The sequence below is a fragment of the Eulemur rufifrons genome, chromosome 4 (genome assembly GCF_041146395.1).
Source record: "Eulemur rufifrons isolate Redbay chromosome 4, OSU_ERuf_1, whole genome shotgun sequence".
NCBI classification, from domain to species: domain Eukaryota; kingdom Metazoa; phylum Chordata; class Mammalia; order Primates; family Lemuridae; genus Eulemur; species Eulemur rufifrons.
In genome coordinates, this window is record NC_090986.1 from 81,006,104 (window position 1) to 81,130,327 (window position 124,224).

The following is a 124,224-nucleotide window of genomic DNA, read 5'->3' on the forward strand; positions in this document are numbered from 1 at the left end:
GTTGGGAGGCTGAGGTAGGAGGATAGCTTGAGCCCAGGAGTTTGAGGTTGCTGTGAGCTATGATGATGCCACTGCACTTTAGCCTGGGGGACAGAGCGATACTCTGTCTCAAAAAAAAAAAAAGAAAGAAAAGAAAAAAGAAGTAAAGCAAGAAAAAGACCCAGACACAGGAAAAGGAGAATGCCACATGATGATGGATTGCAATGATGCCACTGCAAGTCAAAGACTGATGGCCACCACCAAAAATGATGACGAAGCAAGGAATAATTCTTCCCTGTAAGTTTCAGAGGGAGTTTGGACTTGCCTACACCTTGAGTTAGGACTTCCAGTCTCCAGAACTGTGAGACAACAAATTTCTGTCATTTTAAAAACCCCAGTTTGTGGTACTTCATTACAGCAGCCCTAGGAAACTAATATTATAGTTTTATAGCTAGTATTGTAAACCAAATGGCATAACAAAAATCATTTCCAGCTGATGTGGAGCTTGTGGAAAACATGGCACTTGTGGTGAGCTTTAGTAGCATGGTTTTGATTCGTAGAGATGACAGGAGGAGAAAGAGCTTTATGTTCTTGCATGTCAATCCAAATTCTATCTTGAGGTCTAACCCTTCTAAGCAGTCTCTCTGGAACACAAGCTCAATTTGATCCACTTTAATGCCTGAACCTAACATAAACTTTGCCACTAACTAGCACAACTTTTAAGGCACAAAATTGGGAGAACAAAATATTTTACACATGCTTTATTATTTCAAGCAGTAGTGTGCAGTTGTTAAATAATTACTTACTTTTACTACCTTTATATCACACTATAAAAGGGGAAAGCCTTCTTCATGGAGACCTTAGTGGGCAGTAGCTAATTAAAATCTCAGTCTAACCAACACTGACATCTAGTAACAGGAACCATTATTAAGAATGCTGTCTGGAATTACTTCTAATGCTTTTGACCTTGTATTATGATGTTTTCACAATGATGCTTCTAGGTTCTATCATGGTTACAGTTATTGCTTAGCAATCTCCTGTTGTAAAGAAATTCTTGAAATTCCAGTAGTCATTTGGGGGGCAGGAAGAGGGTCCTTTATCTCCTACTTACAACTCCAATCTTAAATTTGGGTTCCAAATCAAACTGATGGACTCTACACGGCTCCATCCTAAATCACGGGCCTCTATCGGTTCCATCTTCAAAAAAAGGAGGGGTACAGCTTGAAATACAGACCAAATTATTTCAAAGCACAGGAGTTCTTAACCAGAGAGGCACATCAAAGATCACATAAGTCTTTTTTTTTTTTTCAATATCTGAGTGTATTCATTTTTATTTCTGCTTTAACAAATCACCATAAATTTCATGACTTTAAAAAACACGAATTTATTATCTCATTAGGTCAGAAGTCTGACATAATGTGGCTAAATTCTGTGCTCAGAGCTTCACTGGCCTATAATCAAGCTATCAGTTGGGGCTAAAGATCACATAAGTCTTTTAACAATATACATTCCTCGCTTGCACCCCAGAATGGGGAATGGCCTATTTGAAAAAGTGCCCCAACTAGTCAGGGTCCCAGGAACCCCAGTGGAGTGAGCTCTGTACACGGAGAGGCCCAAGGCCCACAAATAAGCTGAGGAATAATTTCCGGTAGTCTCCCTCCCCTCGTGAGTCTCGGTCCATCCCCGGTCTCCCTCCCCCCCATCAAGGGGGTGTTTTCCGCCTCGGTGGATGCCCTGAACCCCCAACAACAGTGCCTCATCTTCTCCATCCTCCCTTGCTCACCAGCTAGTCCGCACCCAGTCTCGCCACGCCCCGTGGGCGGTCGGAGTCGCGGCCCCGCCCCAGGCTCCGCCTCCTCAGGCAGCGGAAGCCCCGCCCCCGACGGTGCGGCGACCGGCGGCGGCCCGCGGCGGGGGCGACCGGGTGGGGAGGGGGACAGCGGGATGTGGGGTGGGGGCGGGACCTGGCCGGGCGCCGTGAAGGGAGGAGTCACGGCGGCGCCTCCGACTTTCGCTCCCGCGAGCCCTGCCTCCGAGGCAGAAGAGCCGGACGAGGAGCCGCCCGAAGCGCCCGAGTCGCCGCCGCTGCCGCAGCCGGGAGTCTGGAGCTGCCCAAAACCGTCGGGCACTGGGCTCGGCCGCCGCCGGCAGAACATGGCGCCCTGGACGCTGTGGCGCTGCTGCCAGCGAATCGTGGGCTGGGTGCCGGTGGTCTTCATCACCTTCGTGGCCGTCTGGTCCTACTACGCGTACGTGGTGGAGCTGTGCGTGTGTGAGTACCGGGCGTGGGCCGCGGCGCGGGCGGAAGGCAGGCCTCGGCGCGCCCCGCCGCCTGGAGCGGCCGCGGTCGGAGGGGCCGAGGCCGCGGCACCGGCTGCTTTGTCCGAGCCGCGGCGCGGCCTGCGGGCGGCCTCGGGGTTCCCGCCGCGCGGATTTGGGCCCAGCGAGACCCAGAGAGTTTCGTGGTTTCTGCGGTGACTGGGCAGCTCCTCATCCTTCGGTGAAGGAATGTTCAGAAAAGGGTTTTCTTCGAACAGGAGTAGCCGAGCTTTGTAGGAGCTTTTGGTGTATGTGTGTTAGGCCTTTTTTGCTTGCGTTCATTTTTTTAAAAAAACCAGACATCTGTTCCGTCTAGATTTTGTCCAAACAGCGCGAGAAGAAACGCCTGTTACCTGCGGAGTGGCTGTGGGGTGGGGGAAGGGAGGTGTGTCTTCTGGCGGCCTCCGGCTGGAGGCGGGGCAGCCTTGGAGGGCTGGTGGCGCCCGCTCATGATTGTTGGTGGTACTTATTTCAGAGTTCATTCATTTCAAATCTGAACCCAACATTCATACAGAATATTGTTCTAAGAAAGAAAGGGTGGAATGGTACAAAGCCTGATTATCTTTTTCTTGGCTGACTATTATGGAGGTTTATATTTCTTATACCTTCACATTTGGGGGTCTTGTTTTATTTTCGTGACTTCCAATTTACCTGATTAGTTTTCAGACCCGATTCTCACCTGATTCCCCGGAAAAAAGGAATGGAATTATAGTACTCTTCAAGAAGTTAACCTAGTTTGAATAGCTTGCCTTTAAGATTGAAGGAAATTAGTTGTCATTAATCAGAACATGGTTTGGGTGCGACTGTTGTGTTTGTGATATTGAGCAGTTAATTGCCCCAAGATTGCTTTGTCTTAATTGTTCACAGTCTTTGAGCATGTGGCTGTTTTACATTTATGCCTTCAGCGGTTGTTCTGTATACATCTGCTGCTTATGTCAATTTTTATGAAAACATAGGACCAAATGGTAAGCGGAGTTTGCAAAAGCAATCCCTTGGTATCCCAGAATGATCTAGTCTTAGTCCTCAGACTGAGTCCACAGTTATCTGAATGACCTCTATTAATATTCTTTGAAAAAAGATTCACATGAGCTAGATACTGTTAATAATTGTATGAATGAAAAGAAGCAGTACCATTCACTCCTGAAAGTAGCAGAATCAAGACTTTAGTTATGTCTCTGGGTTTATATAGCTCTCAAGCAAGTATTTGGTTAAAACCTGAGTTCTGTACATAGAAGAGAATGCTTTGGTTCAGAAAATTTAAGGGTAGGTTTATTAATTAAAATATCTACCCTTAAGAAAATTACTTTGCACCCATGGAATGTTTAATTTTTAGGAAAACTATCCTTTTAGGTAGGTCCAGAATAAATTAGTTGTGGAATACTTTTCCAAATAATATTAGAGTTAATCTTTTGCATGTGTAATTATTTAGTTTTATCCTTTTGGAAACCAAAATGTTTGCTAAAAATGACATTTGAGGCAATTACAATAGACTAGATTTAGATATTTCTTGAGGCTACTTGCAGAAAATGTTAGCGATTGTAGGATTCTTATCAACTGACCATGATACCTCCTTTGCCCTTATTTACTCTGAAGTGAATATTTAGTCCAAAAGTGGCATTTTTTAAAAAATGCGGTCATCAAGATATTATTCTGATTTAATTTCTGTCAGAATACTATCATTCCTACTCTGTTCTAATTCCTATAGTAGTTTTGAAGTAAAGCCTCTGAAGGAACAGTAAAAATGAGCATGTATGTTGAGATTGCACAGCTTAACCTATAGATGGTTTCTGTCAAGAAATATAAAAAGGTAAGATCAATGCTGTAAAAAGTCTTAAATTGTTCCTCATTTCTTCCATGCCTTCAAATAAAGAGAAATGAACATGAATTGAGAAGTTCTGTATGCTAGCGGGGACAGAGGGGACATTTCATTCACCCCCTCCTTTAATTCTCCCAGTATCCCTGAGCATAGGCATCTCTACAGGTGTAGGAAATGAGACTCTAAGTGAATAGATCCTTTGGTTAGGTCACACAATTTTTGATGACTATTAGAATGTGACCTACGTCTTCCCTTCTCTTCCTTGTAACATTTAGTGAGCTATGAAGATCAATGGAACTCTAATTGTTTGGTCAATAATGGGGTGGGGGGTTAAAGTAGTTGGCATTTTTGGAAATTACTTAGGCTTTAGGCCCATCCTGTAGAGATTATACCCTAGGATTTTATTAAGTTAAAACATTTTGCAACAACCATGGCCCAATGCTTGGCAGAATTTTAAAATATTCAATGGTGAAAGGTCTTACATAGAGGCTGTATTTACTTCTAAATTGTCTGATTTTAACTAGAGAGAATTTGGGAGGTCTGCAGTGTCACTGGACTATATAATGATTGATGGTAAAACTACATTTACTCATTAAAACTATTCCTTAAATTACTTATACATGTTTGTTTTCATAAGTACTAACTCTTCCACTGAAATATATAGATATTATATGTTATTTTATAGGGGAACTTTAAATTGTGGTAAGTATGAGTTTTGTTAAAGTACTGTTTTAATAATTTTTAGAGAATATTCTTAGCTTCTGGTATTCTTATCAAACTAGAAGGAGAGGAGGATCATAAGTATATCTTTACATGTATGTATTAATTCATTTAATCTTCATAATGATCCCCATAAGGTTAAGTAATTTGCCAGGGTTATGGAGCCAGTAAATAGTATAATCAGAATTGGAACTCAAGGGATTTGGCTCCAGAGTGCATGCTGTTAAAATTAACTACTGTACAATCTTCTTGGTTACCAAGATCTGGACACTTAGGGCAGATTTCAGTCCTATGTATGATATGTTTATATGAGGTAATTTTCTCCTAAAAGACAGCAGCAGCAAAAGATTCCTAAAATATCTCAGACAATGTAAATGCCTGGCCCACAGTAGACTCTAAGTCATTTGAACAAATTGTTATATGACCAAGAGGCCCTCATTCCATCCCAGCCTCTATAACTTATTAATTTTGTAATTATAAACACACATGTATACATACATAAAATCAGCCTCACTGGGAATCATATAAGGAAAAATTGAGTAAGAAGTGATACATCTAAGAAGTGATGGCCATTTCACAGGATTGTTAAGCAGAGAAGTAAAGATTAGGTCATTAGTAATATTGGTCCTTGATTTTAAATTAGACTGAAATTCCCCTTTGATTTCTCCCCAGGCTGATATTTAAAAGATACTAATTTAGTTATGGGTACATTGAACAACTTTTTCTCTTTGGTCAAGATAGTTATTTTTGAGGAAAGTGCTAATTCACGTTCCCAGGGTTTTATCAGAAAACCTTGTTCAGGTCATTTTGAGCTGTTAGCAGTAGACGTGTATGTCATCTTTCGCTTGTAGAAAATCTTAAAATTTAAAGAGATTTTAGAGGTCTAATTCAATCCCTTTAGTGTACTTCAGAGGAAACTATTGCTCAGAGGAGCGATGTGGTTTATCAAACGATATACCTTTTATCTTTTTTCAGATAGAAATATTTATTAATAATATGTAGACTCTAAACTCTCAGTCTTTATCTAATACATCCTTGTTTCTCCTTCATAACTTTCTCAAATTTAGAATGAGACAAGATAAATAACTTCAACACCATCATTGAGCACACGGATTTTGATCTCAAAAGAACCAGCTTTTTATTTCATTGATTTTTGCCCCCCTATTGTTTTTATCTTTTTAATTGGTTTCTTATCTGATCTTTATTTGCTTTCTTCTTTTACTTTGGGTTTCATATGCTCTTTTTAAGGTATCTTAATGTGGAAACTGAGGTCATTAATTTGAGCCCTTTCTTAGATATTTAGTCCTATAAACTTACCCCTAAATACTGTTTGAGTCGTATCTCATCAATTTTGATCTGTTGTGTTTTCATTTTTATTCAATTCAAATTATTTTCTAATTTCACTTTTTAAAATTTAGTTCTTTTTTCTCTTTTTTAAATTAAATTTTATTTTTTGTCTTTCTCTGCTAGTGGAGACGGACCCATTGTACTCTCTCTGGAATGTAAAAAATAAATAAATATATTTAATTTTTTATTGGGCAGGCAACAGAACCAGAATACATTCAGAGCGACTCCTTAATTTCACTTTTGATTTAACTTTTGACCCCAGTGGATATTTTAGAAATATGCTATTTAGTTTCCATTTATTTAGAAATTTTCCAGATGTATTTCTGTTGCTAATTTTAAATTTAATTTCATGTGGTCAGAGAACATATATTGTATGACTTAAATCCTTCAAAATGTATTCAGGCTTGTTTTATGGGCCAGAATGTGGTCTATTTTGGCAGTGTTCCATGTGTACTTGAGAAAAATGTATTCTGTATTCAGCAGTGAATTTTGCCGTTTATTGCTGAGTGGGGTATTCTTTTATTTTATAATGTTCCATAAATGTCAATTAAGGCAAGTTGGTAGTGTTGTTCAAGTCTTCTATATTCTTGCTTTTCTATTTGTTCTCTCAATTACTGAGAGGTATGACTATAATCGTAGATTTGTTGATTTCTCCTTGTAGTTCTATCAGTTTTTGTCTCAAATATTTTGTGTCTCTGTAATTAGGTGCATAAAATGTTTAGGATTAATATATCCTCTTGATGAATCAGTCCCTTTATCATTATGAAATGATTTTATTATCCTTGGTGGTTGTTTACTCTGAAATCTACTTTGGCAGATATTAACATGCTCACTGATCTATCATTTGATCATGGCATGGTATATCTTTCTTTGTCTTTTTACCTGTTGACATCTTTATATTAGGTCATTAAATATGAAATGTCCGATTTTGAATCAAAAGTGTAGTTTATTGTATCTTAAACAAGAGGCAGTACAATTAATCTAAGTATGTTCCTAAACTATCGACACAGTTTTGCCATCTTAATGGTAGCTTGTTTATACCAGCAGCAAAGAAGCCTGGAGAGTGAGTGGCGATGAAATCACAAAGGCATTTTCCACAGCTTATTGAGAATTGAATATTTTTCCTTGCAAGAAGTGGTCCAAAGCCTGGAAGAAATGGTAGTCAGTTGGTGCATCTGGTGAATATGGTGGATAACAGAGAGTTTCCAAGGCCAGCTTCTGTGGTTTGAGTAGTGTTGTTTGTGCAACATGTGGTCAAGTGTTGTCTTGCAAGAGGATTGGCCTGTCTCTATCGACCAGTCTCGGCTCCTTAATTACAGACATCTTCATCGTTCATCCAACTGGTTGCAATAGACATCCACTGTAATCCATTGACCAGGTTTCATGAAGCTGTAGTGGATAATACCAGTGCTGGAACACCAAACAGACACCATTAGCTTTTTGTGATGAATATTCGGTTTTTGGTTTTTTGGTTTTTTGTTTTTTGAGACAGAGTTTCACTCCATTGCTCTGAGTAGAGTGCCATGGCATCAGCCTAGCTCATAGCAACCTCAAACTCCTGGGCTCAAGCAATCATTCTGCCTCAGCCTCCCGAGTAGCTGAGACTACAGCCATGCACCACCATACCCAGCTAATTTTTTCTATATATATTTTTAGTTGTCCAGATAATTTCTTTCTATTTTTAGTAGAGATGGGGTCTCGCTCTTGCTCAGGCTGGTCTTGAACTCCTGACGTCAAGCTATCCTCCCGCCTCCGCCTCCCAGAGTGCTAGGATTACAGGTGTGAATATTCGATTTTGACCTGTGTTTTAGCACTTCCTCTTTATCCAACCGTTGTGCCAAATGCTTGCAATTGTCAAAAAGAATTCGTTTTTCATCACACGTAACAATATGGTGTAGAAATGGTTTGCCTTTATGTCGTGACAGCAACGAAAGGCAAGCCTCAAGATAATTTCTCTTCTGATGCTCATTTAATTCATGCAGAACATATCTATCCAGCTTCTTTACCTTGCCAATTTGTTTCCAGTGGTCCAATATTGTTGGAATAGTAACGTCAAACCTTGCTGCTAATTCACACATAGATTGAGATGGATTTGCTTCCACTACAGCTTTCAGCTCATCATTATAAACCTTGGTCTGAGGTCGCCCGCATGGCTCATTTTCAAGATTAAAATTACCAGAATGGAACTTCTCAACCATCGACATACTGTGTGTTCATTAGCCACATCCTTCCCAAATCTTTATTGATACTTGGAGTTGTGCTGCATTGGTTCCATGATGGAACTCATATTCAAAAATAACACAAATTTTTGACTTATCCATGGTTTCACAAAAATTGCTCTAAAGAAAAATTTGAAAGATAATCACAAGCCAGAACATGCGTTTGAAAGACAGGATATGCAATAAAACAAGAAGTGTCAAGGTGAAATGTCAGCGATATCAACTGTCAAACTCAGTACTTAAGGAAATCAGACATTTCTTATTTAATAACCTAATATGTAAAGTGTGTTTCTTGTAAGCAGATGTATTTGGGTCTTGCTTTTTTAAAAAAAAAATTCAATCTGAAAATCTCTGCCTTTTAATTGGGATGTTTTGAACATTTACCTTTAATGTGATTATTGATATGGTTAGTTTTTTTGTGTTTTTTTTTTTTTTTTTGAAATGGAGTCTTGCTCTGTCACCTGGCTAGGGTGCTGTGGCATCAGCCTAGCTCACTGCAACCTCAAACTCCTGGTCTCAAGCAATTCTCCTGCCTCAGCCTCCTGAGTAGCTGGGATTACAGGCGTGCAACACCACACCCAGCTAATTTTCCTATTTTTAGTAGAGACGGGGTCTAGCTCTTGCTCAGGCTGGTCTTGAACTCCTGACCTCAAGCAATCCTCCCGCCTCAGCCTCCCAGAGCTTGAGCTCAGGAGTTCGAGACTAGTCTGAGCAAGAGTGAGACCCTGTCTTTACCAAAAAGACAAGGAAAAAAAACCCAGGGTGGTGTTGGGCCTATAGTCCCAGCTACCCAGGAGGCTGAGGCAGAAGGATCGTTTGAGCCCAGGAGTTGGAGATTACAGTGAGCTACACTGATGCCATTGCACTCTGCCCAGGGCAGCAGAGTGAGACTGTCTCAACAAAAACAAACAAGGCGACTGAAAGCTGTAGTGCTCTGCAGACCTCTTAATTGTAATTCTATAGTTGCCTTGGCCTTCTCTTTTTTCCCCTTTTTTTAAAGAAAAAGTTTTTTTCTCATGACTACAAGTGAGTTAATCTGTCTTGGTATTATTTTCTGTTGTTACCAAATAGCAAACTGGTCTGAGAGAGTTCTATGAATATGTATCAAAAAACCCCCTAAACCTGAATCAACAAAAGCATCTTTTATATTTTCTTCCATATAAACTTAATCTTCTTTGGGACTTCATTGCTATCTTGCAGAAAATGCTGATCTATACAATTGTAGGAAATAATAAATAGTTTGTTGTGAATCAACAAAAGCATCTTTTATATTTTCTTCCATATAAACTTAATCTTCTTTGGGACTTCGTTGCTATCTTGCAGAAAATGCTGATCCATACAATTGTAGGAAATAATAAATAGTTTGTTGTTTAAAGTCAGTAAGTTGTGGTGTGCTTTGTTGCCACATTATCACGTGTCATTGTAGTGGCCTTATAACTTGTCTCCTCCTCCACTCCACCCCACCTTTACCCCATCTGTTCTCCAAGAAGTACCAGAATGATCCCGTTCAAATCATCACGAGATCTTGTCACTGTTTTCAAAACTCTAGCTGGCTTCCTGTTTTTTGTTCAGCAGGATATCCAAGTCTTGCCATGGCTTTTAAGGCACTATGTGCTCTTCCCTTTATCACTTTTCTGACATAATTTCCTTTCCACTCTTCTTCTTTTTATATCTATCTTAAGGAAATCTAGTCTGTGTAGAAAGAGGTGTGAGACAGTGTGTTGTCTAAGAGAGGGAGCTTACCACATCATCATCATGTGGGATTTTAAGATTAATACCTGACGCTGTTTCTGTAAGCACGTAAGCCACACAGTTAGGCATTGCTGATAAATACAGCACTATTCTTGAGCAGATGGGCACCTACACTTAAATAACTGAAATGATAGATCAAACATAAAGGTGACTGTAGTTTTATGGAGAATAGATTTCTTTAAATAGAGATCCATAGGTCTTGGAAATAAAGATTTTTTAAAAAATCTGTTCTAAAGACTTTTTACTTTTTTGTTCTTTCCAATGCTTCATTGTACTAACTAATGTGACCTTTGAACCACCTATTGGAATCAGAGGAAGAGTTAATTTTTATTAACATACTACATGCGAACACAAAGACACATAAAGAACATTGGAAACTAAGAAGGGGGGTGAGGGATCAAAACTTACTTGTTGGGTACAATAAACACTGTCCAGGTGACAGGCAAACTGTGAAAGCCCTGACTTCAGCATTGTACCATGTATCCATGTAACAGAAACATTTGTACCCCCTTAATATTTTGAAATAAAAATTATAAATATAAATAAAAAACTTTTAAATACAGTATATTAATTGAACCCCATATAAAAAAGCAAACACAAGCTTATTAAATGTGAAGTCTTCAGGGAAACTTTTTAAACTGATTGCATGGAAAGTTTATCACCAATCTCTGAAGGAAATAATACCAAATACACCAAAATATTAATAGGGTATATCACTGGGTATGAGATATACTGATTTTTTCTTCATGCAATAATGTCTTAATAAGGAGACTTTCATACTTTCCCCTTACAGTATATTCTTCCCCCAACCCCCAGACAGTTAATGAATCTGTTAAAACCCAAGTCGCGATTATTACTCCTTGGCTCAGAACCCTCCAGTGGCTTTCCACTTTGTTCATAATGAAATCCAAAGTTGTTTGTATAACTTATAAGGCCCTACATGCTCCAGCCTGTCACTGCTCCTGACCTCAACTTCTCAACTCTTCCTTTGCTAGTTCTGCTTCAGCCAGCAGGCCACCTTGCTTTTCATGTATGGGGCCAGGGATGGTGTTCTCCACCCCCCTTTACTTCCTGTTCTTTCTGCCTGGAGTGCTTTCCTCCCAAATTTCCACATGGCTAGCTCTCCCACTTTGTCTAGATTGCTGTTCAAATAGTCACCTATCAGAGAGGCATTCCTCACTACCCTCTATAAAACAAGTACTTCCTCTTTCATTATCTCTTTGCTTTACTTTTTTTTCCCCCCACAGCAGTTATTACCACATGACATATAGTCATTTGTGTCTCTCCCCAGTAGTATGTTCATGACTGTATTTCCAGAACCTAAAACAGTCTGGCATAATATGTTCTCAATAGGTATTTGTTGAACAAGTGAATTGATTATATAGCTGCCTGTTCCCATGCTAGTAGAAGAGAAAAAATTGGGATGTTTTCACATAGTAGATAACTCATAATTAATTTCAAATGCAGATACTCTCAGGGCCTTAAAAACATCTGCATGTTAATTTAGTCGTTTAAAAAACATTGGATGCTTATGGTGTTTCAGGTACTGTATGCAACATGGGGACTACAAAGGTATATAAATGCCCATAGTCACATGCATTTGGGCTTCATATAGTACTCTCCATCTGTAATATTCATAGTGCTCATTTGCGTATCACAAGTTTTAAGCACCCCTGTTTTAACTAAATATGTCACTTTGTTTAGCTAGGTATTTTTGTGAAATTTTTTTGCCATGGAATCCTGTTTTCATGAAACATCTCTTTAAATCCTTTTTGAGTGAGATAATCGTTGACCTTTGGGAACAAAGCTCCAGTAGTGGTATTGGGGTGTGGGTGGAGAGAGGTCAGACTGAAGGGACTGTAACCCTGGTGAAAGCAGTGGTGACTAATAGATAAAAGGGATGATAGCTTTCTACTTGCCTTTTGTTCCTCATGCGGAAAGAACTCAACTACCAGCAACAAATAAGTAGGTAAAGTCACTTCATCTTCCCTTGCTAAACAGTTACTGCCTTTCTTTTTTTCTTTTTTTTTTTTCCTTCCCATTAAACACCAATCTCTTTACTTCTGAACCTGCTTAGGTAGGACCCAAGAGATTCTGGCAGGAAGTATTACTGGAAATCTCACAATTGCCTCTGTTGCTTTCAGATAGCTCCTTCATTAGGCAGGTGAGGAAACCGTCTTGAATTCAGGAGGAAATGTTAATTATAATAGCTGTAATTTAGTGTATGCCTGCTATGTGTGTATCTTATAGTATAAGGCACTTCACTTTTATTATGTCTTTTTAATTCTAACTTTATTAGAGGAAGATTATTAGCATTATTTTATGGATAAAAAAGAAGACTCAGAGGTTAAAGATCTCTTTCAGGGTCATACAATTAGTACATAGAGCCAAAATTAAAATCCACATCTATGTAACTCTACAAGTTTCTCTTTTTCCACTATACATTTTGTCTATTAAAATATTTAATAATTTATGAGCTCTATTTGAAGGCCTTTTGTCATAATTGTTTTAACTATAACTAGTCAAGTCTTGTGTTTGGAGCAATGTGATGCAAATAAGACAAAACCCCTCTATTATTTTTATATAGGTGAAATTTGGAATATTAGTACCTATCAAGGGTAATTTGAAGGAAAAAGATCATCAAAAGGTAGGGATAGATACACCTACAAGCTTTCTTATAGAGAGGGCTGATTTACTGGCTGTTTCTATTTACAGCTATTTCAGATCTACCTTTATTTTTTGAGTCGTGGACCAATAAAAATAATTTAATTGAGGAGAACATAAATTTGTTAATTTTCTTATATAATAATGGCATCTTTTTTAAAACCACCCTTCATTTTTTTTTTTTTTTTTTGAGACAGAGTCTCACTCTGTTGCCCAGGCTAGAGTGAGTGCCGTGGCGTCAGCCTCGCTCACAGCAACCTCAAACTCCTGGGCTCAAGCAATCCTCCTGCCTCAGCCTCCTGAGTAGCTGGGACTACAGGTATGCGCCACCATGCCCGGCTAATTTTGTTTTCTATATATTTTTATTTGTCCAATTAATTTCTTTCTATTTTTTAGTAGAGATGGGGTCTCACTCTTGCTCAGGCTGGTCTCGAACTCCTGAGCTCAAGCAATCCTCCTGCCTCGCCCTCCCAGAGTGCTAGAATTAGAGGCGTGAGCCACTGCGCCCGGCCCAAAACCACCTTTCATTATCACTCATTTTATAAAAGAATATCCTAATATAAGAGACGTAATCTCAATGACAACTTTAATGCTTTTAAATTTAATTAGTATAGTTTATGAAAAATTCTCTACCTTTTTTTTACTTATGTGTTTCTTGTTTTAGTGTGGCCTGGTTCATACATGTGGATTTGGGAATCACTTGCTTTGCATACCAACTGATCTCTCCAACATGTTTCTCCCTGGATCTGCATAATCCACAAATAACCCTCCTTGACTTCCAAGCACTCTGTTTAAAGGCAAAAGCCTTAGCCTAAACCTCTAGGGGCTTAGGTATTCCTGGTTATAACAATAAAATTTTAGAACACAGATTAACCAAAAGATAATGTTATCTATAGCTATATGTGGAAGCCTTAGAAAAATGAGAGTTGGCAGATAATATTTTAAATTCATCTGAGCAGTATTGATAGAGCCCAGGAAATGGTAATAATTACCTGTAATATTTATTCAGTTAATGCATTTATTATACACCAAGTAATTTATTAAGTGATCTGTGTTATTTTAATCTTCATAGTAATGGAGGTGCATATTTTCCCCCAATTTATAACTTGAGAAATTGAGTTCGTTCTTCAATTCAGACCTTTTCACACGTTCTTCTAAAAACCATACAGATTAAAAAGCACCAATAAAATCAACTATAGCCTAGGCCTATAGCATAACTAGAACATAGAGAATTTTTAAAACCTCAATTTATATGTGAGTGGAGAGGTAGACATCAGAGAATAGCCACGTGAGCTCTAGTAACTACGTCAGAACTCAGAGGAAGGGGCTGTGTGGAATAGAACAGAATACATCAGGGTCTCTGCTCATCCTCAGAAGACGAGAACCCCATCCTGAGTTGGAAACACTGAAAACAGATTTGAAATCTGGTGGATCAGAGCATGGCAACTGAGAAGTCAAAAGAAAAGGGACTTGGAAAGTGTTAATGACTAAAGATGGCAGCCTTGAGAAAGAACCTCTTTAGGGGAGAAGGCAGCACTTTGGAAGCTGAAAGTGTCCCATGAAGGCTTACTAGTAAAGAGAAAGAAGAAAATATATAGACATATGGATTATTGGAACAGAATAGAATGTCCAGAAATAGACAGTAATTATAGAAATATAGAATATAATAAAGATAGCACCTTAAATCACAGAGGAGAAGATGGGACAATTGGATACATATTTGGTAAGAGATAAAATCAGATCCATATCTCACACTATTTATAAACTACAAATAGGTAAAATCTTTCTTTTTTCTTATATTTTTAACTTTTTATTTTAAAATAATTTCATACTTGTGAAAAAAATAGAATTGTCATATAACCTTCACCCACACTTCCCAAATGTTATTATTTGCCATATGTGCTTTTCATTCATTCTCTCTGAAATGTTTGAGAGTAAGTTATAGATGATATAAATAATATAAATTACCTGTTTTATTTCCTAAGAACAAGAACATTCTCTCATATAACCAAAGTACAGTTATACTGTTCTTTAATCTGTAGGCCTATTCAAACTTCAGTTGTTCCTGCAATTCCTTGTTCTGTTCTACAGTCCAGTCTAGGATCACACACTGCAATTGTCGTGTCATTTTAGTGCCCTTTAATCTGGAAGAGTTCCTCAGTCTTACTTTGTGTTTTTCATGACCATGACTAAGAGTACAGGTTTATTTTATAAAATGTCCCTCAATTTTGGTTTATCTAATATGATTGAGTTCAGAGTATGTAGGCATACTTCAGAGAAATTGTGGGTTTGGTTCTAGACCACCGTAATAAAGCAAATATCCAAATAAAGTGAGTCACACAAGTTTTTTTGTTTGCCTATGCATATAAAAGTTATGTTCACACTATACTATAGTCTGTACTATAGCAGATGCTATAGTACAATAGTAATGCTATTGCTAGGTGTGCAATAGCATTATGTCTAAAAAAGAAATGTACATACCTAAATTTTAAAAAACTTTATTGCTAAAAAAATATTAACTATCATCTGAGCCTTTAGCAAGTTATAATCTTTTTGCTGGTGGAGGGTCTTGCCTCAGTGTTAAGGGCTGCTCACTGATCAGGGTGGTGGTTGCTGAAGGTTGGAGTGGCTGTGACAGTTTCTTAAGATAACAAGTTGGCCACATTTATTGACTCTTCGTTTCACTAAAGATTTCTCCGTAGCATGTGATTCTGTTTGATAGCATTCTTTTCACTGTAGCACTTCTTTCAAAATTGGAGGCAATCCTCTCAACCCGTGGTGGTGCTTTATGAACTAAGTTTATGTAATATTAATATTCTAAATCCTTTGTTGTCATTTCAACAATGTTCATAACATCTTCACCAGCAGTAGATCTCCATCTCAAGAAACCACTTTCTTTGCTCATTCATAAGAAGCAACTCCTTATCTGTTCAGTTTTATAACATTGCAGCAATTCAATTCCATCTTCAGGCTCCACTTCTAATTCCAATTCTCTTGCCATTTCCACCACATCTGTAGTTACTTCCTCCATGGAATGAAGTCTTAAACCCCTCAAAGTCATCCACGACGGTTGGAATCAACTTCTTCTAAATTCCTGTTAATGTTGATATTTTGACCTCCTTTCATAAAACATGAATGTCCTTAATGGCATCTAGAAGGGTGAGTCCTTTCCAGAGGTTTTCAGTTTATCCACATCCAGAATGGATGTTGTGTTAGCAGGCATAAAATAAACATTCATCTCCTTGTACATTTTCATCAGAGCTCTTGGGTGATTAAGTGCATTGTCTATGAGCAGTAATATTTTGAAAGGAATCTTATTTTCTGAGCAATAGGTTTCAACAGTGAGCTTAAAATATTCAGTAAACCATGCTATCAATAGATGAGCTGTCATACAGGCTTTGTTATTCCATTTATAGAGCATAGGCAGAGTAGATTTAGCATAAGTCTTAAGGGTCCTAGAATTTTTGGAATAGTAATTGAGCATTGGCTTCAACTGAAAATCACCAGCTGTATTAGCCCGTAACAAAAGAGTCAACCTGTCCTTTGAAGCTTTGAAGCCAGGCATTGACTTCTCTTGAGCTGTGAAAGTCCTAGATGGCATCTTCTAACATAGAAGGCTGTTTTGTCTACATTGAAAGTCTGTTGGTTAGTGTAGACACCTTCATCAATTATCTTAGCTAGATCTTCTGGATAACTTGCTATAGCTATAGCTACTACATCAGTACTTATTGCCTTACCTTACATTTTATATGTTATGGAGATTGCTTCTTTCTTTAAACTTCATGAACTAACCTCTGCTATCTTCAAGCTTTTCTTCTGCATCTTCCTCACCTCTCTCAGCCTTCATAGAATTGAAGAGAGTTAGGGCCTTGCACTGGATCAGGCTTTGACCTAAGGGAAAGTTGTGGCTGGTTTGGTCGTCCATCCAGATCATTCAGACCTTCTCCATATCAGCAGTAAGGCTCTTTGGCTTTCTTATCATTCATGTATTCACTGGATTAGCACTTTTAACTTCCTTCAAGAACTTTTCCTTTGCATTTATAAATTGACTGTTTGGCACAGGAGGCCTAGCTTTTGGCCTTTCTTGGCTTTTGACATGTCTTCCTCACTGCTTAATCATTTCTAGCTTTTTATTTAATGTGACAGACATGGAACTCTTCCTTTCACTTGAACACTAAGAGGCTATTGTAGGATTATTAGTTGTCCTAATTTCCATATTGTTGTGTCTCGGGAACCAGAGAGGTCCAAGGAGAGGGAGAGAGACTGGGAAACGGCTGGTCAGGAGCAGTCAGAACACACATAACATTTATTGATTAAGTTTAACATCTCATATGGACGTGGTTTGTAATGCCCAAAAACAATAGTAATATCAAAGATCATTGATCACAGATCACCGTAACAGGCATACATTAATGGAAAAATTTGAAACATTGTGAGAATTACCAAATTGTGACACAGAGACACTAAGTGAGCACATGCTGTCGGAAAACTACTCATGGTAGACTTGCTGCATGCAGGGTTGCCACAGACCTTCACATTGTAAAAAACACAGTATCTTCAAAGCACAATAAAGTGCAATAAAACGAGGTATGCCTGTACACTTTCAGCAAGAATATTGCAGAACTGATGCTGTGTCATTGATTGTACCATTTGGGGGACTTAACTTCGATCAGCACTTAAGGTGATATTTGCCACGTTACTCCATTCTGTAAAGGTACACTTTTTCTTTTTCTTTTTCTTTTTTTTTTTTTTTTTGAGACAGCGTCTCACTCTGTTGCCCAGGCTAGAGTGCCGTGGCGTCAGCCTCGCTCACAGCAACCTCCAACTCCTGGGCTCAAGCGATCCTCCTGCCTCAGCCTCCCGAGTAGCTGGGACTACAGGCATGTGCCACCATGCCCGGCTAATTTTTTCTGTATATATTTTTAGTTGTTCATATAATTTCTTTCTATTTTTAGTAGAGACGGGGTCTCGCTCTTGCTCAGGCTGGTCTTGAACTCCTGAGCTCAAACGATCCACCCGCCTCGGCCTCCCAGAGTGCTAGGATTACAGGCGTGAGCCACCGCGCCCGGCCTAAAGGTACACTTTTTCTTTGGAATTAGCGTTCTAGTAGCCCACCACACCCACAGATTCCTCTTTGAGGAAGGACTTATTGCTCAACTGTGGCTAGTGTGGTCAGAAGACAGCTTCCATCTGCCAGCATGACTTTTAGCATGACTCACCTCACCCAAGGTCATACACTTCCTGATGCAGCTTGTGTGCAGTGCTTGAGTGAGATGGGGCAGGACTACTCACTTCACAGCTCTCTGCCAGTGGCAGAGGTTAGGCCTATATTGCAGTTAGATTTCTCCCTAGGTCCAATTATGCTTCCGCCCCCTTCCTTTCACAGGTGTTGATCCCTAGTAAATACATTGTACCACAAACTCTGTCTCAGCATCTGATTCCAGAGAACCCAACCTGGAGAAGCACTATGAAACTCTGTAAATACTCTGTTCTTTATTATTTTCACTTACTCTTTTTAGCATGTATTTGAGATTCTTACTTGAAACAGTTATTATACTAGTTGCCAAGTAGTGATTTTCCAATTCCATCATTTCTTCTACATTTATTAGTTAAAATTCTGTATGGAAGACCTTATTGTCCTCCTAGTATTTATTGATTCATTCATTTATATCAGCATATACTCATGAATTCTATTTTATGAGGTATAATCTAACATTTATTTTGTTGCTCAAGTTGTCCTAGATTTGGCCAATAGCCCCGTCAACCTAGTTTCTATGTCCTTTGATGTGTCCCCATCATTTTTTTTTTTTTTTTTTTTTTTTTGAGACAGAGTCTCACTCTGTTGCCCAGGCTAGAGTGAGTGCCGTGGCGTCAGCCTAGCTCACAGCAACCTCAAACTCCTGAGCTCAAGCGATCCTCCTGTCTCAGCCTCCTGAGTAGCTGGGACTACAGGCATGCACCACCATGCCCGGCTAATTTTTTCTATATATATTTTTAGCTGTCCATATAATCTCTTTCTATTTTTAGTAGAGATGGGGTCTCGCTTTTGCTCAGGCTGGTCTCGAACTCCTGAGGTCAAACAATCCGCCCACCTCGGCCTCCCAGAGTGCTAGGATTACAGGCGCGAGCCACCACGCCCGGCCCCCATCATTTTTTAGTACTTTCTTCCTTTCTGGCACCACAACATATTTCAGTCTCATCTGATACACTCATTTCCTCCCCTGAAATTGACCATTTCAGAATGGGCCAAATACAAATATAAAAGAGGAAAATATTCAAGTACTAGAAGAAAATATGGTTAGATGATCTTATAATGAGGGAGTGAGAAAACCCTCTAAAGATAGCTCAGAATTGCCAAGCTCTATAGAAAAAAGTAGATAAATAACATAAACAGATAGTTCACAGAAAAAAAAGTGAAAATGGCCCATAAACATAAGAAAAGATACTTATACACTCACTTAGAAGATAAACACAAGGTAAAATTACCCTGCATTACCAAAAGGTTGAAAACTTTATTGAGGAGACTGCAGAGAAACAGGCAGTCTCATGCATTGCTGGTGGGAGTATAAAATGGTACAGCCTCTATAACAGAGATTTTGGGAAAAGCTAAGAACATGGCAGACAGATTTACTTTTGGTCCAGTAATTCTACTCTTAGGAATCTGTACTGAAGATAAACTTCCATGAATAAACACATGCACAAGGTTATTTATTGCCACATGGTGATAGCAAAAGATTGGAAACAACCCAGATGTCCATCAATAGAAACCTGATTGTATAACTGGAACACCCACACAATGGAATATTGTGTAGTGCTTTAAAAAAAAAAAAAAAAAGATTGTCTTTATGTACTAAATGGGTAGTGATTTCTAGAACCACCCCAAATGACTGCGTAAAAACAGCAACTAGAATAGTATCGATAGCAAAGTCAGTTTGCTGGAGAATGACATTGTGCTTCAGACAACCAGATTGACTAAGAGATACAACTTAAAACTCCAATATAAATGTTAAATATTTATTTTCTTGTAGACCCAAGACTAAATAAAGGTTTTAAGGACAAGATAATACATTTGTAATGAATCTATGCTTTAAAAGTGTAGATACAGCACAATTATTAGAGAATGGAGAAAGAATATATGAAAAAAATTATTTAAACTTTTAAGTAATTATATTACTGGGTATTACTAGTCTCATTAGCTTGAGATTGTTGGGTGAGCAATATGGGATATTCTAATTCTTAATCCCTTGTGTCCTTGAGAACCAGGATTCTCAGTGGAAAAAGGGAAGTAGAAATGTAAAATACATGATGTTAAGAAAAACCCTGTAGACTTTAATTTGAATTGTAAATATCAATATAAACTCATCAGGTATTTCATCTTTGTTTTTTTAAAGTAACTATGCATTTACATACAGCCATGCACATACACATAGATAGAAACAGAGGGAAAAAACTCTGTTGATTACCATAATCATTTATATAGAAAATCACAAAGAATCCTTGAAAAAGCTACTAGACCTAAAAAGTGAATTTAGCAGAGTCACAGTATACAAGGTCAAATAAACAAAACCAAATGCTATTTCTAAATAATAGCAAGGAGCAATTAAAATTGAAATTCAAACAAATCCTGTTTAGCGTCAAAAACATGAAATATGTTAGGGATAAATCTAACAAAATATGTACAAGTTTCTGTGTACTGATGAGATAAAATCTAAAATAGATATACCATGCTCATAGAATGTAGGACAATATTATAAAGCTATTGGTTCTCCCCAAATTGATCTGTACAGTCAACACAATACCAATCAAAATCCTGGCAGTTTTTTTTTTTTTTTTTAAAGAAATCAGTAAGATAAGTTTGAAATTTATAAGAGCTAAGTGTGGTAGTGCATACATCTAGTCCCAGCTACTCAGGAGACTGAAATGGGAGGGTCATTTGAGCCCAGGAATTCAAGACCAGCCTGAGAAACATAGTGAGACCCCATCTCTTAAAAAGAAAAGGTGAGAAAGTAAATAAAATGTATGTGGAAATGCAAACCTAAAATAGCCAAAACACTTTTGAAAAAAAATAAGTTGGAGGACTGACACCATCCAATTGCAAGATTTACTAAAAGCTACATAAAATCAAGACAGTGTAGTAACTCAATAAAAATAGACATAGATCAATGGGACAGAATAAAGAGTTTGGAAATAAACTCTTATACATATAGTCCATTGATTCCCATCAAAAGTTCCAAAGTAATTCAAGGAAGACAGAATAGTTATTTCAGCTAATGGTATAAGAACTATTGGCCATCCATATATAAAAAAAATTAACTTCCATCTTTACCACACACCATATATGAAAAATCAACTTTTCAAATGGATTACAGACCTAAACGTAAAACTTCTAAAGGGAAACATATGAGAAAATCTTTGTGATTTTAGGTTGGCAAAGATTTCCCAAATAGGATGTAAAGCATGAATCATAAATTAAAAAACTGATAAATTAGACTTCATCAAAATTAGAATTTTCTGCTCTTCAAAAGGCATTGTTAAGAGATAAGGTATGGGATAGGAGGAAGTATTTGGGCAAACATCTCTTTAGAAGACTTATATCCAGAACATATAAAGAGCTCGTAACTCTAAGGTAAACAATACAATTAAAAAGGGACCAAAAATTTTAACATACAACTTCACAAAGAAGAGGTAGTGATTATTAATAAGCACATGAAAAGATGCTTAACATCATTAGTCATCAGGAAAACACGAAAGTACAATGAAGATACCACTACTCATTTTTTAGAATAGCTAAAATTCTAAGAACTGGGTGAGGATGTAGAGCAGCTGTAACTCTGATACATTATAAGTGCAAATGCAAAACAATACAGCCACTTTTGAAAACAGTTTGGTCGTCCCTGATAAGGTTAAATATACAGTTAGTGTTAGATCTAGCAATCCTATTCTTAGATATTTACCCACGTAATGAAAAATACATCTCCACCCACAGGCTTGTTGAATACGTGAGTATTCATAATAGACAAAAAAGTAAAAGCAACTCAAATGTCTATGAACTGATGAATGAATAAACAAGTTGTGATACCGACAGACAATAGAATGCTATTCAGCAGTAAAAGGACAAGCTAGGACTTCAATTCTGGGACAAGATGGAGTAGATACTCTTCTTCCTATTCTTGCTAAGTACAACTGAGCACCCTAGATAATTTGCATAAAACAAACATAAGAAGACTCTGAAAGGTGGAGAGAAGAAGCCAGCTTAGCTAGGGACCTTGAGACCTGAGAATTAACATGGCAGTGAGTTCCCTCAATTTTTTTTTTTTTTTTTTTGGCCTCATATGTCCCAGACATATTCTAGAGGTGCTAGAGAAGCTGGCAACCTGGAAACACCAGTGGGCACAGACTAAAAAAGCCTCACAAAAAGGCTATTTTCGTTAGTCAAACCAGGAAAGGGGCAACCTAGCAAGACAAGAAAGCCTTTAGACAGTAGCTGCCCTACCCCAGCCAAAGACCATGGGCAAACTGCACCCGATCCCTACTCTCACCATCAAAGACTTCCCGCTTTGACCAGCTATAACAAGACATCCCTTCTGTGTCTCCTCCCCCACTTTCCTCCTGGGATAGCATCAGAAGAGGTGAAAGCCTAGTCCAAAGCCTAGACTTTGATTCCCACTGAGTATGAATGATGTATTCCTCCTCATTCCCCACCCCAACAGTAAGAAATTCTCTCTCCCCATAGTGTCAGTGGAGGTCATGTGGAGAGAACTAAGGAGGCATCCCTGTGTCCCAAGTGGGATATGGCAGCAAAAGCCTAGTGGGGAGCCTGGGATTGTACTCCTTCCTGATAGCAACAAGGTAGTGCTCCCTCATCTCTCACTGTTGTGGTGTCAGGGAAAGCCTGCTAAAACAAATTTAAATAAGATCTGCAGTCCCAACATAATACTAAAATGTCCAAGATGCAGTTGAAAATCACCCTTCATACAAAGAACCAGGAAAACTTCAATTTAAATGAAAAAAGACAATAGATGCCAAAACCAAAGTGACATAGACGTTGAAATTATATGACAAAGATTTTAAAGCAACTGTTTCAATTCACAATGGAAACATGACAAATAGAATTCTCAACAAAGAAATTAGTAAAGAACCAAATGGAAATTTTAAAACTGAAAAATACAATAGCCAAAATAAAAAAGTCTACTCAACAGTGGAATAGAGAGGCAGAGAAAAGGATCAATGACCTTGAAGATAGAACAATAAAAATTACCCAATCTGAACAACAGAGAGAAAATAGACTGAAAATAAATAAATAAATATGAACAGATCGATCATCAGGGATTTGTAGAACCATTTGAAAAAGTTCTAACATTTGTGCCATCAGAGTCCCAGAAGGAGAGAAGAAAGAGGAGGTGGTTGAAAAGTATTGAAGAAATGATAGCTTAAAATTTCCCAACTTGGCAAAAAACATACTCAAGAAGCTGAGCAAACTCTGAGCAGGAAAACTCCAAAGAAATCCATTCTAAGACACTTAATAACCAAACTTCTGAAAACTGAAGACAAGATCTTGAAAATAGTAAGAGAGGACACCTTACATATTAGGGAAAAACAGTTAGAATAACAGATTTTTCCTCAAAAATCATGAGATTCAGAAGGAAGTAGCACATTTTTCAACTGATGGACAAAAAGAACTGTCAACCCAGAATCCTGCACGCAACAAATAGCGGCCCCTTCAAGGTCAAAAGCTGACAGTTCTAGCTTCAGACAGCACATCCTCACACTACAAGTATCCAAAGCAAAAAACAGAATAAATGAAATAATAGGGCTTCTTTCTCACTTGTTAAGAAGGGCAAAAGAATTTTTTCCCAGTAACAACACAAGATGTACCCATTTGCAAGAACTGGATTCCATGGCCATAGTAGGTACAAGTATACTGGTGTTCAATGCTGTTTCTTGACTCTTAACCACAGTGCTTTGAAATCCAATATTTATCATATACTGAATTCCTATATGAATTTGGGGGCTTTCAGTGCTTTTCCATTAATCTGTTGTTCATGAGCCAGTACAACTATTTTAATAATTGGGGTTTAAAAATAATATTCTTTAGTATTTGGTATGACTAGTCCTACTTCATTATTTTCCTCTTTCAAAATTTTCCTACTTCTTCATGGAAGTTTATTTTTTGCAAATGAATTTTATTTTATTTTATTTTGTTGAGACAGAGTCTCACTGCCACCTGGGCTAGAATGCAGTGGCCTCTTCCTAGCTCACTGCAACCTCAAACTCCAGGGTTCAAGTGATCCTCCTTCCTCAGCCTTGCAAGTAGGTGGGACTACAGGCCACCACACCCAGCTAATTTTTCTGTTTTTTTGTGGAGACTGTTTTTCCTCTCGCTTAGACTGGTCTTGAACTCCTGGCCTCAAGCAGTCCTCTCGCTTCAGCCTCCCAAAGTGCTAGGATTACACGCGTGAGCCACTCACTATGCCCAGCCATATTTTTTGTAGATGAATTTTAGAATCTGTCTAGTTTAAAAAAAGTATTTTTATTGGAATCACACTAAATTTATAGTTTAACTTAGGGAGAATTAACATTTGAATGATGACCCATCATAAGCTTTTCCATTTGTCCAAATTTTATTATGTGTCCTTCTAAAGCATTAAATTGATCTTGCTCATTTTTTACATTTTTTCCTAGGAATTTTATTGTTAGATGACCTTATATATAAAAATTTTCACTGGTTATAACTTCTACATAATGAAAGCTACTGATTCTTGTAAATCAGTTTTGTACGCTATCACCTCTTGTTTATAATGGTTTTTCAGTTCATCTTCTTTGACTATGAAGTAACATAGATATATAATCTACAAATAGTGATACATTTGGCTTCTTTTTATTTTAATTTTATTTATTTATTTATTTATTTTGCAGACAGAGTCTTGCTCTGTCGCCCCAGCTAGAATGCCATCATCATAACTCACTGCAACCTCAAACTCCTGGGCTCAAGTGATCTTCCTGCCTTGGCCTCCCAGAGTGCTAGAATCATAGGTGTGAGCCACCGTGCCTGGCCTCCGTTTTAATTTTTATACTAATATATTTCTGTTTTATAATTGTGTAGCTAATATAGGACTTCCCAATCATTTTCACATCATGGCACACATAGCAAATTATAATCTTTTTAGTGTACACTAAGGTAAATGGGAAATACTGTGTGAGGCCAAAGGTGATCACCACAGGCCCTACCTGACAAATAGAAGTTGAGAAAAAGCCCTGTGCCTCTCCAAAATAGTGTTCCAAACAAAAAAGTATTCATCAACTTCTTGTTTGTCTTGTTCCTAACTTTAGTGGGAATTTCTAGAGTGTTATCTCATTAAATTACGCTGGTTTGGTGATTGAGGTTAATATATTTTAGTTTATTAAGGAATTTTCCATGTATTCCTATTTTATCAAGAGATCTTCATCAAAAGTGGATATTGAATCAATAAACATTTCTTAAGCATTGCCACTGTATTCCAGGCTTTGGGACTAAAACAATAAATAAGATGAGAGACACTATAGGAAACAATACAAGTCTGAAAAGACTTTAGTTCAAATCCCGTCTGTGCCACATATACTAGCTCTGTGATCTTAGGAAAGTCATTTAATTATTTTGAGCCTTAGTTTACTTATCTGTAAAATGGAACTAATGATAACTTTCAGAGTTGTTGTTATAAGACATGATTTCACACTTCAAGGTGCGTGTAGTCCACTAGGGTAAGAGACATGTCAACAAGTAATTGCAAAAAATATGAGATGGTGGGGTACAGTTGGAAGATGAGCAGTGGTGATATAAAGGAATGAGCTGCTCAGCCTAAAAAGAGATTCAGGAAGGCCTTACAAAGGAGGTAGTAGTATTCAAACTGGGCCTTGAAGGATGAGCACGTGTGAAACTGCTTGATTGATTCAGGAAATTGCAATTTGTTCAGTATAATGAGACCAGTGCTATGGGCAAATGACAGAAGAGACTGGAGAGGCAGAGAGATTGTAGATTACAGATGACCTGTAGTGTTTGCTACCCTGAAGATTTTGGACTTTTTTTAATTATTTTTTTTATTTTTTATTTTTAGAGACAGTCTTGCTATGTCACCCAGGCTGGAGTGCAGTGGTGCTATCATAGCTCACTGCAACCTTGAACTCCTGGACTCAAGTGATCCTCCACCTCAGCCTCCCAAGTAGCTAGTACTACAGACTTGCCACCACACCTGGCTAATTTTTAAAATTTTTGTAGAGACAGGGTCTCACTATGTTGCCTAGGCTGGTCTTGAACTCCTGGCCTCAAGTGATCCTTCTATCTTGGCCTCCCAAAGTTCTGGGATTACAAGCATAAGTCACTGTGGGCCGTGGACTTTATTCTAAAAGTAATTCAGAGGTGTTGAAGAGTATTCATCAGATTTGCTGGTGGTGAGGGTGTGTTAAACTGATAAATGGGAAGATGCTTTAAGCTTTCACGTTTGAGGAAAGCAATGGAGGGATTGAAGAAGAGGTGACAGATTTGAAAGAGACTTAGGTAGTAGAGTCAATAGAACCTAGAGGCATTGAGCTTTCCAGAAAGAAGGAGTAAATAGCAATTCCCAGGGTTTCAGGCTTGAGAGACTGATGTAATTGTTGGCTCTATGGCTCTATTCATCAGGATAGTAATACAACATTGAAGAAAATGTAAGAGAGGTAGACACGGAATTAACTTTTCTGTGCTTCATCTTAATTTCTTGAATATTTGAGTGTTCAGAGAAAAAGCACTCTAAAAATTAGAAAGATAAGTTGCTCTACTTTTTTCTATGTAAAAATAAATTTGCCTTAAGTACAGCTTACACAAGGAGGTTGGTAAGATACATCACAGACTAATAAATAAGTTATGGTGCCATAGAAAACAGTTAGATTCATTCTACATATATCATTAAAGAACGAGCTTAAGGAAATGTCACAACTATAACCATGTTGATACACTTAAAATTAACAGAGATCTGAAAAAATTTACTGCAATTGTAGTGTCAATGATAAAGAATTTGAATTTTAACATTTAAATGCTTTGGGGGGGGTTGAGTGTAATTCTGACTTTGTATTAGTGTTTACATTTTATAAGCAAATTTTATTTTTATGAAAATGATATTAAGATGAATATTAAACCTAAAATTAAACTTGTATACAAAATGTTTAAAGTATATTTATTCACTATTTTTTCTTCTATTTTAGTTACTATTTCTGGAAATGAAGAAAACGGTAAGGCACTTTTAGTCTCAATTTAAGTAAAATGCTTATGGTATCTTAATTGCAACCCATATACTTTTTATTTAGTGATGAATACACGTGTTTTTGTTTTTCAGAAAGAAAACCCATATCTTTAACATTTGTGTAATTAAAAGGAGATCAACTATTGGGCTTATTCCCAGACATTCTGTATATTCTCATTTTGTGTTATTTATATAAATTGAAGTAGCCATTATTTTATAAGACACCTAGTACCCAAACTGCTTAGTGTATATTTATATAAATATTTTTGTTTTGTATGTTCTTCAGAATCATTATGTTTTAAATATCAGTCCTAGCTAGGTTGAGGAGGGGATTCTGCTTTCTTGATGTCTAAATTTTGTTTCTCTTGTTTAAGCATTTGTTAAAATAGCACTTTACTATGCATAGATATTTAATAAAATAACCAGACTATAAATTTGTAAATTGTATTACTAGCTTAAGGGAATTAAAGTTTTTATAACAACTAGTCAGGGATAATACCTAGAGGAAAAAATCATTTTTCAAAATTTCACTAAGATAAAGGAAAATTTTAGAAGTCTGTTCAGATGAAATTTCAAAAATAAAATTTGATTTAACATACAAAGATCCAGAGGCTTTCTAAAACAGTTGAACAGTTAGAAATTTTTAATAAGTAGTTATTGTTGGAGATAATTAGGCATTAAGCATATAAATCGCAAGTTACCTTTAAATCTATTAATAATTTCTCAGTAACAGAATAAATGTAGATTCAATCTTGATATGTTTATTTTTCTTTCTTTAAATCAAAATGATTTTCTGTATGTTGAAAATACAGATACGGAAAGCAGAAAATTTCAGAAGTTCTTATAAAAGAACTTTAAACTTTTATTATTATTTCTTGGGGGTAGTTTTACTGTGTCTTTCAAAGACTCTTTCAATAAAGATTTTTTGTTTGCTTGTCTGGTTTTAATTCAGTTACAGGTGATTTTTGAACACAGATTTTGATCTATAGGTTTCAGGTTTTTCTTTCAGCTTTGGTTTAATTTTCTTAGTTAACTAAGATTTTATGTTACATATTACTTGTAACCAATGGTTTGTAACATATGTATGTGACCAGAAGATTATCTGTTAACAATCACATTAATTTGAACTTGATGAAAAGCAATATTTTCTATTCTTTACTCATTATAATTTAATAATTACCATCTGTTAAAAACTTACTATATCCTAGGCCTTGTGCTAACTGCCTTATTTTATCTAATTTTTTATTTAACTGGGAATTAATATATTTTTAAGCAAAACCATTTTGATTTGTTCTCATGGAGAGCAAAAGTACTCTAAAAATATATTAAATGTTTAAAAAGTATTTGAAGAATATATTGTTTTACATTGTACTCTTAGTTGTAAATAAATAAGAAGTTTAAAGTACCTCAAGGTTACCATTTATCTCAACACTATACAATAGTATATAGATGAGGAATGAGAAGCTTGATTGAATATGGGGGCTAGGCAAAAATATACATAAAGGAAGTGAGCTAAATGAAGATAACATCAAAGAGTCAATAAATGGTTTCAGTAGGTGACTAAACTGCTGCATGCTTTTCCAAAGGAAAAACAAATGAAGAAATGAGTCCATTAGGTAGACCATGAAGTTCAACCTGGAGAAAGTTGACAGGATAGAGGATGCAGATTTTGAGAAGCCAGAATATTCAATATGAATGACAATATTAGTGGGAGTGAAAAGAGTACATTTGAAAAATAGAAGAAAGTTATGGTTAGGATTTTATCAACATCAGATGTTGGTTCACAAGTGGAATGTGACCATTAAGATGATGGTTAAAAAAGAAGAGGAAAATAGAGTTTTAGGTGGGTCAGAGTGAAAAGAACCTTGGATTTTTATCAAGCAGATATGGATTTGAATTCTGGCCTTTTCACTTAATAACTAAGTGGCATTGGGCAAGATATTAAATTCTCTGAGCCTCAGTGTTTGCATCTGTAGACTGAAGGATACCTTGCAAGACTACTGAGAGGGTTAGAAATAAAGCATACATTACATGCCTTCTAGCAGGCTTTCAGTAGGTAGGGAGTAGTAATTTGAGTAGCTCTAGTCTAATGAGTGACTAGGAGATCTCAGAGTTTTATTGGTATGCATTGGTCATGCAGCTGGGAGTTACTTTCCAGGAATTTCAGAACCAAGTGGGAAATGAAACTATGAACATCACATTTCACACTGGCCATTGAGATGGATTGGAAGCAAGAAGACCAGTTGGCTTTTGCAGGCAACAATTTATGAACTCTGCACTGGCAGTGAAAATAATGAGTTCATTCTGAAAGAAATTTTAGGAGCTAGAATTAGAAGTAGTATTTATGCTGATTAGCTGTGAGATAAGAAAAATCACTTGAGGCCTGGGTTCCTGCATTGGTCAGCTATGTAACGGGTTTCCATTCTCTGAGATCAGGCATGGACCAGTATAGTTTCAAAAGAAAATGTTGAGTTCCAACAGAGTTGTCAATTTCTTTTATCATACTATTTTATTTAAAAAGAACAAACTTTTTTTAACCAAAAATATAGGGAAAAATAACCTCAAACCAAAGGAAGGCCAGTACTTCAGATTGAATACACGTTAGCTTTATAGAAGCTTCACTACATTGTTTAATGTTTCTCATTTCACTACAGATCGGTGAAAACTATCACTTCTTAAACTTGAGAAACACTGAAATAGGAAATGCACAAAAAGAATCAAATTTTGAGAAGAATTAAGATGCCTGGGCCAGCGGCGCAGTGGCTCACGCCTGTAATCCTAGCACTCTGGGAGGCTAAGGCGGGAGGATTGCTTGAGCTTAGGAGTTCGAGACCAGCCTGAGCAAGAGCGAGACCCCGTCTCTACTAAAAAAATAGAAAGAAATTAATTGGACAAATAAAAATATATAGAAAACAAAATTAGCCAGGCATGGTGGCGCATTCCTGTAGTCCCAGCTACTTGGGAGGCTGAGGCGGGAGGATCGCTTGAGCCCAAGAGTTTGAGGTTGCTGTGAGCTAGGCTGATGCCATGGCACTCTAGCCAGGGTGACAGAGCAGGACTCTGCCTCAAAAAAAAAAAAAAAAAAGATCCCTGGATAGGACTAGTAATAATAATAATAATGGCCAGTATTTATTGAGGATTTATTGTGTGTTAGACACTGTTGTGTTTTGCATGTGTTAGCTTGTCAGTATCAAGCAACTAACTTTACTGAAACAAGTGCTTTAATGAATTCTAAGCAAATTATTTAAGGAGTGCAATTTGAAGGGGTAATGAATTCTGAAAGTAATAGAGAAGACCTTTGGTAGAAGTAGCATTTGATCTGAACTATAAAAATGAGTAGAATTTCAGACTTTGATGCCTATCTGAATTTTGTTATCCTCACTGGGTTTGTGGTGCTGCATTCCAGACTGAAAGAGTTTAAGCACCTGGTAGATAATTCTTGCTTCTTGTGGAAACCAGTCCTACTTCTTTCAAATAGAAAAACTACAGAACAGAACAAAAAGGTTAAAGTGAGTTAAGTTTGGAGGTAAAGATATTGGAATGTCACACTGGGGAAACAGTTATGGTAGAAATTCAAAATACCTAGAATTTTTCTTTTTAGCCTGTGTTGAACAGGGGAATGAAATTTAGGGTACTTTTTTTAACAACACAGGGATTGAGTTATTCAGATTTATTTATTCATGGTGATGATAAATTTTATTTACTTTCAGTTTATAGTTCCTTGGATTTAATTTTCTTAGTGATGGATTCTGTTTTAAATAATTTTTAGGTAATTTAAAATTAACTTTTAGGGAAAACTTGAAATATAGTGAGTAAAGAAAGTGTTTTAGCTTAAATCCTCAGCAACTTAATAAAATGAAAATTCATCTCAAATCTCATTTTTACTTATAAACCATGCTGATAATCCTTAAATGTAGGAACAGAATATTTCTTCGTATCTAGTAATGTTACATTGTGTAAGTTTATATTACTTGATGTTTCAATAGGTTTTAATTAAATTTTTTATTGGATTAGGCCTCTTGACCCATATATTGTGTTTTAATGTAATGCTTTTTCCTGTTTTCACCTGGATTCAATGAAATGTTATTTGTTTTTATTTACCAGGAAAGACCGTTGTTTACCTTGTGGCTTTCCATCTGTTCTTTGTTATGTTTGTATGGTCCTATTGGATGACAATTTTCACATCTCCCGCTTCCCCCTCCAAAGAGGTAAATTTAATGTTGGTAAATTACCAAATGCTTTAACTGATTATGGAATTATTTTCCCTTGTGTTACCTTTGTTACAACTTTACATAATGCATTTGTTCTGTTTCCATTCATAAAATTGCCTGGTAACTCTGTACTGTGAACGTGAGTCATCAGCCTATTCTCAGATAGGGTCCACTGACATAGAATAGTAAATGTTTAACTGTACAGAAAAGTTTACTACTTTTCTGCCATGCTGTTTTTTCTTAAATTAAACATATACTTTATATTCCTGGTGTAAAAAGTCTTAAGAGACAGAATTCACTTAGAGAAGTAGAGTTCATTTTTAGGCACCCTCTTAACATTTATATTTTCTCAGGCATGAACAAATATGCTGCAAGTAACAAAAGTGTTTTGATTATGCAAAATACACTGTCTAGGCTATTGCTTTCTACACTTTAATATGACTAGTGTTTCTTCTAATTGGAGGTTCCATTTAGAAAATAATACAGGTTAACATTTGTGTGGAATAAGTTTTACTACCATTGTGTCTCTTGCCTTCCAATAGCCGACTGAATTCCTCCTTCACTGAAAATTTAGTATAGTAAGATGGATAAGAATGTATTCTCTAGGGTTAGGATTGTCTGAGTTTGATTTTGTGCTCTAACACATTACTTAATTTCTCCAAGCTTCAGTTTTCTCATCAAAAAATGGACCTAACAATTGTGCCTGTCTCTGTAGGATGTTTATGAGGATTAAGGGAGTTTGTCCAGGTAAAACTGAACATGTTATTGTACCTGCCACATTAATATTAGATGATGATGATGATGACGACATAATTGTTTCCTTTTGTGTTAAATTCATCAAAATTCATTAAAAATCATAGTCCTGTGTTTAAAAATAATATCAATTTCTTTTTAATGGAGAACATATTTGCAAAAAAGTATGCATGTCATGAGTGTACACCTAATGAAATTGCACAAACTGAACACAGCTGTGTAACCACCACCTGGTTCAGAAAACAGCGTCACCAGCTCCCCATAAGCCCCCTCATGCTTTCTTCCATCCACCCACTTCATGGGAAACCACTCTTCTGCCTTTTGACAGCACAGATTAGCCTTGCTTGTTTTTCTGCTTGATATAAATGGAGTCATGTACTAGTATAGTCATAGTCAGGTAGTTGTCACAGTTATATATGCTTGTGTGTTTGGCTTCTTTCATTAACATTCTATTTGTGGGATTCCATGTTGTTATTATGATTGTAAATCATTCATTCTCATTATTGTTTAATATTCAATTGTGATATGTAACACAATTTATTTACTGGGTCTGCTATTCATGAACATTTGGGTAGCTTCCAGTTTAGGGCCCTTACAAACAGGCTGCTATAAACATTCTAGTGCATGTCTCTTGGGGGAACATGTGTGTATTTCTTTGGAGTCAATGTCTAGGAGTAGAACTACTACATCATGTACTGCATTATGTGTACATTTAACATTAGTGGATAATGCCACACAATCTTTGACCCGCTTTTTCTATTTGATGCTTTTGTTTTAAGAGGTAAACTAAACCATAAGTCAAATTTGGTGTTTCTTCAAATATATCCTTTAGGCATTTGATAATAATTATTTAACCTTTAATATTACAAACTATTATCCATTTCTTAATCTCTAAGTTGACAAGGACCTAATTTTATTTAATCAATTATTAGTAGTGATGGCTATTAAAAACATTAATGTGTAAAAAATAAATAGTTCTTATTACAGGAAATAAGAAATAGAATAAGAAAAACAAATGGTAGGACTTTTGAGAAAACAGTATAGTGTAGAGTTTAAGAACACAGATTCTGGACCCAAACCGCCCAGGTTCAACTCTTACCTCTGTACCTTACTAGCTATGTGACTTTGAAGACTTTCCTTAGCTGATCCCTCCTCCGTAAAGTGAGGGTGATATTAGTATGCATCCAGTGGGATTGCTATAAGGATTGAACCAATTAATAATATATATTTAGTAGCATGTATAAACTGTGTAGAAAAAGGCCTAGCACATAATAAGTACCATCTAATTGTTATTTTTTCTTTTTTGGTTGTTGTTTTGACATACTGCATCCATTTAGCATCCAGAGTTAAGCCTTTATATATATCCACTTCACCCTTCATTCTCCCCTAAGTTCATCTCACTGCCCAAGCCTGTATCTAATGGCTGCTATGGCACTCTCCATTTACCCTGCCATAGAACTTATCATCTGGTATTGTAATTGCCTGTTTACTGATGTGCATCACCTTATAAAATTGTAAATTTTGTGAGGACAGAAATATTTCCATTGTGTTCTCCACTATATCCCTCCCCCCACTATCTGTAACATAGTGGGTGTTCAAGAACTACCGAAGGAATTATTAAATCCTCAAGGGCTAGCTAAGCTAAGCTCTAGTAACAACGAAGAACAAGAATTTAAGATTCTTTCTCACTAGGCACACAATGTGCTGAGCGAGATAGCCCCATATAAGCAGTTACAAAGCTGTGAGATCGATGCTAATATTACTGTCTTGGGAGGACTCTGTTAGCCCAGAGGTTAGAGCAACGCTTGGGAATCAGGTCTGGGGAAATTGATTGGGTCTATAAAATTTTAAGGAAGGTAAGTTATGAATACAGAGTTTTTTCAGGCATCAAGTACTGATTAAGCACACATTGTATGTCAGACTCTGCTAGGCTCAGAGAATAAAAAGAACAAGACAGACATTAATGTGTCTTTACATTTTAAAGGGAGAAACAGATGATAAACTGTAAACAAACAAATAAGATAATTTTAGAAAATTTAGATGAATTTAGAAGAAGAGCTTGGTAATGTGATAGAGCATAACAGAGGAAAAAGCGACTTTGGTGGGGGGAGAAAACCTAGATAGTGTGGTCAAAGAAATGTTCTCTGAGGAAGTGGCATTTAAGCTAGCTCTTAAGTATCTCTTCCCCCAAGCGTTTTGGAAGAAAATCTTTGTTGTTTACTCCTCTATCCTCATTGCCTTGAATCAGACCTAGTGTGTAACAGGCATGTTGATACAGACATGAAGGAATGGTGAGGCGCAGGCAGCCTGGGAGTAGCTGGCAGGCATCTCACGCCCCCAGATGTCATCTTTCCTGAAAAGAAAATGTGGTCCTGTCACATCTCTGGCTATAATCCTACAGAGGTTGCCAGTCAGCTGCAAGATAAAACTCATGCCCATTCACATGGTATGCAAGACCCTTCGTGAACTGAAATCCTGACTCCACTCCATTGCTTCTGTCTGGAACTCTATGCCCAAGCAAAGTGTGGCCCTGATACACCATATTACTTTCACAGCCTTGTGATTTCTATTTGCTGTTCCCATTGCCTTGGCTGTTCTCTTTCCTTGTCTGCCATCCCAGAAGATTCCTATTTATCTTTCAAAACTTAGGTATTATTGCCTTCAAGAAACTTTTATTGATAGCTCCCACTGCCTGCCAAGGGAGCTTTTATCATATCTTACAATGTATTATTAATGTTGTACTTAATATGCTGATTTGTATTTGTAATTCTTTGTTTACATGGCTAACTTCCCTGCTAGATTGTAGGAATGTACTTTTTGAAGGCAAAGATTGTTTTTATTCATCTTTGGATCCCTGATATCTGAGACAGTGCCTAGCTCTTAATTGGTATTTAATATATATTTAAATGGAACCATCTGAATACTGAATTTAAGATAATAATGGCATTTCATAGTTTGAATTCTGTTCAGTAGTTTTGAAAGAAAAGTAGACTTTTAGTACTAATTCAAAAGTCAAATCTATTTTAATTTTGGTTTTATTGCATTCCTCATCTAAAATTCTGGTGTCTCTTGAAATTTTTATTTTGTTTAAGCTTTTCATCATTTTATAACCTTAGTTCTTAAGGAAAAGTAATGATGTTAAGTAATAGAAGAGAGACCAGGCTGAGGTCTGGGATACTTGCCAAAGGGAAATCTGTTGAGATTTTACAAGGAAATTATAAAATTTGAACAGAATATCTCCCATCCACATATATATATATATTTAACATCATACAATGTGCTTTTTATACTCTGCTATGAATGTGTAAGAGACACATCATATCAGGGAAGGATTTTCTAACAAGTTAAAATTCTCTTAATAGAGAATGAGGCCAGGTGCAGTGGAATCTTAGCATTTTGGGAGTCCAAGGCAGGAGTATCGCTGGAGCCCAGGAGTTTGAGACCAGCCTAGGCAATAATGAAACCACATCTATACAAAAAATAGAAAAATTAGCTGGGCATAATGCCTTACACCTGTAGTCCCAGCTACTCGGGATACTGAGGCAGGAGGATCGCTTGAGCCCAGGAGTTGGAGGCTGCACTGAGCTGTGATGACACCACTGCACTCTAGCCCAGGCAACAGAGCGAGATCCTGTCTCCAAAAACCAAAAAAAAAAAAAAGAGAGAGAGAGAGTGAGTATGAGCCATCTTGGCCAGGCACCATGGTTCACCCCTGTAATCTCAGCAGTTTGGGAGTCTGAGGCAGGGGGATCGCTTGAGGTCAGGAGTTCAAGACCAGCCTGGGCAATATAGTGAGACCCTGTCTCTATAAAAAATTTGAAAATTAGGTGAGCAGGGTGGCATGCACCTATATTTCTAGCTACTTGGAAGGCTGAGACAGTAGAATAGCTTGAGCCTAGGAGTTCGAGGTTATAGTGAGCTGTGATCACGCCACTGCACTCCAGCCTGGGTGACAGAGTTGAGACCCTGTCTCTAAATAAATAAATAAACACAATAAAGACTGATAGAAACTTAGAGTTCCTGGTTACATGAAATGAGGGTCCTTGAAATGTTGGGATGGCACATGAAAAGAAGAGCAACTGAATGAGTACTTTGTAAGGAAATTACTATTAAAGAAATGAACTAGAGGCTGGCTACACCATGGAAACAAATACTAAGAAATGAAAACAAACAGCTCTATCAAGAAATCTCTCCTTGAGAAAGGGCAACTATGCTTGCCTTGACAATTCTCAGAAATTGGTTAGCTTTTAAAAGCTAAAGATGGTCAAAGAATGACTTGTTGACCTCATTGAGATGTGGCCAGAAAATAGTGGGATCCATGCATGTGATTTAGCCTCTTACCTACAGCAAGTCTTTAGACATCCTTCTAAAAATTCAAAATTAAAAATCTCTTGACAATAACTTTTTTTTTAAGGGGAGGGAGAGTGAGAAGGGGTTAAATTTCCTTAGGTTTTTTTTTTTTGAGACAGAGTCTTACTCTGTTGCCCTGGGTAGAGTGCAGTGACGTTATCGTAGCTCACTGCAGCCTCAAACTCCGGGGATCAAGTGATCCTCCTGCCTCAGCCTCTGGAGTAGCTGGTACTACAGGCACTTGTCATGATGCCCAGCTAATTTTTCTGTTTTTAGAGACAGGGTCTCTGTTTAGTAGAGACAGGGTCTTGCTCTTGCTCAGACTGGTCTCACACCTAAGCTCAAGTAATCCTCCTGCCTCAGCCTCCCAGAGTGCTAGGAGTACAGGCGTGAGCCACCACGCCTGGCCAACAGTAACTTTTAAACAAAATTTTTACTAATAGAAAATATGTATTTTGCCTTTTTGGTGGAGGAATTTAATTTTATCTTTAAAAATAAAGATGCAAAAATATTTAGTTCATATTCTTTGCCAGCATTAGTTTAGAGGGCAGATATTTTTTAATCTGCCAAAGGTATGTAGTTTTTGTTAAAATTTACTTGATTTATCTACTTAAATTTGAAGACAAGTTTTGCCTTCAGAAAAGGAAAGTATTTGGGGATTTTTTTTTCCTGTTCTAAATTAATCTGTTTTCCTGCGCATGATAATTAACATCATGAGATTGAAAAAATTTTTTAATTTAATATTTTTTTCTTTTTTTGTAGTTCCACTTGTCCAATTCCGAAAAGGAACGTTATGAAAAAGAATTCAGCCAGGAAAGACAACAAGAAATTTTGAGAAGAGCAGCAAGAGTCTTACCTATCTATACCACATCAGCTTCAAGAAGTAAGAAAAACAAATCTGAAGCTTTCTTGCCCAAAGGAGTTTTAAAATATGTTTATTTCTGCCAGGGTGTATTAAATGGATACTATGAATGCCACAGATAACATCTGTAGGAACAAGATTTTCCTGTTTTCTGCATCTTGTGTGGTATTTCAGATATGTAGATACACACATATGTCAACATAGATTCTTAAGGGGCTCACTGTAATATGAATCTCTTTTCTGTGCCTGTTTCCCACCCCTTCATGGCTGAAAATTTCAAATATTATTCTTAGCAATCCATCATTTGGAAATTCTAGTTTGAATTTGAATATTGTGTTTCATCTCTGAATAGTTTTAAAGAATCCAAGAATACGCTCAGAATGGGAGGAAGTAAAAGACACAAAGGGGAAGAAATTTGTTCAAGTTTCTAAGGCCAGTGTTCCAAGAGTCAGGCTGTGAGCTGAGGTTTGCCTGGCTCAGAGCTTGTGTTTCCCCGTCGCGACCGCCTCCAGTGAGATGCACAACGGCAGCTTCCTTTTCTTAGCTTTGAGCCTTATGACAGGGAGGGGTCTGTGAGTGGCCAAGCTGGTCATTTAAATATAGGAAATTATTTTAAATTATGTATTATATGCCATGTTAATTGGTTCAAATGCCAGATAACAGCTGCTTAACAGTTACTCCGTTCTAAGTGCTTTATATGTATGAACTCATTTAAACTTAACTCTGTGAGGTGTAGACTACAGTCCCATTTTACAGATGAGGAAACTGAGACACAATGAGGTTAAGTAACCTGTTCAAGGTCATGCAGGTAGCATGTGAACAAAACTAGGATTTACATCCAGGTGCTGACTCTAGAACCCACTAGGCTTCTCAGCTCCAAGGGGAAATAGGAGATTTACCTTTGTGTAGCTAGGTACAAGGTGTAACTCAAGAAAATTTAAAGTGTCTATAAGACTTTAGGAGGGGATAGTTGACCAACTTTTTAATTTTTGTTGCACTTAATACTGTCCTTTTTGCATAACTAAATATATTTTGATATACAATGAAAATATAGATTACAGATTAAACCCCAACTTTTCCATTACTAGTGCACAGTGTGAGTCACTTAAACTTTCTAAGCCCTAGTTTCCTCATTTTAAAATAAGGATAATAATATTTACATCACAGAGTCAGTGAAAGTATTAAATGAGATAATATACTTAAAGCACTTAGTATAGATATTGGCACATAATAAATTTTTCATAAATTTCATTTTCAGTAAATGACAGCCAATTTAAAATAATCCTTTTTTGTATTTAATTCTGAAAGATCTGGTTTACAATAATTGTTAGCAATTATAGTTCTATGGATTAGGTGTTTTTAACCCAAAATCTAAGATTTCAGAGAATTGATAACCCCTGAGATCATATGCAGAGTTTTGGGTACATGTAGTTTTAAAAGTAGCCCATTCATAGCAAGATCTTCTGATTTTTTTTTTAGGCAGTACATGTGCCCCTAAAAGTAAAGAGCCACTAATGTAAAAACTTTACTCTTAAAGCTTTACTAGTTTTCATTAATTATAATGGCTTTCCTCTAATCTGAATAATACCCATCATCTGTTGAGAATTATGCTAAGCATTTTACTTGTGATTATTTCAGTCCTCATTACAACTCTGAGAGAGGTGCTGCACTTGTGCCCATTTTAAAGATGAAATCATGTAGCCCAAGTCTCTTAGTGGCCAGGCCTGGGGTTCATGCATGTCCTCTCTTCTGACTCCAGGCGGAGTCTGCACTCTTGAGCACCATTTTGTACTGCATTTCTACTGCTTAGAATTCCAACCCTTACGGGGTTTGCTTCTTTTTTGTTATCATAGAAGTAATACCTATTTATTCTTTCAAAAACAAAATTACAGAAATGCATATTGAAGAAAGCAGGCCTTTCGGATATCAGAGGTTAGTGTCTTCTTTCTAAGAGTAATGGAGGCCGGGCGTGGTGGCTCACGCCTGTAATCCTAGCACTCTGGGAGGCCGAGGTGGGCGAATCGTTTGAGCTCAGGAGTTCGAGACCAGCCTGAGCAAGAGCGAGACTCCACCTCTACTAAAAATAGAAAGAAATTATATGGACAGCTAAATATATATATAGAAAAAATTAGCCGGGCACGGTGGCGCATGCCTGTAGTCCCAGCTACTCGGGAGGCTGAGACAGGAGGATCGCTTGAGCTCAGGAGTTTGAGGTTGCTGTGAGGTAGGCTGACGCCACGGCACTCACTCTAGCCTGGACAACAGAGTGAGACTCTGTCTCAAAAAAAAAAAAAAAAAAAAAAAAAAAAAATAAGAGTAATGGAGCTGCCTTCACAGAGGGAATTGGGGCTCGAGTACAGAGATGGGAGAGACTTTTCACTGAATTTCTTTTTGTGCTTTTTTGAACCTTATGGACATATTCAGATAACAAAACGAGTCCTTCTATACTTTCTCCCCTCCACAATCTGGATCTCACCAACCTCTGTCTCAAGCTTTGTCTTACCCTATTTCCCTGAGCATCCTGTGTTTTAAATTGTGCTAAATCATCCAGTCCTTTTCCACTGTTTTTGTGTTTGTTTGTTTGTTTTGTTTGTTTTTTTGGTGTTTTTCTCTGCCTGGAATGATTATTTTCTCCTTTCTAAATCCAGTTTAAAGTTTTAATTCAATGTTCGTCTCTTTTCAACTCAGTTCTATATTTCTATTTACTTTACCAAGAAGTAATTTTTTTTTTTTTTTTGAGACAGGGTCTTGCTTTGTTACCTAGGTGCTAGAGTACAGTTGCATCGTCATAGCTCACTGTAACCTCAAACTTTTGGGCTCAAGTGATCCTCCTGCCTCAGCTCCTGAGTAGCTGGGACTCCAGGGATGCACCACCACACGCTGCTTATTTTTGTATTTTTTATAGACACAGGGTGTCTGTGTTGCTCAGCCTAGTCTCAAACGCCTGGCCTCAAGTGATCTTCCCACTTTGTATTCCCAAGTGCTAGAATTCTAGGTGTGAGCCAACACACCCAGCCAGGAAGTGATTTTTGAAGTCTACTCTGAACTTGATTCTTACCTTGTAGATCACAAATCACTGCTTTGTAGTTATTTGTGTTCCTCTGAACTTCTTAACTTTAGTCTTAAGCCCCTGGCAATTGGGAATTTCTCTCATTGTCCCTACACAGTGTCTCACAAAATAGGCACTCAGAAGGTCTTGCCGAATGAATCTATTCCTGGGTGTTCTCTGTGTTGGCTATTTACCCATTTTCTGATTTCCTTAGTCTTCTCTCTTTCATTGATTTTCCCCACCAACAAATGTGACTTTATTTTTTGTCATAAATAATATTTATCATTGATAGTAGTAGTATCATAAGGATAATAACTGATTTGAGAATCTGATATTTTCTAGAAGATTTAGTTTTAATACAGTAATCCTTATACTTGATATTATTTGCATTTACAGATGAGGAAATTGACACTCTTAGAAAGTAAGGTACTGACCCAAGGTTACAAGCTGGTGAGTGGGAGAACTGGTATCAGACCTAACTGATGACAGAGCCCTGCTGCTTCCAAGCAGCACACTGTCAGTATGCCTTTGCAGACCCTGACTTTTCTCAGTCTGTCTCTTACATCTTGATATCTTCATTCTCATCCTTTCTTATATTTACAGAGATTCATGACCTTTTTCTTCTTTTCTTTCCCAGTTTGCTCCTAAAAATCTTGTTCTTCACTTAATAAATTCCGACCAGTTTCTTCGCTCTGCCTTCAGGTATATTTCAAAGTATGTCTCCTTTTAAAAAGAACAACAAAAATTTGGTTCTGATGCTGGTTTAACTACCATTCTGTTTTCTTTTCTCTTTGTTTGTAGATCATCTTTTAAATGTTCTATACCCAGGGCTTCACTTCCTTCTAGCGAATTCCATCCATCAGGTTTTCATTCTCCCTAACTATGTTCAGTGGCTTTTTGTCATTCTGACTTCTTAAAGAGCTTTCCTCTTTGTGTTTTTCTGTTCTGGTTCTGTTTTTGTGTCCTTGAATGATTTTTTTTTCCTCCCACATTTTTTGTATTCTCCTATTTCTTAACTTCACAAGGGTGCCTTGCCCCTGTTCTTCTTTCTGTACTGTCCTTTAAGCTGTTATTTTTAACCATGGAATTCTAACACCTCAATCTTGTGATCTTTAATTTAGTCTCATAATTTGATTTTCTTTAATAGTTGTCAGAAATGAGTTACCTGCTTAATAATAGGATTAGAACAGATTCAAGGATGTTTTCATATTAGTACTCACATTCCAAAGCCTTTCTTGTGTGTCAGGCAAAGGGGTGGAGTTGCAGCTGCATACACGGATCGCATGTCTACAGAGTGGCCTGTAATCCAGCTGCACCCCAGGGTATAGCGTCCTTCCTGTTTCCGAGTGGGGAGCTGCAGACCAGTGTATGCAGTAGCCATTATCAAACCTTCAGCATTCACCTTGGGATGTACCTTTCAATTCAGCATCTCTAGGTATCACTAGAGCTCCATTCTTGTATTTCCAGCTTCCAAAGGTTAGCTATGCTTGATTGACCTATTATCCAAAGCTTCCGGCTCATACAAAACTGGATTCATCATTTAAAACCTAATACCAAGGAGGCGGGAGGCAAAAGTCTGCCTTGTTCACCTTTATATTCTCAGCATCTAGCAGTATTTGTCACATGGTAGAAACTCTGTAAATATTTGTCAAATGAATGAGTGAATGAAAAACACCACACCTCTACCCAAATCCAGCCCTTTTGTCCTTGGCGGCATCATTCTTCTCACTGCCCTAGACTAGAAACTGATGTTTCCTTTGCTGCTTTTACTTCATTGCAGTCTATTCAGTCATCAAGCCTCGTCTTCATACAAGGCATGTTTGGTTTAATTCCATCTCAGAGCCTAGTTATTTAATAATTTCAGATTCTGCAATGTCAGAATGTTGAGTGGAAGAGGTGTAGAGGAAAGGGAAAATAAGACACTTGGCTTCTCATCTTGGTCTTACTACTCATGTAGCCATATAACCTTGGACAGAGTACTTTCTTTAAGTTTTGGAGTGTTTTTAATCTGTAAAGTGAAGAGATTTAACTAGGAAATCTCTAAAGTCCATTATAGCTCTACTTTTTCTACATCGTATGGTTTTACCTCTGTAGTGCCTATACCAGGCAAGGTATTATAAGAAGGCCCTCAGTAAAATATAACTTATTTATTTAGTAAGTAGATGTTTGTGTAAATTCCCTTTGTCCTAAAATTTTCATTTAAATTATAAAAGTATTACATGCCCGTGATTTAAAAAAATTTTTTTAGGAGCACCAAATAAAGAATGAGTCTACCCATCATCTGTGGCACCATTCCCCCGAAGCTACTACCTTTTCTTGTGTATCCTAGCAGAAATGTTTTATACATGACTGAGTATTGCAAAACTGATATACAATTAGCATATTTTAACAATTAGAGTGGATAAATATTAACCAATACAAATTTGGTTACCTGGATAGAGCTTTCTGTCAGCTATAGTTTCTAACATTGCTTCAAAGTATACTTTGTGTTGTGTATAGTAATTCACATCTGGAAGATGTATGCATTTTATTGGGATATGGTATATGGCTGTACATGTAAAAAGAAAGAAATACACTTTTCTTTTTATAGATGGAAACTCACTACATATTCAAACTATCATAAGATTTGCTTTTTTTTCCATTTAATATATTTGCATTTTTCCACGTTAGGGTTGTCAAAACCCAAAATTTCAAAAAATTGAGTTTTAAAGATCTAATTGGCTTTTTCTTTTCTTTTTTTTTTTTTTTTTTTTTTGAGACAGAGTCTCGCCCTGTTGCCTGGGCTAGGGTGTAGTGGCATCATCATATCTTACTACAACCTTAAACTTCCTGGCCTCAAGCCATCCTCCTGCCTCAGTCTGTCTAGTAGCTGGGACTACAGGTGTGTGCCACCACACCCAGCTAATTTTTCTATTTTTGTAGAGATGGGGTCTTGCTCTTGCTCAGGCTGGTCTTGAATTTCTGACCTCAAGTGATCCTCTTGCCTCGGCCTCCCGAGTGCTAGGATTACAGGTGTGAGTGACCTTGGCCAGCCTAATTGGCTTTTATTAAAGATTTGTGAACCAGGCAGCATCCAGTCTGCAAAACAGAAAGGAGCTCTGACGAGTTGAACAGCGGGTATGGGCTTTATTGGCATAAAAGGCTAAAGAAAGCAGAAACAAGGAATAAAAAGCAGATTGGTCGTTTCATACTTATTTTCCTCTTATGGGCATAAGCAAAATTTTGTTGGCTTAATGAGATTTGGGTATCATCTTTCTCCTAATGTCTCAGAAGGTCAGCTCTTACAAGTGAACAACTTAGATTCAGTTTGGTGATGTAGACCCTTGGCATGAGTGACTCCATTTTGGGTCTGCTCTCTTTTCTTTAACAGGATATAACTGTGTTTTGTATGAAAAATTCTTGTTAAAGTCTCCACAGTATTTCACTGTGTGAATATACCAAAAAATGCTTAAGTGTTTTCATAATTCAAGTTATTCCTAGTGTTTTAATAAGAACAATGCTGAGATGAACATCTCTATACCTCACTATTCCTTGAACAAGCCAAGCATGTCCTAACCTCAGGTCTGTTCCCTCTGATTAGAATCATGATTTTCCCAGATAGTTATGTAGCTATCTTGGGATATCTCACTAACTCATTTCTTTCTATATCAGTTTTCTCATATGTTTCTAAAATTACAGTGCCCAATTCCACTTCTCTGCTGTCTTGCCACCATTGTGTAATACACTATTTATTTTGTTAACTTTTTATTACTCCCCAGCTCCTCCAGTAGAATGAAAGCTCCATGAAAGCAAGGATTTTTGCCTAGAACAACATCTGACACCCAGTAGGTGTTCAGTATCTTTTGAACAAATGAAAGTATGTATTAGGCAACAGTACCGTACATTAGAATTTAGTGGTAAACAATTCAGAGGTTTTTTTTTTTTAAGAAATGCAGTCTCAATTTTACTGTTTTTCTAGGGTAGGGATGGCAGATAAAAGGTGTGTGTGTGTGTTTGTTTTTTTTTAAATAAAGCCATTTCAGAATTCCACACACAGAATCCCATAGGATGTCTTAAAGTATGAAGATAAATTTTGATATTAGTATAGGCACTATGGTATAATAGAAAAAAACACTGGATTTGGGACTTAGTAAATCTAAGTTCTGGTCTAGTTCTGCCACTCATCTTGGTGTTTGACTGTATATAAGTCATTTATATGCTTTGATCTACTTTTTCATCTGAAAATTGCTAAGAAAACTGCATTTCTGCTGTTCTGTTTCTTTACGTTTTGATTTGAGAATCTCTTCAGTACATTTTGGTATTATTTTGAAATTATTAATTGTCAATTGCCCAAAGTTGTTTATTAGAAAAACAAAGGCAGGTTTTATAGTCAAATTAGTTAAGCTTGTACATCCTTCAAGATCTTCCTTTCACTTCTTTCATACAGCGATCAGATATTGTGAAAAATGTCAGTTGATTAAACCTGATCGGGCGCATCACTGCTCAGCTTGTGACGTGTAAGTGTTACTCATTTGCTTTTGTTTAAACCCAGCACTGGAAATTAGTGATGGGAGAATAGAAGGGGGAGAAATATTTTACATGCTTTATACTTAGCAAAACACTTCATCCTCACCCATTATTTGCTATGCACTCAGGGCTAACAGAAATACTTACATAAGCTAGAATATACCCAGAAGTAATCTTTGTTGATAATTTCTATACCAGTTGATAGAATTTTCTTTAAATATGCTTTCTCTGCTTGTACTTGATATAATATTGATGAGCAAGTATTAATAACCCGCTTGAGAAAGATAACTTTATTTGCTGGATTAAAAAGGCCATGTTGACAGTTTCCTTATTTTTGTTAATACTGATATTAAAACCTAAGAAAAACACCAAAGTAATTTCATTATTGTTTTAAATTACTCTCTGTGACATTTCTCCTAGAAAAATATGGAAAAAACTTAAGTCTGTGAGTGCATGTGAGAAAGTAATATGTTGAAGGAAAGATCACTAGTTTGGGAATCCCAACTAATCCTTGATTTTTAGCTAGAAACTACTTAACTTTCTGGGTATTAGATTACTCATTTGTTGTATTATTTGAGATAATCTGTAGTCTAACTTTATATAAATATAGAATATGTACATTAGTAGGGAGGCAAATTTTGGGTTTTGTATTATTATTGCTTATTATAATAAATATGGTAGTACTTATTCATGGTGTTAAATTTTATAAAATATGTAGGAAAAATAACCATCTCCAAGCCCATCATTGTGAATGTTTTGACTTACTTGCTTCTCAAGTTTTATTTTTATGACCTGCACATGTTTAAAATAACATAGGGATCCATCTGTATTGCATTTTATCTCCTTTAGCTAATTTGTTAGCTAGACTTATCTAACGTCCCAATTATTGTGCATCAGATCTCAATATTAAAATGTCATTTGATGTTGCCAGATGCAACTGAATATGCTTAGGTGAATTCGCAGTGTAAAACATAATGACCTCTTACCTATGAAAATACTCGTGGAAGTATCAGAAGTTTTCTCTAACCTAATGTTTCTGGGTTGATTCTCTTAAGGTGTAGTTGTAAAGGGAAAATTTTAAGTCAAAAGAAAATTATGAGAAATTACATTTAGGCGAATTTTTCTTATGCTTATTTGTTTCTTAGATGTATTCTTAAGATGGATCATCACTGTCCTTGGTATGTATAAAAAACAGAGAAAATTGCATTAAGGGAATGGGGAGGTGGGAAGGAGAAAATGTAGAGTAACTTGCTTCAGTATTCCTAAATTTTTTTTTTTTTTTTTTTTGAGACAGAGTCTCACTCTGGTGCCCGGGCTAGAGTGCCGTGGCGTCAGCCTAGCTCACAGCAACCTCAAACTCCTGGGCTCAAGCGATCCTTCTGCCTCAGCCTCCCAAGTAGCTGGGACTACAGGCATGTGCTACCATGCCCGGCTAATTTTCTGTAGATATTTTAGCTGCCCATATAATTTCTTTCTATTTTTAGTAGAGACGGGGTCTTGCTCTTGCTCAGGCTGGCAGTATTTCTAAATTTTGAAGGTCAATTTAATTACTCATAGATACTAAGATTGATCTATTTATATGCCTATATATGTACATATTTATATTAAATGTTTTCATTTAAAAATATCTTCTGATATTATTAACCCAAACAACAATTTATTAAGAATTAACATTAAAATCCCACATTCCTTATAGAATTTTTTTTGTCCCTGAGACGGTCTCACTCTGTTGCCCAGGCTGGAGTGCAGTGGCATCATCATAGCTCACTGCAACCTCAAGTTCCTGGGCTCAAGCGATCCTCCTGCCTCATCCTGCCTCAGCCTGTCAAGTAGCTGGGACTATAGGCGTGCACCACCATACCCAGCTAATTTTGGGGGCGGGGGGGGCGGTTGTAGAAACAGTCTCTCACTATGTTGCCCAGGCTGGTCTCAAACTCCTGGGCTCTCAAGCTATCCTCCTGCCTTGGTCTTCCCCAGTGCTGGGATTACAGATGTGAGCCATCACGCCTGGCATTCCTTATAGAATTTATTAAAAATACACATCTACAGTTACAGCAGTACTCTCAACTACCAAATGACCCATTTCCAAGTAATAATGATTAAGTTTTCTGGTAGTTTTTTTAAATTATGGTAAAAAACACACAACATAAAATTTACTATCTTAACCATTTTTAAGTGTACAGTTCAGTAGTGTTATGTATGTTTATATTGTTGTACAATCAATCTTCAGAACTTTTTCATCTTGCAAAACTAAAATTCTGTTCTCATCAAACAATTCCCTCCCCCCAACTCCCATCCCCCCGCCACCCTCCATTCAATATTCTGTTTCTGTGGATTTGTGACTTGTCTTATTTTTATAGTGTGACTTTCTTTGTTCTTCCAGGGTGAATAACTGTGTGGGATTTTCTAATTACAAATTCTTCCTGCTGTTTTTATTGTATTCCCTATTATATTGCCTTTTCGTGGCAGTAACGGTTTTAGAGTACTTTATAAAATTTTGGACGGTAAGTCTTTTTTCTATCTTAAAACATGTATTTAAGACTTTTAAGATGCCATGTTCCTAAAGAATTACTTCATTCTTTATTACAAGTAGATATGCTTTATTTTAATTTTACTAGTTAGTATTTATAATAGATCAGAGGGTAGATATGGCTACAATTTACCTTCGTTACACATGTTTATTTGTAAATAAATGTATATTAAGCAGGAAATAACTTCTTTTAGTGATCTGAATTATTTTTAGCCAAACTCTAACAAAGACATACCGATTTTAAAGAAGTAATTGCTTTGCTTGGAGTTGGTGAGACTTATTGTAGTTTTACAGTAAGAAATGTGACATTCTCAGCCCCAGACAATCACTAATGTACTTCCTGTCTCTATAGGTTTTATAGCATGTTTTTAAAGGCAAGTGATAGAAAACAATCAAATGTCTAATCAACAGGGGTCTAGTTTAGCTGTAATATATCTATACAAAGGAATGCAATGCAGCTTAAGAAAGAAGGGAAGTTCTTTATGACAAATGATGTGATCTTTGAGGTCAATTATCATGTGCAAGAAACAAGGCACAAAAGAATGGTTATGGTATACTACCATTTCTATAGCAAAACAACATACAAGTATATATTTGTATATGTCTTCTCTGGAAGAATACATTTAAAAATTCTGGACAGTGATTGCCTCTGGAAAGGGCAGTTAGAAAGGGAGATATGCCTTGTAGTTATTTTTTGAATTTTGTATACCATGTCCAAATAGTAATCTATTCAAAACAGATAATATAGGTTGAAATTTTTAGGTATGGAAGTATGTATTTTAGGAAGAAAGACTACCAAAGTTTTGAAGGTAACTGCCTCTTGAAAATGTTTCTCATAATAGCTTTTTAGCATTATTTTATTTTTTCTGTGCATGTACCATTTTGGTACAATTTAGAAATAATTTTAAAATAAATGAAAACTCCTCCTTCATTTAAACGCTCTCTTTAAGTTTAAGGATACTATTTACTCCTTGTCTTTTTCCCCTCCATCCCCATGATCCCCCTTAAATAAACATAGGCTCAGTTCTTGGCTGCCTCACTCTTGGCTCTCTCTAATGTGTTTCTGGGTGGTTGTGTGGGCCCCTGTGGTGTTCATAATAGCTGTTCTCAGCCCAGTTCTGATGCTGGCTGAGTCCTAGTCCCCAGTTTCCACTTACTATTTATTGAGCCATCAGACACGATGAAGACATAAAAATCAGCATGTTTCATTTTCTTTTCACTGTGCTTTCTGTGTTTATTTGATTTAATGGGAACAAAATCTATAAATCTGTTGATTGCCAGGCTAAAAAAATTAATGTCATCTTTGAGTTATTATTCCCTTACAAAACTTAGGTCTTGAATCAGGATAGTATACTAGAAAAGAATGTGTGCTCTGTTTACGTTGTAAATGCCATGTATGTATTTATTTGCCATAATCTGAGCTCCCTGAGAGTGAGAATTTTTGCCTCTTTTGCTTATTGGTGTATCTCAGTCACTTAGAGTATTGACTGGCACATAGTAGGTATGCAGCAAATATTGGCTGAATGAAAGAATAGCCACTGTCAAGATACTTAAACTTTAGATTTTTTGTTCTTTTATCTTTAAAATTTGGAGTAATACTTACAGGGTTGATGTGAAGACTAAATTAAGTGGTGAAAATACTTGATATATGGAAAGCATTCAGTAGATGTTTTGATTTTGTTTTTTCCAATTATGCCTCAGATCATTCCTTCTCCTAATATCATAGACATGGGAGGTTTTGGGGTTTGTTTTTTTTAAAGACGGGATCTTGCTCTGTCGCCTGGGCTAGAGTGCAGTGGTATCATCATAGCTCACTGCAACCTCCAACTCTTGGATTAAGTAATCCTCCTGCCTCAGCCTCCCAGGTAGCTGGGACTATAGGTGTGCACTACCACACCCAGCTAATTTTTCTATTTTTGGTAGAGACAAGGTCTCGCTTTTGCTCAGGCTGGTCTTGAACTCCTGGCCTCAAATGATCCTCCCACCTCGGCCTCCCAAAGTGCCAGGATTACAGGCTTGAGCCACCACGCCCGGCCTATAGACATGGTTTAGACCTTTGGTCCCCAACCCCACAGACTGGTACCAGTCGTGTCCTTTTCAAAACCGGGCCACAGAGCCCTGCCTCTTCGTGAGTGGTGGGCGAGCGAGCAAAGCTTCGTCTATATTTACGGTCAGTTCCGAACCATCACTCATATCACTGCCTGACCTGACCCCACCGTCCATGGAAAAACTGTCTTCCGTGAAATTGGTCCCTGGTGTCAAAAAGGTTGGGGACTGCTGGTTTAGACCCTCCATCTTCTGATTTCCTCTGTCTTTATTTTCTCCCTTTCTTAAGTATACTGCCTGACAATTTGTGGACAAAATAGAATATCTGACTTATTTTACTTTGCATATGCTTACAAACATATGCTTACTAGCCATTGGCATGTTTTTTTGTGAGCATACTATTTGTGTTCTTTGCCCAATTTTTTCCAGTAGGTTTTTGTATTTGCGTATGAAAGTGTTTTTTATTTAAAGATACTAATCTTTATTCTTGACCTTAGGATAGATGAGAATTTCTTAAATTGAACATAGGAATCACTAACCATAAAAGAAAATATTAATAAATTGGACTTCATTGAAATTAATAACTTTTCTTTGTATAAAAAAAGCATCTTTTAGAGTAAAAAGGCAAGCTGCAGACTTGGAGAAGATATTTGCAATGCCTGCATCTCATATCCAGGATACATGAGGCACTTCTGTAGATATTAATCCTCTTTCTGTCACAGGCTGCAATTGTTTTTTCCCCATTTTCTGTTTATATCTTCTAACCCTGTTTTGTTTATTTCGTTTTTTGACAAACCAAAGTTTTAACTGCATCTTTTTCTTTTTCTTTTTTTTGAGACAGAGCCTCACTCCGTTGCCCTTGGTGGAGTGCAGTGATGTCATTATAGCTCACTGAAAGCTCCAACTCCTGGGCTTAAGCGATCCTTCTGCCTCAGCCTCCCAGGTAGCTGGGACTACAGGCATGCGCCACCGTGCCCAGCTGGTTTTTGTTGTCTTTTGTATTTTTTTTTCTTTTTCTTTTCCTTTTTAATAGAGACAGGGTCTCACTCTTGCTCAAGCTGGTGTCAAACTCCTGAACCCAAGCGATCCTCCTGCCTCAGCCTCCCAGAGGGCTAGGATTATAGGTGTGAGCCACTGTGCCCAGCCAAAGTTTTAACATTTTTAAAGGAGTTCTTTTTATATGTGATTTCTGGCTGTTACCTATATATAGTATAAATATAGTATAAACAGTATAAATTTATATAAATATTCTCCCACGTTTTCTTCTGGCACTTTTATTGTTTTCATTTTTACATTTCAATGTCTGATTTTAAAGGAGAGATTATTGTGGTTAAAAAAATATTTTCACATTTCCTCTTCCTAAAATCCCTATGAAGATTGTTGTCCCAAAACAACAAATGTTGGCATGGATGTGGAGAGATGGGAATACTTATACATTGCTGGTGGGACTGCAATTAATTAGTACGCCCTCTATGGAAAGTAATATGGAGATACCTCAAAGAACTAAAAGTAGAACTACCATTTAATCCAGCAGTCCCACTACAGGGTATTTACCAAAAGGAAAAAAAGACATTCTATTATAAAGACATCTGCACTCGAATGTTTATAGCAGCACAATTCATAATTGCAAAGATGTGGAAACAAGCCAAGTGCCCATTAATACATGAGTGGATTAATAAAATGTGGTATATGTATACCATGGAGTACTACTCGGCCATAAGAAACAATGGTGAACCTAGCACCTCTTGTATTATCCTGGATTGAGCTAGATAGAGCCCATTCTTCAAAGTGAAGTATCACAAGAATGGAAAAGCAAACACCACATGTACTCACCATCAAATTGGTACTAACCGATCAACACTTATTTGCACATATGGAAGTAATATTCATCGGGTGCCGGGCAGGTAGAAGGAGGAAGGAGGGGATGGTTAAATTCACAACACATGGGTGCAGTGTGCACTGTCTGAGGGATGGGCACACTTGTAGCTCTGGCTTGGGCATTGCTAAAGGCAATATATGTAACCAAAATGTTTGAAACCCCATAATATTCTGAAATTTTAAAAAAATGTAAGTTTTGTTATTAGGTATGGTGAGGCCAACAGATCAGGAGACTACGGGAGACTACTGGCCACTGAAAAGATAGTTTGTTACTGATGGTCCTCAGAGCAGGGGCTGGGTTTGCAGTAGGCATGAGGGCCTGAGCCTTTATTGTGGTTTCTGTAGGAAAGGCAGGGTAAACAGAGTAAGGATTGTCCGGTTTGAGTAATTTCTGCAGACCCTGGGAGATAGGGGCAGGGGCTATCTATAGATGTCTGGCCCTGGTGTGATTAGGGCAGAGGGCCATTGCCTCCTGGGGTAGAAGAACCTGACAGAGGAGGTGGTTCTGAGTTTGGGCTCTGGATTGGTTAGTTTGCATATGAAAAGTATGCTCCTGGGTGAGTGGTTTGCTCTTTCCCAGAATTGGCTAACCCTGGGAGGAACAGTCTCATCCCAGTCAGTGAGGCCCCAGATGCCAGAGCAACAGAAATACAGAAAATAAGAAAAATGTTAATACAGAAGGGGCTGCTATTATTTCAGTTTTCAGAGTTGGAAACGTGTTGGAGAGGTTATGCAAGTACCCCAAGCTCACATACTTAATAGCATAGGAAGCCAGAATTTAAATTTCAGTTTGTCTGTTCCAACATCCAGATACTTTCCACTGTAACTTACTACTCGTGATCATAGTTGGGTAGAACATAGTTAAAGCCCTGAGTCATTAAGCACAATTATATTTCCAGGAAATACCTATATATTTCAGGATTTTCATTAAAACATCATTAGATTTTTAAGGTTTGGGTATTTAAAACCAGAGGATGCTGGCACTTACAATGCCATTGTACACATTAGAAGAGAGCACCTCTACCTGTGTGTGGTCTCAGCCTCATGAATTTTGGCCTCTGATGTCCGCAGTTAGCTGGGCCCTTTGTTTAGTTTACAACCTGCTAACCATACTCAGTGGCCCTACTTAAAACAAAGAGGATTCAGTGCCAGGTAAATGAAATCTAATTTATATAATTTCACGTTTCTGTATCAGAAAACTCATCAGTGTTGGCATGTAATATTTATTAGTTAAATAACCTTTTTAGATTCATCACGAGTAAGAAAACTAAAATCTACCTTTTTCTTCATTCAAGAAATACTTATTATAACACCTTCTCTGTGGCAGGCAGTGTTCTGGGGACTTGGAATACATCAGTGAGCAAATGGGCAGGGTCTTGTCTTTCGTAGAGCTTGCTTTTAAAGAAGGGGGAGACAGGTAATAAATACTGAGCAGGTAAGAGATTTAAGTGTGCAGGGGTGGTATGGTCGGGCAGGTGGGAGTATTAAAGAGAGTGATCAGGGTACACCTCATTTAGAAAGTCGGATTTGAGCAAAAACTTGAAGGAAATTAGTGACTATCTGAGAGAAGAGAATTTCAGGCCCAGGGAACATGGTAGGTGTCCCTGCTGTGACTAAGTAATAGTAGGGAGGCTACGGGGCTGGGATAGAATGAGTGAGAAAGGGCTGCAGGGAAGTCCAGGAGGGAGGCCGAATGGCAGAGGGCCTTGGAGAGTATTGGAAGGACTGTGGCTTTTACGGGAGTCAAATGGGGAACAGAGGAGGGACGTGATCTGATGTGTGGAAGATGGCTCTGATGGCTGAGCTGAGAGTAGGTGGGAGGGGGCACGTGTGGACACTGCCCCACGAGATAGGGGCGAAGGAGGTAAGAAGTCGACAGATCTGATTTATGGAAACTACTCATCAGAAGTTTTTTTTTTAAAGTATTGGCTAAAAACGTTTTATTTTATTCTTTGCTAGATACAAATCTCTGTCTTAAGAACTGAGTGGAAAAGTGTGTAAAGAGTACCTGAAATGTGCTTGAAGAACTAAATGTTCTTGTCTGTTTTCTCTTTTGTGTTTCTTGAGAAAAAGTTATAGATGACCATCTTAGTGTTCTTCAAAACATAAAGGATTTATAAAACTAGTGGTTAGGATAATTTTGTGTAAAAATTGGTTTCTTAATATATTGTCTCTATTTGCACAAGCTTTGCCGCAGGAAATCTACAGAGAGTTGTCCAAAGGTAAAATATATCATTGCCATGACATTCTCATGATCTATTTTGTGATATTTATAGTGAATATGTATAATAAAAATTTGCTTTGCAAGATGGTGAAATAGAACAATCACTTGATGTGTTTAAAAGATATCATGGTTACTCTGAAAGAAAGGAGAAAAACATGAACGTCAGAATAATCTCATGCTAATGACCTTCTTTTAGTCTGTAAATACTTTTTAAATCAAGCAGGACAGCCTCTTGTTCTGGTGGAATAGGTAATTTACCTATATGGTTTTATTTTAAGAGCATTTAAAGGCTTTCTCTTCCTCCTATTAATAGATACTATGCTATAACCAGTGAGTAACAAGAAAAACTTTTTTTGAAAAAAAGATAATTTCTCACCTTTAACTGTTGGCACCAGGAAAAGCAGAGTAAAAAAGAAGAAAATAAAATTAAAAAGAAAAAACAAAAAGAAAAAAAAAGATAATTTCTTCTAGGTTCTAGTTCAGTTTACTCCTGTTAAAATGCATATAGCCATAAGAAGGGATAACAGAGAAATTGTTTTCATTCATTAATACCTTGTGGTAAATTTGTCAGAATTGCTAATTACCTACAAAGGCTCTGTAGAAATGAAGCAGGGATGAAAAAAGTAGAAATCAAAGTAGCTGAGGGCATGGCACCTTTCAGTGGTGTTCTGGAAATAAAGATTAGAGAAGTTCAAAAATAAAATTAATATATCACAATTAGTTTCTGGTTAGCAGCATATCTAATTAAAACAAGCAAATGTTTTAGCATAGCTGAGGGGGAGCTCTCATATATATCTTAGATATTGGGAAAAGCTTAAATACACATAAAGTACAAATGAAAATTATTGGGGAGAGTTGTTCATTTTTTCACTTTATGACTGAAAGTATTGCTAAAATTTTTAAATGTTTAAAAGAAATTTTTTAAATGAGTCTTCCTGACCTCTTAAATAAACAAGCTGCTTCGTTAATACCAATTGTTTGCTTTTGTAGTTGTTGCTTTGTCATCCAATTTTTTATTCTTCTTCATATCTGACAAACTTTTAACATATTCAGCAATCTTTAGGCAGAACTAAATTAAAAGTTATATTTTAGAAGTTGACAATTCTGAAAATACACTTCTGGTTTCCTTCCTCAGAATGAATTGGCAGATACACGTGCAAAATTCCACGTACTTTTTCTTTTCTTTGTGTCTGCAATGTTCTTCATCAGCGTCCTCTCACTTTTCAGCTACCACTGTTGGTTAGTTGGAAAAAATAGAACAACAATAGGTAAGTAGGTTAAAATAAATTACAGTTATTTAGGAAAATGACCACAAATGAATGTGAAATCTAGAGACAGACAAGAGTCAGATAATAGAGAAATAGTTAAAAATTCTGTACTAAAATTAACTATGACTGGATGGGAACAATGGGTATATAATAAATGTAAAGGTTTATCATTTTGAAGGTTGAAGAAGTGAGATTGACTTTTATATATGTTTTCAATAATGTATTACATATAGAAGGGAGCTGACTATATTTTATAAATTTTAATAAATAAAAGCTGTTTCCTGCATTTATACAGTGTCTTTTCAAAAACCCATCAGTGGTATTATATGAAAGGAGAGAAGATTAGCACTCCCCTTGACAAGGATGGAAGAGGCCCTTGGGCCTGACAACACACTCGGTTAAGTCATTATCACCTACTTGGCTGCATCTTGGTTTTGGGGGTTTTGTTTGTTTTTGGTGTTTTGTTTTTTTTTTTTAGAGAAAGTGTCTCACTCTATTACCCCAGCTGGAGTGCAGTGATGTCATTGTAGCTCACTGTAACCTCAGACTCCTGGGCTTAAGCAATCCTCCTGCCTCAGCCTCCCGAGTAGGCGGGACCATAGGCACACACCACCACGCCCAACTAATTTTTTTGTTTTTGATGGAGACAGGGTCTCACTCTTGATCAGGCTGGTCTCGAACGCCCGAGTTCAAGTGATCCTCCGTCTCGGCCTCTCAGAGTTGAGGAACTATAGGCATGCACCACCATGCTGGACCTTGACTATCATTTTTGATAGAATGATAAGAAGATACCAGAAGCTGAGAAGGGTGTGTGGGTGGGGAGATGAAGAGACGTTGGTTAAGTAGAAGAAATAAGTTCTGGCTGAGCACAATAGTTCACAACTGTAATCCCAGCACTTTAGGAGGCCAAGATAGGAGGATTGCTTGAGGTCAGGAGTTTGAGACAGGCCTGAGCAACCCAGCGACACCCTGTCTCCAAAAAATAAAAAAATTATCCAGATGTGGTGGCTTACACCTGTAGTCGCAGCTACTCGGGAGGATTCCTTGGGGCTACAGTAAGCTATGATGACGCTGCTGCACCCTAGCCTGGGCAATACAGCAAGACCACATCTCAAGAAAAGAAAGAAAGAAAGAAATTATAATATTCAATATCACAGTAGGGTGACTATAGTTAGCAACAATGTATTATATATTTTAAAGTCCCTGGAAGAGAGGACTTGAAATATTCCCAACACATAGAAATGATAAATACTCAAGATGATGGATACTCCCTTGATTATTACACATTCTATGTATGTAACAAATACTCACATGTATCTCATAAATATGTAAAATATTATGTCTCAATAAAATAAAATTTAAAAAATGGAAAACCGGGCCGGGCGCGGTGGCTCACGCCTGTAATCCTAGCACTCTGGGAGGCCGAGGTGGGCGGATCGTTTGAGCTCAGGAGTTCGAGACCAGCCTGAGCAAGAGCGAGACCCCATCTCTACTAAAAAAATAGAAAGAAATTATAGACAGCTAAATATATATATAGAAAAAATTAGCCGGGCATGGTGGCACATGCCTGTAGTCCCAGCTACTTGGGAGGCTGAGGCAGGAGGATTGCTTGAGCCCAGGAGTTTGAGGTTGCTGTGAGCGAGGCTGACGCCACGGCACTCACTCTAGCCTGGGCAACAGAGTGAGACTCTGTCTCAAAAAAAAAAAAAAAAGGAAAACCACAGGAAGAGCCAACATTTAAAAAAAGCAATAAAAGTAGATTTACATGCTTTAAGGAGGTTCATTCTCAGATAGCAAAAAAATGTTTTAATCCTTCTAATTACATCTTATCCTTTAGCTACAACATAACAGTATATTTTATATATATTCTTTACTTCTTTACTTTTTTCCTCCCCACTTACGCATTTGACTGGCATATGTTCCATGATTGAGGCTAAGGAATAATGCTTTTCACTTGCTTTGTTATTTCCATCTTTGTGTCATTTGTCAGTGAAACTTATGTATTGTATCACTAGTATCAGCATTTATTTCCCTTTTTTCTTTTTGCTCACTTTTAAAATGAAACTAGGGGGAAAATTCAGTAAGGTATTCAAGTAATTGCACAAATATTTACTAAACACAGATGGTGGCATCGCTTACACTGAGCTGTTGGCATGTAAGAAGCATCGTTGTGTTTTACTTGAAGTATGTATATATTTGCTGATGTACCAAGATACAAAACAGGAATATGTTATTCTCATGTTTGTAAGAAAGTTAAAAACCATGCCATCTAAAGCCATGTATCTGCCAGGAAAATTGGAAAGAAACAGTTTTTTACATAAAGATGAAGAGATTTTATGGAGACATGTAGATACTTTTGTATTTGGATCAATTTAATGTGTGCTACTGAGTCATGCTGGTGGCGGTGGCTTCCACTGTAAAGATTTCTCTGCCATTCTTCCCCAGCTTACTCTCCACTGCTGAGCTGTCCACTTCCATCGTGCCTTCATCCATTTTCCATGTAAATAAAATTCCTCATCCTTATTAACTACTTTGCTTGTCCTCTTCACAGAGTCTCCTGCCATCTTCTTACCCTTCATCGGAGATGACTAAAAGGCAGCTTACATGCAAAATCCATCCCTTAAGACCTCCCACAAGAGCTAAAATCTATGTGAGACATTTCACATAGAAAACCAGATTTCTCCTCAGAATGATAAGTCTGGTAATGTGGGCCCACGTCCCCAGCTGGCGTTAGTCAGTGGAGCTGAGCGGCAGCGGACTGCTTTAGATGGGGCATGAGCGCGCAGGTTGCCGTAGTTCTCACCAAGTCCGCTTCGTTTGTTTCGTGCCCAGGTCTTGTGGGTATCTGAGAGATTGGCGCTTCCAGGGAACCCACTGTTCTCTTTGAAAAATCTTTTTCAAACTTTTTCTGCCAGTGACCACAGTAAAAAAATGCATCATTTTATATCATGACCTAGAACATGTACACATTTATAAAATTATGTAAATAGAATAAGCAAAAGTTTCACAAAACAGCATTGATCTCTACTATGTCCAATGTACTGCGATACTTTCTTTTCTAGTTGTACTGTGATACTTTTTTTTCTAGTTCCTTAAAAAGAAATGCTGGTTTTAAATCACTAAATTGACTTTATGGCCTATTAAGTTATTTTAACCCACACTTTAAGAAAACATTGCGTTAGCACACCACTTTCTTTATAGCCTCATCTCCCACACCCCTGGTCTCTGGCTAGTTCTCCACTGCTACATTCCCTCCACTGCTAAATAGAGGGTGTTGTATTCTGCTGTATCACCTCTACTCTTCTTCCTGTCGCCTACCCAGTTCTCCAACGGTTTTCTCCAAAGTTCTTTTCTTTCAATTCTGGTTTCATTTCTCACCCATGTCCATTCTAGATCCTACGACAAATGACTTGAACATCTCTTGACAGTAGCCACGTTCAATTCTTTCAATTCTGGTTTCATTTCTCACCCATGTCCATTCTAGATCCTATGATAAATGACTTTGAACAACTCTTGACGGTAGCCTTGCATCTTCTGCACCTAGGCTTTCTCCTATAATTCCTTTGCTAATCCTTCTGCCTGGACCATCTGCTTTATCCACATGTACAGTGGGGCTGGTGAAGGGTGTCTTCCTCCTGTAGGGATTATTACAACTACAGATGCAAGGTCTCAGACCTCATTGAGGCCCTCAACTCTGTTTGGCAGTAAGGTCACATGTTTCTGGTCAGATTCCTCACCTGTTACTCACAGTGGTTATTCCACATTTTCATCATTCTCCCTACTCTTCTTATTCATTTTGTGAGTCCTTCATAGAAAAATTAGAAAAAGTTACAAGTAAACTCTCATCTTCCCGTCTTTATAGCCTCATGCAAACATTTCTCCTTTCACACCCATTCTTTTCCCCTGCCCTCTGACCTCTGAGGAGCTCCTCTGTGCACCTTCCTGTCTCTTCTGGGATCCTTTCCTTCAGTTTCTACTTTTCTGTATCATCAACCTGTCCCAATGCCCTGACTTCTTATCCTTAGCTTATAAAACATGCTGAAGTGCATTCTGGTTTTGTTTTGTTTGTTTGTTATTTTTTGAGATAGGGTCTCACTCTTTGCCCAGGCTGCAGTGCAATGGCACGATTATTGCTCACTACAGCCTTGAACTCCTGGGCTCAAGTGATGCTCTTGCCTCAGCCTCTTGAGAAGCTAGACTACAGTGCCACCATGACTGACTAATTTTTTTTATTTTTTGTAGAGACAGGGTCTCAGTATGTTGCCCACTCTGGTCTCAAACTCCTGGGCTTAAGCAGTCCTCCCCTCTAAGCCTCCCAACGTGCTGGGATTACAGATGCAAGCCACCATGCCTGGCTGCATTCTGTTTTTAAACAAAGAAACACAACTTTTCCTATAAAACCTGTGTCTTTCTCTAGACCTTACTCCACAACACTTTGCAATCAACCTTGAAATGACCTGTAATCACTGTCTGCTTCCGCACCTCTTATTCATTGTTCAGGATCATGCTCAAGTACCACCACCTCCATCTTTCACCTTTCCCTACCCTGAAGATACACATATGTCTGTTTGCAGACAAAATCAGATTCCTTCACCTCTGTGCTCCCAGTGCAGCATGAGTATTTTAGCACTTATCACATTGTTATTTTGCTAGACTGTAGGTTCTTTAGTAGGAATTTCATGTAATTTATCTTTGAATCCAAAATACCTGGTTCTGTGCCATCAGGAACATAGTGGGAAGGTGATAAATAATGAAGTTACAACAGTTAGAACATCTTTTTTTTTTTTAAAGATACATTGAACACACTACAGTAGATTTCCAGAAGTATTAGATAATTATTTTGATGTTAAGGTTGATGAAATGGTAAATGTGCTATTTTTTGCCAAATAAGTTTCAGAAATTTACCTGTTAATTGCTACAAATATAGTCTTTATTTTAAATTATATTTACAGTTTTTACATTAAAGATGTAAACAAGAAAATTGGTACTTTTAATCCCTCCTACAATTTTTAAATAGATTAATTAATTTATATATTTATATTTAACAGAATCATTTCGTGCACCCACATTTTCATATGGACCTGATGGAAATGGTTTCTCTCTTGGATGCAGTAAAAATTGGAGACAGGTCTTTGGTGATGAAAAGAAATATTGGCTACTTCCAGTATTTTCAAGGTAATTTATAAAATGCAAATTTCAGAGATTGTGGAATCTATGGTAATCTCTGTCTCTCTCATTAAATGTCTTAAGATTTAGAGAATACAATACATAATGACATTCTTATGGGCTTTGAGAATGAAAATGCCGAATGTCTTGATCCTATATGGAATACTTTATACTTTTTTTTTTTTATTAGATAGGTTGAAGCTTGATGATCACGTTCCTTGGTGTTTATCCTACCAGGAATTCATTAAGCTTCTTGGATCTGTGAATTTAAAGTTTTCGTCAGATTTAAATAATTTTTATCAGTTATGTCTTCAATTGTTTTTTCTGCCTACTCCCCTCTTTCCAACCCCTCCTCTCACCAAAGTTTCTGGTACTGTGGGGTATACATATGTTAAATTCCTTGATAGTGACCCACAGTTCATTGCTATTCTGGCCTTCTCCCTCTCCCATATCTTTTTCTCTCTTTGCTTCATTTGGGTTAGTTTATATTGCTGTGTCTACAGGTTCACTGATCTCTTCTTCTGCAGTGTCTAATCTGCTGGTAAGCCCATCCAGTGAATTTTTTATATCAGATGTTGTATTTTTCAGGTCTTTTTTTTAGTATCTTACAGTTCTCTTTTCATTATATTTATTTTTTTCCATTTACTTCATGAATATACTCACTGTATCAAAGTCTTGTTTGCTAATTTCACTGAAATTGCTAATTTTCTGATTCTTTTCTATTGACTTATTTTTCTTAGCTATGTGGATTACATTTTCTGTTACTTTTCATGTCTAGGAAGTTTTGATTGAATGGTGGACATTTTGAATGCTTTTTTGCTGAGTATCTAAATTTTATTGTCTCCCTTTAAAGAATGTTGAATTTTGGGCCGGGCGCGGTGGCTCACGCCTGTAATCCTAGCACTCTGGGAGGCCGAGGTGGGCGGATCGTTTGAGCTCAGGAGTTCGAGACCAGCCTGAGCAAGAGCGAGACCCCATCTCTACTAAAAATAGAAAGAAATTATATGGACAGCTAAAATATATATATAGAAAAAATTAGCCGGGCATGGTGGTGCATGCCTGTAGTCCCAGCTACTCGGGAGGCTGAGACAGGAGGATCGCTTGAGCCCAGGAGTTTGAGGTTGCTGTGAGCTAGGCTGACGCCACGGCACTCACTCTAGCCTGGGCAACAGAGTGAGACTCTGTCTCAAAAAAAAAAAAAGAATGTTGAATTTTGTTTTGGCAGGCAGTTAAGTTTCTTATGTTTCAGCTTAGTCTTTCGGAGGCTTGTTTTAAGCTTTATTAGGTTGGATTCCACGAGTAGCCTTTTCTCTAGAGCTAGTTTACTCTTACGGTAAAATGGAGTTTCTGCAAAATCCATGTATTCAGTGAGAGCTCTCCACTCTGGCTGGTCACATTTGAATGCCTCCCAGTGCTGTGGGATCTCTGAATTGTTCACCTTGTGCTTCACAGTTGTTCTTGACTTGGATTCACATGTGCAGCTTAGCATTCATCAAAATACTCCAGTTACGGCACTGTGCAGATTTCTGTAGCCATTTCTCTGCATATCTTACTCTCTCGAAACTCTGTCCTATAGATTCAAGCCACCTCAGCTTCTCAAAACTTCCATCTCTGGCACCTCAATTCAGTGAAACTACCCTACTCTGTTTGGTTTTCCCTCCTGGTGATAAGGTCCTGGCAGGAAATTGAGACTCACTTGGTTTGTTTTTGTGTTTTCCAAGGCTACAGTCTTTTGCTGCCTATTTTGAAAACTGTTATTCTATAATGTTCAGTTTCTGACTGTTTATGATGGCATGTCAAGTGTGCCAGTTATTCCATTTTGGCTGGAAGCAAAAGTCCGTGTTCTATACAACTTGAATGTGTTTAGAATGTGAAAGTAAGGCATAACTGTACTTTTTTTAGACTGTAAGCTTCTTGAAGGCAGAGATTTTCTTGTCTTTTAGTCACTGTCATATCGCTAATGCTGAAAATTGTACCCAGACCTTCAGTAAATATCATTTGATGAATGTTGTTGAATGAATAAATATATGGAACTTACATTTGAATTTCAGTTTGAGCCTGAATTATGTTATAAATGATTGTGACAGACAGGTCAGTTACCCAAATATTTGAGTACCTGTGTTTGAGGTGCTATACTAGGCATCATAATCTTAATAGGCATGGAAGACATTGTTTCTGAGTGTATTTAAATTATTAAAAAAAAAACACTTACATCTTCAAAATTAGAAATCTTAGGAATTATTCCCTAAAATGACAAGTTATGGTAATTTCTTTATACCATGCCTCTGAAAGACTGGTGTTAAATTTGACCACTTTAACTTAATATAATTTAAATTATTACTGATATTTTTCATTATGCAGCTTGGGTGATGGTTGCAGTTTTCCAACTCGCCTTGTGGGAATGGATCCAGAACAAGCTTCTGTTACAAACCAAAATGAGTATGCCAGAAGGTGTGCTTCTTGTCATTAAGCTTTTTCGTATTCATTGTAAAGCAAATTGTATGTATGTGTTATGTGTACATATCTTATGGATAAATTCAGTAGTAATTCAGTAAGACAGCATAGATAGGGAAAGGGAAATTCTATTTAAATTTTTTTTAACTGAGGGTTGATGTGCCAGTATGCTTAGGATAACCATATCTTTTTATCCAGACTAGAACACTTGAGAGTAGGAAAGAGAATGCTTGCTTATTGATAGTTAAACCAGTGCTCACTTGCTCACTTCGGCAGCACACATGCTAAAACTGGAACGCTACAGAGGAGATTAGCATGGCCCCTGTGCAAAGATGACATGCAAATTCGTGAAGCATTCCATATTTTTAAAAATTTAAAAAAAAAAATAGTTAAACCAGGGTAGTCATAATAGTTAAACCAGTATAATCAGATAAAATTGGAAATATCTGGATAAACTAGGAAGCATCTAAAATATTCTTTGAAGATTTGATTATATTGGTTTATTTAAGTTATATTTTTTCAAAGAAATTACTCATTGTACTAGTCACTATTTTACTTTGATAAATTTTAACAGTGTCAAAGTAATGAAATTTCAAAAATTCAAATATTTTTTCATTAATTCATCTTAGAAAACATTTTCTCATAAAATATTTCTATGGCAAGCAAACTGTTTCTTAAATTCAGTGAAATAGTTCATTTTAATGAAATTTTAAAGAAGCTAGAGATACTTCTATCAAAGTGAAACAATCAAAATATATTTATTACAGAAATAAATTATAGGGGCAGAGGGATTTTAAGGTCTAAGCTAGCACATTAATATTGGAAGTACATAGGCCCTAGAACCTAGAGTCTAATTGTGCTCTAATATGTTATGGTTCTGAACAAGTCACTTAAATTATGAGACTCAGTTTTTACCTCTATAAAGATAATGATTCCTTCCTCCAAAGGTAATTGTGAGGGTTGAGATAATTTGTATAAGGTGCCTAGCACAGTGTCTGACCCATAATAGGGACCCAACAAATATTAGTTCCCTTTTCCTCCTTATTTCCTTCCTTCCTTCATTCCCTCCCTCCCTGGATCTCTTAGCTAGAAATATAAGTCTACGCTAAATCACTGAATCATTTTTTCCCCTTAGATCTAAACTGCAGAGGTAGAAAGCAGAAAACTTGGGAAATGACAGGTAATTTTTTTGTACTGGCCACAGACATAGATCCTCACCTGTCCTTGTACTACCTTACGGCTCTTGATTAACATGTTAAAAACATTTCAGACTGGCCTCTGGAGCTTTTTTTCTTTTGTCTAATTGTTTTCATTGGCAGCGTTGGAATACAGATTCTTGGGTCTAGAGAGCCATTTAATGGGGGGGTTGCAGGCATATTTTTCTTTTGAAGATTTCTTTTGAAGAGTGTTTTCAGAGTGCTGAGATCTCTTGAGTTGCCCTCACATATTTAGGAGAAGGAGTACTAATTTGCTGCTTATTAATTTATTAAGTACCTCTAATTGAGCATTAAACTATTTTCTAAATTACTTGCTCTTCCTTTCAGTATTGGCTCAAATCAACCTTTTCCTATCAAACCACTTAGTGAATCAAAAAACCGCTTGTTGGACAGTGAATCTCAGTGGCTAGAGAATGGAGCTGAAGAAGGCATCGTCAGATCAGGTAATAGTTCACAGCTGAAAATGCTGCTTTGTCTGGTTCAAATGAAAATCACCAGATGTAATAAATTTGGAAAAATCAAAATAATGTGACATTTTAAACTGCTAAAATATGTGAAACTTTTAAATAAAATACATATGATGTGTTCATGTTTACTGGTAGCTTTTATGGGCAATGGGGGAGAGTAAGGAGAATGTAGTGGCTGTTGTTTTTTGTTCTGTTTAGCTGATTTTTTTTACTCAGCCAAATATTATGAGTTGTGGATACAGTATAGAATAGTAGATAAAATTGAAGTGGGATTTTTAATTGGACCTGGTTTTATAATATGGTCTGGCCACTTAACTCTGTTTTAGGTATTATAGCCTAAAACATAATCTGAAATGGTTCCTATTGATAATAGTAATAGCATTGTTATTATCCTCTTAGATTGTTGAAAAATGGTTTGGAACATTCAAATAAATTTGTACTAACTCCAGGAAGTACCCTAAAAGCTTGCTGTTAGAATTTCTGATTTTTTTGTTTATTTTATTGACTTTTAGTAGCACTTAAAACATTCTGTTAAATTAGTATCTTTAGGATAATTACACTCTTTATATAAGATCAAGGGAAATCCCAGGAGTTTGAGGCCAGCCTAGGCAACACAGTGAAACCTCATCTCTTAAAAAGAAAGATGAAGGGTAAAGTCCATTTTGTGTATTTCCCCTCCCTTCCCCTCCCCTCCCCTCCCCTCCCCTCTTCTCTTCTCTTCTCTTCTCTTCTCTTCTCATCTTTTCTTTTCTACTCTGGGTTTCACTCTGATGCCCAGGCTGGATTGCAATGGCCTCATCATAGTTTACTCCAACCTCAAACTCCTGGACTCAAGTGATTCTCCTGCCTCGGCCTCCCAAAGTGCTAGGATTACAAGTGTAAGCCGCTGTGCCTGGCCTAATTTTTGTACTTCTTAATTATTGCTGCTTAGCATCTTTAAAGCTGATGGATATTTTCACAAGGATAAGCCTAAAACCAGAATTTTGACTCCTAATGCTCTGTACTTACTTTTGGGTTCTGCAAGAAGACAAATGGTTGGCACTGTAAGCCTATTTAGTGCTCACATAATAGTTGTTTTTATTGTAATCAATTTCACCACTTAGCCAGAAACTTAATACTTTTTTTCGTCATATCATATATAATTATGTGCTTACAGGGACACATAACCATGTTACAGTGGCAATAGAAAATTGAGTACCACTTGTTCATAACTAACCATTTGAATAAGAGCAAGGTAAGACAGTATAAAGGTAATTTCCTTGAACAAATGCAGTTTATTTGCATATTTCATAACTCAAAACAATTTGCCTTTCTATCTTTTTTCACTCTTTTCAATTATATCAGCAAATTTAGGCAGTATAGGAGAGACTGGAAGATAACATCTGCCACAATCGCATGTTTCTTACCACTTCCACCACAATCTTAGTAAACATTTATCAGTAAATTAATGCCAAAACTAATAAAAATTATTTCAAACTGGTATGTAGACAGCTAACCTTTTCAGTAAACAGTATCTTATTAATTTAAGAAAAAAAGGTGACTTTTGATCCAGAGAAGAGTGACTAAAATTAAAGGCTGATAAAAAGACTTAAGAAGTCCATTGATGTTACTTGGTTTGTTAAAGATACAACAACAGAGCATTGCCCTGTAATAAGTGACCATGTAGCAGGAGCTCATTTTTACAAAGGAATCTCATCTGGAGTGTTAACTCAGGGGAGCATCTGCTTCCTTGCCCACGGATTTGTCATGAGCAGTCAGGTCCCTGCAGAGGACTTAGAGCCTGTGTCCAGGGTTACAGCCAGAGCCTAAGACCCAGTACAAAGTCAGGGTACAGGTACTGGGGGCGGGGGTCACACTGGGCAGAATGGGCTGCAGCCTGCAGAGGAGCTACAGGACCTGCATGTGGGGATTGAGGGCCAGGTCCGTGCCACCAAGAGCTGGAGCTGTGCAGTAGCACTTGGTCCCTAGACAGGTCCTCGGTCTACATTTCTTCTTCATGTGGGTGGAATAATGGCTGATGCTTGTGGTTGTTAAGAATCCTCAGCTCCAATTCCTCTAATGTTGCTGTGGGAACTTTCCCACATCCTGCACCCATCTTAGAACAGGTATAGGTAGGTAAAATATCTTCTCAAATGATATCCAAATTAGCAGTCAGGGAGTACTGTTGAGAATCTCCCCATTTTAAAATACTTCCTTGATTGCTTCAGGGGAAGAAAGTCAGTGATATCCCCTCATTTACTTCCAGTAAAAATCTTTACTACTATAATATTAGTTGTATTAAAGAATTAATTGCCTGTCTTGTTCTATTACCAGCTTTCTACCTTAGTCCACAGAAACATTTAATAAATATTTCAGGAATAAAAAATTAAATTTTAACCAATAATTCAATTGTTTGTTTTTATAGGTGTATAAAAACATATTATGGACTGATATTTTCGATTTCACTTGTAAGAAAATGATCAATGGATTGAAATAATTGAAGTATAACAGAAGATATATTTTTTAAAAAAGGAAGCCTTTGTACAGTTCGCTGGATTCACAGAAGCACTACTCCAGAGCAGAACGATGCCTTAATCTTAAATGTCCATTTGTACAACTTGACTTACAGCTACAAAAGTAACTTAATTTTACTCTGGAAATAACACTTACCTGTTATGAGATGCTGTAATATGAGCTGTCATCACATGTTAACATGGCATATGTATTTTTTTTTGATACCTGAGTTACATTATTAGAGTTGTTTCTTAGTATCCATGTAAAGTTTCACTCCAAAAACACAAGCTAAAACTTGTCTTAAGTAAAGTACATCTAGGGCAAATGGTGGCTGAAAGTGAATAATATCCAAATTACTGTTGCTTGTTCTATATAAGGATAAGAAAATAACTGCTTTTTTAAATTGGGCTTTGCTAATTTATAATTAGTTTTTTATACTTTTCAACATTTTTAATAAAGTTTTTTTGTTTGCCTATAAAATAACACTCAGAAGGATTCAGATATCTAAATATAATCATTGAGAACATAGAACACTTTGGTATAATTCATCGAAGGCTTAGTTTTAAGTATTAATACAACCATGTTATATAGTGTGTGCCCAAGGCTTAAAAGACATGTGGCAGTATAAGAAATATTTTTAGTTCTCTCTACTTTTTAATAACTTTTTATGTTGAATTTTCAGGAGTGTATATATGTGGGCAGGGAAACACAAAGTTACATGTGCTATAGAAGTATTGGACACAGTAGGAAGAGGTGGGAGTGCCTAGAATGAAAGCAAGGACAGTAGAGGCAGGATATTATAAGCTGTTAAAAAATATTTCAAGTCCTAAAGATATTTTGAATAAAACGTGCTATTGAGTTGACTTTCAAATTTCATTTTAGGTGATGACTAAAAATTACTTTGAAACTTTTTACAGTAATCCTATAACAGCTTAAATAGTGACTTAAAATGCAGTTCAAACTAGGGAAAAAAACTATTTAGAATAACATGGCTCTCAGGAAGAAATTCTAACTTTAAGTAGTCATTTTAAATTCCCCAGTCTCTGAAAAGTGGGCTCCACTCTTCAATGCATAATCTTAAATTTACCCTTTTTCCTTTTTAAAATCTAACCTAAGTGTCAGAAATTAGTGGATTAATTTTAAAGAAAATACAGTATCCTATAAAAGATAAATAGTGTAGAAATGTTTATTTATACTGTTTAGTCAAACACACACACACTCCCCAGAATGACTGATTGCTTCCAGTAGGTGGGTAGAGCTAAATCTCACCAGCATCTGTGAGCATCAAAGGTGATACTCTCCTTATATGTAAAATGGGACTGCAGGGGAGGGGTGTTGTGAATGAGTTGGACTGGATGACTTCTAACATTCTGTGATGGCCAATTTTACAAAATAACCCTAGTTTTCCTTCACCCAACAAATTTTTTGGAGTAACTTCTATACTCCAAACAATATACTAGGGTTACCTCTATCATTGTCTAATGTAACAAATTTTATAGTTGCTATTGTAGGTTTACAATTTGTAAGATTTGTCTAATTTCCATTGGCTGTATTAATACTAGATTTTAAAAGGAAGAATCTTTTTTTCCCTTTGAAACAAAGGAATGAGTTAGCTTTGAAAACACAGTTTGGAATACTATAGTATGGATTCTTCTATCTTCATTTCAGCTCTTTAGGTCTTAATCATCTTGATTCTAGGAAACTAGAATGGAAGTTAAAAGATATCAATTACCAACCAAAAACATAACTTCACTTTGACGGTGTGCATATTGTAAGGAAATAGTAAATGTTTAAACATACTTGACTACTTTCAGAATGTTCTCCTGGTACTTTTGTATTTCTACATTTAGATCAAAAGATTTGCATGCACTGGCTACCAACTGAGGAAACATAATTTTCCGATTCAGGCACTTTCGTGGTATTGTCATCTCTCTCAATTCTTTTAATTTCTGTTATTTAACATCATCTTTAATAGCACAGTAAACACCTTTTCAGAAATTTTCAGTTAAAGCCTTTTAATTAGTTACCTTTGATTTCATTTATGGCCAACATATTACCACATTCTAAATATTATTTAGCTGAATTTATTCATACATATTAATGACCATTCAGCAAGGGTCCACAAGTGGTGTGGGTATCGGGGAAAGGCTGCCTCTTTGGTATTTCAACTGGTATTGATTACTGCTATCAACTGTTTGGGGAGAAAAGGTCAAAATGAAGCCCTGTCAAAATTAATAAGTACTATCTTTGGTCCTTTAAACACTTGCATGAACATTTGTGATAACACCTAAGGAAAATAAAGTTGAATTTCAGGTCTTGCCATTGCCATTAAAAACAAATTAGACAGGAGACTTGGTTTACCTGTGTATAAATTTACTTGAATATTCAGTACCTGAGACTATGCCAAACCAAAGAGCAGCTGCAGTATATTAGCTATTAAAAATGAACACGTTTACAAAGTTTAGTTTCATCTTTACATAAGAATGATATTTTTAAAACTTTTTACATATTTAGTGGTATAATCCAATGTGTCATAAGTGAGTTTAACTGTCAGGTTGGTTTAAATCAAATATGCAATGTTTACTTGAATTTTATTTCTATTAGAAAGCAGATTGTGACTATGTTTACAGGATTGTTTAAAGATTATCAGACGTGAGATCTCCATTCAGTTATCTTTAAAGTAAATGTATATTAAGGGCTTAGTGTTTGGATCTGCATATTTGGGGCATTGAATAGTCACTTACAAATAAGTTTTGCTTACAAAATTTTGTTCTAGGGACTAGCACTGCTATCAATGGAAAGTATTTTTAACTAATCTGTTATTAAGAAATTAATCATATTTTTGCATTTCAGCCAAAATAAAGACCATGTCTAATAATCTGTTAGATACAGATATGTAAATCTGAAATCCATATGTTTCATATGATCTAAACTGTATTTTCCAATTTAAATTAAAAATGTAATATAGATTCAGAAAGTTCCATATTTTTCTAATGACTTCATTCTATATTTGTTGGGTTGCATAAAGCAGGAAGGAATTGTGTTTGTTAAAGATTAACAGATTAAGAAAGCTATTAGTCCAGTTTATAATATTTGTACATGATTGCAGATGAGTTTGCCCATTTAAAAGAAAAGATGGACACTATTTTAAAGTGATCTTTAATATGCTTTTATATAAACACGTTTGAAGTACAGTTTACTTTGGTTGTCTTTACTCAACAAGTACCATAAGCCTTGTATTTGTTCTCATTTGTATCATCCTAGACCATGACTCAATGTTAACTCTTTGCTTTGTCTTTTGGATGGCCTAACCTCCAGTAAACATGTACGCAGAATATTTTAAAACTTTTTTTCAAAAATCATAATGAATTACTTTATTAATAAATAAAGTCTTGTATTGGAAGATTTTTGTTGATGTTATAAACTGGTATTTACCAAATGAAAGAATAACTATTACTTTTATCAATTTGAAAATCTGGTAAAATAGTGTTTAGTTAGAGAAAGAGATTGGTTAATAATTTGGGGAAAGCACCTCTAAGGTAGGTATTATTTCAGTACAACAAAATGGTAGTTTATTTGGGTTTATTCAAAACCTAAAGAGTTTAACTTAGCTTTTACTGAACATAATTTAATTTCAGAAGTCACTTTAGAATCTTGAATACCTTCAAATCACTGTAAGTTGTTTGTTGAATTGTGGTCATTAAAATGCTGAACAGTAGATTTTACCTTGTGTAGAATTCTTTTATGGCATCTGTGTTCCATTTCCTTTCCAAAGAGGCAAGGTTTTGATACTGAGGCTGCTGAATACAACAAGGCGGCTCTAAGGTTTAACTATGATTCACAGTTTTCAGACGACTAGGTTCTGAAATATTTGCAGGAACCAAGAGGCCAGTAGAGATGAAGCAACTGCACCTTCCCCCCAAATTCAGAACAGTGTTTGGGGTGGTAAGGAGAAATAGTTACTAAATGGCCCAGAGGGCTGTTTTGACCCCGGAAGAGTATAACAGATGACGTCGCACTGGCCTAATTTCTTACAGGCTGGCTTTTTGGAGCCATTGGCACAGTGAAAAACAATGTTGGCCTCTTCTATGTGTCTTTCTTACATATGTCTTCTGGAATATACAGGGATGAGAACTAACATTTAGTTTCTTCTGTGTCATAGGTCTTTATGGGTGATTTAACAGTCCTGTGATATTGACTTCACTCTTTGACCCCTCCATATCAGTGCCTTTCAACTACTAGAGAGGATGTAAGTTATGTTTCTGTTCTGTAATTCTCACATGCTATTCTTCACCCGAGACCGTCTCCTCCCTTCCCATTCTCCACAGAAGGTAATTTCTTCCAGGATTTCCAACTCCATCCTTCTTCCACTTGGCCTCCAAGCTGGGTTAACATCCTCTGTGCTGCCTAGATCACTAGACTTCTATCTGTTGTCTATTTCATTTCACCATATATTATACACACTTTCAGTTCAACTCACAAGATTGTAAATTTTTGAGAACTGTTTATTTTTGGAAGAACCACACACAAAATGAACACTGAAGATCAAAAAATAATTGTAGCAATGAATTTCATGTTCATTAGATTTTTTCCTCTGGTGTTGCCCAAGTTCTCAGTGAAAGAAAAGTGGGCACCAGAGCCTACATGGTTATCCTAAATTTGAAAAGATTAGTCAAACTCTCAGACGTTTTGGTGATAGTCTATATCAGTGTACTTTCTGTGGAGAGCAGTTTGGCGATATCTGTGAAGTTTTCAAATGCGCATTTTTTATATCTGTTAGGTCTACTTGTAGGAATTTTATAGATCTGCATTGTGAGCAATATATAGAAGGATATTCATTGCCGTACTGTTTGAAGCAACAAAAGACTAGAAACAACATAAATGTCCCACCTCCATTTATGGTCACACATGTAATGGGATATCTGAAAGGATACACAGTGAACTATTAATGGGGTTACTTCTAGAAAGGAACATTAGGAGTCAGTAATATGTCCTGTTTCACCATGTGCCTTTTTACACTCTTTTACTTTCTTAACCATGTGCATATATTACTTTTTAGGAAGAAAACTGGCACCTTAGAAATTTTGTGTCCGTGGGGAAAAGACAGGGTGTTCGACAAAGGTTGCTTGACCACTGTGCTGGCACTTAGGAAAAAAATAAAGCTGCCTCTGTTGTTCACATCTTAGCACCAAAACACATTCCAGATGGCACATGGACTTAAAAACTGAATACAGGAAGGTACTGCAAGAAAACATGGGAAAAGAATTTTATGGTGGGATAAGAAAAGTATTTCAAAGCAGGCATTATACTGGTAATCGTAAAACACTTGAGTACATGAAAATTTAAGAAGAAAATTAACTCTAATAAAAAAATAAGAACAAGAAGAAGAAATTCACAAAAGAAATAAGAATGATCAATGATACAACATGTAAGAAGATGCTTAGCTGCATTATTAAAGAAATGTAAACTAAAACAGCAGTAAGATCATTTTTACCTAAGATGGTTGCTGAGGATATAGGCAAAGGAGCATTTTTGATGGGGGTATAAAATGTCTTAACTTTACTAAAGCAAGCAGTTTGGCACAATGTGTGTCAGTTTTCACTGTACATAACCGATGTTCTAGCAACCCGCTGTAAGGAATTTATACAGAGATCAGCATGTAAGCTAGTTGTTTGAGAGACTTTTAAAAAAGCAATAAACAAGGGAAATCAATGCCTGTCAATAGGAAATTGGCTAAATTATGTTACTCTCTATTCCAGAGACTGCAATGAAGCCATTTAAAGGTTTTGTGTGGCTATATTTGCAAAAATTGAAGTATCTCCATGGGAAAGGAAAGATCTTGAAGACGTTAGATGAAAATACCAAATTTCAGAAGTCTGCATAATGTTTATAGTATGATCCCATGGTTTTTCCATGACCGTGTCCCATACCCATGTCTTCAGACTCAGCCTGTTCATTGAGCACCTACTCCAGATGATGGGTGAGTGGTGGGAATAGAGCCACAGTCAGTTCTGCCTTCCCACCAATGGACCCACATGGGACACACACAGGGGTGTATGGAGATCCCAGGACCTCCAAGTTGAAATGGCAAGAAGGTACCTGGGTGGCCAGTGAGAGAATTCAAGACCACAGTGGGCCCCTGGGTGTTCTTGGTACAGGGAGCAAGAAATGTTGGCTATGATTTACCTCATTCAGCCACTGGAAATGACAACCCTCTATCTGGGAGATTTACCAACCATGAGCTTTTCCCTCAACCTTTTAAAATAAACTTGAAGTCTTTGTTTGCAACATGTAGCCCTTCTAGATGTGGAGAAGTTGTCAATGTATGCTAGAGTAAAATGAGAAAAACTACTTGTTTTGTAATCTGTTTGTTAAAGTTTCCTGGAAAGAAACATTATTATCTTCTAGAAATCACCTTTGGAAATGCAATTTTTACAGCATTTTCTGCACTGATTCCCATGTTTGTGTCATGGGTTGGAGGAGAGGGCAGAGTGTAGTAGGGGAGGGGAAAGGTTCATGCCAGAATGTATATGTTAGAACCATTGTTCCATACGTGTGTTGTTATTCAGCACTCCTGTCTATATAGTGATTAAGCTTAGGTCCTTCATTAAAATACCTGTATCTAGCTTTTCTACATTTTTAGAAGTGCTCGCCAATGTTAAAGTAGATGTGAATAGTGTTACATTGATAATATAGTCATCCCTTGGTATCCATGGGGGATTGGTTCCAGGACCCTGCTTGGATACCAAGATCCACGGGTGCCCAAGTCCCTGATATAAAATGGTGTAGTATTTGCATATAACCTGTGTACATCCTCCTGTATACTTTAAATCATCTCTGGATTACCAATAATACCTAATACAATGTAAACATTATATTAATATAAATAGTTGTTATACTATGTTTTTGTATGTATTTTTTACTGTTGTATTGTTTTATCCCCCAATTTTTTTTTTAGACACTGTGCCTGAGGATCCCCCCTCAAACATTTTGACCCATGGTTGCTTGTGTCTGCAGATGGAGAACCCACAGATACAGAGGGCCAATTGTATTCTTAGATGCCACCACAAATGTGCATCATTAAAAGATGTTAAATAATTAATGGATATATGCATTATATGCAATACCATATATCTTTTAAGAAAAAGAAGATATGTCTATTAAAGACCCACAAGGAAGGTCCATGATCTATCATTGAGTAAAGTTCGAACTATTAATACATGCAGCAATTCAGAGGGATCTCAGGCAATAATCCTGAATGAGAAAAGCCAATATAAATTATTTGTATAACATTCTTGAAATAAAAGTATAGAGATGAAGAGGTAGTTGCCAGAGCTGAGGGGATTGGGGCATGTAGTTACAGAGTTATGAGGAAGCCCCATGGTAACGGAATAGTTCCAGATCTTGATTGTGGTGGTTATGTGACTCTACACATTGACAGAATTGCATAGAACTACACACACACAAACACACGAGGACATATAAAATGTTAACTCTGAATAAGCTCTACTACATTTGTACTAGATGTTACTGTTGGGGAAACTGGGTGAAAGGTACCTTGCACCTCTCTATACTTTTTTTTCATTTTTGGCAACTTCCTGTGAAATCTATAATTAAAAAGTTGAAAAACAAAAACAGTTGCAAAATACAGTGCATAATGCGATCCCCGTTTTAAAACATATATGTAATATACACAGATACATAATTTTTTATGCATAGAAGAGGATCTGGAAGAATAGACACCAGATGGTTAATGCTCTTACCTTGGAGACAAGGAGAGCACGTGGGGAGGCATGGGACTCTTACTTCGCACTTTCTCAATGAACATGTAATACTTTTGTATCGTGTATTTTGGATTACTTAAACAGCTGGTCAAGAGGCTGTAAGAAATGACCATGAAGTTGTCACCTCCATTTTTAAATAATGAAATTTCATCATCACAGCAATGAGCTCAATAAAATTCCTATAGCATCAAGATAAACACAAAGTAACATATGCATCTTAGATGATTTAACAAACTTCAGTTGTCACCATAAAGGAAGAACACAGTCAATGAAGGCATGCTGCAAGTGTGAAGGTAATGCCCAGTCAGAGTGACACGCTCGTGCCCTGAGGTCTTCAGGATTTGCACTGACCCTACAAAGGAGTGTTCTGATTTCAGTGATGGGTAACTTACTGAACAGAGAATAAAAATAAAATTGTGATTAAAAGTAAAGTTAGTGTAAAACATTTAATAACATGTATGCTCTTTATTATCTTGCTCCTGCAGATTTTTCCACATGGGCAAATTATCCATTTTCAAGGTAAGGCATGTAGAGGGGAAAATATTAATAATTAGATAGGACAGAAAGCTGCTCTGAAGCCTCTTCCATTTTCAACAAAACTTTTTTTTTAACATAAGGCAGCAAGTAAGAAAAATACTATGAGGAAGTTTCTTGCTTGAACAGTTAGACATAAGAAAATGTGAGTGTATACAATAGAGAAGGATAGTGAGGAAATAGTTTATTGGAGGGTGGAATTGAGTTTGGTTTTGAACATTGCAACTTTGAAATGACATCCAGGTGAAGATGTCAAATAGTAGGATGTTTCAATCTGGAGCTTATGAGAAATATCTAGACCGGAAATAATAAAGTGTGTTCTGCAGATTTAGAAAAAGGAAGCTCATGAGAAATGGTAAATATGTAGATAAATGTATAGAGCTATTTTAATTTCTTTAAAAGATGTGATTTTTTAAATCAAAAATGATGATACCGTATTGTGAGATTTATTTACAGGCATACCTTACTTTACTTTGCTCTGTGTTTTTGTGCTTTTACAGGTATTACATTTTTTACAAACTGAAGGTTTGTGGCAACCCTGCATTGAACAAGTCTGTTGGCATCATCATTCCAATAGCATATGCTCAGTTCATGTTTATGTATCTCAAAATATTTGGTAATACAACATTTCAAACTTTCTCATTATTATATCTGTTATGGTGATCAGTGATTTTTGATGTTACTACTATAATTGTTTTGAGAGGCCACAAATCATACCCATATAACAAACTTAATCGATCCACATTGTATGTGTTCTAACTGCTCCAGCCATTCCCGCATCTCTCTCCCTCTCCTCAGGCCTCCCTATTCCTTGTCACAACAATATTGAATTTAGGCCAATTAATAACCCTAAAATGGCCTCTAAGTGTCCAAGTGAAAAGAAAAATCACATGTCTCCAAATCAAAAGCTAAAAATGATGAAGCTTAGTGAGGAAGGCATGTTGAAAGCCAAGATAAGCCAGAAGGTAAGCCTCCCGTGCTAAACATAACCAAGTTGTAAATGCAGATGAAAAGTTCTTGAAGGAAATTAAAAGTGCAATTGCTGGCTGGGTGCAGTGGTTTATGCCTATAATCCTAGAATGTTAGAAGGCTGAGGCAGGAGGATCACTTGAGGCCAGGAGTTCAAGACCAGCCTGAGCAACATAGCAAGACCCCATCTCTACAAAAACAAAAATTAGCCAGGCATGGTGGCACATGCCAGTAGTACCAGCCACTTGAGAGGCAGCTGAGGCAGGAGGATCACTTGAGCCCAGGAGTTTGAGGTTGCAGTGAGCTATGATGACACCACTGCACTCTAGCCCTCACCCAGACAACAGAGTGAGACCCTGTCTCAAAACACAACAACAAAGTGCAATTCCAGTGAACACACGAATGATAAGAAAGTGAAACAGCCTTATTGATGATGTGGAGAAAGCTTTAGTGGTTTGGACATAAGATGAAACCAGCCACAACATTCCCTTAAGCCAAAGCCTAATCCAGAGCAAGAGCCTAACTTGGTTCAATTCTATGAGGACTGAGAGAGGTGAGGAAGCTGCAGAAGAAAATGTTGCAGCTAGCAGAGGTTGATTCATGAGGTTTAAGGAAAAGTTGTCTCCATAACAAAAGTGCTATTGAAGCAGCAAGTGCTAATATAGAAGCTGTAGCAAGTTATCCAGAAGATCAGTCTAAGATAATTGATGTAATTGATGAAGGTGACTACACCAAAAACAGGTTTTCAGTGTAGACAAAACAGTCTTCTATTGGAAGACAATGCCATCTAGGACTTTGATAGCTAGAGAGAAGTCAATGCCTAGCTTCAAAGGACAGGCTGACTCTTGTTAGGGGCCAATAGAGCTGGTGACTTGCAGTTGAAGCTAATGCTCATTTACCACTGTGAAAACTCGAGGGCCCTTAAGAATTGTGCTAAATCTTCTCTGCCTGTCCTCTATAAATGAAACAACAAAGCCTGGAAGAGAGCATATCTGTTTACAGCACGGTTTACTGAGTATTTTACGCCCACTTTTGAGACCTGCTCCTCAGGAAAAAAGATTCTTTTCAAAGTATTTGTGCTCATTGACAATACACCTGATCACCCAAGAGCTCTGATGGAGATGAATGAGAGTAATGTTTTCATGCCTGCTAACACAACATCAATTCTTTAGTCCGTGAATGAAGGAGTCATTTCGACATTCCAACTTTTATTATTTAAGAAGTACATTTCATTAGGCTGTAGCTGCCATGGAGTGTGATTCCTCTCATGGATCTAGGCAAAGTAAATTAAAAACGTTCTGCAAAGGTTTCACCCTTCTAGATGGCATTAAAAACTTCCATGACTCATGGGAGGAGGTCAAAATACCAATCTTAACAGGAGTTTGGAAGAAGTTGATTCCACCCCTCATGATGACTTTGAAGGGTTCAGGACTTCAGTGGAGGAAGTAACTGCAGATGTGGTGGAAATAGCAAGAGAACTAGTATTAGAAGCGGATCCTGAAGATGGGACAGAATTGCTGCAATCTCACGATTAAACTTGTATAAGATGAGTTGTTTTTTATGGAGGAGCAAAGAAAGTGGTTTCTTGAGATGGAATCTATGCCTCCTAGAGAGATTGTTGAACATTGTTGAAATGACAACAAAGGATTTAGAATGTTACATAAACTAAGTTGACAAAGCAGCAGGATTTGAAAGGATTGACTCCAATTTTGAAGGAAGTTCTACTGTGGGTAAAATGCTGTCAAACAGCATCACATGCTACAAGAAAACTTTTGTGAAAGGAAGAGTAGATAAATGTGGCAAACTTCATCTTATTTTAAGAAATTGCTGCAGCTACCCCAGCCTTCAGCTACCACCACCCTGATCAATCAGCAGCTATCAATATAGCAAGACCTTCACCAGCAAAAAGCTTATGATTCATTGAAGGCTCAGATGATCATTAGCATTTTTAGCAATAAAATATTTTTTAAATTAGGTATGTACATTTCATTTTTAGACATAATGCTATTGCACATTTAATAGACTACACTATAGTGTAAACATAACATTTATATTGAACTGGGAAACCAAAAAATTCATGTGACTTGCTTTATTGTAATATTTGCTTTATCATGGTGGTCTGAAACAAAACTCACAATACCTCCAAGCTGTGCCTGTATTAAAACAATGGCACAAGTCCCAGCTACTAAGGAGACTGAAGCAGGAAAATTGCTTGAGCCCAGAAATTTGAGGCTACAGTGCACTATGGTGATGCCGCTGCACTCTAGCCAGGTGACAGCGAGACCCTGTCTCAAAGAAAACATAAACAAACACGAAAATCTCTACAGTAGCAAAAAGATGGGGTTGGTAAATGGAACTACCCAGTTACAATAAAAATAATACAGTATCACAGTCAGAGTAGACTGTGATAAATTAAAGATTTTCTTTTTTCAGAAATGGGGTCTCGCTATGTTGCCCAAGCCGGGCTCGAATTCCTGATGTCAAGTGATCCTCCTGTCTCAGCCTCCTGAGTAGCTGGGACTATAGCTATGCACCACTGCACCTAGCTTATTGATGTACTTTTAAATTTTTTTATTGGTATATAATATTTGTATATATAGTTTGGGGGTACATGTGATATTTGGGGGGTCCTTTTTTTAAGACTAGTCAAGTGCAGTAGTGAGAAGCAGGAAACAGTAGAACAAGGAGTTCAAACTGTACCTGACTGCAAACAAATCAATTCATATAACTCACTACTTCTGAGTAGCCAGTATTTTTGTACCTATTGAAATACTGTGCTATTTAGATACTTTAAGCTCCCACATGAGTGAGAACATGTGCTGTTTGTCTTTCTGTGCCTGGCTTATTTCACTTAACATGACCTCCAATTTTATCCATGTCGTGCAAATGACAGTATTTCATTTTTTATGGCTGAATAATATTACATTGTGTATATATACTACATTTTCTTTATCCATTCATCTGTTGATGAACACATAGGTTTATTCCATATTTTGACTATTGTCAATAGTTCTGTAATAAACATGAGACTACAGATATCTCTTCAATATACTGATTTCCTTTCTTTTGATATATACCCAACAGTGCTCTTTGTTTGATTAAATACTGGGGCTCAACTCATCTTCAAGCCTAACTTGTTAATTCTAAGAGTTTCATTTTCACCTCCTTGAAGAGCTCTAAGTGGACAGCAGGGGTACAAACTCCCTCCCAGCTCTCTTGGCACCAGATTTCAAGGACTCTGAAAAGCCAGTCTCACAGAGAAAAGAAAAAAACATTTAAAAGCACATGCAGCAGTTTCACAGCCATTTTTACTATCAGTTGGCTACACTTTTTTCCTTTCTCTTTGCTCCCAGCTAAAAACCCCAAACCTCCTGTCCTCCACACCAACACTTCCCTTCTTTTGTATTGTACCCTTCCACCTTCGGGAAGTAAAATAAACTTTCTTTCCTAAAACTGTTCCACTCCTGGTGTGAGAATTCCTTCTCCCACCCATGCTGTGAGCTCAAGAGTCCACACTCTTAAACCAAGGTCATAAAGATTTTTCCCTATGTTTTCCACTAGAAGTTTTAGTTTTAGGTTTTACATTTAGTCTATCATCCATTTTGAGTTACTTTTTGTATATAGCATGAGATACAGATCAAAGTTCACTTTTTGCTTATGAATAACCATGTGTTTCAGCAGTTTTTTTGAAAGACTATCCTTCTCCACTGAATTACTGGTGTACATCTTTTAAAAATGAATAGCCTATATATGTTGGGTCTGTTTCTGGACTCTCCATTTTATTCAAGTGATCTATTTGTCTATCTTTATGCCAACACCACTCTCTTGATTACTGTACCTTTATGTTAAGTCTTAAAATTTAGTAATATAAGTTCTCCAACTTTTTTTTTCTTTTTTAAAGTTGTTTTGGTAATTCTAAGTCTTTTGAACTTTCGTATAAATTTTAGAACCAGCTAGTCAATTTCTACATCTCCTTCCCCCACAAAAAGGCCTGTTGAAATTTTGCTTGGCATTGCATTGAAACTACAGAACAATTTTGGTAGAATGGGCATAGTTACCATATTAAGTCTTCTGACCATTGTATACACAATATCTCTCCAAACCAATTGATTGTAACCAGTTGCAGATTCCTTTGTTCCTTCTCCACTTCCACTGCTTCACTTGACTAGCCTTAAAAAATTAAATAAAAAATAAAACAAAGATCTCTCTCCATTTCTTTAGGACTCCTTTGATACTTCTTAATTTTCAGTGTACTGGTATTATATATCTTTTGTCGGATTTATCCCTAAGTATTTCATATTTTTAGTGGTACTGGAAATGGAATTTTTATTTGAATTTGTTCATTGATCATATAGAAATACAATTTATTTTTTAATATTGATCTTTTATCTTACAACTTTACCAAACTCACTGGTTCTGGTAGCATTTTTGTCATTTTCTACATAGAAAATCTTGTTATCTGTTAAGAAGGATAGTTTTGGCCGGGCGCGGTGGCTCACGCCTGTAATCCTAGCACTCTGGGAGGCCGAGGCGGGTGGATTGCTCAAGGTCAGGAGTTCGAGACCAGCCTGAGCGAGACCCCGTCTCTACTAAAAATAGAAAGACATTATATGGACACCTAAAAATCTATATAGAAAAAATTAGCCGGGCATAGTGGCGCATGCCTGTAGTCCCAGCTACTCGGGAGGCTGAGGCAGTAGGATCGCTTAAGCCCAGGAGTTTGAGGTTGCTGTGAGCTAAGCTGACGCCACGGCACTCACTCTAGCCTGGGCAACAAAGTGAGACTCTGTCTCAACAAAAAAAAAAAAAAAAAAAAGAAGGATAGTTTTATTTCTTCTTTTTCAATCTGGAGGAGTTATTTTATTTTCTTATTACATTAGCTATAATGTTCAATACAATACTGAACAGAAGAGGTGAGGACAGACATCCTAGCCTTGTTCTTGATCTTAGGGGTAAAGAACTAGGTCTTTTGCCATCATGTTTGATGTTAGCATTAGGTTTTTCATAGATGCACTTTGTCAGGTCAAGGAAGTTTCCTTCTATTTCACTTTGCTGAGAGTTTTTATTAGGATTGGATGTTTGGATTTTGTAAAATGCTTTTATCTACATCTAATGAGATAATCATGAGTTAGTGTGTGTATGTGTGTGAATATGGTAAACTAGAGTGATCTGCAAATGCCAAACCAACTTTGCATTCAAGGGATGCTTGGTCTTGATGTAGTAATGTTTTTGTATAATATTAATATATTGCAGGGTTTCATTTAATAAAATTTTGTTTAGAGTATTGCACCTATGTTCATGAGGGGTATTCTGTAGATTTCTTTTCTTGTAAAGTCCTTTTAAAGTTTTCGTATCAGGATAATCTGGCTTCTTAAAATGAGTTGGGAGTGTTTCCTCCTCTCCAATTTTCTGTTAAGAGTTTGTATAGAATTACTGATCTTCCTTCCATAAACATTTGGCAAAATTCATTATCTGGGCCTGGAGTTTTCTTTATGGGAAGGTTTTTAACTACAGATTCAATCATTTCATAAATATAAGGTCATTCAGGTTATGTATTTCTTCCTCAGTGAGCTTTGGTAGTTTGTACCTTTTAAGGAATTTTTCAATTTTATCTAAATTGTCCAATTTATTGGCACAAAGTTATCAATATTATTGCCTTATTATATTTTAAAAATCTGGAAAAACCCTACTGATGTCATCTTACTAATTTCTGATAATGGTAATTTGTGTTTTGCTTATTTGTTTAAGACAGGCTGTCACCCAGGCTGGAGTGCAGTAGCGTGATCATAGCTCACTGCAGCCTTGATCTTGTACTTCTAGCCTCCAGAACTGTGAGAAAATACATTTCTGTTGTTAGGCCATCCAGGCTGTGGTATTTTTATTTTGGCACCCCTAGCAAAGGAATACACATGGTAAGATTGCTGGACAGTATTGACTTCCAATTTGGGGTTTATGGTCATGAATTTAAACAGAAACTACTAACCTTAATTACATGATTTTTTCCAGCAATATTTAGCAGTAAGGTCGGTTTCAACAAAGAAAAGCAAATGGTAGAGTTCATCCAGGAAATTTTCCAGTGAATTTTATTGGAACAACAAGAATATGACACATTAATTTAAAAGTTCAGTCTGGATAAACATTAAACTATGAAATGCCTATTGTCAGGCACTTTGTTAGGTGTAAAATAAATATACATAAAATCAATGTGCCTTCACCACAGCCTGTACAAATTGCAGATATTAAAATATGAATCATCTGATTGGCATTAGTCTTGAAATTTGTACTGTCTTTCTGGAAAGCCATTTGGCATCAGATTCTACTCTCAATTCCTTTTACCTATAACCTGTACATTTTCAAACATAAATAAGAAGACCAAATGAAAAAACATATGAGGATTATCTCATTAATGGGGAATTATCTCAGTGGGTAATGAGATTGATTTTCTTCTATGTATTTTGCTATTAAACATACGTATAGCAGTTAACAAGATTTCTGTCTTACACAGCAATTCAAATTCAAGTCCCTCTCATTACTGGATATGACTTTGGACAAGTTGCTTAAATGTTTCCTCACGTATAAAACAGTCCCAGCTCTACAGGATGCTATATGCACCTACACAGATTTGTAAGACACAGTACTTGACTATCTTTATTATTCTTAGAAAAAGGTTATTTTTAAAAACAAACATCTTTAACTGGTGAATTACATGGTATATTTCAAAAAAGCTGTATTTATTTAGATGTATTTTAAGAGATGGAGTTTTGCTATGTTGCCCAGGCTGGACTCCCAAGTCCTGGGCTCCAATGATCCTCTCCTGTCTCTGCCTGGGACTACAGGCAGGCACCACTGCATCCTGCCAAAAAGCTGTTTTTTAAAAGATATACCTTCAGGTAAATATCTTTTACTTCACTTAAATGTCCACTTCTAGTCATGAAATCCCAGAAGAAAATGTGATTTATAGGAGTATGTTTAACTGAAAAAGCTATTTCCATTTAAGTTTAGGCACTTATCCTTAACAGAAGGTTAGTCAAGTAAATAAAGTTGCATGATAAAACCCCCATCAAGTATCTCATACTTAGGCAAAGACCCCAAACCATAGTCCGCGGCTTTATTGCAGTTTTCATTCAAAATATATTTTACGTCATCTGTGACTCAGGAAATCCCTATCTTCCTATCATGCTAAAGAAACAAGAAACAGACAGTGATTAGACTTTTAGGTATTAGGGAATTTAGAGCCCCAGATATTCGATATGCAGCCCACCATGCTTAAGTTCGTTTTAATAAAACTGATCCAAAGGATCGCATTTTTATAGGAACTAGTTTTTCAGTTCCAGGACCAGGTAAAGACAGGGCAGCCTCCCCCGCCTGTGATCTATAAAATCGAGGGGTGACGGCTCAGGGTTAGGACCATTTCTTCGTGATATTGAGATGGTTGAGCTGGTCTGCAACAAATCTGTGCGGGGGGAACTTGGAAGTGGCGGCCGCCTTGATGGCCTCGAAGGCCTCCGCCCTGCGCACCGCGGCGTGGCCGTACTCCTGCTCGGCGGTCAGGTAGGGCATGCTCAGCCAGTAGTGGTTCTCCGCCTCGATCTCCAGGCGCCGGATCATGTTCTGCTTCGCTCGCAACGACACGAAGCGCGGCCGCCGGTGCTTCCCGATCCATTGCCTGCCAGGAATGCGGTTACGGCGGAGGAGGGCGGTCAGGAACATGGTGCCTGCGAGGAGAGGGGCAAGAAGCTGGAGACACACACGACTGGGGACGGCCGGGCAAGGAGAGCGAGCAGCCAGCGCGCGATTCTCCCCCCGGCGCCTACGGGCATCCCCGAGAACGCGCAATGTTTCCCTCCCAAGGAAGTGGGGAGTCCAGCTAAGGCCGATAGGCGGAGGGACCTCCAGAGTATCGGACAAGCCCAGCAACTCACCAGCGCGTTCCGCAGGAGTCCGCGTCCTCTAGTGCGGGAGCTGACGCTATATCCGGAACGCACGCGCCTCGCGAGGCCTACCGGCGACCTTGCGCGAGACTTGACTCTCTCGCGAGAGGACTTCTAGCGCCTGCGCAGAACTGAAGACACTCGGACGCCGACAGATTCAAATTAGTGGCGGGAGGCTCTGAAACGTGCGTTGTGGTCTGCTGGCTCCTGGAGTACGCCGGCTCCGCTGTGCTCACCAATGGACCCGATCCGGAGCTTCTGCGGGAAGCTGCGGTCTCTGGCCAGCACCCTAGACTGCGAGACGGCCCGGCTGCAGCGAGCGCTGGACAGAGAGGAAAGCGGTGAGTTAGGCTGGCGGGCCTGGGCGCGCTGCGTGGGTCCCTCAGGCGCGGCGGGCCGGAAGGGCAGCCGGGGGGAAATGAAGGGACTCACCGGAATGGGTATTGACTGACGGTGGCCAGAAGGGCTTCAAAGGAGGTACCGGGTGCGGGTGGTGCGCGTATCCAAATGCTCCACGTTTGTCGTTTACACAGCTCTGGGAGCTGCGAGTGTCACCTTTTTATGATTTAGTCTTAGGGGCCCTCAAGTGTGCCGTTGTGTCTGTTTTTAGTTACTTGTACAACCACATTACTCTTCTCAAATAATGAAAGTAGCACTATTATGTTGCGAAGAAAAACAGCGGCACTTATGACTAAAAGTCTAAGTTGACAAATTGAGTTCGTAATGTTTACACTAATTTACATATGACATGCTTTCACGTCACATGTACTATTGTGTGCTTGTTAATCAAATACCATGTGAACAAAATTAAGCAGTTCCTTTTAAAATGAAGCTATTTAGCATTGCTCTTTATACTTTACATGTCTAGTGACTTGTCTCACCTAAATGGTCCACAGTTGCAGTAAACACCTGTATTTTCCCAATAAACCATATTGCCAGCACAAATACTAGTACTCAATATTGCTGTTTTTTTAATAAAGTAAAATTCATCACCATTCACCTTTGTATTAGACATTTTTTAAGTTTTTGCAAAAAGAGTTTGGATTTTAAGATTTATTTCGTAAATGTCATAACCATAATGCATCTTAAAATATTGTACTCTGCTGACTCCTTTTACTTTAATTGTATTATGAATAGTTCTCCAGCCATTTGAAAATGTTTATTTTATTGTGCTCTGTAGGAAATTTGAGATACGAAAAAATATAAAGAGGAAAATAAATATTCTCTGTAACCCTACCACCCAAAGACACCACTATTAATATTTTAGTAATTTTTCTCCCATTCTTATTTTATGGCTTTTTTGTTTTTCTTTGATTTTGTTTATGTAGTTGAGATAATAAAAATAGACACAAAATTGCATTAACATTTTTGGATTCTTGGTATATATGCTGAATTGCTTTCCACAAAGCTTGTGCTAAGTTATCTTCTTACCAACATATTACTTCTGCAAAAACTCTGCATTTTCTTTCATTTTTACAAGAAAAAGTTGGAATAGTTCCTGGCCCATATGTATTATAGAAAATATGGAATTGTACTAATTAGGGAAGATGATTACAGTTATGAATTATTAAATTGACTGACTTCTAAACATCTTGATGGTGGGCACAGTGGCTCACATCTGTAATCCCAGCACTTTGGGAGACCGAGGTGGAAGGATCACTTGAGGCCAGAAGTTCGAGACCAGAGTGGGCAATATAGTGTGACCCCCATCTCTACTAAAAATAGAAAAACTACCTGGGCGTGGTGGTGCAGGCCTGTAGTCCCACCTACTTAGGAGGCTGAGGCAAGAGGATTGTTTGAGGTTGGAGCGAGCTATGATGACATCACTACACTGTAGCCTGGGTGATGGAGCAAGACCCTGCCTCAAAAAAATAAACATTTTCCAGATGTAATTCACAATTCACATACCATAAAAATCACCATTTAAAGGATACAGTTCAGTGGTTTTTAGGATATTGACAAAGTTGTACAACCATCATCACTCTGAAAAGAAATGCCTGTGCCCATTCGGTCACTTCTCATAACCCCATTCACCACAGCAGCTTTAGCCAACCACTAATCTAGTTTCTGTCTCTATAGATTTGCCTATTCTGGACATTTCATTTAAATTGAATCACACAATATGTAGTTTTTTGTGATTGACTTATTTCATTTAGTGTAATGTTTCAGTGTTCATGTTGTAGCATGTGTCATTACTTCATTCCATTTTATTGCTGAGTAATAGACCATTGTATGGACATACCATATTCTCTTTATTCACTAATTGATAAACATTTGGGTTTCTATTTTTTGGCTATTATAAATAGCGTTGCTATAAACATTCATGTGCAAGTTTTTGTGTGAAAGTGTTTTCAGTTGTCTTGGGCATACACATAGAAGTGGAATTGCTAAGTCATACAGTAACCCATGTTTAACTTTTGAGGAGCTGCCAAATTGTTTTTTTGAAGTGGCTGCACCATTTTATATTTGTACCAGCAATGAATAAGGGTTGCAATTTTTCCACATCTCACCAACATTTGTTATTTATGTATTTTATTATAGTTACTCTAGTGAGTACAAGTAGAATCTTATTGTGGTTTTGATTTGCATCTCCCTAATGAAAACTGGTTAACTTTCAACAGGTAGAAGGAGAAGAAAATCTTCAAAGGAGATGTGCTATAGAAAAGAAATATAATCCTCTTAAAAACTACTTTTACATTATATGTATAATCAACTGATTAACAACAAATGTGACAGTGCATTGGGTAAAGGATGTCTTTTCAGTAAGTGGTGCCAGGTCAGTTGGACATCTATATGGGAAAAAAAGAATGGATCTTGATCCTTACCTCATGCCATACACAAAAATCAATTCCAGATGGTTGTAGCTCTAAATGCAAAAGGTAAAAGCATAAAGCTCTTAGAAGAAAACATAAGCAATAAATATGTATTTTCATTGGTAAGGATTTTTAAAGTAGGAACCAAAAAGTGCTTGTCATAAAGGAAAAACTTTATAAGTAGAACTACATTAAAATTAAGAAATTATGTTTATCAAGATTAAGAGAATGAAAAAACAAACTATAGAGTGAAAGAAGATACTGCTATACATGTGTCTGGTAAAAGACTTATATCCAAAATGTATAAAGAGTACCTACAAATTGCTAAGAAAAAGGCAGACAATGCAGTAGAAAAATGCAAAAGTCTTAAATTGATGCTGCAAAAGAAATTATCTTCGGATGGCCATTAAGCTTATGAAAAGATATCAAGGAAATGCAACTTAAATCCCGATGCAGGCAGTCGATGAGGAAACCCGACCACTGCTGCTTTTTCCGGCAGCTGGAAAAATTGCAGATGTTCAGATTGAACGTGCCTACCAAAAGTAGCCGACCATCTTTAAAAACAAGAATAGGGGCCTGCTGGGAGAAACTGGCAAGGAGAATCTCCCAGAGTACTACAAAAACATCAGTCTAGGCTTCATGATGCCCAAAGAGAACATTGAGGGCACCTATATTGACAAGAAATGCCCTTCCCTGGTCAAGTCTCCATCCAAGGGTAGATCCTGTCTGATGTGGGATCTAGATGAAAATGCAGAGGGCCGTTGTCACCTGAGGGACTATCTCCACTACATCCACAGGAATTCCACAAGAACATGTTTCCATGCACTGGTCCCACTGCTTCAGATGAGCAACATTGTCACAATGGGTGAGTGCCAGTTCCTGTGCAAGACAGTACACTTCAGAGTACTCAAGGTCACCAAGGCCCCAACACCAGGAAACAATTCCATAAGTTCTGAGACTGGCCTACTGCCCACTTCCCAAAATGAAATAGTTATTTTCTCATTGGAAAAAAAAATCCCAATGCCGAACAGTGGCGTACCCACCAGGATAACTAAAATGAAAAAGAGAAAAATGCCAAGTGTTTGCAAAGATGTGGGACAAATACAATTTTCATGCACTGTTAGTGGGAGTATGAATTGTAACAACTCTGTTGGAAAACTGTTTGGCAATATCTACTAAAGTTGAATACATGCATACCTATTATCCAGCACTTTTTAAAGTCTAGGTCTCCAGCATACAGAAATGTGAACACATTGGAATCAAAGACATGTTTTAGAAAGTTCAAAGCAAGGGTAATCATAATAGTGCCAGACACAATCCAAAGCCCATCAACAACAGAATAGATAAGTTTTATATCATACAGTGGAATACTGTACAATAATAAGCATGGATGGATTAGATTATGAACATGGAGGAATGTCACAAAGAATGTTGAGTGATAGAACCCAATCACAAATGAGTACATATTTTATGAATCCATCAAATAAAGTTCATAAACAAGCAAAACTACTTCATGGTGTTAGAAATCAGGGTAACGTTTACCCTTGGGGAGAAGGAGAGACTATAGAAGGGCTTATAGAGTTCTCATAATGTTCTGTTCTCTCTCCTTTCCTGCATCTTTAGCTAGGGCTGGTTATGCAGGTGTGTTCACTTTATAAAGTTCATCAAGCAATATACTATGATTTGTTTACTTTATGTTAAATAGTCATGTGTTGCTTAACAATGGGGATAGAGAAGCAGGCAATTTCATCTTTGTGCAAACATCACAGAGCATTTACACAAACCTAGGTGGTACAGCCTATTGCACACATAGACTATATGGTACAGCCTATTATGTTACTGTACTGAATACTGTAGGCAATTGTAACACACTGGTAAGTTATTGTGTAGACATATCTAAACATAGAAAAGGTACGGTAAAAATATGGTATAATCCTTGGGACCACCATCATATATGTGGTCCATCCTTGACCAAAATGTCATTATGTGGCACATGACTATATACTAAATTTTCTATTCTTTTTCTTCCTTTTCCTCACATTTATTGGACTTTTTACCTTTCAATATTCATACTGAAGATTTTGAAGATTATCCAGTGAGAATTTTACATGACCTTCATTCAGAAGTCCAGACTCTAAAGGTATCATTCCTATGATATTAATGTATCATTTTTCTGTGGTAATTTTTTTAACCTAAATAGACTTAGTCAGAAGTTAGAGAAATTATAATGTACTTTCTTTCCTCATAAAAGGATGATGTTAATATTCTTCTTGATAAAGCAAGATCGGAAAGTCAAGAAAGCATTGGTTTCATAAAGGCAACAAAAATATTGATGGAAAAAAATTCAATGGATATTATAAAAATAAGAGAGGTTTTCCAGAAGTATGGATATAATCCACGTGTCAAGAAAAATTCAGGTTTGAATAGCTTTCATTTTACAGCATTTGTTTTAGTATTAAAGAAGGCAGCATGATTAACTAAAACAACTGTAGGCTTGGCCATGATTTTGAGTTTTGACACTGGCATTATCTGACCACCATTTAATAAATATTTATTTGACCCTCACTGTGTGCTGGATGCAATCCTGATCAGTGGTGCAATATAAAGTAAGTCCTTACTCTCCTTTCTGAAATGCTATATGAGAACTAACAGTGCTAGATGAGAGTTCTTTGAGCTATTTAAATGAGAAAGTAGGCGGGTGTGGTAGCTCACACCTGGAATCCTAGCACTCTGAGAGATCAAGGTGGGAGTATCGCTTGAGGCCAGGAGTTTTGAGACCAGCCTGAGCAACATAGCAAAACCCTGTCTCTACAAAAAATAAAAGACTTAGCTGGGCATGGTGGCATGCACCTATAGTCCCAACTACTTAGGAGGCTGAGGCAGGAGGATCATTTGAGCTCAGGAGTTTGAGCTTGCAGTGAACTATGATGACACCACTGTACTCTAGCCCAGGCAACAGAGCAAGACCCTGTCTCAAAAATAAATAGAAAAGTATAAAATAAATCTACATGACTTAGGATGGATTGTAGTCAGCTCTGTCCATAAATAGCTGAGAGACCTTAAGGCATGCTATTTCATTTTTCTTGTTCTCATTTTCCTCTTCTGTACAATGAGAGATTTTGGCTGTATAAGTTGATAAAGTCCTTTTTTTAGTTCTAAAATTTTAATGAAGGGTAGTATAGCACAGTGGTTTAGAATTGGGACCAAAATGCCTGAGTTGAAATCTATATTCCATCGCTTACTAGCTGTGTTATCTTTGGCAAGTTACTTAAATTTGTGCTTCACTTTTCCATCTATAGAGTGGAAATGTTTAATGTATCTACCTCATGAAGTTGTATAAGAATTCAAGGAGATAAAATTTGCTTAGAGCAGTGCCTGGAATGTCAATCACCAGTGTTAACTACTGCTGTTGTTGTTATGCCTATATCTCTAAATGACTAACTTCAGTATGCTTCACTATCTTCATTTCTATTGTGGAAATGATCTTTGCGCATAAATAAAATATTAATTAAATTGAACAAGTCTGTATTGAGGTTGTGTGTAGAAGGTATATTACCCAGCCCATGTGGTGTAATAGAAGAATGCAGTTGACTTTGGTGTAAAAGAGCCGTGGAGTCAAAGACTAGCTTTGCCAGTTAATACATGTGTGACCTTGGATAATTTCTCTGAATTGCATTTTCCTCACTTGTGAGACAGGGATAATAATACGTCCCTATGGAGTAGTGATAATGGTAATGATTCTATTTTATTAATCTCATCAATGATAGTGCTGTATAAATACATCAGTAGGTTTTTTGGTGATTCTTGTAGCATTCCTCAAAATAAACAGAAAGCACAGTGCCAAAACAGAATTAGGCCAATCATATGCTCTTCTGAGGGCCAAAAACCATAAAATCAAAGTATAAAACCTATTAATGGTTTTAAAACTATGTATCTTTCAAATGTTCTGTTATTTTTTCAGTTAGGCTTTTGATATGGGTGTTCCAGACTGACTTAGGATTAAAATTTATCTTTGTATAGCAGTGTTTTCCTTCCAGATGCCTTTCTAACATCTGACAGTTAAAAATCTAAAAAATATTAGTATATATGGTACTAAACCTAGAACATAGTTAATTCCACACTGTAATTAATGTCATAAAATGAAATAAAATGATAAAATACTTTCAGAAAACATTAAGACAGACTGGTAAATCACATTCACTGAGGAAGTAAGGAAAATGGACCTTGATTTGTGAATACTAATTTTTCATCTTTTAACACGTTAGTTAGTTTGCTTTCCTTCTGTAACGTATAATCAAAATGGAATGAATATGAGTGGACAAGAGGTACGTGTCAGACATTTACTGAAGGGAAAATCGAGATAAAAGTTTTTAGAGAATCAGGACTTTTGCTGATTTGGGAAATTTCAGATGAAGCTATTTTCTGGGGTTTTTTTGTAAACATGAAGTTTTCTGTTTTGATGTTTGACCATAATATTCTTTGATTTTTCCTCCTAGTATGTGAGCAAGAAGTCATTGACTCTACCCCAGAGTTGTCTAAATGTGAAATTTTTCAAAAGCCTGATGTGAAAGATGATCTGTGTGATCCTACTGTTGCAAGCAGTTCTATTTCTGAGAAGTCTCCACGTAGTCCACAACTTTCAGATTTTGGACTTGAGCGGTACATGATATCCCAAGTTCTACCAAAACCTTCACAGGCAGTAAACAACGAGAAGGAAGAGTCCAAAATTATAACTACAGCTACCAGACAATCACCAGTTAAAGTACTAAAAACTCCAAAATGTGCACTAAAGATGGATGATTTTGAGTGTGTAACTCCTAAATTAGAGCACTTTGGTATCTCTGAATATACTATATGTTTAAATGAAGATTATACAATGGGACTTAAAAATATGAAGAATAAGAAAAGGTAAGCAGCTTTCTTAAAAGGCTCATTTTATCTAGCTTTCTAAATCCTTCATTTATTGATTTTTTTCCTAGAAGAAATATAATGTTTATGACAATATCTTTCCCCTAGAAAGTTTTCAGATACTTTATATTTCAAACCTCCCTGAATTGTCAATTCTATCAGTAAAGTGTAAGGTATTGGTTTCCTCAAGTGAGAGGCCATAGGAATGATAAGGGCCTGAATAAAGATAGTATTTGTAGGAATAGAGAAAAGTGGATAAAATTAAAGGAGTACAATTAGTAAGAATTTGTGGTTGATTTGGTATACAGACTTGGGAAGAGAAGATCTACGATAAAGCCCAGATTTCTGTTTTGTTTTTTTGAGATGATGCTGGGAGAAACAAGAATGCCTGCAGCTTGGAGGAAAAGGTGGTTTTTACATGTTGATTTTGAGGTGCATGTAGACATTTTTATTATCTCTTAAGCTTAGGTATTTTAGTATGAGTTTGAAGCTCAGTGATGAATTCAGTGCTAGACTAAAGAGATTTGAGGTTGATTACCATGGAAATGGTAATTAAAGCCTTAAGAGCTACACTGAAAATTCCACTTATTTCTTCAAGGTCTGAGGGAAAATAACAAAAAAAAAGAAAATACCACTTATGAAAGTAGCCAAGCACTATCTAAAGATAAAGCCTTGGCTGGGTGCTCACACTTACAGTCCCAGCTACTCGAGAGGCTGAGACAGGAGCATTGCTTGAACCCAGGAGTTAGAGGTTGCTGTGAGCAGTGATGATGCCACTGCACTCCAGCCTGGGTGACGGAGCAAGACCTGTCTAAATACATAAATAAGATAAATCCTTATCTTTAAAAACTATATTATTAAAGGAAAATAAGCATTCATCTCAAAGAGTCAGGGGGAAAAATCCACAATTCTGGGGAAAAGGGGAGGGAACAAACACTAAAGATAAAATGTTAATGCAAAAGATTTTTAGAAGAATACAATTGATAAATCTAAGAACTGGTTCTCATTTAAACGTACATGCAAATGACAAAATTAGGAACTAAGGGCTATTTTTTAAGCTATACGACAATACCATAGGGTGTAGTATTAGGAAATTTGAAAATTTTTGATAAATCAAAGTTTTTGAAAATAATACAAAATAATCAGAATTGACTTGAAGTAGAAAACCTAGATAGACCAATAATCAGATAAGAAAACTGAAAAAGTTATCAGAGAACCGGCTTCAAAAAGCTCTGAGCACAGATGGTTTTCTGGATGAATCCTTTCAAAATTTCAGAGAACATATAAGTTTCATCTTATATGAAAAGTTTTTTGTTTCTGTTTCTTTTAAAGAGGTGAGGTCTCTGTTGCCCAGGCTAGACTACAGGAGGTATTCACAGACATGATCATAGGGCACTATGGCCTTGAACTCTTGGGCTCAAGTGATCCTCCCACCTCAGTTTCCCAAGTAGCTGAAACTATAGGTGCGCACCACCTCGCCTTGCCTGTAATGTTCTTTTTCTGAGAAGGAGACATATGTTCTAGTGCACGTACCAACACCTAGCCTGGGAACCTTCAGACTCACAAAACCTCTCTGTGTTCTATTTTCTCACCAGTAAAATGAGTATAACCATATCTATCCTGTTTACCACACAGAGTCAGTGAGGTATAATGGATTAAATATAAACTCATTTAAGAATGAGTTATAAAAATAATAATATAACAGATTAAAAATTATAAACTGCTTTAAGATTGAGATAAAAAAATGACAGAAAAATAATGAAATAATAAAAAGCGGTCTACAAACTATAGCCACAGGCCAAATCCAGCCTTCTGCCTATTTTTTTTAATAAAGTTTTATTAGAATACACTGCTCAAAAACAAAGTTCTTTTTCTAAAACTAGAATAAGGGAAAATTCTTCAGTTAATGAGGTTGATATAACTTTGATATAAAAACACTGACAAGGCCCACAAAAGGAAACTATGGCCCAATCTAATTTGTGTAAAAGTTCTAATTAAAATATTTAAAATTGAATTCAATAGCATATTAAAAGTATTATATAATGGACAACTTCCAGGTTAAGCTTAGAAACTATCCAAGGATAGTTTAATATTTGGGAACTCTTAAAATACATTATTTCTGTGATTCAATAAGAAAAAAAAAAGTTAATGTCAATAGATGCTAGTGAAGAATTTAATAAAATTTGACACCTATTCTTCATTTAAAATGCTTGGTCATACACTAAATAGAAGGATACTTTCTTAACATAATAAACAATATGAATATCTAACTTTATAGTGAAGTTATCTGTCACCATTATTATTTAGCATCATTCTTGACACTATGGCCAGTGTAATGAGATAGCAAATAGAAATAAGTATTTCTGTGTTATATTTCTAGGCCAAGTTTTATACCTAGGCAACTCAAGAAAATCACATGAAAAACTTCTAGAAATAATAAAAATCAGAAAGGGTGATATATATTTTATATAGTTGTATAAATATTTAAAAACTTTCCTATGTTTTATTAGTAACTAGTTGGTAATTACAGTGAAAAAAATCCATTCAAATTTGCAATAAAAAAGTAAAATACCCACACCAGGCATAGAACATTTCTGAGTCATACAGGGGAAATTAGGATGAAGAAGGACATCATATTCCTCAATAAAGTAACTATTATTTTTTTATTTTTTGAGACAGAGTCTCACTCTGTTTCCTGGGCTAGAGTGCTGTGGCGTCAGCCTAGCTCACAACCACCTCAAACTCCTGGGCTCAAGCGATCCTCCTGCCTCAGCCTCCCAAGTAGCTGGGACTACAGGCATGCGCCACCATGCCCAGCTAATTTTTTCTATATATTTTTAGTTGTCCGGCTAATTTCTTTCTATTTTCAGTAGAGATGGGGTCTTGCTCTTGCTCAGGCTGGTCTCGAACCCCTGAGCTCAAATGATCCACCCACCTCAGCCTCCCAAGAGTGCTAGGATTACAGGCGTGAGCCTCCACGCCCGGCCTACAATGACTATTATTAAGATGTTTAATTTATAGGATCTATAATTACAAAGCTTCCATAGGTTTTTTCCCCCCCATAGGGTGCAAAAAGGGATATTTGATAAAATGATTCTAAAGTTTATTTGGAAGAATAAAAAGTAAGGATAGCTAAGAAAAGAATGAAAAATAACAGTAATAAGGGACTTGATCTACTAGATATTAAAATATCTAAAGCTCCAGGAAGTCAAACGATATAAAACTGGTACAGAATAGTCCAGAAACAGACTCCAATAATACCTACTAAAGGAATTTTTGAAGTGAAGATTATTCAGTAAATTATACTGAAACAATTGGTTAGCTGTTTAGAAAAAAATCAAGTAATCTTTACCTCATGTCAAAATAAATTATAGATAGATCAACAGCCAGACGCTGTGGCTCATACCTGTAATCCTGGCACTCGGGAGGCTGTGGCAGGCGGATTGCTTGACCTCAGGAGTTCAATACCAGCCTAAGCAAGAGCGAGACCCCATTTCTACTAAAATAGTAAAAATTATCCGGGCACAGTGGCTTGCACCTGTAGTCCCAACTAGCTACTCGGGGGGCTGAGGCAGGAGAAGCGCTTGAGCCCAGGAGTTTGAGGTTGCTATGAGCTAGGCTTACGCCACAGCACTCTAGCCTGGGCAACAGAGTGAGACTCTGTCTCAAAAAAAAATTATAGACAGATCAAAAAGACAAATAGACAAACTATTTTAAAAGTAGGACAAAATGAAGATAAATTACCCATTTAAACAATGAAAGTACACTGCAACTACCAGTATATTTATAATTGCAAGAAACCTATAAATTAATTTGACACTATTAGACATCTTAACAATATATTCCACTCAGGAATATAAGATGGATCATAAAGTGTATAAAGGATAAAAAAATGAAGAAAATACATAGAACAAATATGCCAAGTATAATGCCCTTAAAACAGCTGCTACACATTTTTGTAAGGAACTGCTGACACTACAAAAGCTAACTAGACTATGGACACGAATAGACAGCTCATAGAAGGTAAATATGAATAACTAATAAATGTGAAAAAAAAGTTTTGCCTATTAAAATAGTGCAAGAATATATTTATTTAACTGTTAGAAGAGTACAATGAAATCATGTACTGTTGTTGGGAATGTTTCATGGAAAGGGTTGCTTTTTGAATGTTCAAAGCCTTTTACCTGGTCATTTAATTTCTAGGAAAACTCAATAAACATTTTGGCACAGTAGTATTTATTATAGCCTTATTTATAATAAGGGAAGATTGGAAATAATCAAAATATCTAACAGAAAACTAGTGAAATTATGGCATTACGTGGAAGCCAGAAATATGTGCATATATGTCACATATAAACATAACATATTTTTAAAACCCATGTATATCAATTAGAGAAAGAAAACACCTCAATTTTAAAAAGGAGCAAAGACATGAGTTAACAAAAGAAGAAATACAAGTGAACGATTAGTGTATGAACATGTTTGACTTCGCAAGTAATCAAAGAAATTCAAATAAAAAAATGAGATGTCATTTTCACCTATCCAGATACATGCATTTTATTTCCGAGTTTTAACTAGGCTTGTTAAAGTTGAGAGAGATAATATCAAAAAAGACAAGGTGCAGTGTTGATAAAGACATAAGAAAAATACTTTTGTAATGCTGGTGAGCATTGCTGAATCTGAGGCGAAAATAGACAGTGTATGTAAGTCTGTGAAATTTTACTTAAAGGAATTAATTCAAGGCAAATAATCAGTGTGTAATGGTATATATATAAAATACTCTGATTTCATCTATATTTCTGAAGTTCAAAAACAGGCAAAAATTATATTAATATTAGGAATACATAAATAAGTAGTTACAAACACCAAGCAAATCTAGGAAGAGATTTGACCTCTATGGGGCAGAGAGGGATGTCTACCTGGGAAGATTCCATAGAGAACTACACAGGTACTAGTATTATAGTATTCTCTTTCTTAAGCTAGTGAGTGGATCTGGGCTGGGCGCGGTGGCTAACGCCTGTAATCCTAGCATTCTGGGAGGTAATGAGGCCAGCAGATCGTTTGAGCTCAAGAGTTCGAGACCAGCCTGAACAAGAGTGAGACCCCCGTCTCTAATAAGAAATGGAAAGAAATTAGCCAGACAACTAAAAATATGTAAAAAAAATTAGCTGGGCATGGTGGCGCATCCCTGTAGTCCCAGCTACTTGGGAGGCTGAGGCAGGAGGATCACCTGAGCGCAGGAGTTTGAGGTTGCTGTGAGCTAGGCTGACGCCACAGCACTCTAGCCTGGCCAACAGAGTGAGACTCTGTCTCAAAAAAAAAAAAAAAAAAAGTGTATTTGAAGGTGTTAATTTTCTTAAAAATTTATACTTCATGTATACATTCTTTTGTATATGTGCCATATTATACACATGCTTTTTAAAAATGTTTATGTAAAGTGTTAAGGACAGCATGGTCATTATGTTTCAATTCAAAACTGGAAATTTATAAGTGAAAATCAATCCTGAACCATCTTGTAGTATTCAATGATACTTCTCTTTATAACTATATTCCAGACATCTGTGTAATTACAGGATCAGTTCTTTAGTCTAAAAAAAATGACAAGTTCTTAATCTATATCTGTATATTAGTTATAAAATTCCACTTCAGGATTTTGAAGCAATGAGCTGTACCGTTCCCTTTATTTTATTTATTTTTTTTGAAACAGGGTCTCACTTTGTCCAGGCTGGAGAGCAGTGGTGCAATTATAGGTCACTGTAACCTCAAATTCCTGGCCTCAAGTGATCCTCCTGCCTTGGCCTCCCAAAGTGCTGGGATTACAGGTGTGAGCTGCCACACCTGGCCACAATTTTTACTTTTGGACTAATGAGTTGAATTTAATGACTTTCCTTTAAGTCGGAGGTTCTTAACCTACTTCTCTAAATCAAGACTATCAATAGAAAATGGTTCTTAATCTTTTTGAGCCATGAATTATATATATTTTAAAAAAATATTTGTTTCATGAGACTTCTATTTCATAAAACAGGATTGGATGTTGGTCTAAACTTGATGATATATAGCAAGATTAATTTTTTTAAGATTAAATTTTTTCCCAGAGGTTTAATATTTACTTTTTTTAATCTTACAATTTTACTATGAATCACACTAGTGAGAAGGCCATAGAAACAGAATCCATGACCAGTGATAATTATTTTGCTACTCCTGGCCCCATAATCCAGAGGCTGGAAAAAAGTGGTAAGTATAAAAATCAAATTACTTCTCAAGCTATATTATTGCTAGACTATCTTTGTACAAAAATGGTATACCTTAGATGTACAAAAATGTCACCTTTTACATTCTAATAGCATTCTCCTTTTTTTTTTTTTTTTTCTTGAGACAGTCTCTCATTCTGTCACTCCAGCTAGAGTATAATGGTGTCATCATAGGTCACTGCAACCTCTAGTTCCTGGGCTCAAGAGATCTTCCTGCCTCAGCCTCTTCTCCAGTAGCTGGGACTACAGGTGCATGCCACCACTCCCAGCTAACTTTTCTATTTTTGGTAGAGATGGGGTCTTGCTTTTTGCTCAGGCTGGTCTTGAACTCCTGGCCTCAAGGAATCCTCCTGCTTTGGCCTCACAAAGTGCTAAGATTACACTTGGCCTAGAATTTAGTATTTATTTATTTTTTTAAAACAAGGACTCATCAATTCTGGAAAATATTCTGACATTATCTCTTTATTTATTAGTTTCTCAATTTTTTTCTCCTAAAATTCCTATTGGATAGATTTTAGAATGTATCATTCTGTCTCCTCAGTTTATTAACTTCCATTTTGTATTTTGTATGAAATAGGCTGCTTTGTGCTTTAGTTAGATCTTTCTTCCAACTTACTGTTTCTCTCTTACACTGAGTATAAGCTGTCATTTTAATCCATCAATTGAATTTTTACTCTAGTAACTACATTTTCTGTTTTGAAAGATTTTCTTTCAAATGCATGGGCGCTGAAAGTGAATATGTTACATAAAGTTAGGAGCCTGGGAGAGCTATATGGTCAATGAACCCTTTTTATTCCTTCTGTACTATCATTCCCTTACCTTATGATTCCTATGCCTTCATTTATCTCTTTGAATATTTTACTGTATTTATTTTGGAGATGGTTCTGTTGTATTGCCCACGCTAGCCTGGAACTCCTGTGGAAGTGATCTTCCCCCTCAGCCTCCTGAGTAGTGGGATTACAGGCATGTGCTACCACACCCAGCTTCTCTCTGAATATTTTAAACACATATATCTGAAAGACTCTTTAAGGTGTTGATTCTGTTGTTTATTGGTCTCATTCACTCTCTTGGTAGTTTCTTGCCTCATATGCTTTTAATTTTTAACTGTGAACTGTGAATTTTAACTTCAAAAGAAGTTGTTTTCAATGGAATTCTGCATGCCCTGGATTGTCAAGTAGTCTCTGTGGAGCTGTTTCATGCTGGCCCCCAACAAGGCCCCAAGGGTCTTGCCACTTGCAGACAAGTTTTTAGGTGAACTGCTTGGTTCAGGAGATCTGTGCTGGATATGTAGGGTGAACTCAGAACCCACAACTCCACACTGTTATGGACTTCATATTGTGTTTTTTAAATCTTTTTCCAAAGACTCTCCACCTTTATCCTAGCTTGCTTTCATCCTGTTTCCCTGGAACCATTGCCAGTGGGCAGATATTTTCTAGTTCCTGGTTCATGGGCCTTACAGCTCTTCTAGACTTTTAACTTTATACATCGTGCTCCATTTTTGTTCCCCATTCATTCAGAGGCTGCACCTTAACTCCTCTCTGTGCTTGTCTTAAAAGCCTAGATGTCTAGGTATATACTTGGAAATATCAGATTCTTGCTATATATGCTTCAGATTTTTATTTAATAAAAGAGAATGAACATAAAGCTAAATAGCAACGTCCACTCCACTAGTCTCCTTCCCTTCCTCTCCAAAAGTAGTAAATTTTCTAAAGTACATTTCTGTTTTCAAATTTTACAGAAGTGGCAACATGCAATTCATATTCTTTTGCCACTTTTTTCACTTAATGGTATGTTTATATTGTTGTTAAATGGTATGTTAAATGGTATATTTATATTATCCTTTTTAATTGATAAGTAGTATTCCACTGGATAAATAAAGCATATTTTGTTTATTTCCTTATTAGGAGGTAGTTTTTAGTTTTTATTACTACAGGCAGTGCTCTAGTGAAATTGTCCCCTTGTGTACATATGTGTTTCTCACATCTAGGAGTAGACTTTGTAGGTCAAAGGGCATGCACATCTTTACTGTTCTAGAAAATGCTGAGTTGCCAGCTAAGAGTGGCTGTTCTGACTTATATTCTCACCAGCAGTGTTTGAGTACCTGTTTTTCCATCTTTTCCAGTACTTGATGATTTTTAGACTTGAAATATTTTGCCAGTCAGATTGTTTTTCTAACGTATTTACCTGTTCTCTTTGATTTTTTTTTTTTTTTTAAGATTGCTTTGATGGTAGCAAATGTCTATATGGGTCTCTTTTGTTCCAATAGTCAATTTTTCCCATCACTCGTTAATGTTACACTGTTTTTTGCTGTTGCTGTTGTTTTTTTAGAGACAAGGTCTTGCTATGTTGCCCAGGCTGTTCTCACTACAGGCAAATGTTACACTGTTTTTAATTACTGTAGCTTTAGAGTAAGTTCTGATATCTTGGAGGGCAGGTGATCTCCTTTCCCTCTTCCTCCTCCTTTGTGTTCTTCAGGAGTTTAATAATTTTCTCCATAAAGGTCTTATACAGTTTTTAATAGATGTATATGTAGGTATCTTGTCTTCGTTGTTGCTACTGTCAAAAAATGTCTTTTTCCAAATTATATTTTAATTTTTTTATTTTTTGAGACAGAGTCTCACTCTGGCACCCCAAGTAGAGTGCAGTGGCATCATCACAGTTCACCACAACCTCAAACTCCTAGGCGCAAGCGATCCTCCTGCCTTAGCCTTCCAAGTAACTGGAACTATGGGCATTTACCACCACGCCTGGCTAATTTCTTTATTGTAGAGACAGGGTCTCGCTCTTGCTCAGGCTGGCAAATTATATTTTTAATAGTTTGTTGCTCTTATATCCATTATGTAACACAACTATTCATTATTGTGTAGTGCTTTTATAACTCTGTTGAACTTTTATTAGTGCTAATGGTAATTACATATGTGAATATGACAGTTTTGTTTTTCCCTGTCTAGTCAGACACACACTGTAGCTGTAATTTTTTTGAAGTTATTACAAATAAAGTAGGCTAGGCATGGTGGCTTATGCCTATAATCCCAGTACTTTGGGAGACTGAGGCGGGAGGATTGCTTGAGGCCAGGAGTTCGAGATCAGCCTGGCCAACATAGCAAGACCCCATCTCTAAGAAAATTTTTTTTAATTAGCTGGGCATGGTGGTGCATGCCTGTAGTCCTAGTTACTCAGATGGTTGAAGCAAGGAGGATCACCTAAGCCCGAGAGTTCAAGGTTGCCCTTCTGCCTGGGCAACAGAGTGAAACTTTGTCTCTAAACAATAAATAAATAAAGGATAAAAATTATATTGACAAAGCTTATAACTTAAAAGTTGAAATCTTATTTCAGCTTATAGCCACATCTTTATTTTCATGACCATCGTATGTGTCTTCTAGATGCTGAGTATACAAATTCTCCCTTGGCACCTACATTCTGCACTCCTGGTTTGAAAATTCCTTCTACAAAGAACAGCACAGCTTTGGTAACCTTCTGTAAAATTGAAAACTCTAATCTTGCTCCTAAAGACTCAGATACAGTATTGCTTCCAGACTCAGTCTGTTTTAAAAACTTACACTAATGAAGCTTTTAGGATTATATTTTGAGGGTAATTTGGCAGCATAGATCAAGAACTTTACAATTTTTTTCATACCCTTTAATCATGTCTCAGAATTTGTTCTAAGACAAGTTTGGACAATGATTTATAACAGGGAAGTTATAGAAGGAGGAATAGCATTATTTGTAAGAGCAAAACACGGGAACAATGTAAATGTCGCGTGATAGAGAAGCGAGTGCAACAAGGCATAGCTATGAGATCTGGTGTTATTTCACATATTTTGAAAACCAGATGAGAACATACAAAAGAACATATAAAAAGTATGTTTTCAAGAAATATTTAATCATATGGAAATGACATGTATATGTGTACACACACATATTTTATTTTAAGGAAAAAGAATGTATAGAAACACACCAAAATGTAGTTATCTCTGGGTGATAGATTTAAGGTGATTTTTATCCTTTTTCCCCCCAAATTAATGGACAGATTTAATCAAATCAAAACCTTATCCCTCTTTAAAGTTTGTAGGAACATTTTAAGACCACCAATGGTATAGACAACCAATACTGTATTAAGGTCTCCAATAGAATTTCCTATAATGGTGGAAATGTTCTGTAATCTGCACTGACTGATATAGTAGCCACTAATCAAATGTAATTATTGAGCACTTAAAAATGTAGCTAGTGTATCTGAGGAAATAATTTTTAAATTTTTAAATTTTACTTAATTTTAATTAATTTAAAATTAAATGTAGCCCCCTGTGGCTTGTGGCCATTATATTGGACAGTGCAGCTGTAGACAAACAGTGCTGTTTATCAATTGAAGTTTCAGGTTATCTGCCTGCTGGTACTTGCCATTTACAATTAATCTACTTCTCAGATTTCTGTTTACATGGGAGGTGGCCTGCCGAGGCGACACTCCATCCTCTCTATCAACTTTGACTGCCGGGAGCTGGGGTGGCTTACCCAATTGGTCCATTTAGCATGAATAAACTGCACGTTAAGCTTGCCTCAGATCTGCTTCCGCTCTCTGGAAGAAGCCTGCCTGCTGAGGGCATGGGTAACCTACTCATCCTTGCGGTGACTCTCCTCTGGCCAGCGTGGTGCTGCTTGAGATGGGTGGGAGAGTCGTCCAAATCTGGGCTCAGGCAACACATCCGCTTAGTTCTGCCATCAAGCTCTAACTCAGTCTTCATTAGTAATGAAGATGGTATTTTGTCCTCCTTTCGCCATTTCTTTTTCTTGATTTTGTTCAGAACTTGGTTGGGGGATAGGAGATCATTTCGGGGCCTACATACAGAGCCAAACAGAACTAACAAATGACTAACAATTTTTATTTACTACATTATTTTATACTACCATAATTTAATGATTTATTTTTATTCAACAGGTATCCACAAATTATTCACTATCAAAAACAAATAGTTCATCAAATGATTTGGAAGTTAAAGATTGTACTTCGGTAATTTTAAATTCAGACAAGTGCTTTGAGAATTTTGCAGATCCCTCTTCTCCTACGATTTCTTCTTATGAGAATCTGCTCAGAACACCTACACCTCCAGAAGTAACTACAATTCCAGAAGATATTCTCCAGGTTATTCTTTCAGGCTATTTTATTTTTTCTATTCTTTTCAAAAATCAGATATTTATATTAAAGACCTGAAATGCATATAAACTGTCTTATTTATTATTGGGCTAATGTGCTAGTTTTGGTATTGAGAAAATCTAAATTCTAGGCTATTAGGCCATTCTAAGACCACCTGGCTAAGACTCCTTCTGAGCTGAGCACAAGCTAGGGACTTTTCATATCTTTAGTGATATTACCTTTATGAGTCATTTTCTCTTCACCTTTAACTCCATGTTCTGAAATGTATTCTAATAGTTTCCAATACTTGTTCAACTGTGGTTGCCACGTTGATCATGTTTCCATTTGAAGTGTCACTGGCAAAGTTAGAAATGTCTTTTACCCTACAATTCTCGAGAGCCAGGGTATCATGAATAACTTATATCAGTGTTTCTTGAACTTTAGACTTATTGGACCTCAATTTAAGAAACACCACTTGGTATATATTAGAATTTTATGTACTGCATAACAATATTTCCAACAGTGATGGATGGCATATATATGATGGTGGTCCCATAAGATTATAATACTATATTTTTACTGTACCTTTTCTATGTTTACATACACAGACACTACCATTGAGTTACAGTTGCCTGTTATATTCAGTACAGTAATACATTTTGCAGGTTTGTAGCCTAGGAGCAGTAGGCTACCATATAGCCTCGGTGTGTAGTAGGCTATACCATTGAGGTTTATTTAAGTGCACTCTATCACGTCCCACGTCCGCTCAATGAGAAGTCACCGATTAACAACACCTAATAACAACACATTTCTCAGAACGTATCCCTGTTATTCTGTGATGCATGACTGTATCTAATGTTACAATGTATGTATAACATTGTTTACCATTAGTCTACTACAGATTTATAACAACTACCAATTCTAAATAACCAGTCTGATTCTTTGACATTCTCCCACCTTTTTTTTTTTTTTTTTTTTTAAAGAGACACAATCTTGCTCTGTCACCCAGACTGGTGCAGTCGCGTCATCATAGCTCACTGCAGCCTCAAGCTCCTGACGTTCCCCCTCCTTAATAGAAGTTATAGTGTTTGGCAATTATTAAGCATGTGGAATTCTTAATAACCATTCTAGGAATCTTCCTGGCTTATGGAGAGCCAGGAGAAGGATAAACCACTTGGGAAAATACCGAAATGCCATTAGAACTGACCCATCCTGGGTTTAAATAAAGCATTTGTTATCCATTTTTCTGCTTTCTGGGGAGATATGATAAATTGGGTGAAGAAGGAGTACTTTCTGTCTTTATGGAGTTATAAAGAGTTTCCACTTCCCCGTGGCTGATTCTTTTGTTCTTATTTCTATGTGAAATTAAGGAAACCTTGTTTTATGTATCACCTCTTTATGCATGAAAAAAACGATGCTGATATTTCAGATCCTGCTTTTACAGTTTTTATAACTGATGATCTATCTTTTGAGCATTCATTTCAGCTCTTTCCTATGTATATTTTCCCCAATATCTTTGTTTAATTTGCTTTCAGAAGTGTATTGCTACTTGTTTTCATTAACCTCAGTGCATTTTAGACTTTAGAAATCCTTCACATCCAATTTAAATTTCTAATATCTCCATCTTCTCATTGCTGTTGGATATCTGTGTGCATTATTGCTTAAAAAATTCTTAGTGTTTTAAATAACCCATATCTTGAAATTCTCCATGAATTTTCTTGAACATTTTATAACACCTTCCAAATTTAGGTTATGTTGTTCATGTGACTTGATAAAAAAGAATTTACTTTTTGTTTTAGATTTTATCAAAATACAACTCAAACCTAGCTACTCCAGTAGCAGTTAAAGCAGTGCCACGCAGCAAAGGGTTCCTTAAATATGAAGGACAGAACATCCGAGATGTTGGCAACAAAGAAAACTGGTCAGTATTTTACATTGTAAAGAAAGTTTGTGTGTTATTTGAGGAGGACATTTAAAAATTAACATTTGAATGGTAGTAAACATTTTGATTTTAATTGACATTTGCCAGCTTAGGTTAATAGCCTGTCTTTATCTTTTTTTTTTTTTTTTTTTTTTTTTTTTTTGAGACAGAGTCTCACTCTGTTGCCCAGGCTAGAGTGAGTGCCGTGGCGTCAGCCTAGCTCACAGTAACCTCAAACTCCTGAGCTCAAGCGATACTCCTGTCTCAGCCTCCCGAGTAGCTGGGACTACAGGCATGCACCACCATGCCTGGCTAATTTTTTCTATATATATTTTTAGCTGTCCATATAATTTCTTTCTATTTTTAGTAGAGATGGGGTCTCGCTCTTGCTCAGGCTGGTCTCAAACTCCTGAGCTCAAACGATCCGCCCACCTCGGCCTCCCAGAGTGCTAGGATTACAGGTGTGAGCCACCGCGCCCGGCCGTGTCTTTATCTTTTGATATAGACCTTGTGATCCCTGAATCACAGACTCTCAAATTGGTGACTCTCAAGTTTGATGATACCGGTATCTATTAACAACAATTTTAAAATATATAGCCACAGTGTTGTGTCATTTGTTTTATTGATGGCTTTTAATTATACTTAATTGATATTTTTTATTTGTATCTGTTGCAGAAATTCTAGTGCTTTCATCCATTATAGAAACTGAACAGCGTGAGATGAAAACAGAGCTGGACTTACTTTGTTATTCCCACTTGCCTACCTCTTTCCCCCTTTTTCAAACCAACTCATTTCAGAGAAGAACATGGACATTGACGTAATCATATGCTTTTTGTGATGTTTTGATTTGGCTTAACCTCAGTCTTGTTGACATGTGGTTCATTCAGTTTTGAGGATTATTACTGTTTCATTGTTATTAAATTATTCTGCTTAATCTAACAGAATGGTTTAAGTAATATCAGGAAGTGGGACAAATAACTGTAAAAGTATAAATGCTGCTGTTTGCTACTCAGATGAGGCCACCCTGACCTTCCCGTAGCCAGGCGGTCACTGCTGCCAGCCAGCTCGGCCTTTCCCTCATCTCCCCTCAGGATTGTCCCAGAGCCTTTTACACCTTTTATTTCAAGACTCTGTTGCTATTTGCAAGTGACAGAAACACAGCTTTCACTTAGGAAAAGGGGAATTTCTGGGCCTGGGTAATGCACTATAACTGTTGGAGGTGAAGGGAGGCCCCAGACAGTTGGAATCGGGGACTCACTGTTGTCAGCTTGTGTGTTTTTCTTCTCTTTTCTCCTAGCTTTTTACTATTGGCTTTGTTCTCTCCCATCAGCTCCTCCCATCCGTGGCTGTTGGCTTCTCAGCCTCTGCTCTCCACCTTGGCCACCCCTCTGTGGAAGTTTTGATGGCTTGTCCTGGGTCAGGGGCACTCCCGCGGACTGTCAGCTGTGGCCAGGAGCCTCTGGAGCTCCCTGGCAACTTCATACTGCCCGGTCCATGGAGCCCAAGATTTTTCCAGTTTAAGTACAACTGGAAAGTAATTATCTAATTAAGTTCACGATAGTGCTGTTAGAGAACTTGTCAAATTACAGCCAATGGGAAAATCAGGATCTAGCGTACTGTGGAGACCAGTTTAAAATTTGAGAAGAAACTGATAAGTATCATGACAAAGTGCTTCAAAGACTTAGCTTTGGGAAATTTGATGCAGTAAATAAAGATTACCCATTTTTATGACTTTTTTTTTTTGAGACAGAGTCTCCCTCTGTTGCCCGGGCTAGAGTGCCGTGGCGTCAGCCTAGCTCACAGCAACCTCAGACTCCTGGGCTCAAGCGATCCTCCTGCCTCAGCCTCCCAAGTAGCTGGGACTACAGGCATGCGCCACCATGCCCAGCTAATTTTTTCTATATATTTTTAGTTGTCCGGCTAATTTCTTTCTATTTTCAGTAGAGATGGGGTCTTCCTCTTGCTCAGGCTGGTCTTGAACTCCTGAGCTCAAACGATCTGCCCGCTTCAGCATCCCAGAGTGCTAGGATTACAGGTGTGAGCCACCGTGCCTGGCCTATGATTGTGTCTTTAGTCAAATGAAAGACCTGTCACATTGTGCTCCGTTAATCCTGTCAGAAAATTGTTACCAAAACAAAATTTAGTCCTTGTTCTAGGAATTACTGTGTAGTTGTAAGTATTGTAAGTATAATTTTCTTGAATATAATGTAAAATAAATTATTTTCAAGATATTTTTAGTTTTCAAAGTAAAGCTCAAGTCAACCTTATATACACTGATGATTCCAAAATTCATATCACCTTTTCACTGTGTAACCATAAGTGTGAGTCCACAGAACTGGAAGAGACTGGAGGGAGGGGGTGGATCCAGGTGTACCAGGGACCAAGTCCTGGGCTTATCCCAGATTTGGAGGATGTATACAGGCAGAGTATTCTAGCAAAGGACAGTGGAGTAGGAAGAAAATATTTCAAAGAAAGTGATGATTCGGTCAACATTGCTGAGAATTCCAGTGAAAAGAGGACTGAGAATTGACCAATGGACTCGGCAAAGTCAGTGTTATTGACAACACCGATTAGCTTTGGTGGAGTGCTAGTGATAGAAGTCTGGAGTGGGCTGAAGAGAAAATAAGCGAGGAAGTAAAAATAACCGCTTCAGACAGCTCTTTTGGCTAGTTTTGCTAAAGAAAGGAGGAGAGAGAAGGGGCAGCATCTGGCAGGGGTTATGGAGCAAAAAGGAGGTTTTAAGATGGGCAATAATTGACTTGAGTATTTCTGATTGCCTGCAAGGAGCTCCACTTGCTTTGTGATGACCCCTCAAATGCATTTGTCTAAACTTCATCTTTCCCTGACCCTTACCATCTTTCTCCTATGATCCTAGTTTCTGTTCCTTAGAACTGTGATGCTTCCAGCTTCTCAAGCTCCAAACGTTGGGATCTTTCAAGCATGTCTTCCCACTGCTCTTAAAATGAAACACAAGAGCCTTAATATGGTCTTCATGGCCCTGCGTAGTTTGACTCCAGCTTGCTTCTCCCTCCTGCACCGTGGGTTCTGGGCACACCACCATACTGCCTCCAGGCCTTGCACGCCCTGCTCTCTCTGCCTAGAATACTACTTTCTGCCTCCGCTTCACCGGCTCTCCCGCTCATCCTTAAGTGGTGGACACCTGGTGTTTCTATCTGCCCCATACTATCGCCCTTGAGAACTTACAGGCCAGATCCAGGCTCCACCAAGTTCCAGCACAATTTCTGACCATACTGGTCGGTCAGAGATGGGTGTGGGACCCCACCCAATCCTGGGACCTGGGCAAGTGCTGGCGAAGAGCAGCGCACCCCCTTTCTGGAGCTGCAGCGGTACACCTGGAGCGGCCGCCGCACGGCCCCGCCATGGAAGGGGAGCCTGTGTGAGAGGGAGCCCCCCTCAGCTGAGGCGGCAACTCTGAGGCCAATGATCAGCTGGGCCTGACGCCAGCTAGCACCACCTTGAACTTTTCTGTTAAATGATCCATAAACTCCGTGTGCTTAAGCAAGCTGGAGTTTTTCTCTTAGAGTCCTGGCTGATATGCTTCATGTCTCAGATTGAATGTCATTTTATCAAAAACTTGACCTATCTTCTCAGTTTAAAAGAAGTCTTCTCTCTCAGCACCCTATTCTTGTCCTTCATAGCACTTGGTACAGTTTGTAATAAAATACTTGGGTGTACATTTATCTAGTTCATCTGTTTCTCCCATTGGACCACACGCTCAATGAGGGCAAGGCCCCTGTTTGTTTGCTTGTTTTGTTCATTACCCTGGTACCTAGCAATTTAAAGTATTCAGTGACTGACTTAGTGATGATGTCAAACAATTGAGATCTTACTATACCAGGCACGGTTCTAGATGCTTTACACTTACCTCAGCTGTAACCTATTTAATTCGTTAAATCATTGAGGTAAGATTTTTCAGGTGAGGAAATTGAGGCTTTAATGATCGACTTTCCTCTCCCACATCCCATTTCACAGCCTGAGCCTTGTGATTTTCATGCCCTCCGGATGGTCTCTGAACATCCCTGGAATATTCCCTCCCCTCTACTCTCTGTCACTATCCTGATTCTCACCTAGGTTGTTGCCATAGTATCTGACACTCCTATCTCTTTATCTTGAACTCCTGCTGAAAGAAGCGTTCCACTGTCATTTCCTCTTTGTCATGTTGTACCCTTTATCTGGAGTACAAATCCCACCCCTCTTTTAGGAGTTGGACCAGCTCATACGCCATCTCCAGAAAGCCTTTCGTTATCCCACCATATAGTATTCTCTCGAGTAGCAATTTATCCTCCTTTCTTGTAACACTTTTCTACCTTTTACCATCTTTCCTCCTAACTAGACTAAGACTTCATGAGGAAGTATCTGTATCTGTGCAGATTGATCTCTGTATTGCCAGTTCCATGACACCTGGTACATACTAGGTTATTAAGTATGGAGTGTCCCATTTCCTTAAGTACTAAGTTTAACAGTTGATGTGTCTGACATTTCACTTTGACACTTCAATTTTTTTTGTTGGTTTTTTTGTGAAGGTACATCCTCATTCTTTCAAACGCACATTTTGGCTTGTGATTATCTTTCAAATTTTTTTTAGAGCAATTTTTGTGAAACCATGGATAAGTCAAAAATTCTTGTTAGTTTTGAACATGAGTTCCATTGTGGAACCAATGCAGCACAGCTCAAAATAGCAACGAAATGTTTGAGAAGGTTGTGGCTAATGAACGCACAGTACGTTGATGGTGTGAGAAGTTCCATTCTGGTGATTTTAATATTGAAAATGAGCCCTGAAACCAAGGTGGATAATGATGAGCTGAAAGCTGTAGTGGAAGCGAATCCATCTCAACCTATGCATGAATTAGCAGCAAGGTTTGACGTTACTATTCCAATAATATTGTTCCATTTGAAACACATGGGCAAGGTAAAGAAGCTGGATAGATAGGTTCTGCATGAATACAATGAGCATCAGAAGAGAAATCATGAAGCTTGCCTTTCTTTGCTGTCATGACATAAAGGGGAACCATTTCTACACCGTATTGTTACACATAATGAAAAATGGATTCTTGACAATTGCAAGCATTTGGCACAATGGTTGGGTGAAGATGAACTGCCAAAACAGTCCAAAACTGAATATTCATCAAAAAAAAAAGCTAATGTTGTCTGGTGGTCCAGCGCTGGTATTATTCACTACAGCTTCACGAAACCTGGTCAATCGATTACAGGTGATGTCTACTGCCCCCAGTTGGATGAAGTGAGGAGGATGCTTGCAATGAAGCAGCTGAAACTGGTCCATAGAGACAGGCCAATCCTCTTGCAAGACCACCTGTCACAAAAACAACGCTGCTCAAACTACAGCAGCTGGACTTGGAAACTCGTCATATTCACCAGACCTTGCACCAACTGACTACCACTTCTTCCAGGCTTTGGACCACTTCTTGCAAGGAAAAATATTGAGTTCTCAACAAGTGTGGAAAACACCTTTTGTGATTTCATCACCACTCGCTCTCCAGGCTTCTTTGCTGCTGGCATAAACAAGCTAGAGTTAAGATGGCAAAAACTACACTTTTGATCTGAAGTCAGACATTTCATATTTAATGACCTAGTAATATAAAACATTCATTTAATATATTTTTTTCCCTGCCAAAGTATTGAGAAATGTGAGGGGCGTTAAAGTCATCAGGAATACTTCTGCCAGTTTCCAATAATTACTCCCTTTAGATTTTACACAGGTTTTGAAAATCCCTCAGGAGGTTCACCTAATTCTTAAAATTGCTCTAATTTCACCAAATCCTACCTGTGAAATTTTCCCAGTTGGTTGTAACTGGGCTGTCGGGCTGGCATGCTGGCCTGGGTAGAGTAGGAAATTCTGAACAGCCAAAGGCATAAAGGGGCTAGAAATGTCTTTTTTCTCTTTTAAAATCAGCTGACATTTATTAAACATTCACTGTCCATCAGGCTCGCCCCTGACACTACTTCATCGACACCTCCCAACAGTTTTATGAGGTAGATGTGTCATTACAACCTTTCCACAATAAGGTATGCATAGCATTCCCAGGCTAAGATTTTTGCTTATTAAAATTACTTTTTAGTATTTAGTATTAAAACTGCTTTTAGGTTTTAGCTTATTCCCCCTAGGAATTTTGGGGGAGGGGATTGTGGGGGAAGAAACCATGACTTTTTCCTTCATAGAACAGTTGCCTAGTTGTGATTAATCCTTTCTAACAATAAATGTGACTTCCTTCAAGCTTGTTCCACTGCAGTTTCCAAGAAATTATTGCTATTGGCAAAAGCAACCTGCATCTAAGCAATAAAAGTCAAACCAGAACAATGAGGCTGCTCTTATCAAAGTGGAAACCTTGACTATATTGTATTTTTTTAAAAAAATAGAGGTGTTTTTCGTTTGCATAAAAACTGGATAAAGGTCTACTTTATTTTGGCAGAAATTTATAATTGTAGGGGAGAATGTCACTGCAAGAGCAGTGTCAGTGTAGTGTGGGTGGAAGCCAAACTAATGAGTTGAGGATAAAAGAAACTAAGTATGAAAGAACACGATTTCTCAAAATGTATGTTTCAACTCATTCTCTATGGTTCCCTCCTGAGGTTCAATGACCCACCCCCGACTTTTGAACTATTATTTAAAGTAGGACTCTATCTGGGCTGACCTTTTAACCACCTTAGGCCTCAAGTTCATTTATAAATGGAAACTATACAGTTGTATCTCAGTTGTGAAGGTTAAATGAGATAATACATGGTAAACTTGTTCCTTAGCACAGTACAGATGCTCCTTGACTTATCATGGGTCATGAGTCTGAATAAACCCCTCATTAGCTAAAAAATATCCGAAATCAAAAGTGTGTTTTCTACTTACAATATTTTCAATTTATGACAGATTCATCTGGATGTAGCCCCATCATAAGTCAAGGAGCACACTGAATATATATCGCCTTCGAACCGATGCAAAGTTGAAAAATTAGAAGTGAAACCATTGTTAAGTCAGGGACCATCTGTATTTGACACAGCTAAGCATAATCATATAAATCATAATTATAAACTTGGTTTTAGAGTGTTGTCTTCTCAATTTCACAAAAACAAGTTTGGAATTTGATTAAACAAAGAGACTGAGTTCAACTCTTTATTTAATAAGTTGAAAATTTAGAGAATTTTAAACCTAGCCTAACAGTTTAATATTAATAGTTCTTTCTACCCCATTCATACCTGTCCCTCACATGCTCAAATGTGCATACACACATAAAACTGGTATCTGAAACATTACCTGAGTCAATGACTAGAATCTGTCTCAGTTTTTGTACACCGAGAACGCTGAAAAGACAAAGGCAGTATCACGTACTGTAAATCACATATTCCAAAGGGAAAACATCAACTCCAAAATCCTGTGAGCAATTGAGGCAGTCAGGGCAGATACTAAAGCACGAACAAGATGCTCTCATGGTGACTATTTCTATTTTATATCTGAGGAAACAGCTCAGTTATTATGAGCCATACTTACTTACCAAAGCCAGAGGTAAACAAGGACTAAGTACAAGTCCTTTGATTCTTAGCATTATATTCAAAAATAAATTCACTAGGTATTTTTTGTATTTTTGGTGGAAGATTGAAATCTTTAAAGGAAAAATTCCATGTTGGAACCAAGCAAAGGGTGAATTTAGCAAACCAGCCAAACCACTTTATTTTAAACTAATGGGAGAATAACTTGGAATTACAGGAAAGCCCTTGCTAAGAGTTCACACCGTATGAAAACCTGGCTTATGCAGGTCTTCTATTAAAGTTCCCACCCTCGATCTGCAGAGTAAATCATAGTCCTCCCCCCGCCCCCACAAATAGGAAGATAATGGCTATCTCCAGAAAGTTAAGTTTAAATTAAGTTTATGGCATATAAAACTCAAATCCATCTAGTTTGAATTAATTAAACCACTTGAGGGTTAGGGGTAAACCATAGCACAGCAGAGGCTCAAGATCCAGTCTGGTCTCTGTTACTGACTTGGCAACATGGACATCATTTCCACAGAAAGGTGATTTTAAATGGCTCCTTTTGTATGTACAAGATAAATCTAGTGCAATTTTATTACCGCTAGTACATTTTTTTCATTTTGGGATATACATTTTCAACTCTCTACTTTAACAGACTAAAGGTAATTAGGCTCGATACACACTGCCATACTGTTTATAAACTTCAAAACAAGAGTATAGGCCCATGAAAGACAGGGTTCCAGTTTTGACAGAACTCCACTTCATGGCCATTAATCAGTATTTATTCTTATCTGTCAGGCGCTACTCTAAGTCCTTTACAAATACCTAATCTTCACAATCCTATGGCTATTATCTCCATTTTACAAAATAAAGACTTAATCCAAGTAATTTGTCCAAGGTTGCAGAGCTACTGGTGCAATCAGGATGTAACTGTTTTGCCCCATGGTCTTAACTGCTATGCTATACTGCCTCTCAGACTGGATGCACACCAGCCCCCGCACACAGCAGGATGTGTGAACATCTACTCACTCCATCTGACCTCATCCCTGGCTCTTCGCTCTTGGTCTTAAGGTTCGTCTTTAATCCCTCCCTCCATTGTCAGATCTTCAAGGTAAACCTTTCCACCCCTACCTTGTGTTCTAATCCTGTTTCCTCTGTACCGGTTCCTGCCTTCAAAATGCCCTGTTGCCCCCATTTCTAAACCATGAAAAGCCCTCGCTGTGGTACCTGTTCTTTTCTCTAACCTTTTGAGTCACAGTACCCTGATCAAGGCAGGCCAATCTCTAACAGGTGCTTCAATTTGGCTCAGCTCCACTGTTCCAAAACACCTCTGCTGCCACATCGCCTCATTCTCACAGCTCCTTTTTGTAATTGCATGCAACAGACTATATGACAAAGTCACACTTGATTTCATACAATCCCATGGCTTTCTTGCTGTGCCGTTTTTGGGCTTAAACATACCCTCTCTTCCAACATGAGATTAAACCCTGTTTCCATGCCTCCATTAACTTTCACACTCAGGCTGAGTACACACATGTATTTAACAATACAGTTTTACACAATGCTAAGAGCACTTTTCTTCATAGTTTACAGAAGGGCTTGAAACACATGGATTTTCTATTAATATTCATACCATAGCACATCCAAATCTAACTCCTAAATAGATGCATTATAATTTGTTTAGAATTTAAAGGCTTAATGGCAATAATCAGAGGAGGAAAAAGAACATGTAAGTTTATTTTACATAACTAAAAAATAAATTCAGGAAATAGTAAATAGAATTTAATAAGGTCTCATGCGCCCTGAAGGAGGTGGTGCTCGATTTGGAGGGGTAATTGCTATGTCCAAATAATCTCCTATTTGGAACTTCTGCGACTGCAGGGTCATGGAATCATCAGTCCCCTTTCTGCCAGACATGGTGCTGCCAATCTCCTTGACTCTGCAGGAAAGAAAATCAACTGTTAATGGTCCACAGATCAATGAAAACTAATTGGTACTATGAAGTGAATATGGCACTGGATTTCTTCCATCATCTTATATAACACAGTTCAAAAATGTAAGTACTGTATTAAGCTAAATCAGGTATTATGATTGTATGTAAATCCATATTCCCCTCACTAAGGAGATTCATTAAAGCAGTTATCTCTATCAGTTAAAACATAAGAAAAACAAAAAGATTACAGTAATTAAAAGTGAGAAGTTACCTACCGATAGCCAGGTCTTTTAAGATCTGTAAAAACGATTGCAAAATTGAAGTGTGTGCCCTTCTTTCTAGCTTCTGGGTAGACTTCTTTTACTAAACTAGTCAGTTCTTTCAAGGTTGCATCCATCCTGAATTTTTAGAAAAAGACATTTACATTTGATTAATCAACAATAATATAACAAGGATAGTGACATACAATGAGTTAAATATATCTGGGTTGTTTATGACTTGTCAGAAACCGCCAGGGTCTTACACTACAGTTTAATTTTAAAGCAGCTAAAAATTCTATTTGCCTCCAAAAACTCCCTGTATCAGCCTGTGGGAAATTTTGATTAATTAAAGACAGACGCTTTGCTTGAGCCCAGGAGTTTGAGACCAGCCTGGGCAACATAGTGAGACCCAATCTCCACAAAAAAAATTTTTTTTTAGTTAGCCAGGTGTGATGGCACCCGCCTATAGTCGTGGCTACTTGGGAGGCTAAGGCAGGAGAACTGCTTAAGCCCAGGACTTGGAGGCTGCAGTGAACCATGAATGCCCCACTGCACTCCAGCCTGGGAGATAACGGTAAGACCCTGTCTCTTTAAAAATAAAAAAAGTCAAACTCTTAGTGTTAAAAGGAACTTCAGAAATCTAGAGATTCCATATTCTAATCTTCTGTTGCTATATAACATCTTTTTTTTTTTTTTTTTTTTTTTTTGAGACAGAGTCTCACTCTGTTGCCCGAGCTAGAGTGCCGTGGCATCAGCCTAGCTCACAGCAACCTCAAACTCCTGGGCTTAAGCGATCCTCCTGCCTCAGCCTCCCGAGTAGCTGGGACTATAGGCATGTGCCACCATGCCCGGCTAATTTTTTTCTATATATATTTTTAGCTGTCTAGATCATTTCTTTCTATTTTTAGTAGAGACGAGGTCTCGCTCTTGCTCAGGCTGGTCTCGAACTCCTGACCTCGAGTGATCCTCCCACCTTGGCCTCCCAGAGTGCTAGGATTACAGGCCTGAGCCACCTCGCCCAGCCGCTATATAACATCTTATGGCCTAACGATTTGCCTCTCTAAGGGTATTAAGGGTAACTAGTCCAAATTAATTGAAATAGGCAATGCATCTTAGAATCAATGAGTTAGGAAAGCACTTTCATAGAGATATAGTATCTCTCTTAGATGGAATCTTAAGATGAGTTTACAATAGAAGGAGTCCTCGAGCCAAAGAAATTTTCTCAAGACAAAGCTCAGGCTCCTTTCAAAATACATATTCTTACCCTGCAAATACTGATTTGAACTCAACTTTATATAGTCTCCTGAGGTAACAGGACACAATCTGGGAAAATCTGTTCTGTTTTGTTTTGAGACAGGGTCTTACTGTGTCACCAGGGCTATGGTGCAGTGGCATCATCATAGCTCACAGCAACCTCAAACTCCTGGGCTCAAGTGATCCTCCTGCTTCAGCCTCCCAAGTAGCAGAGACTACAGGTGTGGGCCACCTGCCTCATTTTTTGTAGAGATCGGGTCTCCAACTCGTGGCCTCTAGTGATCCTCCCGCCTCAGCCTCTCAAAATGCTAAGATTATAGGTGTGAGCCACCACACTCAGCCTGGAAAAGTCTTTTAAAAACAGGTATCTTAGAAATAACAATCTCATATACATTTTTATATAGCTTTCTCCCATGACAACTAGAAAAATGAAATGGATGGTTTGGAACTTGAAACAGCATTGCCTGTAGAGTCCTATAAAATGGCATAAGGACTCTAAGCACTCCTGAAAACGAGAACTCTCATGTACAGCATCAAGTAGGGAACCAAACATCAAAGAGCTCATTCAGTTTTAGCTCTGTACTCTATTCACAAATCTCCACCACACCCTACCCAAAGTAAACCAATGCTTCAATTACACTGAATAAAAACACCTGGGATGACCACATCATCTATTTTCTACTGTACCAAATCTTTCTCAATATTCCCATAACAGAACTCAATAGTCTTCTCCCCAAAACATGCCCTTCCTCTCCTATTTCTATCAAAAATACCATCCCCCACTTAGCTGCCCAGGTCATAACCATAAGCATTGTTCAATTCATCCCATCTCCATCCTGTTACATGGAGATCTATTTTTTCTCCATCCCCACTGTCATTGCTTTACTTCAGCCTCTCATTATAATCCTTTGTATATGTTGTCTTCACTCATCTCTCCATCTTAGTTTTTAAAAGTTTCTGTTCATGTAAGGATAGCAAAGAGCCTAACAATGTCTACCAACAGGAGAACCCCAAGCCAGTGTGTGATTTGTAGGTGTCAGAGTAACCAAGACAGACATGACTTACTCTGGCACTGGCTGGAACAACACTGCTCACACAAAGAGACAGAGTTAAGATCACCTTCAATAGTGTTGGTGCCCCATGGCTAGCAGCTCTCACCCCACAGCCAACACAGGGAGATGACGCCTCTCATGCTGCAGGCAAAGGCTCCCCCTTTGCTGGGAATGGATATACCAGTAGGGTTGGCAGGTGCTGTATGGCACATGCACATAAGCAAAGCAAAGTACACATCAAGTCCAGCACAGGAAAAGATATTCCCAAAGAGATCTCCCAACACAGGCTGTGAGGGTTCTTTATCTTTTTGCAAGGAAATGTTTCAGACCCAAGGCCACTCTATGTACCATGTCGGGGGGAGCAGCAAGGCATGACTGCCCTTCCCAACTCAACACATGCACATTATTTAAAAAGGTGGGGAAAATGCATATGCAAGAAAGCAACAAATTATATCCCAAATCTCACCAATCAGAAATAACCAGTGATGTTAACATCACCATGGGCATCTTTTTGTGCATATTCACAATACTAGAGAAAAAAATTCTTCAGATACCAAGCATATTATACATGCTGAGATCATAATACAAAAATATAACTCATGATATAAAAATTAAATTTTATTTTGAAAGAAGAAAAACACTAAAGTCAAATTGAACAAATTGTAAAACTTCAGATAAAGACTTACATTGTTACCCTTCCTCCTAGGTAATTTCATAGCTTATTTTTACTTTGACAGAGTTTCATATTCTATTCTTCAACATAGAACAGTTGTTTTATATTTGTCCCCACTGAACTCCAATGATGGCATAAACCTGAGGTCAGACTGATTTTATCTGTTTCAGAGGTCATATTTTTTTACCCGATATTCTTATGTTAATTATTTTGTATCAATCACAAGTTGAGTATCCCTTATCAGAAATGCCTGGGACCAGAGTGTTCAGGATTTTTCAGATTTTGGAATATTTGCATACACATAATGAGGCATCTTGGGGATGGGGCCCATAGCTAAATGCTAAATTCACTTATGTTTCATATATACTTATACACACAGCTAGAAGGTAACTTCATACAATATTTTAAATAATTTTGTGTATGAAACAAAGTTTATGTAAAGTACCTATGTGTGGAAATTTCCACTTCTGTGTCATGTCAGCACTGAAAGTTTCAAATTTTGGAACACTTCAGATTTTGGAGTTGGGATGCTCAATCTATATTCTGATACACAATGTACTTATGATATATACCAGAAAGGACTTTTTCCTTTCTAAAAACATTTTCCACATTGTCACCTTGCTCACAAGAACCTGGAGAATTCCTTTCACACCTTTTATCAGTTCCCACAGTGTGAATCCTCCGCAAGCTTCCCACCTTCTAAGGACTGTCTTCCCAGACCAACAGCCGGAGAGCCAAGCATTACTTTCTGACCACTAGTCTGAAGCCTGAGGATGCAGTTGGAGAATGCAAGCCGACACTTCCTCAGGGCTGAAGTCCTTGCTGGGTGACTGTGAGGTTCAGTATTATTACATGTCAACTTGGCAAAGCTACAGTCCCCAGTTACTGAACCAAATACTAATGCAGGTGTTGCTATGAGATATTTCGTAGATGTGATTAAAGTCTATTACCAGTTGACTTTAAATTAAGGAGACTCTCCTACATAATCTGGGTGGGCCTCATTCCACTTGTTGAAAGGCCTTAACATATTGACTGCCACACTAGAAAAAAATTTTTTTCCTTGGGGCCATGGTGTTTTATTATGAAAACAGAATAAAAACTTTGAAAACAAAACGATCCATTCTAATTTAATGAAAAATTTGGTTTTTTAAATTGTTTTCTGTGCATGAGTTATATGCAACTTGAAAAATAGTTCTCAAGGCTCCCAAGGGTGTGAGTTACATATGCTTCACAAGGTCCCAGGCTCAAAACTAGTGGAGTTAAATACAACTCACATGGCAGTTAATGTGTTAAGAGCAGACCTGAAGCTTCCCTGAAGAAATTTTGGCTGCGGACAACAGCTGTAAGCCTATGTTCATGCTCAAGAGTTCCAGCCTTCCTGAGAGCCTGCCCTGTGGATCACTCTGGCCCAGGAGTTTGAGGTGAGCTATGATGATGCCACTACACTCTACCCTGGGCAACAGAGCGAGACCCTGTCTTGAGAAAGGGGAAAAATAAAAGGATACAAGGTTTCTGTTGGAAGGAAGGGGATGAAAAAGTTTTAGAAGTACAGTGGCTGCACAACATTGTGAATGTTACTAATGTCATTAAACTGTACACTTAAAAATGGTTAAAATGACAAATTTTATGTTATATATTAATATACTTTATCGCAATAAAAACATTTTTAAATTACACACCTTTTACTACTACTAAAAAAGCCATTATGGTGTCAATCCAAGGAGTTACAAGCAGCGCTAAAGACAAGTTAACAGTATGCACCTGTCCTAGTCAGACTTGAAGGAAGAGCGGGTACACAAAACAAGCAATAAACATTCAGGAACCAATCTTCACTAAACACACACCAAAAGCTTTTCCATTAAGCTCTAGAGCAGAAATCACTTGGTTTTTGGTGGTGATTTATTTTTGGTGCTATGGCACCTAAGGCTTAATATTAAGTAGAAACGCTCTTTGAAAATAACAATGCCACTCAACAGCATCACTCCCCTTTACCATGTTATCCTAGTACCACTTATTGGACTATGAGTCCCTTAAGGGCGGCTACTGCATTTTAATGATCTACATAGCATTTCCGTACCAGGAAGCCATAATGGCAATCTTGGGTCTGTCAGTTATCAACAACCCAAAAATTTCAACATTAATTATAAAAGCGTTGCAGAGGGACAGATCCCCTTTTACCTAACAGCAAAAACCTGTAACTTTCTGAGAACTGCACCCAAATGCCCCAAGTGGAAGAGTAAAATTGAAATCAAGGAGAATAACTCCTCACTAGCAAAGGCAATGAACTGACCCTGCAGGGTCCCCCCCCGCCCCGCCCCGAACGAGGTCCCTGACACCGCCCCCGCCCTCTAACCAAGTGTAGATCTGCAGCTCGCTGGATGGTACGTTCCCGCGGGAGAACTCGTCCATTCGGTGGTGGCGGCCGTTATTAGTGGTGAAGACCCGGAGCAGCAACGGGCAGGTCTGGGGGCGACAGGAAAAGGACAGAAGTTGAAGGCGGCGGCTGCTAGCCAGGCGCTCTCTTCCTTTTGCGAGGCGTCGCGGCCTCGGAGCCGCTAAGGGACCAAAAATACCGTCTCCTCCCGCACACAAGCCGCACCCCTCCGTCCTGCTGGGCCCACCCCAACCTCTTCCTGGACCCCACAGTACCGGAGTCCTCACCTTCTCGCGGTCGATCGGCTTCTCCGGCTCCTTCTTAATTTCCTCCTGGGTGACGCGCGATTCTACCGCCATCTTCCTCCTATGGCCCGCCAGACGCTCTCCCTGACCTCCGACCCCCGCAGCGAGCATGAGCACGAAGTCTCTCGCGAGGAGAAGCTACAAGCTTTATAGCAAGCCAGAGGCAGGGCGGGGCGTTTCCCAGCGCAGGCGCACTTCATAGGGTGGCGTGTGAGTCCGGGCCGGGCGCGCGTGCGCTTTGCGTCCTTGAGGAAAAGGCGGGCGCCGGCGTCCGCGGGGCGGAGCTTCTGAGGGGAGCGGTTGTGGTCCGTCGCCCCGCCGTGGGTTGGCGGGGTGTTTTTAAACTTTAAATGTTCACAGACGAAATAAGCTTAAACTTGCGTTTTCACACGTAATGATGGAAACCTTACTGAACACAAAACACTTAAGAACATTACACATGGTAAGCAAAAAACATTCCTTTATTAGCAAAATATCGATCTTTTCGTTCTGAGGAAGGACTAGCAGACCCGCGTGTTCGCACCCCGAGGAGAGTCGGAGACGGCGGCAACAGGGCGGACGGGCCCCGTCAGCGGAAGGTGAGGAAACCAGCCGTGGAGGGGGAATGCGCCGGCCTGTTGCCACGCGACACTCAGTTCGGGCGGGTTCAGGAGTTCGATGTGAGCGGCTAAGCGAGAACTTTTAGGAAATAACGTACTTGAGTATCTTCATGACCTGTGGGTAGGAATGTATGATGAAAAAAGCACTACCCAGAAACGATTGGTACATTTGATTAGATTAAACCTGGAAAAAAAAAAAAAAAGAGAGAGAGAGAGAATCTGGTCTTCAAAATACAACCTAAAAAGAGAAAAATACAAGCCAGAGAGTGGGAGAAGATAGTTGTGACCCGTATGATTGACAAAAGCTAGGATCCAGAATATATAAGAACCGAAAAAGACAACACAGTCGAAAAATGGGTAAAGTAACTGAGCAGGCGTTTTATTTATTTTTGTTGTGCTTTTTTCCTTCTTTTCACAGGTGTTTAAATGAAGAAATCCAAGTGGGCAATAAACATAAGGTGGTCAGGCTCCTTATTAATCAGAGATGCATTAAAACCACAGTAACTGGTTTTAATTGATTGGTTTTAAACTACACCCGGTAGATTGGCGAAAATTAGAAACTGACAGTAGCAACTGTTGGTAGAATAATGGGAATTCTCATGCTGCCGGTGCGAGTGTAAACTGGCACGCCCACTCGGGACAGTGGTTGGGGATTATTAGTACAGTTGAAGATACGTATACTTTGGGTCTAACAGTTTCACTCCCTGGTGCAGATACCCTAGAGAAAGTCTTGCTCAAGTGTATCCAGAGACATTACAAGGATGTTCTTGGCAATATTGCTCATAAGGACGTAAAACTGGAAACAGCCCAAGTGCCCACCTACAATACAATAGTTCAGTGAATTGCGGTATACTATACAGCAACAACAACGAAATACTGTAAAGCAACAAAAATTTACCAGCTACAGCCACATGAAACAACGTGAATCTCACATGGTCTAAGGAGCCAAAGACAAAGAATATATACTGTGTGAATCCATTTGCATAACATTTAAAAGCAGAGAACTTAAATATATTGTTCAGGAAGATCCCCAGGTGAAATAATTACAGAGAAAGACAAGAAGTAATTATAATTACCACAAAGTCAAAATGGTAGTTACCCCTGAGGATAGAAGGGGACTGTGAGGGAGGGGCAAGTGGAGTGCTCCTGGAGCACAAGGCAACGTTCTTTTTTTAATGTAAGTTGTGGTTACGTTGTTGCTTGAATTAAATTACTCTTTAAGGAGAACATTTGTGTTCCATGGCAATGCTGTATGTTGCTGTTTTTAAAAATAGACAAACAGTCCAACAGAAAAATGGATAAAAGGCATGGACAAACATTTCATAGAAGACTAAACACAAATAAGTGTAAACATAGGAAAAGATGCCCAACTTCTTGAATAGTCATAGAAATGCAAATTTAAACACAATGAGATGACATTTCACTCTGCCACACTGGCCAAAATGTAGAAGTCTGACAACCAGATGCTGGCAAAGATATGGATAAAAGGGAATTCCTTTTTTTTTTTTTTTTTTTTGAGACAGAGTCTCACTCTATTGCCGGAGCTGGAGTGCTGTGGCGTCAGCCCAGCTCACAGGAACCTCCAACTCTTGGGCTCAAGCAATCCTCCTGCCTCAGCCTCCCGAGTAGCTGGGATTAAAGGGGTGCACCACCATGCCTGGCTAATTTTTTCTATTTTTGGTTGAGATGAGGGTCTCGCTCTGGCTCAGGCTGGTCTTGAACTTCTCACCTGAAGCAATCCTCACACCTTGGCCTCCCAGAGTGCTAGAAAAGGGAATTCTTATAGACTGCTCTCATCTACTTTGGAAAGTTAAGTGGCATGACCTGTAAAGATTGGCTATGTGCACACCTTAAGACTCAGCTATTCTATTCCTTGTATATACTCCAGAAAAACTGTGGAACATAAGCACAAAGTGACATTTTGAATAATGTTCTAACATCTTTATTTGTAATAGACTCAATCCAACTGTCTACCAAGAGAATACTCATAAAATGGAATACCATAAAGATTTGAAAGTAAATGAATCAATATACTTTCTTAAAAGGTAGAAAAAACAAGTCACAGAAAAATTCATACAATAGAATTCAAAGTATACAATGCTCAAAAAACAGGAAAACTCCCCAAAAACATTGTTTAAGGAAACAAACATGAATGGTAAAACCATAAGAGAAGCAAAGGGGATGATTAACACTAAATTCAAGATAGTGTTATTCCCTGAGGTTAAGCTCAGGTGATGCAATTTACAAAGGGCATCCTGGGCTTCTAAGATAGCGGAAGTATTTCTCACTAGGAGGGGTGTGGTTTTTTATTTAAATTGTAGCTATACACTTTAGACACTTTCTGTGTGATTTAGATTATTGTTTTTCTGTTTTGTTTTTGGGATTGTTTTCCTTTTTGAGGCAGGGAATCACTCTGTTGCCCAGCTACAGATTCAGTGGCATCATCATGGCTCACTACACCCTCCTGGGCTCAAGCGATCTCCTGCCTCAACCTTGGAGGGGCTGGGACTACAGGTGTCCACCACGCCCAGCTAATTGTTGTATTTTTTGTAGAAATGGGATCTTTCTATGTTGCTTAGGTTGTTCTTGAACTCTGGGCCTCAAGCAAACCTCCCACCTTGGCTTCCCAAAGTGCTAGGATTACAGGTGTGAGCCACCATGCCCGGCTAGATTATTGTTTAAAATTTTTTTTAGTTTCTACAGACAGCATTGATAAAAAAATATATATATATTTTTAAAATTGTGCTTAGGATGGGTCCTGGCATGCAGGCAATGTTCAATTTTTTTTAAAAGATGGTATTTAAATTTTCTCCCCATTCTGTGTTTCTAGTATTAAATCTTTTTCAAAACCTCCATGATGTAAAAATGCAGACACATGAGGGCACTCTAATCAATCAGTTAAAGGGAAAACATTGAAACTGTGATGATGAAGACCCTTCCAACCTTTTATAGGTGATGTTGGGGAGGTTTAGCTAGCTTTCATCAAAATGGAATTTTGTAACAACTTGAGGTGGTAGAACTGCAGCTATATTTTAGGTTAGTTAGGGTAGTCTTTTAGCAGCCCTCATTCCATCTTGTAGGACCAGGTCTGAACTGGTCGAGAAATTACAATATTTAAATGTATGCATACTTTCTCTTTTTTTTAGACTTTATACAGGCTAATATTACACTTCTAGGTATATACGTGAAAGAATTGAAAGCAGGGACTCAAATACTTCTACACCAGTGTTCATAGCAGCATTATTCACAATAGCCAAAAGATAGAAACAATCCAAATGTTCATAAACAGATGAAAAGATATACATACAATGGAATATTAATCTTAAAAAGGAAACATTCTGATCCATGTTACAACATAGATGATGAATGTTGAAAACACTGTGGTAAGTGAAATAAGCTAGACACAACAGAACAAATATTGTATGATTTCACTTGTATGAGGCACATAGAATAGGCAAATTCACAGAGAAAGAAAGTGGAATAGAGGTTACCAGGG

At 37.5% G+C, this 124,224-nt stretch overlaps 4 protein-coding genes and 2 non-coding genes across 6 annotated transcripts; 4 read left to right on the forward strand and 2 right to left on the reverse strand.

The window, feature by feature from the left end:
* Nucleotides 1–1,945: 1,945 nt before the first annotated feature.
* Nucleotides 1,946–66,970, forward strand: ZDHHC20 (zinc finger DHHC-type palmitoyltransferase 20). The gene is made up of 13 exons (XM_069467441.1): nucleotides 1,946–2,251; nucleotides 27,031–27,057; nucleotides 31,173–31,276; nucleotides 37,145–37,265; nucleotides 44,720–44,789; nucleotides 45,945–45,977; nucleotides 47,183–47,303; nucleotides 54,613–54,745; nucleotides 59,794–59,920; nucleotides 62,273–62,362; nucleotides 63,910–64,025; nucleotides 65,206–65,283; nucleotides 66,454–66,970. The coding sequence occupies exons 1-12, from the start codon at nucleotides 2,134–2,136 to the stop codon at nucleotides 65,241–65,243; spliced, it is 1,098 nt and encodes a 365-aa protein (XP_069323542.1). The 5' UTR covers nucleotides 1,946–2,133; the 3' UTR covers nucleotides 65,244–65,283; nucleotides 66,454–66,970.
* Nucleotides 55,065–55,192, forward strand: LOC138383116 (U6atac minor spliceosomal RNA). The gene has a single exon (XR_011233558.1). It is a non-coding gene; the product is annotated as a U6atac minor spliceosomal RNA (small nuclear RNA).
* On the forward strand, nucleotides 62,626–62,732 carry LOC138383067 (U6 spliceosomal RNA). Its single transcript, XR_011233521.1, has one exon. It is a non-coding gene; the product is annotated as a U6 spliceosomal RNA (small nuclear RNA).
* Nucleotides 66,971–83,090: 16,120 nt separating the features above from the next.
* Nucleotides 83,091–83,808, reverse strand: MRPL57 (mitochondrial ribosomal protein L57). Its single transcript, XM_069467442.1, has 2 exons — nucleotides 83,752–83,808; nucleotides 83,091–83,544 (listed from the first exon to the last, which is right to left on the reverse strand). The coding sequence occupies exon 2, from the start codon at nucleotides 83,537–83,539 to the stop codon at nucleotides 83,231–83,233; it is 309 nt and encodes a 102-aa protein (XP_069323543.1). The 5' UTR covers nucleotides 83,540–83,544; nucleotides 83,752–83,808; the 3' UTR covers nucleotides 83,091–83,230.
* Nucleotides 83,809–83,998: 190 nt separating this feature from the next.
* On the forward strand, nucleotides 83,999–107,311 carry SKA3 (spindle and kinetochore associated complex subunit 3). The gene is made up of 10 exons (XM_069466961.1): nucleotides 83,999–84,101; nucleotides 88,652–88,713; nucleotides 88,825–88,990; nucleotides 91,070–91,481; nucleotides 97,630–97,715; nucleotides 101,116–101,201; nucleotides 102,666–102,869; nucleotides 104,660–104,797; nucleotides 106,079–106,315; nucleotides 107,102–107,311. The coding sequence occupies exons 1-10, from the start codon at nucleotides 83,999–84,001 to the stop codon at nucleotides 107,309–107,311; spliced, it is 1,704 nt and encodes a 567-aa protein (XP_069323062.1).
* A 6,692-nt stretch (nucleotides 107,312–114,003) lies between these two features.
* SAP18 (Sin3A associated protein 18) lies at nucleotides 114,004–120,240 on the reverse strand. Its single transcript, XM_069467443.1, has 4 exons — nucleotides 120,112–120,240; nucleotides 119,804–119,913; nucleotides 114,487–114,609; nucleotides 114,004–114,217 (listed from the first exon to the last, which is right to left on the reverse strand). Exons 1-4 carry the CDS (start codon nucleotides 120,238–120,240, stop codon nucleotides 114,061–114,063), a joined length of 519 nt encoding a protein of 172 aa, XP_069323544.1. The 3' UTR covers nucleotides 114,004–114,060.
* Between the last annotated feature and the right edge of the window lie 3,984 nt (nucleotides 120,241–124,224).

Coding starts and splice junctions, on each gene's coding strand:
- ZDHHC20 (XM_069467441.1), top strand. CDS start 2,134: ATGGCGCCCTGGACGCTGTGGCGCTGCTGCCAGCGAATCGTGGGCTGG. Junction 31,277..37,144: donor CCGCTTCCCCCTCCAAAGAG/GTAAATTTAATG, acceptor CTTTTTTTGTAG/TTCCACTTGTCCAATTCCGA. Junction 47,304..54,612: donor ACTTTATAAAATTTTGGACG/GTAAGTCTTTTT, acceptor TTCCTTCCTCAG/AATGAATTGGCAGATACACG.
- MRPL57 (XM_069467442.1), bottom strand. CDS start 83,539: ATGTTCCTGACCGCCCTCCTCCGCCGTAACCGCATTCCTGGCAGGCAA.
- SKA3 (XM_069466961.1), top strand. CDS start 83,999: ATGGACCCGATCCGGAGCTTCTGCGGGAAGCTGCGGTCTCTGGCCAGC. Junction 102,870..104,659: donor TTCCAGAAGATATTCTCCAG/GTTATTCTTTCA, acceptor TTTTTGTTTTAG/ATTTTATCAAAATACAACTC. Junction 104,798..106,078: donor ACTGGTCAGTATTTTACATT/GTAAAGAAAGTT, acceptor CTTTTCTCCTAG/CTTTTTACTATTGGCTTTGT.
- SAP18 (XM_069467443.1), bottom strand. CDS start 120,240: ATGCTCGCTGCGGGGGTCGGAGGTCAGGGAGAGCGTCTGGCGGGCCAT. Junction 119,914..120,111: donor AGCCGATCGACCGCGAGAAG/GTGAGGACTCCG, acceptor TGTCGCCCCCAG/ACCTGCCCGTTGCTGCTCCG. Junction 114,218..114,486: donor CTTAAAAGACCTGGCTATCG/GTAGGTAACTTC, acceptor TCTTTCCTGCAG/AGTCAAGGAGATTGGCAGCA.